Source organism: Carassius gibelio, chromosome A25 (genome assembly GCF_023724105.1).
Source record: "Carassius gibelio isolate Cgi1373 ecotype wild population from Czech Republic chromosome A25, carGib1.2-hapl.c, whole genome shotgun sequence".
Taxonomy (NCBI): domain Eukaryota; kingdom Metazoa; phylum Chordata; class Actinopteri; order Cypriniformes; family Cyprinidae; genus Carassius; species Carassius gibelio.
The window spans coordinates 15,614,661-15,758,839 of NC_068395.1; the positions used below are offsets into that span (position 1 = coordinate 15,614,661).

A 144,179-nucleotide genomic window follows, 5' to 3' on the forward strand; every position below is an offset into this window, starting at 1 on the left:
TATATGGCTGTAGCTTAATTCGGTTGTGAGAAGCGGCAAAATTCCTCCGAAACCTAGATGCGGTAAGTGAGGGAGAAAGAAAACAACAGCTATGTGAACCAAAATACGGGACAAATCGCGTCAAATATTGATTCTGGGACAGTGCAGTTTTTTTTCAATGTATGACAATCGCGGGATAAGTAGCCAACCCAAACTGTGTGTGTGTGTGGGGTTGGGTGTTCTGTGTGTGTGTGTGTGTGTGTGTGTGTCTGTCTGTCTCTGTCTCTGTATGTCCTGGTAAACCCTTGTGGGGGTAAAATGCCCCACAACGATGGCAATATTTGAAATCCTTATGGGGACAAGGATTTTTTTATTCACATGAGGAAAACAGCTTATAAATTATCTAACTGATGTTTTTGAAAATGCAAAAAAGTTTTCTGTGATGGGTAGGGTTCGTGTAGACTTTTTTTACACAGTTTGTACAGTACAAAAAATGTGTGCGTGTGTGTGTGTGTACACTTTGTGATGGGCACTTACACTAAAAGATCATGACAACTATTTTATATTTGCTATTTAAAAAGATTTATAAATCTGACAAATCATGTTTCTATTTAAGTCTAGTGTTTTGCACAAGTTTCTGTAAGGGTTGTGTAAAATATGAATTTTGAACTTGATAAAAAAGTGGAAGTCTGCAATGTCCTGAGCTTACTAATATAGTGAAACAAATGTGTTTGTCAATTAGGCTTTTTTTTTTGATGTGCTGAGTCAGGATGGCAGCTAAAAAAAGAAAGTTAGATATTAGGAGCTACTTTAAAACAAATACAAGTAAGTCATTTAAAATATTTTCTCAATTGCTAAAGGGTAGAGTCATCGGCAATTGTAAAACATTTTTTTTCTAAGATTTCTCTCCCTGTTAATTCTGTCAATGTGTTGTTTTGCCAGCTGAGGTGACAGAAACAGTCCTGCTAGGTAGTTGCTCAGGAAGAGAGGCAAGTGGAGAGGCAGGGTCACAGGTGAGGTCAAGTTTTGACATGATGTTGACATGTTAGTATAGTGAGATTTATTATTGAGACAATTGTTAGGCAGATGATCTGCTATATAGTTCGTCAATGTGTGTTTGAAATGAGCGCTTTGATCAGGCACAAGTTGTTGCATTGTTCATTTGTATGCATTGTTTCATTTTATCAGGTGACAGAAACAGTCCTGCTAGGTAGTAGCTCAGGAAGAGAGGCAAGTGGAGAGGCAGGGTCACAGGTGAGGGCTAGGCTGGTAACAATGTTATCATAAGAGTAAATGTAGATATTTGTTTTGTATTACATTGATATTGCACTGGTATATTTAGAGGTTTATTAATCACTCATCATACATGGTTTTAATAATATGGGCATAAAGTGGTTACTAGCCTTATCATAGTGTAGATGTATTTTTCATATGCGGTAGTTGATACAGAGTGGTTAATTGTGTACTGTGGTGTATTTTTAAGGATGCTGATCCATCTGTAGACAGCAATAGACAGAGTAACTGTGAAAGTGACGACATCGAAGAACAGAGTGACAACAATGAAGAACAGTGTAGAACTGGAGATATTCTGGACTTTGACATCAAGCCAAACCAACCTCACCCCAAGAACATTGCAGTTCAAAAGCTGTCAAATAGGGTCCTCCATTTTCAGGAAAATTGGTACAAGCAGTATCCATGGCTTCACTATAGCCCTACTGTGAAGGGAATTCTCTGTTTTTACTGTGTGAAAACATACACAATAAAGAAAAATACACAGTCCAAAAAAGCAGACACTGCGTTTTCCTCTAAGGGATTTAGTAACTGGAAGAATGCTCTTGTTAGCTTTGAACGCCACCAGAATAGCAAATCGCATCATCATGCAGTCACAGTTAGTGCTCAAGAAGCAAACCCAGTAGATTCACAACTCTCAAGTGCCTGGGCAAAGCAACAAGATAATGCTAGGCACTGCCTGCAAAATATTGTAAGTTCAGTACAGTACCTAGCTAGGCAGGGTCTGGCACTGCGAGGCCATGAGACCCAAGATGGGAATCTATTTCAGCTTTTGAAATTTAAAGCCAAAGATGATGCTAGTCTCTCTAGTTGGCTATCCCATTGTCATGACTATACCTCTCCTCCAGTGCAAAATGAGATTTTGCAATTGTTAGGAAATTGTATTGTCAGAAGTATTGCAGTCTCTATCCAGTCTCTACCAGTTTTGCAGTACTCAGTCATCATAGATGGCACTCAAGATGTCTCAGGAGTAGAGCAAGAATCTATCTGTTTTAGATATGTGGACCATGACCTGATACCACAAGAGGTTTTTGTTGGTTTATATGAAGTTCCAGGGACAACTGGAGTAGAAATTGCTAGGGTGGCTGCGGATGTCCTCTTGAGGCTAAATATTCCTATGAGTTGTCTAAGGGGTCAGACATATGATGGTGCAGCCAATATGTCAGGAAGACATTCAGGAGCACAAGCAGAACTTAAAAGACAGCAGCCATTGGCTTTGCATGTGCATTGTGGGTCACACTGTCTTAACTTGATCACACAGTCCGCTTGCCTAGCCAGTCCCGTGATACGTGATGCCTTGCAGTGGGTCCATGAGCTAGGGACATTAAGCCACCAGTCTGGGAAATTTAAGGCCTTATTTTCAGCAGTAGCAGCAGGTTCAGAAAGACAGTCGATATCACTCAGACCTCTGTGCCCAACCAGGTGGACAGTCCGAGGAAAAGCTATCAGAGCAGTGCTGTCTCAGTATGAGAGTGTTTTATCTAGCTTGGAGGAGATGGCATCAAATGGGTCTAACACAGGTGTGAGGGCAAATGGACTACGAGAGAGATTTGAAAAGGGTAAAACTGTGCTTGGACTTTTTTTGGCGTTAGAAGTGATTGTTGAGTTAGAGTGTCTGAACAAGTCCCTGCAAAAACGGACAGAAACAATTGCAGGAATGAGAAGGTCAATAGACTGTGTCAGATCTACTCTAAAAGGAAAAAGAAATGAGGACAGCTTTCAGGAGGTGTTTCAGAAAGCAGTGGCAATGGTTGACTCCCTTGGGATGGAGTCTATTCAGATTCCTCACCAAAGACAGCCACCAAAACGTTACACTGGTGGGGCGAGCCAGCACACTCCCAAGTCAGCTGAGGAGCATTATAGAACAGAGTTCTATAAAATGATAGATTGTGTTGATGCCCAGCTTCAGGACAGGTTCTTCAACCAACCAGATTTAGATGTCTTGCAGAAGCTAGAGGAAATTCTACTGACTGGAAAAGTAAATGACATTGTTGATCACTATCCAGAACTGAATAGGGATAATCTAAAAGTCCAATTAGCCATGTTTCGGACTAAAAATACTTTCAAATCAAGTACTGAAGTGGCTAATATCATGAGAGGAATGGCTATTGAAGTGAGAGGCTTGTTTGATCAAGTTGAAACCCTTGTCAGGCTGCTTTTAGTCATCCCAGTCTCATCAGCTGAGGCTGAAAGAAGTTTCAGTGCTCTTAGGAGACTGAAAACATGGCTCAGATCAACAATGGCACAAGTGAGACTTAACAGTATTGCTGTGTGCCATGTCCACCAGGACAAACTGGACAAAGTTGATGTAAAACAAATATGCCAACAGTTCATTTCTGTTAATGACAGACGTAGACATGTGTTTGGCTACTTCAAATAGTAAGGATTCGGAACAAGACAGTAGACACAAAGTTAAGTGAAGTTAAGTCTCTGTCAAACTGCCTCCTTGTCATTATTTGTTACCTGTAACATTACAGAATTAGTTATTGCATTACACTATAAGCAGAGTAAAGTTAATAAGTCTGTTAAACGGCTTCCTTGTCATTATTTGTTACCTGTAACATTACAGAATTAGTTATTGCATTACACTATAAGCAGAGTAAAGTTAATAAGTCTGTTAAACGGCTTTCTTGTCATTATTTGTTACCTGTAACATTACATAATTAATTATTGCATTACACTATAAGCGGAGTAAAGTTAATAAGTATGTTAAACTGCCTCCTTGTCATTTGTTACCTGTAACATTACATAATTAATTATTGCATTACACTATAAGCGGAGTAAAGTTAATAAGTCAGCCAAACTGCCTCCTTGTCATTATTTGTTATACTATTCATTTCCTGAATCCTCAGCTTCCGGGAATGTCCCCACCAATCTCAAAATCAAACCTACGCCTCTGGATTCAGTCGTGTTCAAATGATCACTAAACGTTTGTCATGACATCTCTCTGCTTGCATGATAAATATTATTTTAGAAATTAATAATTATTTCAGTTTAACACTACATACTTGTTCAGTGATAACTACGAAAAAATATATAAAAAGTCATAACAGTCTTATCAAGTAACTGTACGATGTTGTATCCGAATGCAGATAGGAAAAATTTTGTGATTGTTACAGATACAAATACTGGCTGTTACATGAAAATGTAAATATGAAATGTCATATATAAAGTTTTTAAAATTTACATATGTAATTGTTGCATAAGGCTATACATTAATACGCGTTTATTGATAAAAAAAAGGCTATCTAGGTGTAGACGTAAATAAAACACAATCTAACAGGTAGAAAATTAAATTAGAAACATCTAAACTTTTCAGCTCGCAGTAAGTGCACCACTGGTCATGCACATCCTTTCCCGGAACAATACTGAAAGCTAAAGCCCTATTCGGACGGGACTAGTTTTACAGGGGGTCGTTAGAGAAATCTGCGTTTCACAGACGTACTTGGTGATTTTAATCCCATCCGAATCTGCCACGTCTGTGTTTTTCTCACACAACCTCTGTGATAATTCCAGAGCAAATTACCTACCGTTTTTCAGCAAACTCAGTGATCCTCTGAGAAAACTAATCCCGTCCGAATGCGAATGTCTGTGATTGCCGGTGATATTTTATTTCACAACGCGTTTCCTTGTGTGTTTTGGCCAACATGAATTACCGTAGATCGATGCTCTTACCGCGCAGATGTTTGATATATTTGCTTAGCGGCAAATAAATAATAATAAAATAATAATAAAATCAAGAGCAAGATCACGTAAACTGTTAATACCGGCTACTGTAATATCAGCATCAGGTAAGATTACTCACGCTCATTTATGTACTCAGTTACATAATGTTTTAATTACATTTAATAAAAAAAAAAAGGAAAACAAGTTAATCTAAAGGAACCACATATTAACATGGTTTTGTTATACTAGCCATTTAGTATTTATTGTGTAATAATACTAAGGCAATCATTCTGAATGAATGTAATGCACGCACACAAAGCGCGTGATCTCTGTGACGCCCAGATGCACAAATCGGACCCTCCCACCTCTGTAATAAACACGGAGATGTTAGTCCCGTCCGAATTGGTACATGAAAATCACAGACGTCAGGTAGTAAGAATCGAAACTCAAATGTAGTTTAGAAAACTAGTCCCGTCCGAATAGTGCTTAAGATGGAGAAACAGATGATCATAGCTGTACAAGGATAGCCATTTTTTAAATGAATCTATTAGCAGAGCTACTGAAAGGGGTGTTTAGTGCTGGAATTCCATTTATTCTTTGCTGAAACTTCTGCGTCATCTTGGAGAGCGGGTCATGGTTGCCCAGCAACAGCAGACGCCACTGGAGCGCGAGCGCAGGCTACAGAGTGCTTTGGAAATAAGGAGAGCGGCGCTCCTAGCCTTTTCCACACTTTTTCAGTCGCGACATCATGCAAATGTGGTTTTGTTTTGAAGGAGACATTTTTTATTTTATTTTTTTGCTGGACTCGGTTTAGACCAACTAGAAGACTTGGCGAGTCCAATGGCCAAGTAAGAGACAAGTCCGAGTGCAAATTCAACGAGTCCGAGACAAGTCCGAGACGACAGAAAAATGTCTCGAGTCCGGACTCGAGTCCAAGACCAGACTCGAGTACTACAGCCCTAGTGCCAGGTCATCAAGTCCCTCGAGGAAAGACTCGAGAAGGTCTGTGCTTACAATTCTTTTGAATTCTGCCCGAACCTGAGACGAGACAAAAAAAAAGAAAGAAATTAGAGAAAAGATTTTCAAAGCTTAGAGTCACAATTTAGTAAGCCAAGGTTGTATGTTGTCAAAGGCTTTCATCCACTCAGTAATACTAAACACAATTCTCTCACTTATCTGTATGCACATTCACGTCACAATTCGGACTAAAAAAAAATATATATTTCTTAACGGCCCACAGTACAGTATCAGACATCTCTCTAGTACTTCCTGGAGGGAAGCTCATACATTGATATCCATTCATTGGATTAAGTGATTAATCTTAGGCTGAGTGTTGTCTATTGTTATACCTGTCTCTCACAGAACATGGCCAGCCATCTAGCTATGACATCCCGAATGAGAGGTTGATCCCTACGATCTCCTTTCTGCGCTTGTAGAACGTGGCTGACATCAGCTCTTCTATCTGGTGGTAATCTGCATCTTTTTTCAGCACTTCCACCTGAATTGGATTGCACAAGCACAAATTACACAGTAGGCTTCACAGACACAAAAGCAAAGTTTAGGTAGATAGTATAATATAGGCAGGTATGTATGCAGTAATATTAGACAGGTATGATATGTATGTGTGATGTGCATGTGTGTGTATGACGTACCTCCATCATCCTCCGCTTTTCTTCAATGTCTTCATCACTCAGTCCTCCAGGTGGATCTGGACAGTAGTGGACCTCGCCCTTCTTTGACTTTTTCAAACGTGGCCCCTTGGCTTCTTCTCCTTTTCTTTTGTTGACCCTTACCTCTGGGCATCCAGCTGCACTTAACTTCGATAGTTTCTGAGCTTAAACTTCAGGCTGTAGAACCAGCCGTACCAACCATTTCCAGAACTTGGCTCTTTTAGACTGGGATGCTTCTCCACAAGCGCTTTGGCAACATTCTCATAGTGTTGCCTCTCAGGATAAGGACTAATCTTTGACATGCTGTCTGCAAGTGTGTCCAGTATATCAGTTTTCATACCTTTGGGAATCACCAGCACAGATCCATCTTTTGCATATCTTCCATTTGCTTCTTGCAGCTTGAGTTCAACATCATGTGAGAACTCTGGAATCGGGAAGGGCTCAGGCCAGTGCTGGGAGTCAGATTCCCCACTACTGAGAGATGGAAGGCTGGCTGTATCCAATGTGGAATCAGAGCAAGCTGCATCAGCTGTGAACAACCCTTTCAATGTTGCTCTCTCCTCAGGAAGGTCTCGGATGTCGGTCAAATTGGTCAGCTGATCCATGAACGCAGGGTCCTCAAATTGTAAAATAAATCCACCTCTCAGGCCAAGGTTTGCACGCAACACCTGGCACAGTGCATCAACACTAGTGGGTGTTATTTCGATGGAAAGGCACCTGATATCCGTCTCAGAGAGGATAACTCGCAGCTGCATTGTGGATCACTTCGGCCTGAAATTGAAGAAAAAAAAAAAGGTTTAATTAATATACATACAAACAAATGGTTACTACTGAAAAGATTTGGAAAACACTTCAAGAGGGTTAATTCTTTTGGATCAGGCTGTTAAATTATAATTTGCAGGACACCCAACACCTGGGTTGCTCCTAGAGAGATTTAGGAAACATTGCAAGATGTTTAATTCTTCTACATCAGGGTAGAAAAACACAAACTTATAGCAGCCTTAATTCAGCAAGAATGTTCTAGGAGTGGTTAACAGGCGACCCTGGACAAGGTATGACACAAGTGGCATGTAGTCATTGAGATCCTCTGGTTTCACCAAGAGACACTCAGCAGGACTTTTCTTCACAAGATGGTAACTCCTCAAATGCTCCACATAGTAAGTCGAAAAAGGTTCAATGAAGAAACAAACATGACCAGCCAGCACAATGCATATTTCCAAAATCCTTCCGAAGTTGGGTAGTCCACTTGTACTTCCAACAGAAAGTATCATTCCCTTTGAAAACTGCGTTCGATTTAAGAAGATTTTAGGGGTCAGTCCAACTGTGTCAACATCACGGAATCTATTCAAGATTGCTAGTCTAAGACCACCATCTAAGACTCCCAGGCACACATCAGTCACTTTTGCTGTCTCAATCTCAGGCTTGAAAATGTTGTGCATTTCAAGATAATATGCCAGCATAAGTTGGTGTCTTGAGGCAAGGGTAAGCAGAATGTTTTTAAAGTTATTGGCATCGCGCACTACCTTCTTAAAGAAAGAATGCTTAGCCTCAAACCTGATTGTCCAACACTCTATTAAGGATCCATATCTTTTAATAAGGCAAGGATAATGTTCAATAAAGTGATGTTTGGGGCGCAATTTGTAATCCGGGAAAACTGTCAGTAGTAACTGTCTATGATCCGGTATTTTGGACTGCAAATAACACAGGGAGTCTTCAGTGTGATTTGGAGTCGCTAAGAGCTCAACCAAGTCTTTCAGCTCAAGGATTACTTCCCATGTTTGATCCCCTTCTGGAACACGGTGGCCGATGATAAGGGTAAGGAAACGCACAAGACTCCAATTTTCGTGGCCGTTACCACCTACAGTTCCACTCTTTTGAAAAGTTGAAGGAATTTTCTGAGGACAATTTGTCTTATCTGAGAATTTAAAAGGGAAGCTCTGTATTTCACTATTAAGCTCTTCTAATGTGAAATACTTCTTTGAAATCAAATCTGCAAGGCAAAGACTTAGTTCTACAGGCACAATCCCTTCCAGCACATCATGTAAAAAATCAGGTGGAAAGCCTGTGCATGTGTGAAAACCTTTCAGGCTGTTGAGAGGGCAGTCTCGTTTCACACCATCAACAGATGCAAGGTCCCTCTGCTTCAAGACACTTACAGCTTCATCAAATGATTCTGGAGACCTTAAAACAAAGTTCCCAGTTCTAACATCACACGTTTGTATGTCCTGACGACTAGCTAGACAAAACCTACAAAACTTCTCAACATTGAAAGACTCTTGGAATCCACCTAAGGAATGTGCTGTCAAGTTGTCAGCAGCAACGAACAAGATGGTGCCTTTAACATTACACCCTAGTTTTTCTACGAACACACCTACTGTTTCAAGACATTTAATATCTTCAATCAGTGGCTTCAAAACACGATCATAAGCATAAATCCTTACATGCTCAGCCTTGCACAGTAAAGCAAGGTAGATTGAGGACAATGCTGACTTGTATCTAGAGGGTAAATTGCCAATAACCCAATACACACCACAGACTTTATGTTTTTTTTTTTTTGATGTGCCCAAGGGATTGCAGATTTCAAAGTCGTCAATATACAAAGTAATAGCTACACTTAGTTCTTGACCTGAGAGGATTCCATTCGATTTATAGAACTCACCATCCAGAAAAGACTTGTAGTAGCCAGACTGTTCAACAGGTTTATTTTTCCCCAGTGCTTGCAGTACCTCTTCTTTTTTAAGAAGCTCTGAAAGTAACTTTAGAATAGGGATATAGATAACAGTATGAAACTTTTCTTGTCTGTTCAAAAGATATTCGACAGGTTCAATGACACTAAAGTTCTTTTTGTAATATAACTGTCTTTTGTAATCTGTGCCTAAAGATCCTTCTCTTGAAAGTAAATTAAGGGGGTTAGCACTTTGAAATAGTTCCGTCAAGGATGTCAAACATTCCTCAGATGTGCAATTATGCTTCTCCAAAACATTCTTAGTTGACTCCCTAGTTATTTGTCCAGCACATTTTCCAATATCAAACAAATCATCCACAATTTCTTGAATCGCAGACTTTGACACATGAAGGACGGCTTGCAGTCGAAGGAAAAGGGATGCAATTCTGTGCTCAACTGACTTCTGTGTAGGCTGAGAGTCAGGTTCAGTCACTGAAACAACTGGTGACTCTAAATCAAAGTTATCCTGTTCATCGTTTACAGAAGCTTGACTTTGACAATGAATAATAAGTTCAGGTTTGAAATTATTGAATGTAAAAGACTGATGATATCGGCTTCTGTGAGCAGAAAAAGTTGAGGCTACTCTAGATGTAAAACAGCACCCCACAAATGGGCAATTCACAGTCTCTCTTTTTAGCAAATGTCCCTTTAAATGAAGAAAATAATGTTTGATATTGCTTGGCGCTGAAAAAGTACAAAGTTCACAACGAAGTTTAGCAACGGGACTGGTTCCTTGTTTGTGGTCCGTCAAATGTTTTAAAAGTTCCACATGGGATTGAAAGACGGTAAGACAATTCGGGTAAATACAACTAAAACCTGTTCTTCCACGTCCATGCTTGTCCTTGTAATGATTCACTATAGTCTTTTCAATGTACGAGGTAAATTTGCAAAATTTACAAGTCCACTTCATCAAATGAGTAGTTGAGCCTGGTAAATCATAAAACACCTAAAACACACAAAATAGAAGAAAAGTTTTAGCTGCTAAGTGATGTGAATTGTAAAAATTAACAAGAGCACATTTCTAGTTAAGTCTAACTAGCAAATTGGATGTATGAATTTTTGGACTGCTCTTTAGTTCTAGGTTACGTGACCGATGTTCTGTAATCAGAAACAATGAGCTTGCAGCAACCAAGCAGCTGCTAATAATCTAGCACCAAGTTAGTTTGTTATTATCGCCGTCATGATCAACAGGCAGCTAACGTTACTCGGCTCGCACTCAAGCGTACCCCATCAAGAACAACAGCCTCCGTAGTTCTCCAAAATTATTTTGCAGCCCTGGCCATTAACATACACTACTGTTCAAAAGTTAGGGGTCAGTAAGAATTTTAATGTTTTTAAAAGTAGTATCTTCTGCTCACCAAGGCTACATTTATTTGATTAAAAATACAAAAAAGAAAAAAAGAAAGTAATATTGTGAAATATTATTCCAATTTAAAACAGCTGTTTTCTATTTTAATTTTAAACTGTAATTAACTCCTGTGATCAAAGCTGAATTTTTAGCATCATTCCTCCAGTTTTCATTGTCACATGATCTTCAGAAATCATTCTAATGAGGATTTGATGCTCAAGAAACATTTCTGATTATTATCAATGTTGAAAACAGTTGTGTACATTTTTTTTTTCTCAAAATTCTTTGAGTAGAAAGAACAGCATTTATTTAAAATAGAATATTTTCTAACATTATAAAATGACTTTACTGTAACTTTTGATCAGTTTAACTAAATTAATAGAAGTATTGCTTTATTTTATTTCCCCAAAAAATAAAATAAACATTCTTACTGACCCAAAACTTTTAAACAGTAGTGTTTAATGTTACAAAAGCTTTAGATTTCAGATAAATGCTGTTCTTTTGAACTTTCTATTCATCAAACACACAACTGTTTTAAACATTGATAATAATCAGAAATGTTTCTTGAGCAGTAAATCATCATATTATTCTGATTTCTGAAGATCATGTGACTGAAAATACAGCGGAGCATCACAGAAATAAATTACAGTTTAAAATATATTAAAATAGAAAACAGCTGTTTTAAATTGGAATAACTTCACAATATTACTGTTTTTGTTTGTATTTTTAATCAAATAAATGCAGCCTTTGTGAGCAGGAGATAACGTTATTACTTTTAAAAACAAAAAATCTGACTGAACCCAAACTTTTGAACGGTATTGGGCCTTGACATATGGTCTATCAGAAATGGTGTTTTCTACAATGAAAACTGGTATCGTCTCAGATAAAGCTTTATCAACCGTCTCTGACTGAACTGCTAGCAAACGTGTTCTAGCTAACGTTAATGGTCGCTGAAATGTGCCTCGTTTAAATGACATCACAGTTGTTGCACATATCAAAGGGTAACGATGGCTAACGTTAATCACGTTGTTGGCTTAATCACGCACATTCTTAAAATCTACAAAACACGAACACTTACCAATAGCGAACTTGTGCACGCCAAACCGACTCGTCTTGTCTGACGGAAAAATTAGGCACCCGGCCGACTGATTGCTTGCTGGCGCGTAATCTTGTTCGTCTCGAGGCCTGGCTTCGTTGGTCGTTCCCCGCACAATCTGCAACACACCAAAGACTTGTACTCCACTCAATTTAAAATGGCAAGTTCATTCAAGCACCTGGTTTGTATTTTTAATCAAATAAACGCAGCCTTGGTGAGGAGATATTTCTTTTAAAAATATAAAAATCTGACTGAACCCAAACTTTTGAATGGTAACGTTAGTGTATTTGGCCTTGACATACGGTCTATCAGAAATTGTGTTTTCTAACGTTACAATGAAAACTGGTATTGTCTCAGATAAAGCTTTATCAACCGTCTCTGACTGAACTAAAAAACTGAACTGCTAGCAAACGTGTTCTAGCTAACGTTAACGGTCGCTGAAATGTGCCTCGTTTAAATGACATCACAGTTGTTGCACATATCAAAAGGTAACGACAGCGCACATTAAAATCTACAAAACACGAACACTTACCAATAGCGAACTTGTTCACGCAAACCCGACTCGTCTTGTCTGACGAAAAAATAAGGCACCTGGCCGACTTAAGTTTGATTGATTGCTTGCTGGCGCGTAAACTTGTTTGTCTCGAGGCCTGGCTTCATTGGTACGTTAGTTCCCCGCACATGCGCAAAGAGCTGTCCTCCACTCAATCTGCAACACTCCCACTCAGTTTAAAATGGCAAGTTCATTCAAGCACCTGGAATTTGTGATTCATTGAAGTAACTTATGAACCTATATTGGAAGATTGAAAACTCAAACAATTGAGTTGAAATTTCAAAACACATTTTTTATGTTTGATTTAATGACATCATCAGATCATTTTTTACAGTGTATTTTTTAAAGAATCGCTACTCTGTGTGACTCCTCTCCATCCTGAACTTCAGACTGATACATTTACACTAGTGTTTTCTTTTTAAAACACATAACTTTTGTCATGGTTACGCCTGTTGTTCACACTACTCTGGTGTTTTTGACCCTCGAAAACAGAGACTTCAAAAAATGCTGCAGACGGGGTTAAGTTTCGGTATAAATATACTAGTGATGAGAAGTTCAGATCATTATATCCAAATTCCCCAACACATCTTTTTACTCAAACATTGATTGTGTCATATAAACTTTATTGCAACCAAGACATAATTATAAGAAACACCTCTCGAGTCTTCAGACTTGAGTCGTTCGTTCATCACGTGACAGCTCCATAGACCAGAGGATATGCAGTCTTCACAGAAAGAGAATTGATTAGTTCACCTCTCGAGTCTACGGGTTAAAGTCGTTTGCTCTTTTGTCATGTGACAGATTCCTGAATCAGTATCTTGTAACGTTGTGTTATATTTAGGAATTATCAAAGTGATTTCCCCCATCATACAGAAAGTTTGTAAGACTCGAGAGATGAACTAATAATTTCTATAGATCCCATTGGATGTTGCGCATCCACGGTCAACTCGAAATAAATCGAATCCCTCGCTCAGACAACTCATCATTATCAAAGATTTATTAAAAATGAACAGATTGTTCAAGAACGACCCATCACTAAAACGGACAAAAATGATGGCAGCTGCCCATATTCTCTCTGCGTATCCCTGACGACCGTGTAAACAATAACATCTTGCACATCGTTGTACCTGCAAGAATGGTCATGTGACATGCGTTATCAGTTGTGTAGTGTGAACAGCCACACATTAGGGCCGCCACTGCATGTTAGTGATATTTAATATAATTAGGTTTATTATCGTCCCAGTAAAATAATCATTCATTGTAGAAAGTGTCTGATTTCTGTAGTTTACATTCATCACTAAGTATTAAAGAAAGCACTAAGTTTCTAATGTTTTGTAGAACATGAACATGCATGAAGAAATCAATCTGAGGTCTGAGACTGACAGCTGTCTGTTCTGTGTGTGAAGAGCATTTACATAGAGACACTTTGCATGAGAGAGTTTATAGTGCTGTGTGTTTAACACTTCATGACTGAGAGCAGAACAGAACACAATCTTCATCATCACACAAGACACAACAACAACAATGAACAACATCATCATCCTCATCTGGACTCTCACACTGTTCGCTCAAGGTTTGTAGTAAAACTTTCATGAAAACGATTAATAATTTTAAAATGTGAAAATATACATAATTTTTAATTTTTATACTTCATTCCTTTCTTTCAGAGAGTAGAGGACAGTACACTGTAACTCAGAGTCCATCAATAACAGCAGCTCAACCAGGACAAGAAGTCAGAATAAACTGTAAAAGCAGCAGTAATGTCTACAGTGATAGTAATGGCTTATGGATGAGCTGGTATTTACAGAAACCTGGAGAAGCTCCTAAACTCCTCATATATCTTGCTTCAACCCGTTACACTGGAACTCCATCTAGATTCAGTGGCAGTGGATCTAACAGTGATTTCACTCTGACCATCAGTGGAGTCCAGACTGAAGATACAGGAGATTATTACTGTCAGAGTTTTCACTATCCAAACAGTAAACGTGTGTTCACACAGTGATAAAGAGTCGTACAAAAACCTCCGTCAGTCAGAGTCACAGTGACTGCACTGATACAGCTGAGAGATACTGCAGCTGCTGATGAACACAATCACACACAACACTGATCAACACAAACACTAATAACACAGTTTCATCACAATCAACATTAATCTTTTATTTCTGAAGAGAATGAGTCAGTGTTTTAATATAATCATCATATTTCATGTGTAATATATTAATACAGTCGTGATGCTTTCCATTTGAACCACAGAAAGATTTACAATCTTACATAGTTGCAGTCAAAATGATTCATTCTTGATGTATGGTTATTATTACTTGTATAAAAATGTTTATATATGTTCACCCTCTCATGGTGAGTTTGTCTGTGTGCTGCTTGACTACAGCAGAAGTGAAACTGGTCTGTTTCAGTTCAGATCATGTAACCAATCAAACAGAGACACTGGGAGTGTGGACTGAAAATCTCATTTACATTGTGAGTGTGGAGTGATTGTGATCCTCTCAGAATAGAGCAGCTCTGTCTCCAGAGACCATGTTCAAACCCCAAGAGCTTTATTTGACTAGATTTACTGCTACTGATCGAGCTTCTGAAAAACACCTGGACAAACACTACATGCATCTTCATCTGTTAGTTGAATGATGTTGTCAGACACAAATGGAGTTTGTTGAGAAGCTTTATTGAATGTTGCAGCAAACACAGCAGATTGAAAGATCAGCCAGTGCTTTGACACTAGAGCTCTCTTTCAGTATTGAGTTGTAAATGACTACAGCTGCAGCACTAGACTCATGTGAATCCTGCCTGACACAGGACACTCAGATACACTCATCTTCAGGAGAGAGCAGCACTCACTGGAGAAACATCAGCACTGCGAGCGACTAACAGCGACTCTTGTGGAACGAGGCCTCATGAGGAGCTCCATCATGTGTTACTCTGCAGACGTACAGCTCTCCCTCTTCCCAGCGTGCTTTGCTGAGGGTCAGGACACTACTGCGGCTGTAGCGGCCGTCCTGCTCGCTCTCTGCGCTGGTCACAACCCCCTCGGTGACCTCTGAGCCGTCCAGTGTCCAGCTCACCAGCGCCCCCTGTGGAGAGTAAGAGCTGAGCAGACAGAGCAGTGCGGCTGAGTCTCCAGAGATCTGCAGAGAAGAGGGCGGCAGCAGAGACACTGAGGGCTTCACTGTGGGACCAGCTGCAGGAGACAAACACAACACATTCACAAACACAAAGAAAACACACTGCAGCTCCAGCACTCTTCTGCCCTGCAGCATTCACATCATTTCAACATGACTTTCAGCAGCAGACGTGTGAGATGCAGTAAAAATCACAACTATATCATCATTCATCTTATTCAACATCACTGCAGCTGATATATACACAATATACAAACTACACAATCACTACATACATCTAAATCAAACCTCAGAAATTAAACAAACTTACAAAGATACTGACTGCTTTCATTTCTGTAGTTTTTGCATCGTGACATAATTTTTAAATTGTTAGATTTTCATCTCTTACATTTTCTTTTGTTATATATGTCTAAAGTTTTCACTCGATTTCAAGCTTACATTTTATGACTGCAGCTCAGATCAAGTGAAAAGTATATTGCTGATTAGATTAGAAAACAACCAAATCAACATATTAAATGAGCTGCTATACAAACTATTGCTACATACATTCCCATAAAGCCTTACAAATATAACGAAACATAATAAGATTATCAGCTTTAATTCCAGGACTTTTTTATATAACTCTAAATATTCTTTACGTTTTTTTGTTATATGAGATATTTAACTCAAAGTGTAACTCGTTTTCAAATAGAGATTGTGTGACAATAAATAAATGAATAAATATGCAATAAATTATAAACAAAAGAGATTCAGAATCATTGATTGATCTACAGAATGAAGCTACATTTATATTTTAATGCCAGATCTATTTTGTAGATGATATCTACAATAAAAGATGATGCATATGTGGACGCATTATAGAAATTAAATGAAAGAAAAACTTGATAAACTGATAAAAGTCACGATGAGACAAAAGTGAGTAATTCAGTTCTTCTGAGTGTCACGTGAGAATATTTTAAATAAAATATTTAGTGTCAAACTATTTTATTATTATTATTATTATTATTATTACCAGCAAATACAGATTTTGTTGTTTTAATTTTAAAAACATTTTATAAAATTTAATTTGTATGTTTTTACCGGAGATTTAAAAGATCCAGACTTACCGAGCACCAGTTTAGTTCCTCCACCGAAAGTCCACCACAGTGATACAATCGAATGAAACACTCGTACAAAAACCTCTATTCCACTCGAGTGAACACAAACTCCAGCAGAGAGAGAGAAACAACACTTCAACACACAGAGAGCACAAACACCTCAGCTGCTCACAATGTCTTTCTTTTCATTATCAGTTGAAGAGTTTATTCTTATTCCCTGTAGTCCTGATTCAGTTTGACTTTATGTCCAATATTTCTCATTCATTGTTTCCTTGTGTGCCAATAACACTTTTTACGGAAATTAAGTTGATGGCCTTTGAACTTTTCTTTCATGAATGATGCTATGGAGTTTCTAATAATGATGCTTTTGAAATTCATATGAAGCTCAATAATTATGATTCACAGAAAGAAATAAAAAAAGTCTAATTTTACACAATTATGAGTCCTGATATTTATACGAGTAGAAAAAAAAAGACAACACTTCAACATTAAAAAGACCATAATGGACTTTTACTCTTTTGATCTAAATACAACGGAATACTATTGACTTATTCTTGATAACATATCTATTATCAGATACTTTCACTTAATAAATAAATGAATCACGAATGACTAGAGCAGATGAATATGTTATTACAGTGACACTGGAAACTGAAAATGTTGCATGACAATATAAAGACTAAGAATAGTGTCACATCAGCCAGTGCAACTACACATGAACAAAATTAATATTTTATATTACATTTACATTAATCAATGGAATTATGAGTAAATGATTCAAATATATTATTGTGAAAGAAAAATATTACAGTATTAGTTGTAGCAGCTCGATCTGTTGTAAATCCTGCCCACTTCTTTGCATCATCAGCACATGCTTCAGTGCTCTGAGAGAGTTTATAGTGCTGTGAGTTTAACACTTCATGACTGAGAGCAGAACAGAACACAATCTTCATCATCACACAAGACACAACAACAACAATGAACAACATCATCATCCTCATCTGGACTCTCACACTGTTTACTCAAGGTTTGTGAAGTAAAATGTGTATTATTTCATTTTGTTATTTATTCTTTAATTCTTTGATGTGTAAAGTATTAATCATAAACAATTTCATAACACACACACACACACACACACACACACATATATATATATATATATATATATATATATATATATATTTTTTTTTTTTTTTTTTTTATTCTTTCTTTCTTTCTTTCAGAGAGTAGAGGACAGATCACTGTAACTCAGAGTCCATCAATAACAGCAGCTCAACCAGGACAAGAAGTCAGAATAAACTGTAAAAGCAGCAGTAATGTCTACAGTGATAGTTATGGGTCACGTATGGCCTGGTATTTACAGAAACCTGGAGAAGCTCCTAAACTCCTCATATATGCTGCATCAACCCGTTTCACTGGAACTCCATCTAGATTCAGTGGCAGTGGATCTAACAGTGATTTCACTCTGACCATCAGTGGAGTCCAGACTGAAGATACAGGAGATTATTACTGTCAGAGTGAACACTACATCAACAGTAAATATGTGTTCACACAGTGATAAAGAGTCGTACAAAAACCTCCGTCAGTCAGAGTCACAGTGAATGCACTGATACAGCTGAGAGATACTGCAGCTGCTCATATAAACATAAACAAACACAATGCTGAAAAGATAACAAACACTAATATCACAATACAAACAGATGGTGGAGTTTATTGTGATATACTTTGACGTTGACTTGACGAAGCCCCGATAGAATGTGTAACTTCTTTAAGTTTAAAGGTTTTCTTGTCACACAGACAGCAAAAAGTCAGGAAGGTCTTCAAAAACTCAACATAACTCAACTCTGAACATTAGACCACTTCAGAACCCATTTAACCTCAACAGACCAGCATGAAATCATATTAGACCCTATAGAAAAACGGCTGATTAAACCACATTGGATAATGGCATTTGACACAGAAGCAAGGTTAAATGTGATTGTTGCTTCAGTAAAAGTGTTTTTTAAACTCATATTAGCTTTTGGTAATTTCATTAAAGTGTATTTAGTGATTTTGTAGTTTGTATATCAGCTCATTTCAATATACTTTTCACTTGATCTGAGCTGCAGTCACTCAATTTCACTTTAAAACTGAAGTGTAAACAAAAGAAAACATAATAGAGGAATATCTAACATGAAACTGTAGGAAACTCAAATTCACTTCATTGAATGAGCTCCAGCACAGCTCTTATGAAACAAAATATATTTCCACATATTTATGATCAATATATTCCCATATGCAAAGAAAATTTCCTTATATATGAATGATCAATATATTAAATGTTTAATGGTATATTGAAAATATTGAGAATAATATATTGTGTTACTATATTACAATATATTGAATAATACATAAGGAACTGCTGCCTTTCATATATTTAAAAAAATTGTGACAATATATTATACGTAATGAAATATTCAGTATGTAAGGAACACCCCGACGAAGAAATCCAATGGCGAGGGTGAAAAAATAATGTGTGCAGATCTTTTACTTGTGTTCCTGCAAAGTGCGCTTAAAATTTATCAGGATTAAGTTTCAATTTTAATCTAGCTCTGTTTAATCTGACTGCAGTTTTCAAGTTATCATTAAATTTAGACTATTTCTAATTAAGAACTTATCACAAATATCAATTATGTCGCTCAGAACAAAAAGTGTAGTTTGTTAAGTCACTTCAATACAACTTGCTGAATCAGTGATAGACAGAATTCAAAAGATCTGTAGTCTGTTCTCTCCTGACACAGATTTGAGGAAACATCAGCCTCCACATGATCTACTAGTTATAGTGATTTCAGCAGAGCCTAAAATAAATCAAGAATTAATGTCTATTTTGCTTAGAACAATAAAAAAAATCAATCATGAAGAATAATTTCAATCAATCAATAAAGAGAATACATCAATTAAAAAATAATACATTTAAATTTGTTACACAAATGATCAGCACAGAAATAGAAAAACAGCACCAAATAATTTGAAAGAGTTATACCTGGCAAATAGAGAGACACACAGCAGGTGTGTGGGAAGTTGTATTTGCAGATGTTTCGCCAATTCTCTTTAAATAATCACGTCAGAACAAAACAAATTCCTCATAAATTCAAGATAATAAAAACTTCACAGAACTTTTGCTGGGAGATGAGGTGACTGAAAGCCATATTTACCCTGGGGAAGAAAAACAACGTCTGTCGAAGACCTTATCAGAGGCTCGACTCACATGATCAGAACGGTATATTCCCCAGATTTAAGATCTTTATTTTTGGTCTGTTCTACTGATATGGGACTGAGATCATATAAATAAATATTATCTGTAATAATATTTTTGTCCTCATTTCTAAATATTTTTATTTGTATCAATATGTAGTCAAACATGGCCAATGCATATATTGCAGCATATTGAAAAATATAAGCGCTAGTTTCCCATATGTAGAAATGTATTATGTGACATACTGCATTACATTTTCAGCATATTCCCATATTTTTGTTTCATAAGGGAGAGTAGATAACTGGGCTTCTTTGTCTAAAAAGAGCTTAAGAAAGTTTTCACATAATGAGGAATAAGTTACTGAAAATGTCTTCACATGAGAGTTTAAAACAGAGTGTGATCTGTTGAATTTCAGAAAGTCAGAAGAAGTGTGTGCAGGTCATGATTTATCTACCTTCAGTGAATCTGTGGAGAAATACATCAAGACCTGACAGGCCAAACCAGTAATGAGGCTCCGTTAATTATGAATGTTAGCTAGATTATGTTCACTACCTGTCTATTAATGTGTGCTTATGCTAAAATATAATTAAATAATGATTTGTTTTTTTCAAAATGTGTCAGTCGTGTATCACAGAGGCTGCGTTTGAAACTACAAACCCACTGAGTAGGTACTTAAAAAGTGTTTACTTAGCAAGCGCTAAAAGAGTGCATACTCTATAGCCTGAATGCATTAACTATGAATACAGTCCAGACATCATCCGCTATTATATATATATATAGTTTCATCCCTCAGGCTTATATTGCAAAGGCATTTTTTTTTTTTGGATCCATTATGATGAATTACTCATAATATTTAACCTTGTCATTGTGCTTCTATATAATCTAGTTCCATTATGCAAACCCATGATTTTTTTTTTTTTTTTGTCCACATAATCTTTCCCTGATCTTTTATGTAATTATAAGTTCTGCAATAATAATAAAAAAGAGTGACATGTGCACTAACATCTCATAGCATTAGTCTACTAATGGCTATGTGCATTTGTCTCATAGCATTAGTCTCAACTGTCTAGTAGTTGTAGTAGTACACTACTACGGTTTTCTTACCTAGTATAGCATTTTCAATATTTGCAATGCCTTCACAATGAAGACGTCAGGCAGCTCCTCGAAGATCTCACCTTTGGAAAAGATTTTATTCTAAAAAAAAAGTAAATAAATACTGTTACAAACATGCCAGGTTCCACTTCCACACAATCACAGCCAGTGTTGGGCAAGTTACTTTTAAAAAGTAATTAGTTACAGTTACTAGTTACTTCTTCCAAAAAGTAACTAAATTAGTTACTCAGTTACAAATTTTAAAAGTAACTAGTTACTTAAGAAAGTAACTATTGCGTTACTTTCAAGTAAAATTAAATTTTAAATGCTCAAACCCCACCTCTACCCCTCTTTAAAGGAACTTAAAATACATGTGCATGTTCAATTATTTATGATAAATCTGAATAGTATAATGAAATGGACACTTAATACAATACATTATTAACAGAAACATGAAACATTGTACACACATCTGAAGTGAGACTAGCCTCCAATCAAATTCCATGTATGTAGATATTATGTTTATATAGTGGATCAATGCAAATAACACGATAGATTTTTGGGAACTTTTGATATTTCCTTTTATTGTTTCTTTAATTTCTTGAAGGAAAAAGTAATGTATACTTCTATTTAGAGAAGGCTACTGTTGGATTATTTGGGCTCGTCGCCATACCTGTCTCTCGTTGACTGACTGGCTTGTGTTGTTCCTTGTGTGTCCTGTCCTGTCCGACTATGCGTTATGATGGGTTGTTCGCAATTCATGAGCGTTAGTGATGATGGGTCGTTCGCGAATGAGCGTTAGTGATGACGGATCGACTCGTTCGCGAATGAGCTTTTGATGAGTCGTTCGCGATTCGCGAATGAGCCGACTCTAAGAGCCGGCTCTTTTAGTTGAACTTCGGGAGCTGGCTCGCATATCTGAAGAGCCGACTCAATTTTTTAAATTTAGCCTATAGAAATTAAATAATTATGTAATAAAAATTGAAATATTATAGTCAAAGTCATTTAAAGAGCCGTTTGTGAGCCAAAGAGCCGGCTCTTTTCAGTGAGCTGAGTCAAAAGAGCCGAATTCCCATCACTACTATGCGTGCTTTCGAACGCCCGCCCAACTCTACCTCTGATTGGCTTACAATGAAATTTTACTCTACCTCAGCCAATCGTCAGCATTTATGGGCTTGTCTCGTGCTCTGCCCACTAACCAAGGAAGAACAGTAAAAAAAAAATATTTGCCTCTCGCTCAGAGATCTAGTTGGTCTGATGAAAAAAAAGAACAGCTTCATCATCTGTTATAGTAACGCGCCGCATTTTTTGGCAGTAACGGTAACGGCGTTATTAAGATGAGAAGAGTAATCAATTAGATTACTCGTTACTGGAAAAAGTAATGCCGTTAGTAACGCCGTTATTTATAACGCCGTTATTCCCATCACTGTTTTCTAGTTAGGCATTTTGTTTTAGCGTTAAGCATTTTTTTTTTACATTTGTACGTGTATATGTAAAAAAAAAAAAAAAAAAGTTTACTTTCGTAAACTAGCTTCTTCCTTACTGGCTGTGTGAATATCCCCTTACACACAGATTATTTGTTAGTGATTGAAGCTGTTTTTAATGCTTCTAAGGACAAAAGAGCAGACAAAAGTGTTTATAAAGCTCCGGGGAGAGAATGATGAGCTCTTCACCCGCGTCTTGCTTAGCGCTGTCACGGTTGCTAGGCGACAGGATATGAGCAACGGGTAAGGGAGGGAACTGAAAGAAGGTTAGGCTGTCCAAATTCACAAACACCGACTTCCGGTTTTTGCGGTCGTCGGAGGACCCGTCCTCCTTCAACCGGGTAGGAATGATCCTAAGGAGGATGCAGACCCTGAATTTGGACACAGCTTGTATGTACTGAATAAATATAATATAAAAGTTTCAATTTTTGAAAGAAATTAGTGAAATAAATCAACTTTTTGATGATATTCTAATTATATGACCAGCACCTGTAAGTTTGTAAAAAAATATTCTCCCAAGAGACATCTAGTGGTCAGATCCTGAAACTTTATAGTCACAGGTGTGTCTATTTAGCTACTTCTTATTCTCTATTGCAGGGGTGTCAGAACTCAGAAATCCTGAAGGGCCGGAGACCTGCAGAGTTTTGCTCAAACACACATACCATGTACTTTACAAATATTTTTTTTGCAATTTTGCATTATTATTCCTGTTCATCTCGGGTCTGTTCATTTTGAACAGCTTTGCTTTAACATACTACACCCGTCAGGAACTTTTGGATATCGGTGAGGACTTTTCCAACTGTTTTATCAACAATCATCGACTTATCCCTGAGATCGCCAGAACACCCGAGGCTTTGCACTCTACCCGGCCAGGCAGAAGTGCTCAAAGGTGGCGTCGTGATCTTAAACAAAGGCGGGGGAAGCGCGGAGGTCTAAGAGCTAAGCTAAAGTAAACACCGCTCCGGCTCTCTTTACCCAGCATTTTCCTCGCTAATGTGCACTCACTGGTGAACAAAATGGACGAGTTATGACTTCTCATCACCCACAGTAAGAGACTTTTGGACTGCAATGTCATGGTTTTCACAGAAACATGGCTACACAGCGAAATACCCAATAATGCTATTGAGCTAGACAGACGCTACACGCTCCGGGCAGATAGAACAGCAGATGACTCCGGCAAGACAAGAGGCGGTGGATTGTGCATTTATGTCGACAAAGCTTGGTGTACGAACACTATCATTGTTGGGAGACACTGCTCAGCTAACCTAGAGTTTGTCATGGTTAAATATAGACCTTTTTATCTGCTGCAGGAGTTCACTTCCACCATAAAAACCGCAGTCTATATTCCACGGATGCTAATGCCAAGCTTGTTTTGAACAAATTACATGCAGCCATTAGTAAACAACAGACTGCTCACCCGGGGGCTGCTTTTATTGTCGCGGGTGATTTTAATCACTGTAAAATTAAAGACAGTGCTCCCCAAATTCCACCAGCATGTTTCCTGCCACACCAGAGGAGACAAAACTTTGGAACATGTTTACACAAACATTGATGGAGCTTACATCGAGACCCCCCTCCCCAACCTCGGACAGTCTGATCACCTTTTTTTGTTTCTCACCCCTAAGTATTCACCACTCATCAATAGTGTGAAGCCATCAGTGAGGACATTCAAAATGTGGCCAACTGGAGCAGACTCTACTTCAGGACAGATTTCAATACATGGAATGGAGTATGTTTGCTTCTCAGGCTGCTCTCACACGGACATTGACATTGATATCTATACCACCTCTGTATTGGATTACATCAACACTTCCATTGACAGTGTTACAACGGAAAAACAGATCACAACATACCCTAATCAGAAGCCATGGATAAACAAGGTTTGACTTCTGCTGAAAGCCCGCAACACTGCCTTCAGGTCAGATGACACTCAGGCCTACAGCAAATCCTGGGCTAACCTGAAAGGGGGAATCAAAAAGGCCAAATACTGTTACAAGCTGAAGGTAGAGGAACACTTTTACAACTCTGCCCCCGACACATGTGGCAGGGCATCCAGATCATCAGTGACTACAAGTCAAGCAACTCCACTCCAACGGTTACGGACATCTCCTTCCTTAATGAGATAAATGACTTTTATGCTCATTTCAACAGCGACAGCAAGGAGACAGCCACCAAAATCACACCCTCAGCAGACCATCAACCCCTCAAACCTCCACAGATGTCCACACTGCACTGAGCCGGATCAACGCACACAAGGCTGCTGGCCTGGACGGCATTCATGGATGTGTGCTCAGGGCTTGTGCAAAGCAGCTTGCAGGGGTCTTCACAGACATTTTCAACCTGTCCCTCAGCCAAGCAACTGTACCAACATGTTTTAAGACCACATCCATTGCCGAAACACTCCTCCCCATTGTGCTTAAATGACTACCGTCCTGTAGCACTCACATCCATCATTATGAAGTGCTTCAGCACACCTCAAAGACTGCCTCCCACCCACACCAATTTGCCTTCTGCAGAAATAGGAGCACAGAGGATGCAGTATGCACAGTGCTGCACTCTGCACTCACACACTTGGACAATAACAACACATATGTTAGGATGTTGTTTGTTGACTTCAGTTCAGCATTTAACACAGTCATTCCCTCATCGCTGCCCACAAAACTTGGAGACCTGGACATTAACACCTCCCTCTGCAACTGAATTATGGACTTTCTGACCAACAGGCCTCAGCATATTAGGTCAGGCCATACCCACCATCACACTTAACACCGGCGTACCACAGGGCTGTGTGCTAAGCCCATTCCTTTACAACTTTACCCCCACGACTGCAAGCCTGTGCATGGATCATAAGTTTACAGATGACACCACGGTGATTGGCCACATCAGTAACAATGATGAGACTGCCTACAGGGAAGAGGTACAGCACCTGGCCACATGGTGCGCTGACAATAACCTGCTCCTTAACACCAGTAAGACAAAGGAGCTCATTGTGGACTTCAGAAAGAAGAAAGGAAGCATGCATGACCCTATCCACATTAACGGGATGGTTGTTGAACATGTCTCCAGCTTCAGGTTCTTGGGACCCACCATCTCGGAGGACCTGTCCTGGACTACAAATACCTCCAGCCTGCACAAGAAGGCTAACCAGCACCTCTTCTTCCTTAGGACACTGAAGAAGAACCAGCTGTATTCAGCCCTCTTGGTGAACTTTTAGCGGTGTATGATCAAGAGCATCCTGACCAGTTGTATCACAGTCTGGTATAGGGAACTTCTCAGTGGCTGACCACAAGGCACAGCAGAGGGAGGTGAAAACTGCCCAACAACGCATCACAGGAACATCACTTCCTGCTATTAAGGACATCCAGAGGAAAGAGCTTCAAGAGCCTCCGGACAAGGACCAGCAGATCCAGGAACAGCTTTTTTCCCTACAGTTGTGTCCTTGCTGAACTCTGCCCTCTGACACCCACCCCACACACACTAACACACACACACCCACCACACACACAGACTCCTCCCCCTATTCACCACTACATCAGACTGATTTATTAATTTACAACAAACTGTTTATCAAGAAACACTGAGAAATCCATTTGCACACTATTTTTTTTCTATGCACTTCACTGTCCATTGCAATAGTGTAAATGATGTTCATAGTTCTGCCTATAGTGTTCAAACACTTTTACATAATCCATATGTATAGTATGTTAATAGTACACCTATCTGTATATCTTGCTGATGGTATTTATAACTGTAAATTATGTCCATAATACTCATCTGTATGGTTATTGTACATATTGTAGACCTTGTATATTCTATACTTACTGCTTATTGCACTTCTTGTTAAATGCCAACTGCATTTCGTTGCCTTATACCTTACATGTGCAGTGACAATGAAGTTGAATCTAATCTTACGTAATAAGCCTGAAGGACTTGGTTAGCTGGATCAGGTGTGTTTAATTAATGTAGAATCTAAACTCTGCAGGGCTCCCGCCCTCCAGAAATTGAGTTTGACACCCCTGCTCTGTTGTCACACACCCCAGTGAAGGCCTGCTTGGGCTGACACACACGTTGGTGTCCTTTTAAAAAGTAGCCCTGTCTTAGAATTAACACTTTTTACTTTGAGTGCCTGGACATGGATTATTTATGTATTTATTTATTTATTTAGCAACAGGATCTTTTTTAATCTTTTTGAACTGTAAAGAAATACACTTAAATTACACTAAATGTAATTGAAGTGCTTCCAAATTAGCACAATTAAATGTATTAAAATATATGGCAAATAATATAAAGTTGATATATGCTTGATATACTTACTGTTTCAAAATAATACATTTAATATGCATTTAATATGGCATGATTTAAATATAAGTACATCCCAAAAGCACAATTTAAATACATTTCCTTTTCACCTGGGCTCCTTAAATACAGCAGAAGTGGAACTGGTCTGTTTCAGTTCAGATCATGTAACCAATCAAACAGAGACACTGGGAGCGTGGACTGAAAATCTCATTTACATTGTGAGTGTGGAGTGATTGTGATCCTCTCAGAATAGAGCAGCTCTGTCTCCAGAGACCATGTTCAAACCCCAAGAGCTTTATTTGACTAGATTTACTGCTACTGATCGAGCTTCTGAAAAACACCTGGACAGACACTACATGCATCTTCATCTGTTAGTTGAATGATGTTGTCAGACACAAATGGAGTTTGTTGAGAAGCTTTATTGAATGTTGCAGCAAACACAGCAGATTGAAAGATCAGCCAGTGCTTTGACACTAGAGCTCTCTTTCAGTATTGAGTTGTAAATGACTACAGCTGCAGCACTAGACTCATGTGAATCCTGACACAGGACACTCAGATACACTCATCTTCAGGAGAGAGCAGTGCTCACTAGAGAAACATCAGCACTGCGAGCGACTAACAGCGACTCTTGTGGAACGAGGCCTCATGAGGAGCTCCATCATGTGTTACTCTGCAGACGTACAGCTCTCCCTCTTCCCAGCGTGCTTTGCTGAGGGTCAGGACACTACTGCGACTGAAGCGGCCATAATGCTCGCTCTCATCGCTGGTCACAACAACCCCCTCTGTGACCTCTGAGCCGTCCAGTGTCCAGCTCACCAGCGCCCCCTGTGGAGAGTAAGAGCTGAGCAGACAGAGCAGTGCAGCTGAGTCTCCACAGATCTGAGGGGAGGACGGCGGCAGCAGAAACTGATATGGAAGAAGTTTAGTCTCAAATATAATTCATGCAAAAAAAATGATTCACACATGCGTAGACAATTTCACATGCAAGAAACCTACTTCACCTACACAAACAAAAAAAATATATATATTCACAAAAAGCAATTCACATGTGCAAAATAAAATTATATATTTATAAAATACATTTCACAAATGCAAAAAACTATTTGTAGATATACAACTGTGCACAAAAACCTTTGAATGTTTAAAATGTACGAGTGGCTGAATGTACGAATCGTCATTTACTACGAATCCATTCGGATTTGTGTGTGTGTGTTTTTGAGACTTTCCTGGTAGAGCTCTCTTCCCACGTGGGTCCGTCGTACTCTTTAGCCAATCAGATTCAAGCTTACCATTCAACCAATCATATCATAAACCACTGAGTGCATTCAAGGAGCACGATTCTGCGCACATTTTGCGCAATATAGATTAATTAGAACGGAAATTAAGCCTTTACATCAGTAATCCAGCATGGCGAATGAAGAACGGGTAAGAGTTTAGTTTATTTCATAAAAGTCTGAGTTTACACATTTTATCGTTTACACATTCAATCAAGACAGTTTTTCTAGTTAGAAAACTAGTTAGAAAAAAAGACAGTTGTAACAGGACATTACAGTAAATATAAATTAAACTGCAATTTGATGTCTGTTAGGTCAGTATGTACTTTCTTACAGTAATACATTTTAAAACATGTAGCCAAGTCATTGTTAACCACTACGTTGAAGCAATGTAGTTCGATCAAGATAAACAACATCAGATATTTAGAAACGTTGTTTAATTTGTAACTATATATGTTATAGTGGTTCTCAACCTTTTTTTCCACTGGGCCGCAGTATGGTCCAAGTCCAAGTGCAGGCGGATTGGACAGGTTCGAGTAGCAATGGGCTTCTTCACACTGCCTCCACATGTGCAATTGAGCTTTTGAAGCCTACTGACCACACGCACACCTGACCGCGCGGTCATAAAAAAATGGGAGGTACGCAGTCGTCCTCTCAGAGCCTCTGCACACACATTCTCCCATGACAATGATTATGTCACGCCTACCAAGCGGTCCATAACGGTCTCCCCACGGACGCGGAAAGTTTAACAAATGGCTTAAGATGCAGTCTGTACGACGCACACGGGAGCATGACTTGACGCGCGACATTGCAGAAAATGTGCATTCACAAATGTAGCCTATGTTGATCCAAATATGGAAAGCCCTTGTATGTGTTCGTTAAATGAGTAATCTTATGTGAGTCGGTCTGATCATGTCTGAAAATAATATATGAAACACAAAATAATTTAACATAAAAAAACATTAGGCTATAGCTTATATTTCTTAAGTAAATGTTTAAATTAATGTAAAAAATAATAATAATTGTAAAACTGAAAAAAAAAAAATGTAATTGTGTTCAGCATGGTGGGACGCATTTGAATTCATGACGTGCCGCGGGTTGAGATGATGCTGCTGCTAGCTCCATGGTCATAGGCCTAGCATATATTGTTTCTTTTACGTGGCTGAAAATAACCGTGCTTTCTGTTACTGAGCCTGTGTCTGTCGCTCGTCCTCTTAAAAGTGGAAGCTTGTGCGTAGCTTTGTTGCATTATATTGAAACTTTGTTGATGTTCTTTGTTCAGGACTCTTTATATGGCGATAAAAGACAGCTTTGTTGCGTTTTTTTTTAAGTGGGGATTGGGGGTGCGCCAACCCGGAACAGGAAAAAAAAGTTTGGGAACCGCTGCACTATAACATAACAGTTATGGAAATTAAAACGACAGTGCATTGAATTAAATTGCAATTAAGTTACAAACGATCCACATCATTAAAGAGAATAAGCTCCGAAATATTTAAAATAAATAAAAACGAGGATCAATCTGAAACTTTTCAAGTGCGACAATAAATAACCTACACACGATCCACAACATAATTAAGTTGCAAAGAGCATAGGCTCAAACATAAAATAAAATGAAAGAGGATGCATCTGGAACTTTTCGAGTGCAGCGCAAAAGTCGCTCTACCTGCAGCGAGAGAGAGATTTCCTCAATATTTTTTATTTGCTCATTTTCTTTCTCTATTCTCTTCATCTCTGTTGCCACCAAATCCTCACTCTCTCTTGACCCCTCTCCTCCTGACTAACAACTTTTCATAAGATGTCCGACTTGACAGTTTCTCTGATTTCAGCCTGTTAAGCATATTTATAATATATATTATGGAATGAATGAAACGAGTTGGCACGCATATTAGCCTGCAGTACATAAAAGAAGAGCAGTGCGATGAAGACAGCATCTGTCTTCTACGTTTCCATAGAAAACTAATAAATTATAGTTTTTTATTTAAAATAAAAGCGATTACAAAGGAAATGTTTACTGTTCATGTTTTATTATTGTATGGAAAAATCCCATTTAAAAAAAAAAAGACCGCCATTACATTTTTCCTCTCGTGCACCACACTTTGGGAATCCCTGAACTAAATGATCATGAAGTCGCTGAAGAATATACTGCTTTAGATATTCCTAAATTATAAGAAGAGAAAAATGCATTTCAATGTACAGACAATATATTTACAAATTAACCAACGTTTCTAAATATCTGATGTTTATCTTGATCGAACTACATTGCTTCAACGTAGTGGTTAACAATGACTAGGCTACATATGTTTTAAAATGTATTACTGTAAGAAAGTACACACTGATCTAACAGACATCAATTTATAAAACAAGATTATTATTTCACAACTCTCAAAATGTTACTTTTGTCTTTACAGGTCTTTCTTTTTACTATCTGGATTGCTGTTGTTACGTCCATAGGGACATAATTGATTTTGTCTTTTGATTACATTAACCATTGGGTTTACTGTGTGTGTATGTGTGTAGTTTGTGATCTTGTTTCTTTCACTCCTCCTTCCTCTCTCTGCTTGGCAGGCTAATGAGTGCCACCTGTCTCCTGTTTAGCTCATTAGCTGGAGTATAAAGGAACCTCCAAGATCTGCAGTCCAGTGTGAGAGGCTGAGGCGTCCCGTCCTTGCAACTGCCATCTTCTAGTTCCAGTGTTGGGATTTTAAGCTCTTGTTTAAACTCTTGTCTACTTAAGTGTTTGTTGATTGCTTCACCTATAGTGTTAAAGTGAAGTTATTGAGAGTTGCAGAGTGTCTGTCATTTTTAGTGTAACTGCTTAAGTGGAAGTGGAATATTTTTCTTGTAGGGAGGTGGATGTCATTTATTTTAGAAACTACCCTTTTTCTCCTGTGTTTGAGTTAGAGAGGAAGTCAGGGAAGTATCTCTGTGCTTTTTCTTTCTCTTTTTGTTTGGTAGGTAAGTTAACACTGAAAACCTTAGTCAGAGGAAACTTTTTGTTTATTGTTTTGGCCTTTCCCCTCCTGAAGCCTTCTATATATTTTTCCATTCTGTTAAATAAAATACCTCTGGTTGTTTGCTCAAACTGTTGTTACTGAGCTTTCTTGTGCGTCAGCCCTGGAACTTGGAGACGGCAGTTCTCTCAGTCTCTCTCCACCGTTTATTTGTTACCCCCCTTTTTCACCCCTAGATCTCTGTTTTTAAAGGGGTACATAACACTGTTTAATTTATAATTACTGTAACTGTCCTGTTACAACTGTATTTTGATTGAATGTGCAAACGATAAAATGTGTAAACTCAGACTTTTAAGAAATAAACTAGACTCTTACCCGTGCTTCCCTTTCTTCATTCGCCATGCTGGATTACTGATGTAAAGGCTTAATTTCCATTCTAATTAATCAATATTGCGCAAAATGTGCGCAGAATCGTGCTCCTTGAATGCACTCAGTGGCTTATGATATGATTGGTTGAATGGTAAGCTTGCATCTGATTGGCTAAAGAGTACGACGGCCCACGTGGGAAGAGAGCTCTACCAGGATTAACTATTCCTTCGAATAACCACTGCCTGCGATTGCCCAGCTTCTCTCATTCCAACACATTCGTACTTCTAAAGGCTTACAAAAACAAGAACCCGCATTAACCATCTAACGCCTGGACTAATCAGCCTCTGCATTCTCTCCGTACGAACAGGCATTCTGAGCTCGCGCATAACTGAGTTCTTCCCAACTTTAGGGGTCCTCATTGTCTGGCCTAAATATATGCTACAGACAGTACCCCCACCCTGAGTCTCCCTGAGCCATCGATTCAAGATGCCCTGATCAACCTGACCATCATCCCATTCCCTCGACCCCTTCATCCTCTCTTCGTCTTCATTCATTCTTCCCCAGTTTCATAGCTTGTTTGTGGCATTGTCCTAGCTAGTGAAATGGAGTCAATTGATATTAACCAAAGTTCGAGAGCAGGGCCACACCTCAAAAAATCACCTGACTTCTATAACCTCCATATATACCGGGACACGTCACACCCCATTGCTAGTCTCGTTCTCTTAAACCCACCCTTCCCTCCCTTTCCCATCCATTCAGCCAACCTTATCCCACATTATATTTCTATCAGGTTGTATCAGGGGGTCCTCATTGTCTGGCCTAAATATATGTTAGAGACGGTACCCCCACCCTGAGTCTCCCTGAGCCATCAATTCAAGATGCCCTGATCAACCTGACCATCATCCCATTCCCTCGACCCCTTCATCCTCTTTCTACTCTTCCCCAGTTTCATAGCTTGTTTGTGGCGTGGTCCTAGCTAGTGAAATGGGTATAGTTTAGATTACTTAACTTTATTTGGCTTAACCTATTGGATTTAGTTTAGATAACTTCAGTTGGCCGAACTTAAGTTTGAAGTCTACTTAACTAAATTAAATCATTTCATTGTACTTTATAACGTTTAAGGTAAACCTTTCCAAATTTGTACGGTACACTTTTCCAAATAAGTTAAACTCAAAAAAAAAACATTCAAAAAGATAACAAAAAATAATTAGTTAAGTCAACAAAATATTTTTTACAGTGTACAAGGGAAATCCAAAATGCAAAACCCAAAGAAACAGGTGATAAATCATAGACATAGCAATCAGAACAAGACAATGGAAATGCTCGGTAAGCATCAATATTGGCAATACTTCACAAAGGCCTGTTTGGCATGACCATGCTTAAATGGCTTCCAAACAGGAAGCGATCACAGAAGCAGCAGAGGAAGTGGTACCAGTCAGAGGGCTCTCTCTGCTGGCGTGGTGTTACAAATTGTTTTCAAGTTCAAATCAATTTTAATTCATATTATTAAATTTAAAAATAAGTTTTCAATAAATAATTAATTTAATACATGCTTTAATAAAGCTTATATTAGAGCTCTTTCCAGACGAAACACAACTGTTAAATATCAAGCTGTACATTATAATATATATGTGTGTGTGTGTGTGTGTGTGTGTGTGTGTGTGTGTGTGTGTGCGTGTGTGCGTGTGTGTGTGAACAAATATTAATGCAAACATGCATTGTCTATAGTTGTTTCTATAGTTCTATAGTTATTAAAGTTTGTAATGTTTTGTAGAACATGAACATGTATGGAGTCATTTATTAGAGGTCTGAGACTGACAGCTGTCTGTTCTGTGTGTGAAGAGCATTTACATAGAGACACTTTGCATGAGAGAGTTTATAGTGCTGTGAGTTTAACACTTCATGACTGAGAACAGAACAGAACACAATCTTCATCATCACACAAGACACCACAACAACAATGAACAACATCATCATCCTCATCTGGACACTGACTCTCTGCTTATGTATTAGAGGTAAAAAAAAAAAAAAATGATATATATATATATATATATATATATATATATATATATATATATATATATATATATATATATATATAATTATTAGTAGTAGTAGTAGTGGTAGTAGTATATTATCAACAATGAATATTACACATATATACCTGTTCTTTCTAACTCTGTTTCTAGGTTTCAGTGGGCAGGTGACTGTGACTCAGACTCCATCTGTTAAAACAGTTCAGATCGGTGGTACAGTCACTATAAACTGCAAAACTAACACAGCAGTGTATAATGGCTGTACAGGTTCATATACTTGTATGGCCTGGTATCAGCAGAAACCTGGAGAAGCTCCTAAACGCTTGATTTATTCAGCAAACCAAAGAGAGTCAAACACTCCATCTAGATTCAGTGGCAGTGGATCTAACAGTGATTTCACTCTGACCATCAGTGGAGTCCAGACTGAAGATACAGGAGATTATTACTGTCAAAGTTTTCACTACCCAAACAGTAAACATGTGTTCACACAGTGATAAAGAGTCGTACAAAAACCTCCGTCAGTCAGAGTCACAGTGACTGCACTGATACAGCTGAGAGATACTGCAGCTGCTGATGAACACAATCACACACAACACTGATCAACACAAACACTAATAACATGATTGCATTACCAATCAGAATCTTGTATTCCTGAAAAGAATGAATCTGTGTTCTAACTAGTGTATATTCATGCATAGCTATGTCATATGATAAAAATAATGCTTGTTTTGCTAAGAAAAATAAATAAAATAACAAAACAAAGTAATATAATTATTGGTCAGCATTTATCATTATTTTGTTGTGCATAAGTGTTTGGGTGGGATAGCAATGCAAATCATTCTGAGGTAATCTTCATTTTTAAGGAGTAATATTAAAATGTTTCCTTCTTCTCCAAAGTCGAGATCTTCCAGCAGATGCCCGACGTCTCCTTTGTGCAGAAACTGCTTACCTTACCTTCTTCCTTTCGAGTAGAGTTGTGGAGTTAGTGATGTTGTGAGGTGTTAATGCACCTGTCACTCACATCTGTTTTATAATATTATTGCTAAACTTAATTACATATAAGATCAGGGAGATATGGTTGTATCTAACAATAATAAATCGTAATAACAATACAAAAACAAATATCATGGGTTTGCTTTTATCATGAGATTGTATACACAGATAAAAAAGCCCAATTACAATTAGGCTAAATATTTGAATAATTCATTATCAATGCATTTTTTTATGAAGCAATAGGGGTGAAACAAGATAATTAAATGTAACCATTAAACCACTGAATTTGTTACATCTTAAGTGTCTCAGGGGGTTAAAAGTAACGTAACAATATCTGGGTTTAAGAAGATCTGAGCCAGAGCTTCTTCCACAGCACAACAACAACAACAACAACATCCCTCTAACAGGTTTTATTAACAGATCGGAGAGTATAAATAATCATCAAACAAAAGAATGTAAAATTAAGAGGGAAGCAAAAAAAACTTCAGGAGGGGGAACAATACAGAAAATAAGAAACAAAAGTATTTCTGGGTTAGATTCTTTCTAAACTGTCAAATGAAAGAAAAATAAAAAATAAAATCCTCAAACCGGGAGAAAAACATGTATAGTACAAAGTAAAGGGCACCCACCTCCCTACAGCTTCCTAAAGGGTTAAAATCAATCAACAGATTAAGAGCTTAGGCAGTTGGTGATGGGAAATAGAAAATAAGGGTTAAGCAGCAAAGCTTTATGCTGAGTATCTTGTTCAACACAGAACAAGAAAGGTTACCTCGGGCTTTTAAACCAGTATCACTCATTATGAATCTTAGTTCATCTTAAATTCAAGCACAGTGTGAACAAACACAGCCACAAATATCCCTTTACACTGTGTGCAGAATTATTAGGCAAATGAGTATTTTGACCACATCATCCTCTTTATGCATGTTGTCTTACTCCAAGCTGTACAGGCTCGAAAGCCTACTACCAATTAAGCATATTAGGTGATGTGCATCTCAGTAATGAGCAGGGGCGGGTCTACGTGGTGGCCAGGGGGGGCACCGGCCCCCCCTGAAATTCGATTGGCCACCCCAGGTGCCCCCCCTATAAGATGTCTTGTGATTGGTTCATTCTATGGCCAGTCATTTTATAGAATCTACTGAAGTTAGCGATTCAAAGAAGTGCAGCGTCGTCAGAAGGTGCGTTCCGTTCGACCGTAAGTGGACTGCGAAGTGGACTTCACAGGGTATTCCGCCATCTTAAGTGAGATTCTAATCCGAAGGGAGCGAACATGTTCAGTTCGAAGGGCACTGCGCACGGCACAGGGAATAAGGGAACATCGATACATCACTTCACAGGAAGTGGAGAGCGATTATCCCCCAACTTTCATTGCGCGAAGCACGTCATTACCAGTCAGAACGGCCGTCTTTGCTGACTTCATTCATATTCATTACGGATTGTAAAAAGGTATAATAATAAAAGTGACTAGAAGCAGACGAGGCTCTGCCATTTTTCTTTATTTTACTTTATTTACCTCAGTGTTTACTATACGGCTGTGCGCGGGAAGAAGGCGAACGAGACCGCTATGCAATTATATGACCATTTATTAAAAACACATTTAGGCTATACAGTTAACCAAATAAAAGTTTATTTTCAAATCTGCATGACAGCAGGGCTTCAATTCTGTTAATAGTGAAGTAATAGTAACGTTACTTAAGCAAACGTTGATCACACTACAAACAATACAAAACTAAAATGCTATAAAGATACAGAAAAGATTAATTAATTATTTACCTGGGTCTTCAGTCTGTGATTAACTCGCCTCTTGTCTGACAAGTCTTCAGCTTCAAATCATTCCTTAATCACATGACAGATCCATGCGCTATTTCTGACATTTCTGACATTTGTCACTGTTTTTGTTACTGTTTCTTCTGGATCTGTGGTGTTATTATTTTATGAATAAATAAAACCTTGTTATAAATAAAATATTGATTAATTTGTCTTTTTGACTGTCTATCAGTAAATAAACGCTAGGCTATATAATAATAATAATAATAATAATATAATAAAGTATTTATAGCCTAGTTTATTTTTTAATCCAATTTTGAGTTTGCTGGTATAATAAATGTTTTTCCTAGGCAGACTTGACAAATTGGTCTAATATATACATAAACATAAAACAAAGAGCTGGTAGGTAACCTTTATGTATGTTTTAATATGTTTGTATGGTTTTCTCAGATCAACCCCGTCAGGCTCTGCTCGCGTTGGTCGTGGTTGATTTCAATCCAATGTTCAGTCAACGTTTAATAAAACGCAATAAAAGTAAAATACGCTGGCCAACATCAAACAATAAACAGTCATGGTGATTTGCATATTTTGTATCCGTTTATTTTGTGACAGTGACCACATAGCAAGATTGCACCAAATAACAATATGCACAGAATGTTCCATAATAATACTTGTTAATGCATGAGAGTCAGTCAGTCAGTTAGTCAGTTAAATTGTCAGGCCTAACTTAGTCATTTACACGTGAAATTACGTGGATGCATTCTGTGCATTTCATTCACAATTAAATTTCTTTTTTTGAGATTGAGAATAACAGACACACATAAGTGTTTCTTTTGAAGGCAGGGAAGGCAGTGAAGAAGTAAAGATATAGGGAGTTTCTTTCAAAGAAAAAATAAATTATTTATTCTCAAATTTAATACATACAGGAATGACTAAAAACTACATTAATAAAAAATGTGCTTTATTACTGCATTTGTTTACAAGTAACTTTATTCAAGTTAATAAATAATAAAATCAATAGGATTTGCGTAATATACTGTAGAATTTAGCTTTTTTTTTTAATTATTTTTGGTCACTGGTGGCCACCCCATTTGGAGGCAGTGCCCCAGCATGGCCCCCCCACTGAAAATGCTCTAGACACGCCCCTGGTAATGAGAAGGGGTGTGGTTTAATGACAGCAACATCCTATATCAGGTGTGCATAATTATTAGGAAACTTCCTTTCCTTTGGCAAAATGGGTCAAAAGAAGGACTTGACAGGCTCCGAAAAGTCAAAAATAGTGAGATATCTTGCTCTGAGGGATGCAGCACTCTTAAAATTTGCAAGCTTCTGAAGCGTGATCATCGAACAATCAAGCGTTTCATTCAAAATAGCCAACAGGGTCGCAAGAAGCGTGTGGAAAAACCAAGGCGCAAAATAACTGCCCGTGAACTGAGAACAGTCAAGCGTACAGCTGCCAAGATGCCACTTGCCACCAGTTTTGCCATATTTCAGAGCTGCAACATCACTGGAGTGCCCAAAAGCACAAGGTGTGCAATACTCAGAGACATGGCCAAGGTAAGAAAGGCTGAAAAACGACCACCACTGAACAAGACACACATGCTGAAATGTCAAGACTGGGCAAAGAAATATCTCAAGACTGATTTTTCTAAGGTTTTATGGTCTGATGAAATGAGAGTGAGTCTTGATGGGCCAGATGGATGGGCCCGTGGCTGGATCGGTAAAGGGCAGAGAGCTCCAGTCCGACTCAGACGCCAGCAAGGTGGAGGTGGAGTACTGGTTTGGGCTGCTATCATCAAAGATGAGCTTGTGGGGCCTTTTCGGGTTGAGGATGGAGTCAAGCTCAACTCCCAGTCCTACTGCCAGTTTCTGGAAGACACCTTCTTCAAGCAGTGGTACAGGAAGAAGTCTGCATCCTTCAAGAAAAACATGATTTTCATGCAGGACAATGCTCCATCACACGCGTCCAAGTACTCCACAGCGTGGCTGGCAAGAAAGGGTCTAAAAGAAGAAAAACTAATGATTTGGCCTCCTTGTTCACCTGATCTGAACCCCATAGAGAACCTGTGGTCCATCATGAAATGTGAGATTTACAAGGAGGGAAAACAGTACACCTCTCTGAACAGTGTCTGGGAGGCTGTGGTTGCTGCTGCACGCAATGTTGATGGTGAACAGATCAAAACACTGACAGAATCCATGGATGGCAGGCTTTTGAGTGTCCTTGCAAAGAAAGGTGGCTATATTGGTCACTGATTTGTTTTTGTTTTGTTTTTGAATGTCAGAAATGTATATTTGTGAATGTTGAGATGTTATATTGGTTTCACTGCTGAAAATAAATAATTGAAATGGGTATATATTTGTTTTTTGTTAGGTTGCCTAATAATTATGCACAGTAATAGTCACCTGCACACACAGATATCCTCCTAAAATAGCTACAACTAAAAACAAACTAAAAACTACTTCCAAAAATATTCAGCTTTGATATTAATGAGTTTTTGGAATCATTGAGAACATGGTTGTTGTTCAATAATAAAATTATTCCTCAAAAATACAACTTGCCTAATAATTCTGCACTCCCTGTATGAACCAGAACTGCATTCATGAGAAAAGAAGACCAGTATACTTTTGACATTTTTCTTTAGTTTTTAATTAATATATTTATGTAAGATTTCACCAATCTTTTTGACTTCTGTAATATTAGTCAGTTTACCGAAGGATTGAAAGCAAAACATTAAGAGTGCAGTACATTTGTAATCGCACGCAAAATTATTTACTATAAAATCTAAATAGAAATATCACCTCAGATATCAGTCTCACATCAAACTGGTTCACATGTATGAATCTATATGCTTTGAGAGCAAACAATCTTTAATATTATTAGATCTTTTATCAACTCAGAAACTAATCAAACATTCATTGTAGAGAGTGTACTTCTAGTTTATATTCACCACAAAGTATTAAATTTTGTAATGTTTTGTAGAACATGAACATGTATGGAGTCATTTATTAGAGGTCTGAGACTGACAGCTGTCTGTTCTGTGTGTGAAGATCATTTACATAGAGACACTTTGCATGAGAGAGTTTATAGTGCTGTGAGTTTAACACTTCATGACTGAGAGCAGAACAGAACACAATCTTCATCATCACACAAGACACAACAACAACAACAATGAACAACATCATCATCCTCATCTGGACCATTGCAGCTTTTATTCAAGGTGTGATAATACTTTTTGATATGAATAATAAGCTATTGTGGTTTTTACCATTTGAATATTCCAGTATTCTGATAAAAAGGTGATTTACAAACAAAATGACTTTATTTTCTCTTGCTCAGCATCCAGAGGAGTCACTTTGACTCAACCTAAAGAGAAAACTGTCCAGCTCGGTCAAACAGCTACAATAGAGTGTCATATAGATGTAGGAATATACAGCACTCACTTATACTGGTATCAGCAGAAACCTGGAGAAACTCCTAAACTTCTGATATCTTATATAAACACCCTCCAGTCTGGAACTCCATCTAGATTCAGTGGCAGTGGATCTAACAGTGATTTCACTCTGACCATCAGAGGAGTCCAGACCGAAGATACAGGAGATTATTACTGTCAGAGTGCACATAAGATCACTACATCAGTAATAGCTGGGTGTTCACAGTGATAAAGAGTCGTACAAAAACCTCCGTCAGTCAGAGTCACAGTGACTGCACTGATACAGCTGAGAGATACTGCAGCTGCTGATGGATGTTATTTTCTGTTATTTCTTATAACAGTCTCATTCACTCAAAAATGCTGAAGTCTTGTAATTATTTGTGGGTCTTTTTTGGATCTGTTTTTCACAAACAACTTCACCATGGATGAAGTTAATTCATTATTCAAAATGATCCACCATTAAACAATCCAATGAAATCTAACGATACTCATGCAGGGAATCAGATAGAGTCCTCATGTCCTTTCAATCCAGAACTACACAAAATTAGTTCTCCATGATTTCCTTTTAAGTGTCATGAAACATTAAAACTTAATTCTTCATTTTCTTCTTCTTCTTCTCAGTGGCGGAGCCAGGACGTTTTCATAGGGGTGGCCAGGGAGGGTGCCAGCAACCAGTCTGGGGTGGCACAGAAATCTTCATTATTTCAATATAAAAATGTGTTTGACTGTTTTCATTCCAAAAACACAACTAAGTACAATTAATTTATAATAAACTGTAATTGAAATATTTGTGAATTAGATCAAGTAATACTGAGTGAATATGACAATTTTTGTATTATTCCTCACCTCCAGCTATTTTATAAAGGGCCTCACTATAGCTTTATTGCTCATTCAACTTCTCAAAACTCCCAAATGCTTGCTCTCCAATATTGCATACTAATGGATGAGACACACAGAAAGATCTGAAAATGGCTGGAAGTCAACAGTAAAACTGTGCTCACATTTTCTATGCATTAAATTACAAATAAAAATACATATCAGTTTGTGCCTTAGGTATTCTCGAATTATAGAATATATTTTAGTATGCATTTGAGCAACGTTCTTGCATACTGCGTATACATGCAAAGTTTGCAGCTTTAATCATCTTTTTGGAGATTGCATGACTGACGACAGAACTGGGTATGTATGCTCATATTTATTGTGCAGGTTATTTATGATGAAGTGATATAGAGCGTGCGCAACATATCTGTTGAAGAGCCGTGAGCAAAGTAAAACAGCTAATGGGACAGGAAAGTGTGTTTTACTGACATATAGGCTAGTCTAACAACATTTCATCAGACCGAAGTTCACAGTTGTTCTACTTAAGCTGATTTGGCTGCTGTAGCTTTTCCACGCTCGTTTGACTCGCGCCTGACACTGAGGTGAAGCTGAAGTGAGCTTCTGAAAATTCTCCCGTTTGATGTAGTCATAAATAGAGGTACGGTGTTCCGAATCTTAATAAATGCATTTTTTCGTAACTAAAAAAAGGGACAAAAACTGCAGTTTTGAGTGGGTTGGCCAAAGGGGTGGCCATGCTTTCGACCCCCGGGCTCCACCCCTGCTTCTTCTTCTTCTTCTTCTTCCACAGAGAAAATCTCAAATGTTGTATTTTGTTAAGAATCATTCTGTAATTGAAAGGCAGTTGTGAAAATGATGTTTTGGAGTTCACACAACCAAATAACATTTTCACACATTTCTTAGAATTCAGTAAAATTACAGCTTGATTGGAATTAACTCAAAAATATTCTGCTCACAAGTGATATTTACCTTGGTTTTCCACTTTTATAAGTTCTTTATTAAAAAAAAATTTCAGTGGAAATGAAACCACAGTCATAGTCAGAATACTGAATATTATATTTTATTGTAAGTTAATATAATACATTTTATATTTTAACATTGCAAGTCATAACAAAGAAGCATTTGAAAAGCAAAAACACATTCATGAAGAATTAAGTTTATTATGATATTCAAATAACCAAAGAAAGGGCTGAAATTAATTAGTTTTAGTTTTAATTTAAATTCACTCTTGGAGTATAAGAGAGAGTAAGAGATGTAAGAGAGACAGGTGTACTGTTGATGTTAACAGTGGGGTTTGTCAGCTTCTGCTGGCGTAGTGCTGATGTTAACGGCGGGGTTTGTCTCTCTCTGCTGGTGTAGTGTCGATGTTAACAGCGGGTTTTGTCTCTCTCTGCTGGTGTAGCGTCGATGTTAACAGCGGGTTTTGTCTCTCTCTGCTTGTGTAGTGTCGATGTTAACAGCGGGGTTTGTCTCCCTCTGCTGGTGTAGTGTCGATGTTAACAGCGGGTTTTGTCTCTCTCTGCTTGTGTAGTGTCGATGTTAACAGCGGGGTTTGTCTCCCTCTGCTGGTGTAGCGTCGATGTTAACAGCGGGTTTTGTCTCTCTCTGCTTGTATAGTGTCGATGTTAACAGCGGGGTTTGTCTCCCTCTGCTGGTGTAGTGTCGATGTTAACGGCGGGGTTTGTCTCCCTCTGTTGGTGTAGCGTTGATGTTAACAGCGGGTTTTGTCTCCCTCTGCTGGGGTAGTGTCCATGTTAACAGCGGGGTTTGTCTCCCTCTGCTGGTGTAGCGTCGATGTTAACGGCGGGGTTTGTCTCTCTCTGCTGGTGTAGTGTCCATGTTAACAGCGGGGTTTGTCTCCCTCTGCTGGTGTAGCGTCGATGTTAACGGCGGGGTTTGTCTCCCTCTGTTGGTGTAGCGTTGATATTAACAGCGGGGTTTGTCTCCCTCTGCTGGTGTAGCGTCGATGTTAACAGCGGGGTTTGACTCTCTCTGCTGGGGTAGTGTCGATGTTAACGGCAGGGTTTGTCTCTCTCTGCTGGTGTAGCGTCGATGTTAACAGCGGGTTTTGTCTCTCTCTGCTTGTGTAGTGTCGATGTTAACAGCGGGGTTTGTCTCCCTCTGCTGGTGTAGTGTCGATGTTAACGGCGGGGTTTATCTCCCTCTGCTGGTGTAGTGTCCATGTTAACAGCGGGGTTTGTCTCCCTCTGCTGGTGTAGTGTCGATGTTAACGGCGGGGTTTGTCTCCCTCTGTTGGTGTAGCGTTGATGTTAACAGCGGGTTTTGTCTCCCTCTGCTGGGGTAGTGTCCATGTTAACAGCTGGGTTTGTCTCCCTCTGCTGGTGTAGCGTCGATGTTAACGGCGGGGTTTGTCTCCCTCTGTTGGTGTAGTGTTGATGTTAACAGCGGGTTTTGTCTCCCTCTGCTGGGTTAGTGTCAATGTTAACAGCGGGGTTTATCTCCATCTGATGGTTTGGTGTTGAGGAGTCTCTTTAGGCAGTAGAGCTGCAGGTATCCAGCTGTGATGATGAGCAGACTCTGGACAGCAGACCAGATGTTCACAGTGTAGTTGGACTGAAGCAGGTAGAAATCGGTGCCACGTCTCATTCGCTCGTAGTTATAATGACGCCACTGCTGGTGTAGTGTTGATGTTAACAGTGGTGTTTGTCTCCCTCTGCTGGTGTAGTGTTGATGTTAACAGCGGGGTTTGTCTCCCTCTGTTGGTGTAGTGTCGATGTTAACAGCGGGGTTTGACTCTCTCTGCTGGGGTAGTGTCGATGTTAACGGCAGGGTTTGTCTCTCTCTGCTGGTGTAGTGTCGATGTTAACGGCAGGGTTTGTCCCCCTCTGCTGGTGTAGTGTCGATGTTAACGGCGGGTTTTGTCTCCCTCTGCTGGTGTAGTGTTGATGTTAACAGTGGGCTTTGTCTTCTTCTGCTGGTGTACTGTTGATGTTAACAGTGGGGTTTGTCTCCCCCTGCTGGTGTAGTGTCGATGTTAACAGCGCGGTTTATCTCCATCTGCTGGTTTGGTGTTGAAGAGTCTCTTGAGGCAGTAGAGCTGCAGGTATCCAGCTGTGATGATGAGCAGACTCTGTACAGCAGACCAGATGTTCACATAAGTGGAGTTGAACTGAAGCAGGTAGAAATCGGTACCACGTCTCATTCGCTCGTAGTTATAATGACGCCACATGTGGAAGACAAACCTCTGCAGCCTGCTGCTGCTTTCCTAAAAGTGAACGACATTCAAGGACTTATTATGTCAAAATAAACATTTTCAAAGTCATTTTATTTAGTTGGCTCTGCAGGGGGAAGAATAATAAATAATATTAAATAAATAATAAATAATTATTAAAAATAATTTTAATAATAATCAGATAGATTGGATGTCGTTGTTTATTACCTCAATGAAGGACAGTGTACTATTTATCTGCTTCATATCCTCTTCTTTCTTTTTCTTCTCTTCTTCCTTTTGTCCCTCATAATACACACCAAAGTTCAGGAAAACCTGCATGCTCCCGAATCGATTGTGGAAATTACTGAAGCACATCTGATAAAAACCTTCACAAAAAAAAGATGATCATTTGTTTGTTTGTGTTTGTTTATTAATGAAGTCTACTAACTCCTCATTGGATGTTGTTTATTCTGAGATCATAAAAGCAGCTTTTCCAGTAATTTGGCCCCAGTCTTCAAGTGTTTATTAACTCATCTTTGGACATTGGTGTTGGTCCGAACTGCTTTAAGCATGCGGTTATTCAGCCTTTGCTTAAGAAATAAGATTTGGATGAAAGTTGCTTTAACAATTCTCGACCTGTCTCGAACTTATCATTTCTGTCAAAGCTTTTGGAAAAAGTTTCTTAAATACAATTTATTTATTCAAAACTTTTCAATCTGGTTTCACTATGTATCACAGTACAGAGTCTACTTTGCTCAAAATGTTCAATGATATTTTGGTTTCAGTTGATGCCTGAAAAATGCTGTATTGATTCTACTGGATCTTACAGCTGCCTTTGATACCATGGATCATAATGTTCTTATTTGCTATTTAGAAAATCTGATTGGTATCAGGGGCACAGCCTTATGATGGTTCAGCTCATATCTCAAAGATAGGTCTTTTTCTGTAGAACTAGGCAAGTTTTCCTCATCATCTGGCCTAATTACCTCAGGGCTCTATTCTGGGACCGCTTCTTTTTAACTTATATATGCGCCCTTTGGGGGATATTATCAGGAAGCATGATGTTTCTTTACATTTATATGCTGATGATACACAGTTGTACCTACCGCTAAAAGCCGGTGATTCCATTCAACCATTTCTGGACTGTATCTCAGATATCAAAAAATGGTTATCAAATATCTTTCTCCAACTCAATGAGAACAAAACAGAAATTTTAGTTTTTTGTACCCAAAAAATTAGAATGGATATTATTAAGGAGCTGGGCAATCATTTCCCCTACATTTCCACACAGTTTAGAAACCTGGGTGTTATCATTAAACAAATTAATTATGTTATTAGGAACAGTTTTTATCAATTTCGGGTCATCTCCAAACTTCGTTTTTGTCTTTTCAGGATTTGGAGAAGGTTATTCATACTTTTATTACCTCACGTTTAGATTACAGTAATTCACTGTACTCAGTTTTCCTCAGTCATCACTTTCTCACCTTCAGTTGGTATAAAATGCAGCTCCACGGCTGCTTACTGGGGCAAAGAAATATGACTGTTACTTAAATTTTAGCTTCACTTCACTGGCTTCCGGTCCATTTTAGAGTTCAGTTTAAGATTCTCTTTGTTTTTAAAGCTCTTAACAATCAACCTCCATCTTAGATCTTATTATCCCTTTGCCATCTACCAGAGTTAATATCCGCTGACAGGACTCTTTTATCTGTCCCTCATTCCCATTTGAGAACTAAGGGTGACAGAGCCTTTTCAGTCACTGCCCCCCATCTGTGGAACCAATTGCCTCTAGACTGCTGCCTTGCACCTTCCATTACAATTTTAAATCAAGGTTGAAAATGTATCTTTTCTCCTCAGCATTTTCTCTTCATTGTTATTTTATCGTCTGTATTGTTCGGCACTTTGGATAGCTTTGCTATGTTTAAATGTTTGAAAATCAATTTTGCACTTAAAAATATTTTGTTTCAAATAACAGTATACAATACAAAACAACATAATTTTTTAGTTTTGGGGTGAAATATTCTGTGTCTGCTGTTCACAGCTTGATCCATATGAACTTGTTCATAACCTAGCAGCAGATATAAAACTCTTATCAAGGAGAGTCTCACCCGTCTCCTTAACACTTAAGGCAATCTGACCACTTGCATCATCAACTTTGCCGACTATTAAACCGCTCGGAGCATTAACAATCACAGAGAGATGTCGGTCCAGAGCCACACCGGTCACCAGCTGGACCTGAACAAATACACAGTGAGCTACAACATTCAAAGGATTCAAGACCATACTAATATTTACATGTAGAAAGTTGTTTTACCATGAAGTTTAAGTAGAAGTGCTCGCCGAAGTGAGCAAAGTGCCAGTAGCACTGGAGGTCTCCAGCACGCAGCATGATGGAAAAGTCATACTGATCGGCTCCCCAGAAAAGCTCCTGATCAGAAAGCTCTGGATGAGGGTCCTTCAGCGCTCCACTGTTGCTCAACCCAAATAATAACAGAAGCCAAACCAGATAAAAGCCTTTCTGAAACATTTCAAATGTGAATTAGAACTGGTAATAAGCTAAATGAAACAGGTGAGCTGTTCAGTTTGAGTGCACTGAAGTTTCTGATGATGATTAACTCTGAGTCGAACATGTGGCTGGAAAATTTGTTCTGCCCTTTACAGCTGGGAAAATCCAAGTTAGGACACAGGTGCTTTGGAAATCATTTATGAAGTGCCCTCATAGCATTTGTTTACAATACATCTTGAATTCTCATACTTACTTACCACATACTTACTTTAAAACGTTGAATTAGCTAGGCCTTCTTTGTGCTAAAACTATGTAAAATCTCCACCATTTTCATTATTATTATTATTATTATTATACAATATATTTAACATTAAAGGTGATTTACATGATTTACCATTGTTTAGTTGTTGTTGTTTTTTTCGTTCACTTTCTCTGTGGCTTCAGTCTGTTTTCAGTGTGGGAATGAACGTCATCTTTTTTTTTCTCCTCCAGAGGGCAATCGAGAGGATTTTTCACTCTATGAGAGCAACACGCAGTCCTTGACATATTTATTAGACCACCACCCAATGTAAGCTTTGTGCACATAACTATTGTTATCAAATAATTTTCAAATTTACTGTTTTACAAGAAAGCCAGAAAAAAAATAGTAAAGCATGTCTTTTTTTTTTATTCAGATGCCCAATTGCAGTTAATAAATACAGTCTAATAAATCCGTGAAGCACTGTATGTGTTTATAAGATTTATTAGACCACTGTCTAATATACATAAACCCTATATAACAATTGTAAGAAGATCTTCTGCAGATGTATGTCAGAAATAATATATATAACAAGGAACGAGGAGACCAGGAGTATAGGGGGTGCATGCTTAAGGGGGCCTCGCAGCGAACGAACAGAGCACTGTATAAAATTCCTAGATCATATTTAATTTTCACAAACGTTTCATGGTGTTTTTATATACTTGAAGTTTTTTTTATGTACAAAATTACACAAAAGAATGAATGAATGGATGGATGGATGAATGTTTTAATTAATTAATGTTTGAATGAATGAATGAATGACAGTTAGAGTGTGTGCATTTTAATTTTGAGTGTGTATGTTAGACACAAAAAAAATATATATTAATCGGGTGTACAAAAAAGTAATAGTTCCACCTTAAATGACATGAACATCTTTCAAGTCGGTTAGCCCCGTCCCTACAGTCCCCTAACTGCATATTCCCTTTCGATTTGGTCACTCTACATTGCTACGGGAATTACACTTTCCTCCATATACTACTGAAGCCTTATTTAATCACACCAGTGATGAGGGTTGCCCCACTCTATAAAAGGCAGCAAATAGACGTCATCCATTCAGAATCTTTTCCTTTAGCAAACCTTCTGCAAGAATCAAGAAGCTTATCATCAAGAATACTCACTGTGATCTACACACAGCAGTGGACATGCCTTCTCTCCCCTGCTGTGTTCCGGAGAACTTTGGACAAGGATGACCTCTCGCGATTGCTTCTCATGCGCGGAGCTAATCGAACTCTCCAATGTCCACAAATTGTGCATCTTTTGACTGGTCCACTCAGAGGTGGCGCTTGGGGGTTTGGACTTCCCCCACTGCAGAGATATGAGCCTTCTTGTGTGGCAATCATCCAGGGCGATGAACTTGCCAAAATACCTCTGCCGTGCTCTTCCTCTGCAGCCTCTTCGGTTTACATATTTGTTCTGGTTCTCTGAAATGTACACAAGAAGTACGGCCATCGCTAGGCTTTTTAAGTAGGGCTATAGCGTTTAGCTCCATAAACTGTACACAAATTCGTGATCGCCTCAGAGTCAGCCCTCTTAAATTTAATATGAAAATGGTGGCAGACCGGTCTACTCCCCATCTTTCAGTGCGCTCTTTAATCCGCAGACTGTGGAGGAGCAGCAGGAGCAGTCTGAAACACAAACAGAGTAGACAAGGTCTGTGTTTATCAACAGATTGTTAGAATATCTGTATCTGTGCAGTTCTTTATCATAAATACAGTTTGCAAAAGGCAAGAGGGGAGAAATTAGTTTCCCATCTACTGTAAAGTGTTCACTCCGTTTCCCCGCCCATCACACCACAGCTGTTTACTCCAGAGAAAATCTATCCCTTAACACATATGAATGCGTAGTTTAATTACACTTACAGTATTTAAAGATACAGTATTTAATTTAATTATACATAGTTTATATATACACTGTGCCAAAGTCTTAGGCACGTTAGTATTTTAACCCCAAAGAATGGTGTTCAGCCAGTTATTTAAATCTTTTGCTGCAGTGTGTCAATAGAAAATATCATTCTAGATTTCCAAACATTAATTTTTCCATTAATTTTAATAATCATCTAGTGAGATTTTTTGAACGCACAAGCAGTCTGACAACAGCCGGTTCTCACTAGATGATTATTAAAATTAATGGAAAAATTAATGTTTGTAAATGTAAACTTTCCTACTGACATATTACAGCAAAGTATATAAATAACTGGCTTAAAATCCTTTTTTGGGGTGAAAATAGTAATGTGCCTTAGACTTTTGCACAGTACTGTACTTTACAAACGACATTGTTGCTCCTTTATAAAGAATGACCATTCAGTAATTCACAGAGCTGATTAAAGACAGTGACAGACAGCACTCATCTTAACTAAATATCAGAGTGAGTGACAGAGATACAGTAGAAACACAATTAGTGATTTTATAATAAATAATGACCCAGATCATGAAATAAATTTATTAGCCTTAGAGTAAGGGAATCTTGGGAAATGAAAGCTATGGATTTATTTTAAATATTTTGTTATGTTCTTTAACATTATCCAGTTTTTAATGTTTTTTCATTTTTAATATTTTTTATTTTGTATAAGTATTGGTTCTGGCACGGTACCATTTTAAAAGTACCAAAATGGCACCGGTATCGTAAAAAAAAAACCCAATTGATATCCAACCCTACTTCCAATGCACTTCATCACCGCTGATATCCGACCCTCCCCCAGGACGCGGGATATGATGTCTTTCAGTGCCATGGAGGGAGCTGAGGATGAAAATGATTCCATTTTGGTGGCAGCGTCTGCAAGGGAAGATTGGTCCAACAGCCCTCTGGATTACACTGCAACACATGGCAGCGACTCGGGGCACCTCAATCATAGTGATGTTGAGCTCCTAACCTCTTTCACACCACAAGCGTGACACGTAACTACATCATCATTGCAGGAGCAGATGAACTTGTGAGTATTCTGGCATAATTGTTAAAACACTAGACATTGGCATTGTTGTTAAAAATCTTGACATGCTTATTCTGTGCATTTTGAGCACGTTTTGTTGTTAAATCACATTTATTTTGTCCATCAAAAGTGTGCTTTCACTTTAATTGAGCGTGTGTAGCACAGCAAAAATAGACCGGATGCCAAAACCCCCGCTGCACTGCTGTTCACGCGACGCTCCTGCTTGAAGCTCATGCGTGGCTCCTGCTCCCAGTGTGAATGCACTCATTGATTAACATGGACGCCGAAACCAATTAAGGCGGTTGATGTGCTCAGTTTGGAAAGGGCGCCTCCTGCCGAGCTGGCCAGAAGCTGTCTGGATGAGTGGTACCTCCAGTCGGACCACGGCCGTAAAAACACCCCATGGAGGTCTGGCCCCTTTTTAAACTTCCCCCTGTGGAGGAAGCCATTGCTGCCCACCTCTGTCCTGCAGTTGTGGTGAACTGTAGAGTGGGAAACAACACATCCCTCCACTCGAAACCTTGCCACGCCACTGCACACTTTGCTAGCAAGGCTTTCTCTGCCGCAGCCCAGGCAGCTTCAGCACTACATGTCATGGCAATACTCAAGGTGTATCAGGCCAAACTTCTCAGGTCTCTGGATGAGGGTTGCCCGGACCATTTAGTCTTTAAAGAGCTCGGACGTGCCACAGATCTGGCCCTCAGAGTGACGAATGTTACAGCTTGTGTGATCGGCCGCTACATGGGTTATCTTGCAGTGCTGGATCGTCACCTGTGGCTTACACTGACTGAGCTGAAAGACTCAGACAAGACAGCTCTTCTGGACGCAACCATTAAAGCATCAGGTCTCTTTGGAGCAGAGCCGGAGACTTAAACAGAGCACTTCCTTGAAATGCAGAAACAGTCTAAGGCCATTAGCCATTTACTGCCAAAACCTAAGAACCCTCCTGCATGTTGAAATGGTAGGCCACCAGCTCCAGAATCAAAGCCGTGTTCCTGACGCTGTCTCTTGGAGGGGGAAAGCTGCACCCAGTGCTGAAGACAAGCCACTGAACAAGTCTGCTTGCTTTGCTGTGTGTGTTCGACACCCCACCACCCATCCAACCTCCCTGTTGCGGGAGGCAAGAATGATTGTCATGTTTGTGTTTTGACTGTTCCACTATGCCGTGCAATAGAGTCAAATGAGTAGAAACTTACTTCGATATCAGGACATTTTTCCTCCTCTCACTCCCTTCTTCCCTATCGCTCACTCTCACATTCATGTGGTATTAAACTCCCTGCCCCCGAATGGCGGCAATTCACAGAAGCGTGGCAGGCGATGCCAGGGGCATCAGAGTGGGTTTTGAAATCAATAAATAATGGCCACACACTTCAGTTCTTCTGCAGACCGCCCTGATTCAACGGTCCATGTGTTAATGTCCACTGTATGGGAGCAGAATGCCTCTGTTCTTGCTAGAGGAAATGCACAAACTTCTCACAAAATGCACTGTAGAGACTGTGTCCCGAGAGCGACTTCTAAGGTTGCCAAAGAAAGATGGCAGATTCCGCCCAATCTTGGATTTGAGACTGCTGAATCACACAATTTTTTAAGCGCTCATTCAAAATGATTACACTAAAGCAAATCCTCTGACACATCAGACCGGGAGATTAGTTTATCTCCATGGATTTAAAGGATGCTTATTTCCACATTCAGGTAGCCCCCTGCCACAGGCGCTTCCTGTGGTTTACATTTGAGGGGTTAGCGTATCAATTCACTGTCCTACCCTTTGGTTTATCCCTTGCCCCTCGTACGTTTACGAAGTGCATGGATGCTTCTCTCTCTCCTCTAAAGCAATCTCGACGATTGGGTAGTCTTTGCACAATCAGAGAGCGCGCTGCTCAGCGACAAGCTCAGACTTCTCGCTTATGTTCAAAGCTTAGGGCTGACTGTGAATATGCAAAAGAGCATGCTGGTACCGAGACACAGCATGTCTTTTTTAGGAGTGGAGCAGAATTCAATCAATATGCGAGTGCGCCTGTCGGAGGAGTGCACACAAAAATGTATCTGCTCTCTTGCAGTCTCCAAGCTACGACACTCTCCCTGTTGAAATGCTTTCAAAGGATGCTTGGTCAGATGTCTGCTGCCTCAAAAGTGTGCAAATTAGGCCTCCTACATATGCGACAGCTTCAGCTCTGAAAAGTCACGTGCCAGTTATGGTCCAGACGGCAGTTATGGTCATGGCATACGGGAACCTTGCATGTACGAGTAATGCGCAACTGCTTCACAGCGCTGACCCCTTGGCACGATATGACCCTGTATCGCCAGAGTGTTCCTATTGGCCAAGTGATCAGGAGAAAGACAATACATGCATCAAGGATGGGGAGGGGGTCCATATGCGATGGCAGACAAGTCTTCGAGAAGTGGTCAGAAACTGAGAAGTTGTGGCACATAAACTGTCTGGAGCTCCGTGCTGTACACCATATTCTCCACCATCACATTCTCATCTCTAGTGTTTATAAATCACCAAGGAGGCATGAGAGAGAGACCTTCTTCTGTGGGCACATGCATGTCCCTGGACACCTGAATCATGGTGCAGACTTACTGTCGTGGGGAGGTGTGATCCATGGGGAGTGTACTATTGAATACTATTTGGAGTGTATTCAGCAGGGTGGAGGTGGATCTCTTCGCATCAGCGGAGAACACTCACTGCCCGCTGTTTTATTCACTGACACAGTCTCCCCTGGGAGTGGATGCACTAGCTAACAGCAGGCCAAAAGTACGCAAGTATACCTTTCATCCATTTAAATTTCTGACTCGTGTGCTTTACAAAATCAGAGAGGAAAGAGAATCTGTTCTGTTAGTGGAACCGAAATGGCCCAACCATCCATGGTTCCCCGAACTATTGGAGATGCTGGCAACCCCCCATGGACTGTTCCACTGAAGAGAGACCTCCTCTCTCTGCACAAGGAACAATATAGCAACCAAATCCAGAGTCAAGTAGCCTTCGTGTCTGGCTGCTCAACGGGGCTTGCCAGTAACAGATGCACTTCCTCAGCGGATGTTGAACACTATCTCTGAGGCTAGGGATCATTCCACGAGGTGTCTTTACGTGCATAAATGGAGTTTTCACAAATTGGTGCTTATCACGGAGCGAAGACCCATATAACTGTCCAATACCAATAATTCTTGCTTTTCTTCAAGAACAATTTGATAGTGGTCGTATGCCATCCACATTGAAAGTGTATGTGGCCGCTATAACAGCCTTTTTCACGTCAATAATCACTAATTCGGCAGAAATGACCTGATCATATATGATTTTTAAAAGAAGCAAGACAGCTGACCCCTTCTTGCCCTTCCACCCTACCCACTTGGGACTTGCTGCTTGTACTTGAAGCTCTCACGGAAACCCCCATTTGAGCCCATGCAATCAGCACACTTCCAAGTAGTCTCTCTCAAGATAGCGCTCCTGCACATGATGGCATCTGTTAAGTGAGTTGGGGACATGCAAACATTGTCAATAGATGACACGTGTATTGAATTTGAGCCAGGTGATTGCAGACTCACCTTGAAGCCTAGAAAAGGTTAAGTGCCTAAAGTGCTTTTGACTCTAATTAAAGAGCAGGTCATAACACTATCTGTTTTCTGCCCCAAAACACCGGCCGGGGTCAAGCTGCATAATACACTCTTGCTGTGCCCTGTACGTGCAGTGCACACTTATATTGAGCACTCTAGATAGTTCAGACTCTTGGAGCAGCTATTTGTATGCTTTGGAGGATCACTGTCACACTGGATTGTAGACACAATTGCCTTGACTTGTGGCTCTAAGGGCATGGAATGTCCTATATTGGTTCATGCCCACTCAATCAGCGGACTCGCATCCTCGTGGGCATGGGCAAATGGTATATCTATTCAGAACATTTGCATGGTGGCAGGTTGGTCATCACCCAACACTTTTATGAGGTTTTATAACCTAGATGTATCGTCACTTGGCTCACATGTGCTGTCAGTGCGAACGGTACATCCGGCTTCTCAGCCTCAGATAGGATCTGAGCTGCATGCCTAAGTGGTTTCGACTAGGTCGTATACACCCCTGTACTGATGCACCAGCAATCTAATTGTTATGATATAATCCATCACGCCGTTAAGGACTTGATCATCATAATACTCTGCTTATTCGAGCACCGGCTCAGGCGTTGCATCACAACTACTGATTTATATAATGTTCTTAATTATAGTCTCAATTATTAATTATATCAGTGCTCACAATCATTTCGTTGACATGAAGAAACTTCAACTGGTCTATATATGTGATGGCGCTGATCATCTAGTTGCCGCTCCCCCCTTGACTTAACATGGTTCCGACTAGGTCCTATAGACCTGAGCTTTGTTTAACATGAGCACCAATATCATTGCCGCTCTCATTACGGTTCTGTATGTGAAACTTGACATATTTAGTCGAGCCAGGCTCCATCACTGTGACACAGCAGGATTTAATATGTCCCTATTGCAATGTAGAGTGACCGAATCGAAAGGGAACGCTTTCGGTTACTAACATTACCTCGGTTCCCTGAGATAAGGGAATGAGACATTGCTCTTATTGCTGTGTCACCAAGCTCAGGATCTTAGAATGCCAAGTTGCTTCTGTCAAGATTCTGAATGGATGACGTATAAGCGCTGCCTTTTATAGAGTGGGGGACCCCCGCATATTTTGCACGCTTGAACACCATTGGCCAGTTTCACTGGCCTGATTCAATAAGGCTTCAGTAGTATTTGGAGGAAAGCAATGTCTCATTTTGTCTCAGGGAACCAAGGTTACAAGGTTAGTAACCAAAAGCGTTCTATTTCTGCATGTGGATCCAGAAAAGGTTTCACACAATGAACCAGTGCAGAGCCCAGAGGGCATCATGGGAAGGGCTGAGATAAGTGTAAGCCCCACCACAGAGTGTTGTGAAAGTCTCCTAATTGAAGCTCATTACCACCGTGGTGGATCTGAAGGAGAAAATTAAAGAAATACGACAGCGGCAATGAGTTTCCCAGTTTACCAGCATCTCTTCCTCAGGCGTTGGTGCTCATCCCACTGCTGCTGAGAGACAGACAGCCGCTGCTCTTACTGACAGTCCACTCCATTCACAAGAAACTTCTGAGCTCTTGTGAACTGTCTTGATGTAAAATGTATTTCTGGCACGAGTGTGTGTGTTCAGTGTGGGTCACGGGTGTGTTGCACCTACAGCAGCACGCAGGTGAAGTGTGTTTCCTGGGAAGAAAGCATGAGTCCAGGGACAGAGATCAGGTGCACACCACTCTAAGAGAGACAGAGGAGATCGGCCTTCCTCCTGACAGAGTGCAAGTCATCTTCAAACTCTTACCCACCCTGAACAAGCTTCACTGACACTCTTCTGATATAAAAATATTAATATACATTTATATGTACAATTATAATGCATTATATACATCATTGCAAAATATGCATATATGCAACAAAACCATTATAAATATAAACTTACTGTTTAAAAAAATATTACATGTATTATTTAAATATAATAAATGTTAAATAATTATATAATATAAAATAAAATAATTTTATAATTAAATATAAAATAATAATTATATAATTAAAATACATAATTATATTAGAACACTTCATATACACTTATTTCTGGTGCCTACATGGATTGTCATAAATTATTTTAATATTGTTATGTACAATACCATTCAAAAGTTAGGGAAAAATTGGACACAATAAATTGATCAAAATTGACAGCAAATCAGCTTATTAGAATGATTAGTAGTATTAACTAATGAATACATTATTATTTCTAGTATCTGCTTGTATTTTAATAAATTATTCTAATATATATATATATATATATATATATATATATATAATTTTATTTTTATTTTTTTTAATATATGTTTAATATTTATTTACAATGAAAAAAAAAAAATATATATATATATATATATATATATATATATATATATATATGTGTGTGTGTGTGTGTGTGTGTGTGTTCTGGCGCACTATGGCTGCCGTCGCATCATCCAGGTGAATGCTGCACACTGGTGGTGGATGAGGAGATACCTCCTGACTATGTAAAGCGCTTTGAGTGCCTAGAAGAGCGCTATATAAATGAAAGAATTATATATATACAGTATTGTTCAAAATAATAGCAGTACAATGTGACTAACCAGAATAATCAAGGTTTTTCGTATATTTTTTTATTGCTACGTGGCAAACAAGTTACCAGTAGGTTCAGTAGATTCTCAGAAAACAAATGAGACCCAGCATTCATGATATGCACGCTCTTAAGGCTGTGCAATTGGGCAATTAGTAGAATTAGTTGAAAGGGGTGTGTTCAAAAAAATAGCAGTGTGGCATTCAATCACTGAGGTCATCAATTTTGCGAAGAAACAGGTGTGAATCAGGTGGCCCCTATTTAAGGATGAAGCCAACACTTGTTGAACATGCATTTGAAAGCTGAGGAAAATGGGTCGTTCAAGACATTGTTCAGAAGAACAGCGTACTTTGATTAAAAAGTTGATTAGAGAGGGGAAAACCTATAAAGAGGTGCAAAAAATGATAGGCTGTTCAGCTAAAATGATCTCCAATGCCTTAAAATGGAGAGCAAAACCAGAGAGACGTGGAAGAAAACGGAAGACAACCATCAAAATGGATAGAAGAATAACCAGAATGGCAAAGGCTCAGCCAATGATCACCTCCAGGATGATCAAAGACAGTCTGGAGTTACCTGTAAGTACTGTGACAGTTAGAAGACGTCTGTGTGAAGCTAATCTATTTTCAAGAATCCCCCGCAAAGTCCCTCTGTTAAAAAAAAGGCATGTGCAGAAGAGGTTACAATTTGCCAAAGAACACATCAACTGGCCTAAAGAGAAATGGAGGAACATTTTGTGGACTGATGAGAGTAAAATTGTTCTTTTTGGGTCCAAGGGCCACAGGCAGTTTGTGAGACGACCCCCAAACTCTGAATTCAAGCCACAGTACACAGTGAAGACAGTGAAGCATGGAGGTGCAAGCATCATGATATGGGCATGTTTCTCCTACTATGGTGTTGGGCCTATTTATCACATACCAGGGATCATGGATCAGTTTGCATATGTTAAAATACTTGAAGAGGTCATGTTGCCCTATGCTGAAGAGGACATGCCCTTGAAATGGTTGTTTCAACAAGACAATGACCCAAAACACACTAGTAAACGGGCAAAGTCTTGGTTCCAAACCAACAAAATTAATGTTATGGAGTGGCCAGCCCAATCTCCAGACCTTAATCCAATTGAGAACTTGTGGGGTGATATCAAAAATGCTGTTTCTGAAGCAAAACCAAGAAATGTGAATGAATTGTGGAATGTTGTTAAAGAATCATGGAGTGGAATAACAGCTGAGAGGTGCCACAAGTTGGTTGACTCCATGCCACACAGATGTCAAGCAGTTTTAAAAAACTGTGGTCATACAACTAAATATTAGTTTAGTGATTCACAGGATTGCTAAATCCCAGAAAAAAAAAAATGTTTGTACAAAATAGTTTTGAGTTTGTACAGTCAAAGGTAGACACTGCTATTTTTTTGAACACACCCCTTTCAACTAATTGCCCAATTGCACAGCCTTAAGAGCGTGCATATCATGAATGCTGGGTCTTGTTTGTTTTCTGACAATCTACTGAACCTACTGGTAACTTGTTTGCCATGTAGCAATAAAAAATATACTAAAAACCTTGATTATTCTGGTTAGTCACATTGTACTGCTATTATTTTGAACAATACTGTATATATATATATATATATATATATATATATATATATATATATATATACACACACACACACTAATGGTCTGCTTTGGCCAGTTATAACATCTCAAAGTTTCCACAGACTGGTCTTCTGATCACTCCGGTTGTGACTTTCATCGAGGACTCCTTCAGAGCGTGTCCAAACACAGACGAGGTGAGAGGGGTGTTCACTCTTCCTCTATGGTTTTTCACTAAAGAGGTGGATCACTCTGCTATCCTGTGCCCAGCGTCTTCAGCCCGACCCACTGCTTCATGTACACTGACCCCAGCACAGACAGCTTCCTTCAGATCTGGGGTCACTATCACTGTGCTGGCCCTTGAAAAGAAACCTGAGTTTGAGGTCGGCATTAACTTGGAAAATCCAGTTTCTTGGTTTAAAGACATGCTGAACCACAGTTTATGAAAGACACTTTAGATTCAGTGTTAGTGATCATACAAGGGGAAATGATTTACTGTGATTCAGTTGAAGAGGTACTACAAAGTCAGTTGGAAAACATTTCATATGAAATGTTGAAATGACATTTAATGACAGTAAGATCCTGCGTTTGACAGGTAGTGGATAAATGTGTTAGGACATATGTATTAAAACATGAAATAATAGTAGATTTAAATACAGCCCACACAGTTTTAATAAAAGTTTAAGTTGATGTACTCAAACTGAAATATAAATAAATAAAAAACAAATCAAATAAACTTAAAAGTAAAATGTAAACTGAAAATATAAAAACAAAATCTACTAGTAATAGTATATAGAAAATACTAAAATAACACCATGCATTCAATTATTTAGTTATTTTCTTTTTCTTTTTTACCAAACTTGTATTTATTTCATATCTAATTTAATAATTGAATTCATCATTTCATGAGCCCAATCCACATTAGACATTTCTCCATTTGACCACTAGAGGTCCTCATCGCCTGACTTCTGACTGTGTGAGGGTTCAGGAAAACATTTCCATTGTTCAACTATTTGAAATAAAATGTGTGAGTTTTCTTTGGTCTTAGTTTTAGTTTTAGTTTACTATAATAACCCTGATCCAAATGAACAAAATACTCAAGTATATACTTGAATGAGAAAGAATGCAGGATTAGAATGCAAACACTTTATTTTATTAACAAATATCACAAAATAAATACACATCTTCAGGTTTCTATGTAATATGAACCGAATGTAGTTCTGCCAGGCACTTCACTTCTATTGATCTGACGAGTCGTTCATTTTTATTTGATTGTTGATTAATTTCTTTCCGGTGATGCTGTCTGTTAGTGATTCACAGAAACATGCTGAAAATCGTAGTTTTTGCTAGTATAGTGCAGCAACGTATGTCTGACTTGTGTGTCCTATAGCAGACTCTGATGAGTAAGAGCGAGATATACTGTACATCAACAGGTTTTATCATCTGAACAGATGTGTCCATTCACAGACAGTGAGGATCTATGAGAAACACTTCCTGACACTAAACTGATGCTAAAACAAATTGTCATTTTGGGGTGCACTGTTCCTTTAAGGCTAACACTGTACTGATTAGTGACACTTGCACTTGCTTTGATATTTTATTATGTAATGCAGTGGCTTGTCAAGATGTTTAAACTACTCAAAAACACAATGTACCAATTTTACACTCACATTACACCAATGAACGTTTTCCCTCACAAATTAAATGCTAATGTACAAACGTCGGTAACTCTAAGGTGCACTGAATATTCAACATTCCAAAAACAGATCCTGATTCTGTAAGCATTACGTGTTACAGTTTATGACTCACCTCAGAACACACACACACACACACACGCTCAGGGTCATTCAAACACAGCCGAGGCCAGTCCGCTCTTCCTGAACGTCTCTGCCACGTGTCTGGAGTGCTGGATTTTGGCCGAGAGCGCCTCGAACACGTCGTTCTGGTCCAGTGCTGTGGCCGTTCTGTAGATGAACATTCCCAGAGACTCCAGTCCTCTCATGCCCAGATTCACACCACAACCTTACACACAATCAACAAACACACATGTATATTATAGGTAACAACCAATAGTGTGGAATACAATTGCTTGTGATCTGAAATTGAAATATGTTGTTAGCAGCCATACAGTGCTACTGATTCAAATATATATGCAGGTCAGTCTCATTTAGTGTATTACAATTATGATTACTATTTTAATTTATTTAAGAAATTAAAAGTCCAGAATCATTTAAACTCTGTCACAGTATCATTCAGTATTAGTATGCCTTGTAATAAATTACATTTGTCAATAAAAATATTGTGTATCACAATGTGTGTGTGTGTGTGTGTGTGTGTGTGTGTGTACATGTATGTGTATATATACATATATGTGTGTGTGTGTCTGTAAAACTATAATTTTTTTTCCCAAGCGTTTAACTATTAAGTTTGACAGAGAGAAATAGATAAAGGTTGAAAATTAAACTAAAAATTACTAAATAAAATGATTATTATTATTATTAGTTGTTAATACAAAATATTAAACTCAACATTTATGTGCTTTACGCCTAGAACAATATTGTATAATAAAACAAATTTGATCAGTATGTTTTTTCCCAAAACAGAGTGGAACTTTTAAGCTTGAAAAAGTCCAAAAATGTCAAATTAAATTACATTTTACTAAAGAAAATTGTGTGATTTAATAATAAGATTGTATTATTAATGTTATTGTACAAAAAAAGTGTCACAGCATAACAGGGTTGAACAGACAGACAGACAAATTTTGGAAATTAAATCATTCTAGAAACAAAAATACATATTTTAAATAAATCTTTATAAAATGAATTTTGGCTTTTTTTTTTGTATTACACATTTTTTTTTTTTCAAAGTTTTACTTCATCTAAATTTGTAGCTGTAAATATATGTAAAGTTATAAATATGAATATCCATAACCACAAGTATAAGGGGACATTCACACCGAATGCATTTTTCCAGTTATAAATGTGAGACACGGAAGAGTAGAAGAGGAGGAAAGAAAAAAAAAAGTGTAAAAAAACAAGTGTAAAGATGCGTTTTTTTTAAATGCTTTGTTTTGAGAACAGTGTGTGATGCGTGAGATGCTGCATCAGAAACAAGACGTGAACTCAACATCCATCCAGTGCATGTTTACATAGAAAATGACGTGCAATAAAATAGAAAACCCTGAAAGTAACTGTATTTGGTCTAGAAGCATTCAGGTGATGCTCACCAGTGTCGAAGTTGAGCACTCGTGCAGCTTCTCCTTCCACAGTCACGGCGACGTCGTCTCCCTCGATGTAAGCGGCGCTGACGCGTCTGTAGGACAGCATGATCTGGAACAGCTTGCGGCTGCACTGCATGTGGTGCAGCGTGAGCTCACTCAGACGCGGCTCGATGTCGGTCTTATACGCGTTGAACGACTGGTGGAAGATGTTCTTCATGATCTGAGACAACAGAGAGGAAAGTTCAGTCTCTGACCCTACAAGGGAGATTAAGTGTTTGAGACGATATAAACAATCACACAACCAAAACTTTAAAGTTGAGTTCATGAGTCTAACAGATGCGTGCTTGGATTGAGACGTCTTACTGAAGAGTTGGCCGTGTGGCGCAGGAAATGCATCATTTTGGAGTCTGCGTCTGAAGTGCAGGCCAGAGCCATGCAGCGGTTCCTGAACGTCCCGTAGATCTTCAGGTGGAATCCAGGCTTCGCTGCCGGCTGAGAGGAGCTGCGTGATTCCTTCACAGTGTCGATCCCGTATGCCGACAGATCAAAATACAAACTATGTGCACGGATCTCTGGTGTAGGGACCTAGAAAGCAGAAAACGATCAAATCATTATTGCCTTGCTTATGTATGAAGTACATGTCACTACATCTGGACCAGTATTCCATGAAAAGTACACGGACTACTGAATATTCCTAAATGGAATCAAGAGGCTTTTATTTTAAAATCTGTATGTAATTGACTTTATTAAATCAATGAAAACATGCAATGTGAAGACGGAATTTCTTAAAGGTACAGCAGCAAAAATCCCACCCATCATTTCAGCGTCTACATCAACTGTTTATGCAGCTCTTGTTCAAATACTAAGGTTGATTTATAAGTATTTTGCTAATCTTTTTACAACCATTTAGCATTAAACATTTGTTCGACATTTTTTCAACATTGAGACTACATCCAACATTACTTCAACCACATTTCAATGTTGAAGGAACATCAGATGCCTGCTAAGATGGCCTGTTCAATCATAAAACCCAAAATATACTAGATTTTATACATGTACGCTAGTATACAGTCGAATCTTAGCCTTTTAAAGATTAATTCATTTGATAGCTTGAGCGACTCAAATTACGACGTTTCATATCAGCTAAGGCCTGGTTCACACGGGACGATTTAAAAATTGTCGGCCGGTTTTCCAGACCTGAGAGACCCCACACACGGCCCTAAAAAAATCACGGGTCTAGCAGTTTTGGTCGTTCAGTGTGTGGTGTGCAGCCACACGGCAATATCAACACATCACACACAAACCGATTTGACTGCCGAGCATTCCCAGGTCAGACGGGAAATCTCGCAAAATCCCTCGAGATCAAACGTGACTTCAGAGTAAGCAATCATGGCGGACGAAGAGGATGTTGTGGCCATAGTGTGTGCTTTGTTTTTAATGGAAAAAAAAAACATAAGAAAAACAAGAAAAGGCAATGGTCAAAGAGGTGGAGACAACGCGAGCATGGACTATACTTGCTACATCATGATATGGAGGAAAGTTGTTGTTTTATCTCATAGAAATGTTGTTACATACTACACAGATTAATAACCGTTGAAATAAACGTTCATATATTCGTTTCCATGTACTCTGGTGGACTGCAGTTATGGATGTAGTTATGCCCATCGACTTTATTTGAATTTGTTATATTATATACGCCGGCTGTTTTGATTTTGTTTCCCGGTATTTCCTCACCGCCTCGCTACCTCACTTTTTGATTGGCTACACGCTACAGTCCACAGGCTGCTTGATTGTTTGTCCTCGGGGGACACCACACACGAGAAGAAATAGGGCCAAATAAATCCAACATGTTGGATATCCCCGATTTGAGATCGGAGCGGTCCCGACATTCTTCCGAGCAGAGGAGAGCAGTCTTAACACACCACACATGGCAGGAATATTTGATCAGATTATTTTACGATAATCGGAGCATCCTAAGATTGTCGGAAGGGGTGAATCGGGGCTAAAATCGGCCTAATTATCCTGCCGTGTGAACCAGCCTTAAGTGTCTGCGCTTCTCTCCAAAAGTTATGAGCGATCTCAAAATATGAGAAAATATTTTGAAGAATGGTGGTAACCAAAAAATATCTGGTTCCCATTAACTTCCATTATATATTTTTGACCACACAATGGGAGTCAGTGGGAACCAGAAACTGTTTGGTTAACAACATTCTTCAAAATATTTTCTTTCGCCTTCAACAGAAGAAAGACATAGAAGTTTTTAAAGACACAAGGGTGAGTTAAATATCGCAAAATTTTCATTTTTGTGTGAACTGTCCCTTTAAATCTCACAGAGAGAGTGAAAACTGGTATCAACTGGTACTGAAGTCAAAAATCCTCAATATTCAGAGCCAATTAGGCTGAAACCCTGCTTATCTCTGAACCTTATCAAGGTTGCTAAAGCTTGTTTGATGAATAACTGTATACATAACACAGAGTAATGAAACAGGCTGTCAGGGATGCTAGCTGACCTTGGTTATCTGCGGTAGCTAAACACTCTCTACCATCTGCTCAAACAAAAAGCCCATTAACTAAGGAGAAAGAGAGAAAAATCAATTATACAAACTGTCATTCTAAACCTGTGTCAAAACAATCAGATTACAGACAGGATCACTCTTCCTCATAACATGTGCTAGCCTCACCTGCATAATCAGTGTTTGTTGCTGGCAGAAACAGACTCTATTATTATTCAGAATGGCTTCATTTCCTAACCCATATTCATAAAATGAATCAGCCCAGTAGGACCCTGATGACCTCATGACCACAGAGCGCTCGGACAAACACTATTCATTTTCAAGAACACAAATGAGAGGTTTCTGAGAAAAATAGCATGGGAAGAGGGAAAAGGTTGCTACTGAGATATAATGGTGTGATTTAAGGAGAAAGAAAGAAAAGTGCACATGCACTGCAAAGGGCCGTTCACACATGATCAGTAACAGCGTCAGGTATGTTAGGGATGACCAGAATCGATAACAGAAACAAGCAGATGTCAAGGCTGGCAGCAGAGAATCAGAGTCAGTATAAACAATCCAAAAGGTCAGGTGCGGAAGGAACAAATACAAGGAAAAATGGAGTTATGAATGAGTCCTGAGTGGAGTGCCCTGCTGAAGTTCATGGGCACTCGAGCTGACGATCGTGACATATAGAATATAGAAAAGAGTCTGGCTTTTTTATTCAATTAAATTTTACATTGATTTTTATTCAGTATAACCTTGACTAGTCATGCTTAATTGTATTGAATGGGCACTTGAAGTGTTTCAAATGTTAAAAGTGTTTTTTGTTTGTTTGTTTTTTAGCTGTAGCAGATAATATGATATAATAAAAGTCCCATTGACTGCGCATTTATCATCTTGTCAAGCTACTAATAGACATGTAGCAACAAAGCAAGGAAACTCCAATTTTGATTTCATGGGCCTTCTGAAAAAACTTTTAAAGACTTGCATATAAGCATGTATGTAACTCACCTGCCTCTGGTCCGGTCTTTCTATAGTAGCATTGGCGCCATAAGCACGACATGATTCCACGATGTAATCAGAGCTGATGCCCAGCACAGAGCAGGAGTCTCCACACGAACCGTCAGCAACTACAATCACCCGCGGCCATTCACCCCTCGGCATCTTCCTCAGGTACTCCTCACTAAACTACAGGATCACAGCGAGAGAAAACACTGAGTGCAGCCAGTAATTTCAGATTCCAAATCAAATGATTCTTTGATTCGAATAAGAATGTTCTTTTAAGGGAATCAAAAACATTCAGCATGGTCAGCACAGTCTGATCCCCAAACTAATGATTCTGATCCAGTTCGTTTTATTATATAGTCTAATGCTCTACTCTGTTATAGTTGTTTTAAGTAAGCACGGTCAGAGCTGTCTGATTCCCTAAACATGACTCTGAACCAGTCCTTTTTAGCGAATCAAAACATGGAGTGTTTAATTTCCAAGTGAACAACTAAATTAACATCAAATTAAACTAAATTAAATCCAAACAATTAACATGCATGGTCCAATGATTGAACAAATATCCATTATAAATAATACAAAAAAGTAATGCTTACAAAATACATACATTGTTTAGTAGTAAATCATCATTATGTAGGACCAAGTATTGGATTGGATAAGTATTGGATTGATAATGGCCTTTATGCCATTAAGCCAACACACTTCTCAACAAAAAAATGTGTTTAACCTGCATAGATAAAAGTATCAATCATTTATTTGCATAGACAGCAACAAGTAAGGACTGTAATTTGTCACCGGCAGTGTGTGCTCCTCCGAGCAGAAGGACATATTCATTAAACCAGACTGACAGCTTGTCACCCAGAATAGCTCTAAATGAAATGAAACTCAAGTCTGGTTTGGTTTATTGGATGTGAGCGTCTAGATACATCAGAGACCTGGCATAAACAGACAGGCCTGAGAGTCCAAGGCCAGAGAAATCCATTTACACTGGAACACTTACCTCACAGTACATGACTGCATCTGACATACTGCACAACATTTACTGTATAATGGCTAGTATTACAAAATAATATGTGAAATGGTACAAAATATGGAAAAATAAGCATGTCAGAAGTATGCTGCATGCTCATCATGCATGTTTTATATATGAAAGACATTCGGTATAATAAGCAGTTTGTACTTTTATTTATATTTAATGTAAAAAAAATAATAATAATTAATAAAATGTATGTCTCTTATATGAGAATAATACAGACGGACTCCTGCAGAGTCAGTTGTTTTAAATGAAATAAAAGCTCAGTCTGATTCTTGAACAATGTACATATTTGTGTGTGTGTGTGTGTGTGTGTGTGTGTGTGTGTGTGTGTGTGTGTGTGTGTGAGTGAAAAATGGAGTTCAGTGTATTAATGTGTGCACTTTTGTCACATGTATGTCACTGCATACTGTTTGTGAAATAATATAGAATGCTACTCCAAGTCCATGAACACCTAAGTATCTCAGGCTGCAGAATAAATACCAAAAGATACTGATTTGTTAATAAAAAATAACAAAAACTTTGGTTCACAAATTGCTTGGCCCTCAGAAGAACACGGCCAAGATAAAATGCCCAAAGTGTCCCAAACAAATGCCTGTCTAGACTGAAAATAAATACATTTCAGCATGCAGCACTCTACAAAAGAAAGAGCACTTTTATAGCAAACAACAAAATACTGCTGGCCTTCACAAAGACCAAAATAAGAGCGACAGAGACAGAAAGAGAGAGAGATCTTCACTGGTTAGCTGTCTGTCGCTTTATGAATGTCTTCTCACTGCACCTGTTTCACATAATCACCTGATCATTAGATGACAGACATCAGGCAATTAGTTAGTTGGCACTAAATGTGTATTTAATGAAACAGTTTGAAATCTGCCATCACAGTCATTTCCTGTAAATCAGAGCCATCTGTCAGAACAGCTCGAAATGCTGTCTCATGGTGATAGGAATTCAGTGCTGCTTGTGTTTTAATTACTGAGGCAATCGCTGCTCTACATTAAAAAATACATCATTTTAAATCTTTAGAGAGGAGAAAGGGCCCATACCTGTGAGCAGAAAACACGTGTCCAGGAAACAGATTTTAATTGCTGAAGGTCATTTTTCTGCAGACGGACAGCAGCTTTATTGAGCTCCTCGACTGTGACTCTGTCTGCTGAGTTAATACTGACTGAACTGTGTCTCTGCTCAGCAAATCTATCAAAAGAAGCACTTCAAGTATATTTGTGATTTCAAAAGCCAGTGGCATCATGCACCATTGTGTATTAGTTTGTATGTTTGTATTTATTTATTTATTCAAGTATATAAGTGATTAAAAATAATAACATATTTTATTTACGCCTTTAAAACGTAAGTGTACACAACTTCATTATTTTTAAAATCATAAAGGTAAATCCACTATTTTAAATATGCTTAAAAGTTGTTTTTGTTGTTGTTGTTGTTGTTGTTTTGGAAGAATACCAAGCATTTCTAAATCATGAATATCATTGTTTTATATAATTAACAATTATATAAAATATAATTGCCTTGTCATAAAACTGGGCCAAACTGGTTATTAGAGAGTGTAAGCTGGTTATTAAGTGATCCCGCTGGTTGTTATATTGTTTAAGCTTGCCTATAGCTAGTTTGAGCTAGTAATTTGTTGATTCAAACTGGTTATTAGTTGGTGTATGTTGGTTATAAACTGGTCCCAGCTGGTCATATACTGTTTAAGTTGGCCATTAGCTAGTTTAATCTCGTTATTGGCTGAGCCAAACTAGGGTGCATTTCCCAAAAGCAACTATGGTCACAAGTTCCAGCGTTAGTAACAGAGCTCAATGGTACTTGCGACCATAGTTAGATAATGATGCTTTTGGGAAACGCACCCCAGGTTATTTGCTGGTCAGAAGATGGTTCAAGCTAATTAATAGCTAGCATGGTGACCAGCTACCATGTTTCAAAAACCAGCGGGACCACCATAACCTGACACGATCAGGTGGTGGTCAGTCCAGCTAATAACCATCAAATAACCAGCTTGGACCAGCTAAAATACTATTACCATGTTACAAAGCACAACAAGTTTTTAATGCATCTTTGTTTTGAAAGCATATGTCAGGACAGGTGTATGAAGAATAATATATATATATATATATATATATATATATATATATATATATATATATATATATATATATATATATATATAATAACTTTAACACGTGGTTCTGATGTATTTGCAAGCAACTCCGTAAGAAACTGTCACTAACACGTGACGTACCTTTGTACCCAATTGGACTTTCACGTCCACCTTTTTCTTCTTCTGCTCCAGGATGCTCAACAAATACTCCTGAAACACTCCGATCTTGGTGAAGAAGTGCTCGTTGTGCCAGCAGCCTTCCATGTTGTCAAAATCCACCCCCAGGTCCAGGAGGAAGCGCACGCTGCGGGGGTCCAGCGCGATCTGCTGCGGTCTGCAGAGCAGCGCGCTCCGGTAGCGCTCATCCAGAAGAGTCAGTTTCAGCACCTTACCGGAGCGGACAGCGACCAGAGCCGCGGTCAGCCCGATCGGACCCGAGCCCACGATCAGAACCGAGATCCGAGCCCGCCACTGGCGGATCCCGTCCAGGCTCACCTTCACCACCGCGTACACCAGCACAGCGAGTAAAGTACTGAGCGCGGTGTCGTACGCCAGCGTCCGGTACTGATCCACGGGGCTCTCCGCGCTCACCGCCACCATGCTGCGATTCCTCGGGGAACTGAAGACAACACGCTTCACTTGTTGAGGAGCTTTGCCATCTCTGGCTGCCACGTTACATGTGTGAGGTGAAGTGAACACTGACACGCTCCCTGCACGAGCAACTCACTCTCTCTCTCTCTCTCTCTCTCTCTCTCTCTCTCTCTCTCTCTCTCTCTCTCTCTCTCTCTCTTCCTCAGAAATCAGTGTACAAATGCGCATCTTTCTGTTTTCTAAGCGCACTGCAGTTTGTTTCGGCTGCGGCTGCCGGTGTCAGAATGTGTGTGTATTAAACGATGGGTTCAACGTGATTTAAAGGAACTTCGGATTTTAAAGGTAGGCCTAATCGTTCAACCTAAAATATAAGTTCATTGGGTTAACTCACCCAACGCACATTATGGCACATTTGCTAACGTTTATCTAAAAGAACAAATATACTAAGCGCGAGTTACCTCAAGATGAATTCGTCATATGTTCTCTCAAGAATGGATGGTTTTTAGAATGAATTCTGTAATATAATATGGTCTGTTAGATTTGAAAATAAGTTAAAGAGATAGTTAACCCCAAAATGAAAATCCTGCCATCCAACCCAAAATATAATATATTTATAATACATAATACATAATACATTTTTATAATTTGATATTTTTGATTAATAAACAGTTTTGGTTGCTTCGATTGCATTAGAAAACACTGATACATTTCTGAATATACATATTTTTATGTCCAAGGAAAGTCATACAGGTTTGGATCATTGGGTCAGTAAATGGTTGCAGAAAGGTTTTTTTTTTTGTTGTTGTTGCTCAAACATCAATTCCAGTTTGAAGCAGCTGTAAGTCGCTATATAAGGACTACACCAGGTCACATTCATGCTGTAGAAAAATAATAACAATCCATCCATCCAGTTGAAGAGAAAAGCGTATGAGGGTTGAAAACCAGTGAAGATCTTAGCCAGCATATACTGGAGCATAACTCATAATTTACAGTCAGTTTTCTCCAAGTATTTATCCCTGTTATTTGTCCCCATAACAGGGTTGAACTTTTTGACAGGTTCCCATATGGTGAGGCCAATATAAGTAAAACTGACAAAGATTACAAGATAAACTTTCCATGTGATCAAAACCACGTTCATGTCACTCTCTGAATATAATGTCATACATTTCAATGCACACAGTGTCACAGCATAACAGGGTTGAACAGAAATTAAGAGACAAACTTTAGGGATAACTAAATGTTTTTGGGAAAACTATGCAAGCATAATATTTCCATTTCAATATAAAATGTCTAATATTCCATTCCAATTCATATATTGCTTAACATTTATTACACACTAAACAGATAATAATAATTTACCGCTCTACCTTCCAAACTGTGTATTGTATTCCGCAGTGTTTACTGTGGTGCAGCGATGGAAAAAGCCATTACAACTGTGAAATCACAGCATCATTGATACCAAATTCCCTTTAAGGCAGTGGTTCTCGACCTCTTTTGACTCCGAGGCCCCTGCATATAACAGTGATACATGATTACAGAGATCTCAAGAACTGTGAGGCAAATTAAAATATTAAATGTCAGATTTTCACTATTATTTACAACAGGATCTGCATTTTCATGAGTTTAAATAAAAGATATTTGCTATAAGAGACATATAATTAACATTTGAGACAGCTGTCAAATTTCTGACAAGCCAAACATGTCTCTGAGTAATATGCCATCTATCTAAGCCTCTAAGACATGTCCAGCACATTTTATTATATTAGTTCCCCCCTCAGGCGCGTTATCACATCTGTCAAATAACTTAGGCTGACTGTCGGCTGGAATATTAGAACAGAAAAACATTGACATAACACAATCATGGACATCAATCACTTTACTGAATATATGAAATAAAAATATATTACCTTTCAAATGAATACCTTTTACTGGTTTTCAAACCCACATTATTATATATAATTCATTCGTTCACTGAAATTCATAAAGATCTGTTCTTTTTTATGTTTGCTCTCAGGTCCACCTGAAGGTGTCTTCCATTCGAGGACTTCCTCTTAGCTACGGTTGCCATGGGCTCCGTCTTTCAGGGTCAGAGCTTTTCTTTAAAGGTGCTTCAAACCAGAAACCATTGAAGGAGGCTCTCCGACTAAAATAGGATTGATTTGAACACTCAAGAGGTTGCAGAAGTTTCCTTATTTGAGAAATGAAAGGCTTGCTGCGTTTTAACGCTATAAGGATCATATAGTGTCTTATGCTAGGACACAAAGCTGCCCTGTCATTTTGATTGCAGATCAATAATAATCACCCAGCAGACTGTGGACAGCTCAATATGCAGCTAAAGATTGATTATATTTTCTAAAGACATAGCAATGTGGCATTTAACTGCATACAATGCAGCACATCTCTAAAAAAAACATTCAGAATCTCTTACAACTGCATATCAGGATCCTAGTAAGCTCCCACAAATCTTATTACAACCACCAAAAACATCTGCAACAACAGTCACATGCTAAAAATTACTTATATCAGCCACATCATAGCAAAAGTGCTGATAGCCACCCTAGCAACCACTTAGTGATGCCCTAGCAACCAACCACTACACTGTAACAACATGGCGGTGAATCTTGCGTAGGCAGACTGTGCTCTTATATTCATCACAACACAGTGACATGGACTAACTTATTAATTTCTCAGTGTGTTTCAGATCACACAGAGACATAATGATGTAGAAGGGTGTAAATGGGCAATAAGGAAATGGTGCGTCTAAGCTCCTTCAGCAAACGCTCGTCTCTCTTCAGGCACCTGGCAACCGCAGAGCTCCAGCAGAACTGATTCATCCGAGGAGACTCCAGGTGTTAATTAACAGCAGAGCAGACGAACAGGACGGTGACGAGCCGGCCAGCTGACATTTGTCATGTCTCTTAGCAACACTATATTACTTCTGTGATAGGTCTGCTGCGCATCTTACTCACACAGAGACAAGTGTTCATTCCATCATAAACAGTCAGGGTTTCGGTTTTATTCTTAGTCAAAATAAGTGATGGTTAGCCAACAATTTTTCTAAATGAAAATGGACTCAATTTGTTTTGCACTATTTATTAGTGTGTTATTCCAAAAAAAAAAAAAAAAAAAAAAAAAAAAAAAAACTATTGTCTTCATAATCTTTTTCAAAATGTAATAACTTGGTTTGCCTCTCAAATTGCTTTCTTTTTCGGCTGATTTGAGTGTGCTTGTTATTAACCCCTTCCTATCCTCCACCTGGCTCCCGGTGAGGTCAAACAAGAGTCTCCACAATAAAAGAAAAAGAAAATAGAGCAACGTTCTCACTCTTAGTATTAATGCTGGTTTGATGTGGTTTTGAGAAGCTTTTATGCTTTTTTTTATTTTAAGTATTATATTTTTCCAAAAGTGAACATAGTTTTAAATATAGTTTAAAATATTTGAATGTATTATAGGTGCTGTAGGGAACTTTTGTAAAAAAAAATATTTTTTACATATTTGTTAAACCTGTCATTATGTCCTGACAGTAAAATCTGTGGAGAAATCAAGCTCCTCTGGCTCCTCCCAGTGTCCTATTGCCATTTGCAGAAACTCCATCACTCCCGGTAAAAAAACAACCATTCAGAGCTGCGGTCCGTAACTTTGTTTGTGTTCAAAATGTAGAAAAATGTATATAATAAGCGAGTACACCATGAATCCATTTTCCAAACCGTGTTTTTGGCTTGTCCTGAATCACTATGGTGCACCTACAATAAGTGTTTATATTCGGACTATTTTAGGTTGCTTCGGGGAAACCGTGGCGGAGTAACCCAGTAACTTTGTGATTCTTCATAGACATAAACAGAGAGAAGTAGTTCCGGCTACGATGTTCTTCCGCAAGACGCACGCAGTTCTGTTATTAACCGCTAGAGCGTCAAACGTTCCCTACCGCAGCTTTAATGCATTAATTAAAGGAATAGTTTTAAAAGTTGTGGATGGATATTGATGTGAGAGACAACAGGATAAAGTCTTATTATGGATTTTGACAAGAAGCTATGGTTTATGGTTAAAAACATGTAATAGAGAACAACCACCTTAGCAAACACCCCCAATGATAGCATCTTATAGCATTTTTATGCTTTCACATCTGTTTTGGGCAATGCTGACTAGAAGCCCAGAGGTACAGTTCATTATAATCACAGATACATTGTCGACAATATCAGCGCTTGTTATCAGCATGAATATCCAGCTCTTAAAGCATGTCACGTAACGTCAGCCTCGGCCCATTACTCATGACTGCAGGTCACATCTAATGGCTGCTAATGAAGACACCATTGTGCCAAGTATTCATTAAAGAAATAGGACGCGGTGTCCTCGGATACTATAGGCCTTTTCACTGAATATACAGAAGAGAGCACTGCGTAACAATGTCAGTCACTAGTACTCCATTCTTAGACATGGGCTCTGTTTCAAAACCTGTCCACTATCAATCAAAACACAGAAGTGGAGAGTTCAAAACTATGCTAGGCTAAGCTACCCGCAAAAAAAAAAACATTGTTTAGAAAAATTAACTAATCATAGGTGCATTGTGGAATTTAATTAGTGCACTTGATAATGTCCACTATGGTTTTAAACACCACTACTAATGGTTGTCCACTTAAAATAGTGCACTACTACACACATCTTGGGATATTTCAGACACAGGCCTTGGCTAATCACACCACAAGTCACATAGCAAAGGTAGCATTCACTGCCATTCACAGATCCCCTCCAGTGGCCTCATGGGATAGAAAAGTGTCCATTAGATGTGCACTTATCATCTTGCCAGACACAGTAGGTTATCTGAGGACTTTTCGCCTGTGAACACAATGAATGCAGACTACTGTTCTCACATGCTGTTTTTGGCCTGAATAGCAGGGAAATATATTTCTAAAGCAGCCATTGTGTGCACCACAGCGACTCTGTACCTTTTGCTATTGCCTGAACACTTTTTATTGTAAGACATGTTGTAAGCAGACACTCAGTTATACACAACACAGCTCTGCTTACGATCTGTTTATTATTCACCGTGTAACACATCGCGCTCTGGATATGGTGTGGAGGACAAGTTTGTGTCACAGATCTAAATCAACATCTGAATCTTTCCCAATGACATTTTAATAGGTTCAAATGCACTTTTGATGTCTTAGCCAGGTCCTAAACCAAACAGCGATGGCTAGCGTAGAGACCATGTTTATCTGAGAACATTATGAGATCACAGGTTACATCGCTGAACTGAATCTGCAGACAAAGCAAGCTGTAGAGCATCTTCAGAGCAGAGCTACAGAAGTCTGCTCCACATATCCATCACACAGCCTCTAGGTCTGGAATGATTTTATTCGGATGCATTAATAAATAAATAAAAATTATAATAATAATAAATGCAATTCATGCATACAATGACTTGAAAACACCTCTTCTACAATTTTTAAATTCTGAATTAAAAAGGGATTTTACAATTTTGTGGGTTGGAATGAAGTAAAAAGGATTATACAACTATGAATTATATAAAGGAAGAAATTCATTAAAAATCATTAAAAGAATAACATTTTTGAAAAGAAAGTCTTTAGAGAGGGTCAATATTGGTGGACAAGAGATAAAACGGCTTTTCCATCTTTTCTGCATATTAAAAATCTGCATCTTTATAGCAGAAATTGAATCACAGCGCCATCTGCTGACTGAAGCTGTGATTATATCAGAGTAAATCATGGAGCTCTTTAGACATTCTACTGTCACATTTCTGTGTGAAACCTCCTTGTTCCTTTAATAAAATAATAAAAAGCTTTTACATTTATGAAATCATGATTTCATTAAAACCAATAACGTTTAAAAATTGAGAAAGTCACACTGTGAGAAATAAAGTCACAATTTTGGGAAATATTGTTAAATATAAGGTCATATTATAGCAAGCTCTGTGTCCAGAAAAAGAGGCCTATTATAGGCCTTAGAGTACCAATCCAATATGCTTGTCAAAAATCCCGACAGTGAAGGGTAAAACCTAAAAGCGTGAGCAGTTGTATCCACCGTAACTTTGCACTGTTCACACAATGGTGAAACAGAAGCAAATTGTGCTGTTTGGTGTTTGGTATAATGTATAATCTATGTTTTTGAATTGTAAAGGAGGGATTAGTTGGCGCCTTTCAGATCCAGCGTTCTGATTGGCCGATGCTGTCAGAGGTGGTTATGGTACCTCTCTGGCATGAGGTCTGTTTGTCCTATACATAATTTACTTTCCAAATTAATTCCAGATTAACCTACATATTTTTCTGAAAATATGAAGACCAATCATTAATGGTAAATGCTGATCATTGACCCATGCATTCATATATACAGTATATACCTTAATAGATAAGGTTGCCTGCATTGTTGTATCACAAACAGCACTCTCTAAATAGATATGAAGAAGGTAAGTCAGTCTGAGGTCATTCACACATATGTCTCAAGAATAAAGGACTGGGATCACGGGGACTGGATCAGTCTTTGATCATCCCTTATTCCTGCCTTCCACAAATGATCTGCTTGAGGGAGAACAAGGCAGTTCCTGCATGGGGGTTTCTGTATGTTAATGCTAATGTTAATGTTAACCCCTTAATCTCCACAAGAGGTAGTTTTGTTTTATCTGATGGCAAAATCATCCTTTGTTGTCCACAAAGTCTGATCTCATTAGAATAAAACATATTGTCTGCTGTCTTCTAGAAAGTCCTACAAAACTGAAGCATCCCAGCAACCCTTAATAACAAAAGGCGTTTAAATATGCATTGTAATTTAAGATTAATTTTAGCTAAGTATGATCAAATTAAAAAAAAGATATCTTCCCTGATAGCACACGTACATCACAGAGACATCTATTTGACGTCTGCATTACATCTGCAAAATGTATTTCTTAGAGTGTTTACACATCTGCAATATGTCTATAGGACATTTCCAATCACATGTCAAATAGAGGCTTAGAAAATCTTTTTCAGATGTTTATGATTAAGAATGAATGTAAAACTGACATCTTAAAGATGTGTTGCATCAAGACAAGATGCATCTATCAGAAGTTTGTACACAGCAGATTCTTTCCAGATGAAGCGATCTTTACATCTGGCATCTAACCTCTGCAGACATACCTGTGCTATCTATCCTCTTTCTTTCCAGACAACCCTTCCCCATTCTCATTATCTGTCTAAGACTTGCTTCATTTCCCAGCTTTACTGCCCAAAAGCTCTTCCTCTCATCTTCAGTTTCCTAACGACCCTCAGACATCATCATAATGTCTTCATCATAACTCACCACCCATTGGTCACTTAAGCTCCGCTCTCTCTCCTGCTGCTGACCCAGAGAGAGTATATCAGGGTGATTTTATTGCCACAGATCTTCTCTTTCTCTTGGAGAAGTATCTGGATGATGATGGAGATTTTCTGTACCTCTTTCAACATATGAAAAAAAAGTGATTGAGAATTTATAATACTTTAATGCAGAGCAATATGAATTGCATTGTTTTTATTATTATATGTGGTGAGAAATTAGTAATTTTAATAAGAATAAATAATTGTAATAACTTGCATTTAAGATTCAAATTTACTTGTAGCATAAGTAGGCTATTATTTAGATATTTCCTTTCTCATCTGAAAATGTGTTTGTGTCTGTTTGCTTATTAACGTAATTATATTTGGGGGATTCGTTTCACGTCCCTATTTGAAATTGTTCTCATAAAAATATAATTTGTTCGGCCTAGTTGATTTTAAATTATTATTTGCAGCAAACTGGTGTGTGTTTCATTTTCCAAACTTCCTGTTCCCGTTCGTTTTCAAAATAATTATTCCAATGTTCATTTTCATATAAAATTAATTATCTGTCACGTTATTCTGTAAATTATACCAAAGAAAAATCCTCTAACGGCATACTTTAAGGAAATTTATTAAAAAAGTGGTTGCTAGATAAGTAGTCTACAGTTCACGCAAACGGCCTCTGCGTGTTCTTTGAAATTAACTGTTCAAAAGAACCGATTCCCGGAAACGACTCAGAGTCGGTCACTCACTGAAAGCTGTCGTCCAATCAAAGAGCAAAACGCACGCAGTGGGCGGTCCTTCGCGTTGGCGGTTGTGTTTGCAGCAGCAGCAGTAGTCCTGAACAAATTCTATCGAGAATTAACGAGCTTTTTTTCTGGTAATCATTTGAAATCTCACCATGACCAATTTATAAACTGAAAAATTGAGTTTTTGTTGACCGGACCAAGAAATCCAGCAAGCAAACCGGTCGCTCTGCTCGGTAAATATTGTCTGTGTTTTGTATGTTATTGGTGTGCTGTAATGTTGGTTAGCGACATTAGCAGCATGTTTATGATCAGAGTGTCTGTGTGCTTACTTTGTTAGCGAAATCAATAAAACTAGTCTATTAAATAACTATTTAACGCTGACTTTAAGATCATCCCGATAAGTATTGATGTAATGTGATTTGATGTTTGAGAGTTTAACAAGCGATCTAGCAGGACGTTCTGCAATCTAGTGTAGTTCGCATACTATCCGTGCTCCGATGAGAAGTGCGTCCTAAACCTGGGGAATAGTATGCGTCAGATACCCGGATGAACTACTCTACTCTATTCTGTTTATGAATGTAGAAAGGGAGCAAGGACAAAGGATTTATTTCAAAATATGTGACATGCGATGAAGAGTTTAAAGGTAATTAATGCAAATTTTCCTGTTGCGATTAATTGCTAATGCTTTTATCTCGGTGTTGAAATTTAGTTTAAAAAAGTGGTCACATACAGTATAACAGGTTAAATTACTTTTTTCTTATAACAGAAATAATTAAACATTTAAATATGATAAATTAATACAGAAAAATATCTAAAGTTAAAAGTTTTACACAGATTAAATTGCCAAAGAACTATAAAGACCCATAGGTATCACTTTACAATAAGATCTCTTTAGTTAACCCATAACATTCACAATGAGCAATAGCTACATTTGCTACATAATTTATTAATCTTGTTTACAAAATACAAGTCTTAGTTCATGTTAAATAATGCAGTTGCAACTTTAGATTTTAACAACATGTTATTAAATATTGCAATACCTAAGGTAACTGAATGTCCATAAGAATTTTTCATTGGCAGTTTATGTTAACTAATGATTTAACTAATGAAGCCTTAATGTAAGAATCAGAACGCTTACAAACAATATCTAGGGCATGTTGTAGCTCAGATTAAAATGGAAAAATAAATGAAAATAACCTATTAAGTCTAAATATTAAGTATTTGGCGCTGTGATGAACATTATTGATTTAAATTATTTAAATATGTTTTAGAAAGTAGTGCAGCTTTATTTATGGGGTTTCCAGAGTAAAGGCTGCAGTTTAGCGCCATCTGCTGTAAGAGAGTGAATGTGCTTTCATTCACGTCTCTCACGTGTTCCTCATGTACTTCTCATGCGTGTTTGTTTACATCAGAGCACACACTTGTCTTTCAAGCAGCATACAGCTGGCTTGTGCATTTTTACCAGTTGATGGGGAAATTAGTCTTAAATCCCAAATTCTGAATTATTTGTAATGTATAATTATTCACGGTATTTAGTAGTGCCCACGATAACTATACCGTGCATATTCATTACCGTGATATATTGCATTTCCGAATAATGGCTGCATTACTTGTATGAATACGCCTGTGGGGTCCACACTCAAAGCTTTTAGTCGCTGTGAATTTAACAGATAATAGTGTTGCGTAAATATATTGCGTTATTAATCTGAATGCGGGATAATGTGAAATAGAGGCTGATAGAAGTGTGTCTGACCAGTGTTATTTTAGTATCATATCTCAGTTTTTATTAATATTATGAATATTTGTATTATATTTTATATATTTTTATATTGTAATTTTGTTGTTTCTGCGAAATCACCCTCAGGTTTTTCCAAACTATCTCTTCCATTGAGATTTTTATTAATTTTGATAACCAAACAGTTAATGGTAGCCACTGACTTCAAAGCCCTAGTATTTTTTATTTTTTTTTAACAAATACAGGTGAGTAAATCATGACAGAATTTTCAGTATCCTTTCAGTTTTAGTATTTTAGTAATGTGTGTTTTATTTAAGGGTTATAACCATGTTTCAGCCCTTAATTCTTGCTTGTGGTGTCTCCTGCAGACCATATGTGAGGATGGAGGATATGGAGGTGGAAGTAGCTCCAGGATCCAGTGAAGCCGGTGTGATTGTAGTCTCTGACTCTGAAAGCAGCACAGAAGAAGAGGATGTTCCCATGCAGGTTCAAAGCCCGTCGGATCGACCCAGACCATCAGGCCTTCGTGTGGTCAGGAGGAGACATATATCTGGGTAAGAGAACGCAACAGCTGGACCAGCAAACTGATGCTTTTTTACCCCAAAAATGCTTGCAGGAATTTCTTTGGAATTCATAAATGAACTCATTAAAGTCAAATGTAAATACAGTGGGTTCACAAACGTTTTCCTGCAACACAATGACTTGATCTTTCTGACTCCTTCCTCTCTTCAAGTTCACGGACGCAGTTCTCCCCGCGTGAAGAGAGAATCCGCAGACTCCGGGAGCTCATCGTGGAGAATCTGGCCGAGCGGCTGAGCGGCTCCCAGGACGCACCGCGTTCAGTTCCTCACGTAAACCCCCCGGCGCTGGATCCTGAACCCAGTTCCAGACACACCGCTGCTGCTGTGAATGTGCCCACGTCTGATGAGTCCAGCGCTACAGGTCCACGGCTCATTTCATCTCGTTTTAGCCCTGACGTATATGATTTTAGTCACACTCAGTCTGTTCCCGTGGCTCATTGCGTTAGCAGCGCAAGGTTGTGGGTTCGACTCCCAGGGAGCACATGTTAGGTAAAAAATGTTGGCTTGAATGCACTGTAAGTTGCTTTGGATAAAAGGGTCTGTTAAATGCATAAATTTAAATTTTAGTCAGTTAGAAGTTCTTCATGACAGTTGACTGTTCGAATTTCTGGTATTATTTTTGATAACTGAAGTAATTTAGGTTACACTTTATTTTAAGGTGTCTTTGTTACAGTGTAATTATACATTTAAGTACTGAATAATATTAATTAACTACATTTATTACACTTATTTTGTGGTTAGGATTAGGGTTCGTTTAAGGCTTACCTGCATATAATTATGCGTAATTAATTGTTATTATAAAATTAAGTATATGTAACGTGTAACAAGGACACCTTAAAATAAAGTGTTAGGCTACTGTCATTTACATAATCAAAAAAAATAAATTCAAATGTCTAATACCATTATAATATCAAATAGATTCTAATGTCAACAATAACATATATAAATAATACATTTAATTTTTTACACCCATCTATATAAAAAATACACTTTATTTACATTTATTTTATTTTAAACTGGATAAGCCGATAATAGCATTCTAAATTCTCTAAGTTTAGTCAATGCAAAATGCACAATAAAAAAACTCAACTGATTGATGATGAAATCTGGTACTTTTATTGATTGATTTACTCTTCAACCATATATTTTCGTTGCTGTAAGCCGTATGTTTTTTGTGTAATTCAGGGTCCAGTGTTTCTACAGAGGCCGAAGCGTCCATAGCAGCCGCTCGACCAGAAGAGCCAGAACAAGAGTCTGAGGTGACTGATGCTTTGTGTTGATAATTTGTCTTCAACTGTTGATTGTGAATTGACAGTTGATTGTGAATTGTCGTCTGTCTCTTGAGTCGGAGGATCCTGTGGCGGCTGCAGCGGCTCCCGCTGGAGAGACTGTGGCAGACGAGGGCGAGGGAGACACCTGCTCCATCTGTTTTGAGCCCTGGACCACGGCAGGTGACCACCGCTTGGCCGCTCTCCGCTGCGGTCACCTGTTCGGCTTCATCTGTATCTCCCGCTGGCTGACGGGTGGAGGGAGTAAATGTCCACAGGTGGGGTTCACCGTTTCACTGAATGAACACTGTGAGACTTTATTTTGAAGATTATTGTACATTAATTTAGTTTTTTCCTATATTGTTTAAAAACTATTCATAGATGTTAAATACTAAAATATAATAAATATTAGTATAATAAATACTTAATGACATCCATTTTTCTGTTTGCTGTTTTTTGAGAATGTCTGTGATGCCGTCTGTCAGTAAAATCCTTCTGTGTCTCCTCAGTGCAATAAACCAGCCAAGCGTGGTCATATCATATTTCTGTATGCACGGAAACTGAAAGCGCTGGACAACACGGAGGAGGTGCGACTGAAGAGGTGCTTATTTGAGTTCATTATTAGGTTTATTTGAATGCATGTGCGGTGTATGTCTGAGCTGCTGGTTTGACCGTGCAGTCGTCTGGAGCTGGAGCAGGGCTCACGGAGGATGGAGCAGCTGGAGGTGGCTCAGTGTCGTCAGCAGATGCAGCTCATGGCCGACGAGAACGTGCGGCTGCGCAAAGAGCTGGAGGTGTGTGTCTTTCTCAGGAGAAACTCTGCGCTCTTCTTTCTTATAAGTCTCATGTGTCTTGCTGCTAGTTATCTGGAGCAGGGCTTTCAATGTTTTCAAGTCAAGGACCCCCAAAATATGATCATAAAAAAACCTTTCAGCAACATTTATTATAAACACCAAACCTAAACCGTTTTATTAAAGTGAAACTAATGCTTCTGGCATTTGGGAAATGTACTATAAAAATAAACTTGGGATCACAAACCTCTTTTCTTCAGCACAGATTCAAATTGATGTATTTTAGACATGTTATGCATGCTTAGCGTTAATTTTATTACACATGTATCTTTGATTTATAAGTCAGCATGACTCCGTTATTCAAAAAAATAACGTTACAAATGTTATTTTTGTAATATTGTTCCAAATTTTTTACAGAAAATATTTAGGATTTATGTTGATTTGTGTGTTTCCATACTGTTAAAAATGTCAGATTTCAGTAGAATAATTATTTTTAAATAAGAAATAATGTTTTTGACCAGTCTTTGGAAAGCAGAATGAAAAATGGTTTTATCACAATTTTGGTAAATGTTTAATATACATATATATACTTTTTTTTTTTTTAAGCATATTTAAATCATTCCCTTAAATGGGATATTTCATCCCGTAATGAAAATATTTCTTTACATAGAAAAAAAAAAAAGTTTCATACAGTGAAAGTCAATGGTGTCCAAAAAAACAATTTTGACCAGACCTTTCTATAAAGGGTGGGGTGGCTGAATAAATTATCCAATAGCAAGCGAGAGCCCCACACTAAGAGCTTTGGTCATGTGACCAGTGGAAGGAAAGCGTCACTGCTGCTGTGTTCAGTCCTGATCTGTGTGTGTTCTGCAGGAGTTGAGGAGATTGAAAGCTCAGGCGGCGTTCGGCTCCTCTCAGGGAGCGTCTCTCTCGTCGTCCCAGAGGCAGGACTCGTCCGGCGGGGGACACTACGTCTTCTCTAAGGCTGTGCTGGTGTCTCAGACGGGGGGCAGTAGGGTTCTGTCCTACTGTGAGCCTCTCGGCTGTCTGCTGGCGTCTCAGCCTTCTCCACAAGCCACCTTGGTGCCAGGTAGGAGTTTGAGCTATTCTGCTGTGATTTTTTTCCCTCTCATTGTTTATATGGCCATGGATTGTTGCTCCCTCAGGCTTCGGTGTGAAGAAGATCAGCGCTGCGACCCTCAAACCCAGTCAGTATGTTCCCATCCACTCCAAACAGATCCGAGGTCTGGCCTTCAGCCGACACCAGGACAGTCTTCTGCTGTCTGCGGCCCTCGACAACACACTCAAACTCACCAGGTGAGAGACCGATGCTGTCCTCCTGGGTAACACTTCTGTGTCCCATCTACATCATCTGTTGTAATATATAAGTGACACCTGCTATAATCGCACAACACATAAGACACAGGTACACAACACATAAAGCAAGACTGTGTGTGCTATTTATATATATGTACTAATAAAATATGTGTGTTTGCCTGTCTGGACAACTCTGCATTATTGGGTTACATTCAAACCAGACTGGAATATGATTCTTCTTCGGAAGATTCTGATTCTGTTACTCAGAATGCTTTGTGAATGTACACACCTGTTTTAGTTGAAGACGAATCCCAGGTGATTTTTTTTTAATGCACCAAAAACCATTGCTAGTTTCGATCAGCTTCTGAATACAGCATCTTGAGACTCTTTTGAGTTGCGTCATGCGATGTTTTCTCCGCAGCCTGATGACGAACACGGTGGTTCAGGCCTACAACACGGGCAGACCTGTGTGGAGCTGCTGCTGGTGCCACGATAACAACAACTACATTTACGCCGGTCTGGCCGGCGGCTCTGTGCTGGTGTACGACACGCGGGACACTAGCACTCACGTTCAGGAGCTGGCCCCGCTGCGCTCCAGGTCACTTTCAGCCGTTTCAGCTTTGGTCAAACTGTAGTATGCTGTAAATATTGCTGGACTGTGTCCCATACAAACTGGTTTGTTGGTAATATTGTCCCGTTTCTTCACTGTAGCTGTCCAGTGGTGTCTCTGTCCTACATCCCGCGCGCCGCCTCCAGCATGTTCCCCTGTGGCGGCCTGATCGCTGGCTCGCTGGAGGGCGGATGTTTTTGGGAGCACGTGGAGGGAACCACATACACGCCCCACATCCTGCCTCTAGAGTCCGGCAGCTGCACAGACATACAGGTGGAGCCGGACAGCAGACACTGCCTCGTCACGTACAGACCAGGTACATGTCCAACCCACACACGGCCAGCTCTAATGTGCAAGGCACCAATTGTGTCCGTTAGTTTTCTCAATATTATAATTAAGGGCCAAGCACTGAAGGTAATTGTTGTTCTGCTCTTGAGTCTCTGGCAGTCCATAGAACTGCTTGCGGAAAAGTTAATTTGGCCACAGGTAGAGGACCGCTTCAACTACTATCACCGCGAATTTGGAGAGACTAACGCAAGCCCTATAGCGCCACCAACAGCTCAGATTTGTAGACCCATTTATGCTAATAACTTTCGAACCGTCATACGTTTGTTTTAGAGACGACTCCTAGACCACTGGTCTGGTTTTTGCTGAAATTTAACCAGATATGACAATGACAAATGACAAAAAACAAAAAGTATCTTGAATAATGCGCAAACTAATTTGACGAAGAGCACGCCCAAATGGACGCATGGCTATATCTCTGCAACGCTTTAGTGAATTCAAACCAAACTTGCTGTGTGTTAAGACAGCCATGACCTGACGTTACCTGCACAGTTTCAGCATGGCGCCATCTAGTGGTCAAACAATACGAAAAATCCCTCTCTTTTGCTCATAACTTCGGAACAGTTTGGCCAAAAATTACAAGTTTCTTCAGCAACCCTCTACATATCGAGTAAATCACTTGCATATGCAACTCTTCACTCTGGGCGACTAAATGATTTGTTGAAATGATTGTTTAATATTAGCCAGTGGCTAATTAATTGTCAGAATTTACTCACCAGTGTGTGAGTTGGAGGCTAAGCATAAGTTTAGCACTTAATATATTTTCACATGTCTCTAGTGTGAAGGTGCACAACTTGCCGTCACTTTCTCTCTCACACACACAGAGAGAGAGAGAGAGAGAGAGAGAGAGACTTGGTGCGCTACGTGTAAACAATATTCTTTGTTGTATTTTTCTGTCAATTCCTTTTGAATTCTTGCAAACAGAAAAACAGCAAGCTGGCGCTCACCTATTATTGTCACTGTTTTGATTTCGGCAAATCACTTTGAGCGAATGCACAGAACCCGATTAATATTCATGAATCCAGCAGCTCATTAATACTTAGTTATCCTTAGTGCGTTTTATAGTTCTTATTAATAGAATTCATATGATTATTATCCTATCAGTCTTTTTGGTATTTTCTTTTTTTTTTTTTTTTTTACAGAAACACTGAATGAACGAAAAAGCACCACCAACAGTCCAGTTAAAATCTTCAGTTAAAATGACTAATATGCATTCAGACATAGTTATCAAGTTTGCTTCCAGTGACTAAAGTTCTATTATTAAATAATACTTTATTATTATAATGCTTGACTGACTAATGTTAAGCCTTAACTCTGCCATTTTACAAACATTTATTTTATGTAATATATATATAAAACACAGACTCCCCTAAAGGATTATTAGTAACACCTGTTCAATTTCTCATTAACGCAATTATCTAATCAACCAATCACATGGCAGTTGCTTCAATGCATTTAGGAGTGTGGTCCTGGTCAAGACAATCTCCTGATCTCCAAACTGAATTTCAGAATGGGAAAGAAAGGTGATTTAAGCAATTTTGAGCGTGGCATGGTTGTTGGTGCCAGACTGGCCGGTCTGAGTATTTCACAATCTGCTCAGTTACTGGGATTTTCACAGGCAACCATTTCTAAGGTTTACAGAGAATGGTGTGAAAAGGGAAAAACATCCAGTATGTGGCAGTCCTGTGGGAGAAAATGCCTTGTTGATGCTAGAGATCAGAGGAGAATGGGCCGACTGATTCAAGCTGAAAGAAGAGCAACTTTGACTGAAATAACCACTCGTTACAACCGAGGTATGCAGCAAAGGATTTGTGAAGCCACAACAAGCACAACCTTGAGGCGGATGGGCTACTGCAGCAGAAGACCCCACCGGGTACCACTCATCTCCACTACAAATAGGAAACAGAGGCTACAATTTGCACGAGCTCACCAAAAATTCTGATGAGTCTCTGATGATTTCTGTAGAGACATTCAGATGGTAGAGTCAGAATTTGGTGTAAACAGAATGAGAACATGGATCCATCATGCCTTGTTACCACTGTGCAGGCTGGTGGTGGTGGTGTAATGGTGAGGGGGATGTTTTCTTGGCACACTTTAGGCCCCTTAGTGCCAATTGGGCATCGTTTAAATGCCACGGTCTACCTGAGCATTGTTCCTGACCATGTCCATCCCTTTATGACCACCATGTACCATCCTCTGATGGCTACTTCCAGCAGGATAATGCACCATGTCTCAAAGCTCGAATCATTTCAGATTGGTTTCTTGAACATGACAAAGAGTTCACTGTACTAAAATAGCCCCACAGTCACCAGATCTCAACCCAATAGAGCATCTTTGGGATGTGGTGGAACGGGAGCTTCGTGTCCTGGATGTGCATCCCACAAATCTCCATCAACTGCAAGATGCGATCCTATCAATATGGGCCAACATCTCTAAAGAATGCTTTCAGCACCTTGTTGAATCAATGCCACGTAGAATTAAGGCAGTTCTTATATGGTGTTCCTAATAATCCTCCTTTGGGTGAGTGTGTATATTTATATATATATCAGTCTGGCGAGTAAACTAAGAAATATTCTAATATAGCTAATGGCGATTCAATTGCCAAGGTGTCCGTTGAGGGTTGCTTTAGATTCGGGGAAGCATATCGAAACCGGTGTTGATTTTATTTATTTATTTTCGGTCTTGTTTAAAACCATCAATAAAGGGGTTAAACTATAAAATAAAAATGCTTAAATTGACCTATAGCAATATAAGCTTTGATATTATTATATTTAATTGTGTTTTTTATGATTTATTTAAAAAAAAAAAAACATCAAATGCAATATAGACATTTTTGACAGCAGGAACTTTACCCAGGAACTAGGGACTTTGGCCCGGTACTCTGTGTGTTTCCACCGCAGGAACCAGGAACTACATAAAGTTCTGGGTAAAAAAAAATGCCCCTCAGAAAGTCCCTGCTGGCGAGGTGGTACTTTTTCAAAGTTCCGGAACTTTCGGGGGCGGGACTTTGGCGCTAAACATGCTGATTGGTTGAGTTCACGCAGCATTGGTTGTGTTCAACCACCATTTATTCGGATCATTTTCAAAATATTACTGTTATTGTGTCATGAAATGTAATTTTAAAAGTATTTCAGGCGAGAATGTAGTTGTTTAAAACTCAAATCTGTTGTTTATTTATAAAGACAACGCCTATTTAAATATGTGTTTCGCCGATCTCATAGACGGTGAGCTCCACTCGATCAGCGGGAGCTCAGTCCTCATGTATCCACAGAGAGCAGCCTCTCCTGGGATAGACCTTCTGATATGTGCCGCTGGCTGTGATGTGTCTTTAGTGGTGAAACATGACATATAATTCAGCTGCGGGGGAAATCTAACTAGTAATCTTTGGTCTTGATTCAATTTATCAATGTTAAAATGAAAATAAAAAAGGCAAGTCTATATAATATTTTGTTTCATTGTAATGACTGTATATATACACACGCATATCCCTGAACTAAGTACATTTCTGCAGCTGTTACTATGTTTAAATGAAAATGAAAGGAGGCCGTGGTATTTGATATACTATTTTGTTTTATTGTAAATATACAGAGGAAAATTGCAGTAGCCATGGTCAGCTGACTGAAGTTATCAAGTACGCTGCTGTTTGCAGATTTACCGGATTCGCGTCGTCGCGGACATCACACTCCGGAGTCGAATGCACAAAGTCTGAACTACCGAGCAGGCACGTCCAAAATCAGCGTAGTTTTTTGTATTGAGAAACGCGCGCAAACCTACGTCACCAGTCTGTTTGCCTAATCTTCCCGGTACTTTACACCGCAGTGGAAACGCAGAAAGCAACAGGTCTGGGGGGAAAAAGTTCCTGGGTACAAATGTTCTGGTTAATTTCGGTGGAAACGCGGCATTATTTTGTCTTTGACCCTGTACTAAAAAAAATAAGAAATTTTATGTGATTAGAAAAATGCTAATGTTGTCTAATACAGATATTATTATCTTCCAATATCAGATTTTAAGTCAACATGAAGAAAAATTTCCCAATCTGTTTTCTAAATGCATGTTGTGGATCTAACTGTGAACTATTCATCCTTGCATGTTTCATTTCAGTCATTCATTTATTGACTTGACCTCGTAAAGTTTCATCAAACTCAAACTTTTGATTTTATGTCTTGGTTCCTTTGTAATAGCATTGACATGTCATGTCTGTGTTGTGTGGTCCAGGTCGCTCAAACCCGTCACTGCGTTGTGTGTTAATGGAGCTCAGCCGGACGCCTCAGACAGACAGCAGACAGCCGTCCGTCTGCTCCTGCTCTCCGGTCCAGACCTTCACCGCTGGATCCTCCTGCAAACTTCTCACCAAGAACGCCGTGTTCAAGAGTCCGGCCGGAGACGGAGCCACACTCGTGTGTGCTGGAGACGAGGCCACCAACTCCACCATGGTGAGAAACGCTCCTCTTTGTGTTTTCTCATTCAGTATCTTGTTTCGTTTGGTGACTGGTTGCACATTCTCCGCTCTTCTGCAGGTCTGGGACGCCGGCACTGGTGCTCTGCTCCAGAAGATGCCTGCAGATCTCCCCGTGCTGGACATCTGTCCGTTTGGGGTCAACCAGAGCAGTTTTCTGGCCTCTCTGACCGAGAAGATGCTGAAGGTCTATAAATGGGAGTGAGACTCTGAAATCTGAAGACGCTTTTCTCATAAACCAAATACATGTCCTCTGGGACGCTGTGTGAGACGATTGTCTGTTCACTGTGTGCTTTTGCTAATTTTAAATCTGAATATCTATATTTTATGTTGGGTTTTTTTTATAAAGAGATTGTTTTCTAACCTTAAAATCAAGGCTTTATTAATGTCTCTGTGATCATTGTTCACTGTTTTCATTGTGTATATGTAAGTGTTTTTTTTTAAGTTTTGCTTTTAATTTCTTTAATAAAACAATAAATGCATACATTGACACCATTTGTGACATCTTTAAAAACATCTTATAGGAGTCATAATAAAAAATAGGAAAAATATAAAGACATTAATAAAGTTGATATTAGGGATTTGAGCCAAATCAGGTTATTTCTTGGGTGTCATAAATGTTCCCCTGCAGTGGTCCAGCAGTAAAGCTTGTGTGCAAAATTTGGGCCATGGCTTAATATGTCATTGGTAATTAAAACAGAGTTAACATTTTAAGAAATAATTTTGAGAAAACAGCATTTTTATAAGATATGTGTATTTTATAAGCAAATTTATGGGCAGTCGCGAATAATAGATAGTGTATTAAAACATAGATAATTCTGAGGTTGCGTCATATTTCGAAATAAAAGAACACGTACTTGTCTTCCTGCAGAGAGCGCAAGGTTCTCTTTATTTATTTTTTTATTTTGTATTTTTTTTTTTTTTTTTTTGAAGATACGAATGAAAAAGAAAAGATAAAACAATTAAAATGTTATATCCTGGAATATTGTCTGTCAAATTTTTTTTAACCGAAAACAAAAATAATTCCGATGAAAAATTACACCCAAACGATTGTGATTGGTCCTTTCTTATCATCGCAAAGAAAAGTTACAGAAACCAGGTGACAAAAACGTATTATGTGTTACCGCGGCAGCGTTCTGGACTATAATTTTACCTGAATAAAGGCACCAGTAAACAGTTGTTTGATTGAGAATATACAGTTAAAACATTATAATACTTCTACCCATCATAGTCTGTACTTCTAAGCCCCGCCCATTTTTGAACTCACTGTTCCAGGATAATTCCCTTATATCTTCCTTTCATCTAATAAATGTGAAATAATTAAATAGATAAAAGTATCTTTATGTGGCGGTCTATGTGGCTCATGTTTGGACTTGGATGCTGTGCCGTTCGTGAACCCCAAATTCAATACTTCTTCATCCGAGAACTGACGAATCCTACTACGATGGCGGATTTAGCTCATGAATATTAATAGCACAACCGCAAAGCGACGTCAGCGCGTGCTCCATAATATTAATGAGCGTCTCTTGCCCGTAGTAGGATTCGTAACTTCTCTCGGCGAAGATGGCGGCGTGTAGACGTGTGCAGCGACTGCTGCTGTTCATGTTCATCTGCGGCTGGGTTGGTTCTGCTCATGGATTCAATTCGGACAAAGATAAAGACGCAGATAATTCCGAAAGAGGCAAAAATGCAGCGGTAGAGGGGAAAGCGTCGGCGCTGGATGGGGCCTCGGCGCGGCGCAGCGGCGGCTGGAAGCTCGCGGAGGAGGCGGCCTGTCGGGAGGACGTGAGCCGGATCTGCCCCAAACACTCCTGGAACAACAACCTGGCCGTGCTCGAGTGCCTGCAGGACCGAAAAGACGTAAGAAAACAAGGCCGAGTCTGAATTTAATGTGTAGTTTGTAAGTGCGTTGCGTGATCGTCAGTCTAACTTGCATAGTGTGTTACAGTAACACACATTTGGATCTGCAGCGTCTTTGTGCATTTGCGCGACATTCATAAGTTAAAGATCATATAGGTTAGTTAGGCATATATATATTTAAAAACCAGATGCAGTTTGACAAGAAAAGGCTTATACACGTTGTTTTGATAAGCATCACGATTGATAAAGTGAAAAAAGGTGCTTCCTGTTTATAGCTGTGTCTCAATCCCTAATGAGTTGCCTACTTAGAGCTCACCATCCGCCCAAGTGTGCGGTCTGAGTCAGCACCCTCCGTGACGTCACATGCACTGCTCTGTGCTGTCCTTAGAGTTATCCAGGGTATGGACGAGGCTGGCTTGTTTATTGAATTTCTGTTTCAGAGACTGGATGCTTTTGTAGTTTGACTCGACTGACTGGTTGTGCACTCTTCTTTTGCAGAGGGTTCTCTAAACAAATATGTGATATGTGAGCACTAAAATGAGTTTGTCAAAGATTGGCCATTGTTTGGTGGAACAGCAGCAACTTCTGAACACAAACATGGAAGCAATATGACCATTGAGGTCCTTGTGTAATAATGCTGATGAAGTGCTCTATATTGCCATTGTTAGTGTAATGCGAGCAGTGTTAATTTTGACACGAAATTTTAATTTAGTTTTAGTCTTAGTCTTTTGACTATAATTCTTTTTAGTTTTAGTCAAGTTTTAGTCATCTGATTTATTTTAATTTTAGTCTTATTTTAGTCGACTAAAATTGCTTGGTATTTTAGTCGACTAAAATAAGACTAAAATCAATAACAGATTTACTAGACAATTTTTTACAGCTGGTATAGGAAACAAACTTAACCAAAATATATAAAACACAAATTCAACTTTATTTCAACACAACTGTGTCTTTATTTCGATTCAAAAGCTTTTATGCAGCAACAAACACTGTCATGATAATGTAAACAATAACTAGCTGCCAATTGACCATCAATAAAAGAAAAATAAAGTTAGGTCCAGGACCTTAAAGTTTACAGCTGAGCTGAACATAAGTGCATACATTTAAAGTAAATATTTAATAAGTTGGCAGCTAGGTGGATAAAAAAAAGTAACAAGATTTTATAAGGTATTCATTTGTCTAGCAATATTGTATGTTTTAAATACTACAATATTGCTAGATTTGTATGTATAATGATAGGATGTGAACATTCATGTTTCACATGACTAATATAGAAATATTTGTGATATTGTCAACAAGTGGAACATTATAAAATATACTAAACATTAGTATTAATCAAATGTATTTATCATGATATTACGTATTAGTATTGTGCTCTCATCTAAATTGAAGAAGGGGCTATTTTACAGTACTTTTCAGTTCGTAATATTTAATGCTACAACATCTACGCACTGCACTATTCCAATTTTGCTTAGATCAATAAACAAAAGAACATCGTTGTAAAATTACATTTGAGAAAATGTCCGGGTGGCTCGTCTGTAAATGTCTTTTCAAATTGGTTGTGTTCTTGCCACGAATGAGCGCTCTGCGTGCTTTACACTTTGTTTTGTTTTGTTCGTCGTCAAACGTGAAGTGAGCTGTGGACATTTTGTCGCTCTTTTAGACAGTAGGGACTTTAAGCAACAGCTGCGAATGGAACGGCTACAGCGACCGGAAGTTTGCCGTCACACCGCTGTAGCCAAGAATGTAAAAGTCACTAAGCAACGGTAAAACAGAACAGCGCAACGCAGCATTAATTCATTTATTGAGATCCAAAAAAATATATAATTTAAAAAAGCAAGAGAAGGATTGCTTTTGGCGTTAAATGACAATCTTTTGTCAGAAGAGGAGTTTTTAATATTGTATGATGTAAATAAGTCTAAAAACATAACATTTATTTACCTAACCTCTCACGTTGTAGCGACTCTGGCAAATCAGCTGTTCTCCCGTAGTAGACCGTTAAATTAGAACGTCACAAAGTAGCAGTTAAATTCGCGCAGGCGCAATACAACGCCAGAATGGCGTTGCCGTTCCACCAGAGGCTGTTGCTTAAAGTCCCTATCACCTCTTCGAATGCCGACTTCCCGGGAGCTCATAAAAACTGAAAACCTTCGCTTCACGTCTCAATAAGTCAGGCTCTGATTGGTTCTCTTCTCTCATGCAGTCTGTTCTGTTTTGCCGGTTCTTTTGCTCATTCCTCGCATCTCTCCCGTCTGCTGATTTGATTTTCGTCACAGTCTATTTTCGTCTCGTCCTTTATTCGTTGACGATAATGTCAATCAATTTAGTCATAGTTTTAGTCTCCATCAGTGCCTTCTATTTTAGTTTTCGTTTCGTTTTCGTCAGCAAAAATATATTCGTGACGAAAATAATGACGAAAATATTTAGTCAACGAAATTAACACTGAATGCGAGTCAACCTCGTTCTTGATTACTGATTACATGAGCAACACTTTTTCTTTTGTTGAACATTTGTTGTTTACTTCCAGAAATAAATAAATATAAAAAATCCTGATAACTTAACTGCCCCAATGAAGTCCATTCTGGAATGTTTTCCTCAAAAACCTTCATTTCTTTGTGACTGCAGGACGAAAGATACGAACATCTTGGATGAAATGGGGCTTGAGTACATTATAAGGAATTGTATATTCTGGAAGTGAACTAATGCTTTAACTGGCAGAACTTGGTTTCCCTTTACTTGTGTTGATGATAAGTTTGGCGTTGGTTGTGTTATCTGTTGTATTGGATTGTTCAGACCGGGCCTGTTAATGGTGGGTTTTTTATCTGACCGTTCATCACATTGCACGGGTAATCAAAATATGTTTCTTACTATTATTATACATTTTTCAGCTCTTCATTACATTGCAGGTTATTTTACTGGATGTTCATCCCTAGCTGTTCCTCGCCATTACAAATTATTTATGTCAGGTCATCACAGATTAAGGCTATTTTTCTGGCGGTTCATCACATTTGCAGGTTATTTCACTGGTGGTTCATCACATTTGCAGGTTATTTCACTGGTGGTTCATCACATTTGCAGGTTATATCTGTGGCGGTTCATCACATTTGCAGGTTATTTCTCTGGCTTTTCATCACCGTTGCTGGTTATTCCTCAGTTGCAGGCTATTTTTCAACCGTTCACCACAGTTTGTGTTTCTCTGGCTGTTCATTGACATTACAGGTTGTTTTTCTGCTGTTTTTTTTTTCTCAGCTGTGATGGTGGCAGATTTTTACCAGGTGCAGTGTTGAGAAAAAAAAAGACTATATATATATATTAGGGCCGGGACTTTAACGCGTTAATTGAGATTAATTAATTACACAAAAAATAACGCGTTAACTAAGATGAATTAATTACAGAAAAAAAAATCCCGCATTTTTAATAACTTATTTTTGCACCGCGGAACGTTTCTCACTGGATGAGTTTCGGCGGGACCGATTATACTGGAGCACCAACTAGCGTTCGCTTCTCATATCACCGCAGCACATCGAGCCTCAAGTAGCACCTCAACGCAAAACATATAGCAGCTAGCGTGGACTTTACACTTTATGTTGAACTATATATTATTTTGTTGTTGCAACAGTTTATGTTGAACTCTTTATTGTTTTGGCCAAGGTTATTGAGAGTTGGACTTAGTATGTTATGGCCTCTGAAGCAACAGAGAGAGGTTTTCTAATAGTCAGTGTTTCCAATGTTCTGAATGTAATTGACAGTATTGTGTTTTACTTAAAAAACTCTTTACAGAAGGTTCCAGCGCCTATAAGCTTCCTGAATTTCTGAAATGTACTATTTCTAAATTGTTTCTAAATATGCTATTGCTACACTTCATGGCAAAAATTGCACTGGTCTGCTAGACTTGGTTGAACAAAAATAAACAATATTTTGTTGCTTAAGCTTATGTATTCAGTCATTATTCAATGGTATACTATAAATCCATGTGAAAAAAAATTACTTCTCACTGTTCTCAGGTCAAATATTTATATGCGATTAAAATGCGATTAATTTCGATTAATTAATTACAAAGCCTCTAATTAATTAGATTAATTTTTTTAATCGAGTCCCGGCATATATATATATATATATATATATATATATATATATATATATATATATATATATATATAATTAATAAATATTAGGGGTGGGCAAGTTTACACGTTATCACGTTAACGCATTTGTTAACGCCGATAATTATTTTATTGTGCATTAATGCAGTATTTTTTTTTATTATGGAAGTCTGTTGCTCACTTACTCTGAATACACATACAGAAAAATCACGGGCCACAGGAGGAGATGCTCCCAACCAAATCATTCAGGCTAAGCATCAACATTAACAAACCACTCTCCACTGTAATTTTTAACAGAAAAGAATGCAATGAGCTCCTAATCATAACTTTATTAAATGGGAAATAGGAAGTTTCCGATAGCACGGGAAGACAGCAGAGAAGCGCTCTCGCTCAACACAGTGGAGTGAATTGTTTTGTTAAATTTGTGGTTTATTATTTTGAGTTATATGGGATGCATTATCACATGTACCTCTCACAATACATTGCTTGACAGATCTATTGCTTTTGCCCCTCAGAAATCTTCACGCAATCATGCAGCACGTATCGGGAGATCTTCATTGGTGTGGTTCGCTCTCACACTCTCTGATCTATAGATAACTGAACCGCTCTCTTGCCCACCTCTTCCAACCGAGCCAGGGACTGCTAAACGCAGCGACCACACTAGTCAAACAAACCAGGCTTTGGGGGTCAAACGCGCTCCTGCATTGTTAAAACTGCCTAGTGTGAGCACACCCTAATTATTAAACACCCCCCCCCACACACACACACGAGTCTCTACACACCCATCAATTGTTATCCCGCGCCACACTGTACTGCTATGAGACCCGTGATCGTGCAGGTCTCTAATAGCAAGGTGACGTTATAATTTTATGATCGATGCTCTGGACTCTGCGCATAACTTGTTTTTCTACAACAGTCTGCAAAAGAAAATTAATTAGCTGAATTCATAAACTGGATTTTCCTGCCCTCAAGCCTGCAATCTAAAGGAAAGGCTGTGTATGGTGTTTGAGGTAATTTGTGAATCATCATAGTCTTATAGTCTAAATAAAATAAATTGCAACTATGACTGTTATTACAATTTTTTTTTTTTTTTTTTATACAAATCTTTGCTATAGTGTGTTATAAGTCACGTGTTAGCGCCGGTGGCAACCGACCGCCGCAGTGCTGTTACGCACCCCTCACAGCCGTAGTTGTTACAGGTTCTTTGGGTCATCACTTTGATCTAATTCAAGCTGTATTTCTCTTTGTTACAGTTTATTGCTTTATGATCATATGAAGATATCCTGCAGAGTTTTGTGTAATTCTCAGGCTGTAAATGAACTTTAGACTTTCTGTCATAGAGAAATCACTGTCGTGGATCCTTACTGTAAAGGTCAATTATTTAGCTGTACAGTGTTCCTCATTGTTTCTCATAAATAAAGACTGAATGGAGACAGTTTGTTTCCCTCCATTATTCAGAATCTGCTGGAGGCAAAAGGCCCTGGTGGCTTTATAAAAATACTGTTTTCTAAAATGAAAGACTGGCACAGCATGAGAACGGATCTTGTCACCAGGCCATTTATATGATGTTGAGGGGACAAAAGTCCAAAGTGTGTCCCCTAAGAAGTGATTTTCTGGTGCGCAAACCGTATCCTAATCTCGCAATGATCATACAGGGCTATGAGAGTGATATAAATTTTTTTTCACTTGCGTTATATTATAGACGGATGCAGCGTAATTGCACAAAGAAACTATACATGTTTCAGTATCTTTAAATCCTTTTAGAGTTGATAAATCCTGTTATAACTATTAAAGACTAATAGGACACGCTCAGCACAGGCTGAAGCCAAAACAGTTTGCTGTGTCTTTGATTGGATTTGGATGCCATTTTTAGTAACATTGTGACACTTATCAAGCCTTCAGCTCAATGGGAATGGAGATTTACACGCCTGATATTTACAGCGGGCCGTGAACAGCTGTCCTGTGCTGGGGATGCTTTCTGTCTGGGCTTGTTCTCAGCTGTTCAAACTAAGATCAGTGTCAGGTCATCAAGCTTAGGGAGACCCTACTGTCATGTAGAGTGCTCTTGACTGCTGAAGGTTTCGCATCACAAAGAGCGGTTTATTAGTGGAGGTATAAAATGTAATTAAAAGACCTCCATTTCACTTAAAACCTGCCAATGGCATACTCTCTGAGTTTCTTCAGATGTTTACCTTCTGTCTAATTTCTCATATTACCGTGTTCTCATACGTCAAAATACTTTTGTTTTAATTCGGATTGTTCTCTGTTTGTCACTTAAGTGACTGCAATGAATGGCACACATTTGTCAAATTTAAACACTCAATCGGCTGTCACAAGACTACTGCAGAATATTTGTTCTTGTCATGCCAAACATTGCTGTACAGCTTAACCTTTTAATTCCTTCTGTTTGACGAATCGCACAGAGAAGAGCGTATCAAAGGAAATTATATGAAATGAAAGCTGTTTTTCACATTAAAACTGCTCCGTTATGGCATTACGATTTACGAGTATTGTGGTCATTGGTTAATATTGTAATCATGAGTGGGCCACATGACCAAAACGTTATACGAGTGATTTATTTAAACAATGATAGAAGTTTTCTGTAAATAAGGTTACCATGAAATCTAGCTACATTTTAGAGGCCAGCAAAATTTCACAATTCTCAATAGCGCAGCAGAATACTAGGTTAAATAATATTAGTAAAAAACCAAAGATACAAATGAAACAAAAGATGTAAAAGATACAAATGAAACAAACAGTGCTTTATGCAAGTCTAAAGTATAGCCTAGGCTATTCAGTTAACTAGAGATGTTCCGATACCCTTTTTCTCTTCCCGATACCGATTCCGATACCTGGGCTCAGGGTATCGGCCGATACCGAGTACTGATCCGATACCTGGGTGTGTATCTGTATATACAGCTGTATATACTACTAGCCCTGTGTAAATTGCTAGAATTCTTTTTATGGTGTGCTTCAGACAGATCCCTCAATAAAACATGAACAAATACATGGTGAACTACTGTATTTATTACAGTATTTTTATTATCTAACATGAATTTGACAGTATTATTTATTTTCATATGCAAAAAAGAACTTGCATATGCATATGCAGCCAAAAATCTAACACCGCAAACTAAAAAAGGTATTTAAGTTTTACAATATAACTGTATAAAAAAACTGCAACAAATAAGTCTAGGAATATAAAAAAAAGATCTATTAATCAGATAATCTCTTTACAACAAAACAAGTAAAAAACAAGCAACCATCTAGGCATAATTATTATTATTATAGAGACGTATTATTATTACTGTAGGCTACAACAGTAGCTTTATATATTGTCAATTTACTCATGTAAACCAAACATTTATTTTAATGGGCTGCCATGAAGATCTTTGAGTGTCTGTGTTTATGATATGACAGTATTCTCAAATGAAACGGTAAATTCTCATGAAGTGACGGTTTATGCGTTCGTGTCCTCATGACACACAGCAGAGACTACAAAACAGCGAGCTCTCGCGCATCTGTGCCAGTCACCCACAGAGATGTAGATTTTGCGGGAGTAATATTTAAATAGTATTTTGCAGTTTAATATTCACAGACACTAGTATATATTCGGCTACTGTCTGGAGCCCTGCGCTTTGACTTACACGGAAGCGACTGAACGCAGCTGCCGGTACTGAATATACTCGAGAGTCTGTAACTACCGGTACTACAGAGACATACTGCTAACCACTGATCTATAATATAGTAGCGGCTTCACTGTCTTTTGGCAGTTTAGAATGTGATGAGTGATCCAGTCATATATAGATAAGGGCTGCTAACGCGTTTTCATTTCTTCTTCGCTGCTCTAAACAGGGGTTGCTTGTGGCAACACAGCACAACTTCCTGTGTTTTCAATGCATTTTGAGCAGCGAAGAAGAACCGTGCAGCGGTTAGGCAAAGCTTGCGGTCATAACTAGGTCTTTTTTAAGAAAATGGTATCGGATCGGTATATGGGTTCATGTACTCGCCGATGCCGATGCCAGAATTTGTTGTGGTATCGGAGATATTTCCGATACTAGTATCGGAATCGGAACAACTCTACAGTTAACAGCCTTCTACAGAAATTGAATAACTGAATGTAAATTAAAACAGCTTAGTCTTCACTGTAAGAATGAAATGTCATTTCTTATTTAAGCTATAAAAGTGATTGTCTTTTTTTGGTTAATTTTAAGCACACACAGGAATATTAACCTGCTGTCACTTTAAGAGCCACATGGATGCAACTTACTGTTACGCATGTACTTTTATTCTTAACCGTTTACATTCACTTATTACAAAACCGATAAGGGTTAATGTTAGGGCTGCACAACTATGACAAAAATCAGTATTGTCGAATATTCCCCTGAAATTGTAACTGCGCTTTATTAATTACGATGATCACAGTTTACATTGATGTTTATACCATTGTTTGATGCACCTGCATGCCATATTTTTATATGAAAATAAAACTAGATGAAAACACTGTGACTAGTATTGTATTGTTTTCCTTAAATTATAAAAAAAGTAAAAAATAAGGATCAAAATCTGGACTTTGAACAGTTAATTGCCGCTTTGAACGATTTTTGGCATCCAGAATTGTAATTGCGATTAGAAATTGTATTAATTGTGCAGCCCTAGTTTATGTGAATAATGAAGAATTTGACCGTTTAGGCACGCACCAAAAGTTCTGTGTTCTGCTCCGTCTCTGAGTGCATGAACAATGTTCTCTCAGGTTTTCATCAAATTAATAAATATAGTATACTTTGATAAATCGAGCACTTCCTTTACATGAATTTACTGATTTGCACATGAAATCTGACTTTTATGGGGGAATGAAAGCGCGCTGCTGGAAAGGGAGCAGATTGGGGCGTAATAAGTTATATCTCGATTACTGTAATTTCATAATCGTTTGAGGCCAAAATCAAAACTATTTTGATTAATTTCACAGCTCTATTTGAGATGCTTATTACCAGCATGTCATCCAAAACCTGTAGGACCTTTATTCATCTTGGACTGTTATAACAATTTTAACAATATTTTTAACAATATTAATATTGTAACAATATCCTTGCTAGCTTTCTGGGAATGTTTCCGTTTTATTGCGGTCTATGCAGGGTCAGAAAGCTCTCGGATTTCATAAAAAATATCTTACTTTGTGTTCCGAAGATGATTTTATGTGAAGGATCCCTTTAAACAGTGTGCTTCGTCATTTGAGACTCGCAGTATTTACTCCGCAAACATTTGATTCTCCTGGAGGGTGTGAACAAACATCCTCCCAGCGTGAAATAATGTCAATCCACCGGCTTATGTGAAATTTGATGCTTCACAGAAAGGCTGAAAAATGTAAAGTTTATTCAATGATGTATGTTGATATTTAATTCTGTTTAATCTTTGTAATTCAAAGTGAAAAAAAAAGCTTGAAGTTGAATTAGGTTGTTGTCATAATGAATTTTCTTACTCAAATGTTTAGACAAGAATGTTAATGATCAGATAGAGACATAATTTAAAACTCTTGATCAACATTAGCAGTCCACACAGGATGTGCAGCAGGAAGAGAGTGAGGCCTGAGCTGATTTCTGTTTGCACCTACTCTTAATTTACACCACACCTCTCCCTGGTATCACAAATTAACAGAAATAAATTTACATTAATTATACAAGGCCAAAAGTAAATGTAACACAAACCTGCAAACATAAGCTACAGTCAATATTTTTACACATCACTTACTAGGAAACTAGTTACCCAACTACTGCGACTGGTCTAGATTTGAATTTTCTTATTGAAGTGTTGACATTTGTAAAGGGAGAGTTCATCCAAAAATGAAAATTACCTCATGATTTACTCCCCACTCAAGCCGTCCTCAGAGAAATTCAAACTAAGTTATGTAAAAAAAAGAAATGTGTTGGCTCTTTCAAGGTTTATAATGGCAGTGAATGTGTGTTATTATTCAGTAGTCCAATAGAAGTCCAATAAAGTGTGTTCATCCATCATAAAAGATGCCCCACATGGCTCTGTGGGTGAGTAAAGGCCTCCTGAAGTGAATCGATTAATTTTTGTAAAAAACATTTTATTCACCCTCTGGAGCCATGTGGAGCACTTTTGATGGATGAACGCACTTCTTCAAGACTGCTTCAACACAACTGACTGGGACATGTTTAAGCAGGCTGCCACATGCAATAACACCACTGGCCTCCAGGAGTACTCGGAGACTGTCACTGCTTTCATCAACAAGTGTATTGATGACGTAACAAGTCACAAAAACCATCACTGTTGGGCCAATCAGAAGCCGTGGAAGACAAGGGAGGTCTACAGAGTCCTAAAGATGCGGAACGCTGCCTTCAGAGCTGGAGATGAGGTGGCCCTGAGAACAGCCAGGGCCAACTGTCCCACAGCACTCCAGGAGGATAGCCCATCAATTCAGCGACCGCATAGACACTAGGAACCTGTGGCAGGGGATACAGACAATTACAGACTACAAGCCCCCACCATGGACCTGTGACGGCAACATCTCTCTGCTGAACAAGCTGAACACCTTTTTCGCTCGCTTTGAGCAACAAAACAGCACCACTGCACAGAAGACTCCACCTCCTCCCGGCGGCCAGGTGATGACGCTGACCCCAGACAGCGTCAGGACATCCTTCAACAGGACCAATGCACGCAAAGCTCCGGGTCCTGACAACATCCCTGGGCGTGTTCTGAAAGACTGTGCAGCAGAGCTCACTGATGTCTTCACAGACATTTTCAACATATCACTGAGTCAGGCTGTTGTTCCCACATGTTTCAAAACTACCACCATCATTCCAGTTTCGAAGAAGCCATCTCCATCCTGCTTCAATGACTACCGTCCTGTTGCACTTACCCCCATCCTCATGAAGTGCTTTGAATTGCTAGTCATGCACCACATCAAGTCTGCCCCACTCCCCCCCCCCCCCCCCCCCCCTCGTTGGACCCCTTCCAGTTTGCATATCGGTCCAACCGCTCGACCGATGATGCCATCGCCACTGCCGTCTACTCAGCACTCACACATCTGGACAAAAAGGACTCCTATGTCCGAATGCTGTTCATAGACTTCAGTTCAGCGTTCAACACAATCATCCCTCAACAGCTCATTTACAAACTGGTCCAGCTGGGGCTCAACACTTCGCTGTGCAACTGGCTGTTGGACTTTCTGACTGGAAGACCTCAGGGAGTACGGGTCAGCAGCAACACATCCAGCACCATCACACTGAACACTGGAGCCCCCCAAGGATGTGTGTTGAGCCCCCTCCTCTTCACTCTACTGACCCATGACTGCACACCGTCACACAACTCCAACCTCTTAAGTTTGCGGATGCGACTGTGGTGGGTCTCATAAGCAACAAAGATGAGACCAACTACAGGAGCGAGGTAAGCCGCATGGCGGGGTGGTGCAGGGACAACAATCTCTCTCTGAACGTGGAGAAGACGAAGGAGATTGTTGTTGACTTCAGGAGAGCACACACTCAGCACTTTCCTCTGACCATCTACGGTGCGACTGTGGAGAGAGTGAGCAGCACCAAGTTCCTGGGTGTGCACATCACAGAGGACCTCTCCTGGACTGAAAACACCGCAGCACTGGCCAAGATATCGCAACCGCATCTCTACTTCCTCCGCAAACTGAGAAGAGCCAGAGCCCCGCCCCCCATCATGTACACCTTCTACAGAGGCACCATCTGTAGCTGCATCACTGTGTGGTATGGCGCCTGCAACGCATCCTGCCGAAAGACTCTGCAACGCATAGTGAGAGCAGCTGAGATATTTTGAAATATTTTCTGTATGTACTGTACATGTGGAAGAATAAAGCAGGCTTGACTTGATAAAGCATGGAAGAGCCAATACATTTTTGAATATAACTGTGATTTGATTTGTCCGAAAGAAGAAAGTCATGTACTACTAGGATGGCTTGAGTGTGAGTAAATCATTATCATTTTGGGTGAACTGTCCCTTTAAGCATAGTTTAATCTTAGTTTGCATTGTAAAACTCTTTAAAGCAGCAGTGTTACAGTCATACACATTGAGACAGACATTTCTGGTTGCTGCAGTGTGCCCACAAGAAGTGTTGTCAAGTTAAACATTTTAAAATGCACCTTGATGCACTATTATATTGTTGTGCTCGCTCTACCTGTTTGTAAAAACCCGAAGCCAGTCTAATTATTCAAGGCTAGTCTGTCTTGTAAATCATGTAGCTCTGAACCTGCCTGTTACTGGTGTCTGTGTGAACACTTATAATTTATACTCCTCTTGATCTCTCTTCAGGAGACTGAAATCGCTGCAGACTGCAATCACGTGAGTGTTTACACACTACTAAAGTTTATACTTTATATTATTTAAAATAGTAAAATATTAAATTATAATAATGTAAACATCATCATTATTTTAGTGCTGGATAAAAATAAAAAAAAACCTTGGTTAAAACTCAATCAGCACTGTAAGATTAGCCTAAGTTGTCCTGTTTTATGTTTAGCTGCTGTGGAACTATAAGTACAATCTGACGACCGATCCGAAGTTCGAGTCTGTGGCCGTCGAGGTGTGCAAGAGCACCATCAGTGGGGTGAGTGTGCAAAGCAAACAAGCTTTCATCTCAAGCTTAGCCACAAAGTCACTAAAGCATTCCAATAATGTTTCAGATTAAGGAGTGTGCTGCTGAGGAGCGTGGGAAGGGTTACCTGGTGTCCTGTTTAGTAGAACACCACACAAACATCTCTGAGTACCAGTGTAACCAGTACATCACCAAGATGACCCGCATCATCTTCAGTGATTACCGGCTGATCTGCGGCTTCATGGACCAGTGCAAGGAAGACATCAACAATCTGCACTGTGGAAGCATCAACACCGGAGAGAAGGTGAGTGATGTGGAAAAAAACATCATAACACACTTTTCTTTAGAAATATCACGATTTTATCACAGTTCTTTGTCATGTTGGTTTTACTACTTTACAAGTTGTCTGAACCTTACAGCCAAATGAATTTGCCCGTTATAAAGACAAAGCCTTTCATGGGAACAAAAAACGCAGATGTTTAGGCCAAAGAGGGCAAACATCAAAATCTTTTTTCTTATTTTTAATGACAAAGATACATATTATAACTACACATAACATGCAAATAAAACAAACAGTGCTTTGTTTTCCGATTTAATCGGTGTATTTAGCAGAAACGTTCAAGAAATTGAATGAACAAATCTAAAAATAAAACGCCATATGAACTGATTCCTATTGAAGCACCTGTATCGCTCAGAAAAAGCACAGGTCAGAGCAGCACGCGATTTAAACATTTAAAAGCACATGCAAATAATGAGAGTAACACTGCTGTGAATGCATGTGTTGTACAGTATATGACAGCGGAGCCAGAGCTGTAGCTGAGTGAATGTGTTCCCTCAAAACCAGATCATGCTTATCGTCCACGATCAAAAATCGTCATATTGCACACCCCTACCCCGGTGCATTGTGGGTAACTGAAAGCAGCAGTGTGACCACAGTCTTTGAAAAAGGATGCGACACTTATTTATAAACCACGGTTTACTTTCTGATAACAGCAGCAGTATTTCTAGAAGCTCTGCTCAACAGATTGTGTTACATCAGTGTCAGATACAGGACGGCAGATGAACACTAGAGCAACAGATACAGGCTTTAGACCCTTATACATCTGTGCAACTCCGTTCTTGAAATGGATTCATAAAGTTTTTTTTTTTTGCATCGGTCGATACTGGATATTTAGTTGTGCAAGATTACCTTTTGTAAGAGAAAATTATTTTTACCATTATGTAACACTCATTATGAAGTTTAAATTGAATAAAAAGTAATTCCACTGAGATATGTAATAACACTTTTATTGTAATAAGTGATTCTCAATCAATATCAATTTCTTATACTGTACTTCACAGTATTGCAATGCCTTATTTAACTTTGTAGAATTTGAAATAATGGCTTTTTTTTTTTTTTTTTTCAAAGTAGTATAGAGCTTGTTGAACTTTGCCCTGCTCTCACACGACTGTTCTCTGCAGGACCTCCACTCTCAGGGCGAGGCGATCGCGTGTCTGGAGAAAGCTCTGGTGTCTGAAGCCGAGGAGCAGCAGGGGCAGTACACCATCAAAGAGGGGTGTAAGAAAGCCATCATGCGTGTGGCAGAGCTCTCCTCCGACGACTTCCACCTCGACCGTAATCTCTACTTAGCCTGTCGGGAAGACCGCGAGCGCTTCTGTGAAAACGTAAGCCATGATCCTGTAAGACACACTCAACATGTGCACTTCTTTTGCTTATATTGTGCTCTGTTCGTTTGTTTCAGACTCCAGCAGGAGAAGGGAAGGTCTACAAATGTCTGTTCCACCACAAGTTTGAGGAGAGCATGTCGGACAAAGTACGTCTGGTTTGCGTCGTGCAGAAGCGGTTGCTGAGAATGGTTTCTAGTGATGGTGCACACAGAAAATAGGCAGATTAGTTCACACTTGACACATTCAAAGTGTAACGCAATCATACATAACCACAACTCAGTCTTCCTCTTCCTTCTTTACAAGTGCCTTTTATGCAAAGCTTTAGTTGTTTTACTAATGACCGGTGTTATGGACTGGTGTTATGGTTAACAAAACCATTAAAAAGCATTAAAACTGTAATAAAATGAGACGTAAAATTTATAAAAAAAGATAACACTGACCCAGGCATTCAGTCTTCAATAATTATTATTCAAATTAGTGCAGTCAAATGATTCATCATGATTAATTGCATCCAAAATAATAGTTTCTGTTTACATGTTTGTACTGTGTATATTCATTATATAAATACATACATACATACTTTAAAATTAAAAGTTGCTTGAAACACATTTACTGTTAAACTTTTTTTTTTTTTGGTCTAATGTAAATTTGTGTTTTGGGCAGTGCAAGGACGCTCTCTCCACTCGTCAGAAGCTGATTGCTCAGGACTACAAGGTCAGCTACTCGCTGGCTAAAGCCTGCAAACCAGACCTGCGTAAATACCACTGCAACATGGACACGGCCATGCCTCGCGGAAAAGAGGCCAAGCTCTCGTACCTGCTGCTGTGTCTGGAAGCAGCCGTGCACCGAGGTGAGGCCTGGAGGGGATTTGGACGGGTGCAGTCTCTGTCCCGTGTGTAGATGGGGTGTACTCAAGTTTGCTCTCGTTCTGTCGCAGGTCAAACCGTGAGCGGTGAGTGTCAGGGAGAGATGCTGGACTACAGGCGCATGCTGATGGAAGATTACTCGCTCAGTCCCGAGATCGTGCTGCAGTGCAGAGGAGAGATCGACACGCACTGCTCCGGCCTGCACCACAAGGGGCGAACCCTGCACTGCCTAATGAGGGTGTCCCGGGACAAGGGCGTCTTGGATGGACCATGCCAGAAAGCTGTGAGTTTAATGCACTTTGATGCACTCTCTTGCTGGTCGCTCTGTTCGATATCCTGAATAACACTGATACCAAGAGGCTGGAAAATATCCAGATAAATGTTTGCATTCATTGTGTTTCAGTACTTCCTGTGATTTTAATGAACTGAACTTGAATTGATTTCAATCGTGAATAAAGTTGTGCTGCAGTCATTCATGTTAAATAATGCTATGATCACTACCATGATCACTTCCTACTCACTCTTAACCTCAACACGGTCCCTGACACATCACTTACCCCTCCACATGTCATCTTTTGACGTAACCTATGCACACTTTCACCCTCCCAGCTATCTGCAATGGTTTCATCTTCACTTCCTTCCCCTAAACTGTAACAGTGCTACTGATACTCATTCAGCTCCACTCTTACATCTTGTTTAGACACTGTTTGCCCCTTGTCTTCCAGGCCAAGCCCGTAACACCTCTTCTGCACCTTGGTTATCTGATGTTCTACGCAAACATCATTCTAAGCTTAGAGCTGCTGAAAGGGTGTGGCGCAAATCCAAAAATACTACTGACCTTATAATGTGTATCAGTTACTCCTATCTTCCTTCTCTGCTAATGTCTCCACTGCTAAAATTACATACTACCATAAAAAAAAATTAACAATTAGTCTAACTCTTGCATGCTTTTTAAAACTTTTTCCTAACTTCTTTTCTCCTCCTCTTTCCCCTCCTGCTTCATCTCTAATAGCTGACGACTTTTTCATTAATGAAATTAAACCAATTAATGCACAGTTTTCCACACCACTATCAGTCAAGCTCATATCACCAGCAAACATACTCATTTACATTCTTCACTTCACCCTGCTACTTGCCCGCTTGATCCTGTTCCATCTCATCTTCAAGCCATTTCTCCTGCAATTGTACTTGCACTGACTCGCATCATCAACACATCCCTCCACACTGGTGTTTTTCCCTCATCATTTAGACAGTCTTGTATAACTCCATTACTTAAGAAACCCAGCCTCAACCAATCTCTTAAAAAAAAATAAAGAACCACAGACCAGTTTCCCTTCTTCCTTTCATTGCAAAAACACTTGAACGAGCGGTGTTCAACCAAGTCTCTACATTTCTCACACACCACAACCTCCTTGACCGCAAACAATCTGGCTTCAGAAGTGGACATTCAACTGTGACTGCCTTGCTCTCAGTTGTTGAAGCTCTAAGACTGGCAAGAGCATAATCCAAATCTTCAGTACTTATCCTGTTTGATCTGTCTGCTGCTTTTGACACGGTTAACCACCAGATCCTCCTATCAACGCTACTGGCAAAAGGCATCTAAGGAATCACACTTCAATGGTTTGAGTCTTACCTATCAGATAGGTCCTTCAAAGTATCTTGGTGAGGTTTCCAAGTCACAACATCTTACTACTGGGGTGCCTCAGGGCTCAGTTCTTGGACCTCTTCTCCTCTTGGCAGGTTTTTTAGTCAGTTCTATTAAACCTTTACAATTAATAAAGAACGCGGCAGCAAGATTAATTTTTAATGAGCCAAAAAGAATACACGTCACACATCTGTTTATCAATTTGCACTGGCATTGATGTTTGCCTACAAAACTACCACTGACTCTGCACCCATTTACCTAAATTTGTTACTTCAGACTTATGTGTCCTCTAGAAGCTTGTGTTCTGCAAGTTAATGTCGCTTGATTGTGCCATCCTAAAGAAGCACAAAGTCACTTTTACAGACTTTTACATTAAATGTTCCCTCCTGGTGGAATGACCTGCCCAACTCAATCTTCAAGAATCGCCTAAAAACACATCTCTTCCATCTTTATTTGACTCTCTAATTTTAACACTCTATTCTTAAAAAAAAAATCGAACTACCTTTCTAATCTTTTTGTATTCTATTTTCTTTTCATATATAATGCATATGTGTGTGTATGTATGTATAAAGACCTCTAACACTACTAGCTTGCTCGTTTTTCTTTTTATTTATTATATTATTTAAAAGCCCATGCTACATGTACTGTGTTAACCTAACTGAGACTTGTTATAGCACTTCTATATCATCTGTTCTTTGTTGTTTTTGATCGCTTCCACTGTCCACATTTGTAAGTCGCTTTGCATAAAAGCGTCTGCTAAATTAATAAATGTAAATAATGCAGCGGCTGTGATGAAGGTCTCTGATTATGGCTTTCATAACTGTGTGTCCCATCAGCTCCAGACACTGATACAGGAAACAGACCCCGGGGCCGACTATCGCATCGATCGCGCTCTGAACGAGGCGTGCGAGTCCGTCATCCAGACTGCCTGCAAACACATCCGAAACGGAGACCCCATGTGAGTGCTCTTGTGTTCATGTTATTTGGCCCAGAGCCCCAGCTAGAAAGCATTCCTGCTGCTAAACATGACATGATTTAGGAAGAAGTTCGCTTAAAAATTAAACGAGTCAGCATTTACTCATCCTTATAATTTCTAACGTGATGGGTTTTTTCTTGAAATTGAACAAATATTAGAGATTATTTGCATATGTGTTTGGTACCAAAGCCTGTTCTGTGTCTTGAGGCACTGCATATGACAATAATGGCTCTGACCAAACCTGTTCTTCCATAAACGTCCCAGTGTGCTGATCGATCTTTACATTTGACCTTGTTTCTGTCAGTTCGTAATAGAGTAGAAGCTCTGAAGGTGAAGTGTATAATATATTTTTGTTGTGTGTGTGTGTGTGTGTAGGATCCTGTCTTGTCTGATGGAGCATCTGTACACTGATAAGATGGTTGAAGACTGTGAACACCGATTGCTAGAGCTGCAGTACTTCATCTCCAGAGACTGGAAGTGAGTCACAAACATCAAGAGTTTTGTGCAATTAGGTTTTATTCCACACTTTTAATTTGAGTCCCATTTATATATTTTTGAATGATACACTTCAGGTGCTTTCTTTTTGTCTTTCCCCCCATTCTTCAGAAAGAATGCAGTAGAGCTGCTACTTGTGTTTCGCAATTAAAAGGAATGTTACTTTTTTGGTAAAAGAGAAGTCATGTGGTGAAAGGATTGAGCAAGAAATGAGACACGGCTAAATATTACAATGCTAATATTTGATAGTGCCAAATAATTTAAAGTGTTTTTTTTTTTGGCTTGTTTTAATTTGATTTGTTCTTGTTTAGGTTTTAACAGTTTTTTTTTTGGGTGGCCACTAGTCCTACTATCCACAGTTTTTTTTTTTTTTTTTTTTTTTACTGAAAAATTGCGTGAGAATTTCACTTGCCCGACAGGACAAATAGCCTAATTAAAACTTAAGTGACAATTAATAACTAGTAATGCATGCTATCAAAAGCTGGGTTTCCATCACCCTGCCGTTTTGCGCATTTTGAAGTATTGCAGCAGAATCGGGTGATGTAAACACTGAATTTCAAATTCTTGTTCGCGAATGTTTTGTGCGATATTCCAATTTTGCGCATAAGTTAAATTCGCAACTTTGGATGGAAACCCAGCTGAGCTGAGGCTGTTGACCGGTTTTCATGATGAAATAAGCATAACCCCTCACGTAAAGAAACTCACAGAACAAACATACTGATGTGAAAGTTCAAAACATTTCGTTTATTAACAAGGGAGCTGTTTTGCTGAATATTTTCATGATTGCAAATGTTACATTGATGTAAGTTCAACAAACAAGTGGTTAAACTTACATTTTACACACATTCGACTGTTTTGTTCTATTTCACCAACAACAAAATAAATGTCTACAAAGATCAAAACAGACGTATTGCCCATTCTCTGATCAACACTCACCGTTTTATTACTGAATGATTCAGTGTTTTGTACGAATCTGTTTCAGGAATAAGTGATTAAACTACTGGCGGTTTAGTCTCACGTTTAAAAGTGTGCATTTTCCCCCAGCATTTCTTAGTTGTATATTCAGTTTTATTTAAAACATTTATCTCATAACATTTATTTACTGCAGTTTTATTTTTGCAGTGTAAATTATTTAATTTGATTGGTGACAGCCAGTGTTGAGGAAAGTTACTTTTAAAAGTAATGCAGTACAATATTGCGTTACTTCCTAAAAAAGTAACTCATTACATTACTTAGTTACTGCTTATTGAAAGTAATGTTACATTTTTGCACTTATGCATGTTCACGTTTATTATAGAACTAACGAAACATCTTACTCGTGATTTCTCTTAAAATGGGGACAGGAGAGTTTCAATCAATAAATGAAAAAAAAAAAAGCAACTGGCGTTACTTATTTGAAAAACTAACTCTGATATTTTCTTGTAAATTAAAAAGTAATGTTACTTTACTAGTTACTTGAAAAAAGTAATCTGATTGTAATGCGTTATCCCCAACACTGGTAACAGCCCTGGAGTGTGTATTGAGCTGATGAAAATATTGATGCAGTGCTTTTGTGGGGATATTTTGAATGAGATATTATTTAAAAAGTTCACTGTATTATCGAAATAAGTTTTGCCTGCAATGTTATTTTCCTTTTTAATTTTACATTAAACACATTAAATATCACGTATACGAATGTAATGTAAGGTTTTTTTTTAAGTTTGGTCTTAAATTTCCACAAAAGGTGGTATTTTTAAAAAGGTTTTAAATTTAACTTGTTTATATCGGTGTACATCCTGTTTTTTTGTTTTGTTGAGCAAGCCAAAACTACTGTCACAGCCAGGTTCATTTAACATCAGATAATGATCTTAAAACCCTGAGATTCGTTCCTCTAAATCTCTAAATCCCGAGACACTGTCAACAAACAGCTTTGAAAGTTCCTGTTCATATATATCTGTCGGGGTTAAATGTGAGTTGATGTCCAACCATTTCCCTGTGGTTCTGGTTACAGACTGGACCCTATCCTGTACAAGAAGTGTCAGAACGACGCGGCCCGCATCTGTCACACTCACGGCTGGAACGAGACCAGCGAGGCAATGCCCGCCGGAGCCATTTTCTCCTGTCTGTACCGGCACGCTTACCGCACCGAGGTGCAGGGACGACGGGTACGACTGACGCTCACTAAACACACTCATCTTACACTCTACACATTAACTTATGCATTGACTTATCAGACAATAGGACCTCGAGAAACTATAGCTTATCTGCGGCTTCCTAAATGTAACTATAGGGATCATCAGAAACTTCTGATGTAAGTTTGGACGAGAGCTCGAATGTAAGTATCTTCTGGTTCCTTAAGGAGGCGGATCTCACAAACCAGTCCAAAACATGACACGACTGCATACAAACAATTGAATCCATTTTTACTATTAACATTTTATGCATTGTTACATTATTTTAATGTAAATTAAGTTACCTCCCCCTAGTTCAAGAAGAAAATGCAATCAGATGATGTATCTGTGTATATAAGTCATTATATGCAGTGCTACCCACTAATATTGGCACCATTGGTAAATATGAGCATCTGCATCTTTTTGATCTTTCGTTCAAAAAAAAAACATTTGCAATATTCTAACATTTCATTGAAGCAAAACAATTGAAATTAGGGGGAAACTCTCATATGAAGTGTTTTTCTCCAATGCATGTTGGCCACAATTATTGGCACCCCTAGTAATTCTTGTGAGTAGAATATCTCTGAAGTACGTTCCTGTTCATAATCACATTTTCAGCACAACAGGGTGACTGTGGGCACAGGAAATTCTCCAGTCATGACTTCCTGTTCCACAGGGTTGTAAATATGAGGAACACAAAGGCCGAATTTCCCGAAATCAGCCAACCTAAGAAGTAAAACCAAATAATGTAGTTCTGATGTGCAGGACCAAACTGTTGAGCTTCACAAAACAGAAAATGGCTGTAAGAAAAGAACTAAAGCATTGAAAATTAAGATTTTTCTCATATTTACCAAGTGTCCCAATACAGTGGAGGGCACTGTATATTTTGCTTATTTGTGCTTATACATCATACAAGTACTTTATTTTACTTTAAGATCACCATAAATTTGTGTCACAGTGCAGAAAATCTTAATGGTCTCAAAATGGTGTTCAAGCAAACCGTATATATTTCTAGTTGGTTTTTGTTGTGAAATACGACTCTGTTATGTTCTTGACTGGTTTGGTGATGTTCACTCTAAAAGTAAATGTGATGAAGCTACAGATGCATGTTCACAGCAAATTAGCAGGGACAACGAATCAAAATCACCGTCCTTTGCCAAGACTGAAATAACATAAATTCATGTTGTGGGCTTTAAACGAGTAGTGATTGACAGGAAATTAACTCGAATGATGTGGGTCTTGGGAGTTTTTATTTTTACAGACTAATCTAAAAATAATAAAATTCTAATAAAATTATTGTAATGATATCAAAATTCATGACACCGGTCAGACCCGTGCACACAGATCGCTGTTTGTAGAAGGATCCAGAACGGTGTACATGGGTCTGATTGATTGGTTGTGGGTCTGTGTGTGTGTCTGTGTGTGCTAATGCGTCTGAGTCGATCTGTAGTTATCTCGCGACTGTAAGACGGAGGTTCAGCGGATCCTGCACCAGAGGGCTCTGGATGTGAAACTGGATCCGGACCTACAGCAGCGATGCATGACGGACCTCGGGAAGTGGTGCAGTGAGAAGACTGATGCGGGACAGGTCCGTGTACAAGATGACGCCAATTATAACTGTCATTTTCCATCGGTTAGGTGCAGTGAAGTCCTCTTTTCTTAAATCAGTGGTTTTGTGGTCTGTTGATGTAATGAGGATTGCAGTCTTTGCAACCCTGTTACTACGATGTAGGACTTGATGTTAAAATGGATATAAAAAAAAAAGAACTACAAAAATGCACTATAAAATTACTAAACTACTTCATTACATGGAGTAAAATAAATAAATTACTATTTCCAAATATAAATTATAGTATGACCTCAGTGTTACGAAAATAGCGCTGTACATCACCTTTCATAGTATGCAATTAAATCTTTTTTTTTCTTACAAATGGACAGAGCAGGTTTTTTTTTTTTTGTAATATAAAATTTTTGCCTGTTACCCTGTTAACCCTGTTACTGAAAAAAAAAAAAAATCTCTCTCTTTTTTTAAACGACTGTAGTAACAGGCTTGAATGATTGTTTGAATGCTATCAGCACTACAGTATTTTTAAAACTTTATAAAATGGAATGTTTTTTTGCAGTGTTCCATGAAGATTCCAGAAATGTTTCTTCCTGTGTCACAATTTAAGAATGTTAGGAATGTTGTGTGGCAACAGGATTGAACGCAAATGAATGAAGTATTACAACAGGAATATAATGCCAATTATGATTTAAATTTAAGTATTGCACAAAGGAAGGTCAGCTTCTAAAATGGGACTACTGGTGATGCTCGGTTTATTTAATATTTTATGTTGAAGAATGATTTTTTTTTTTAAACGAGATTTGTGCCAGTAATCTCTACAAAACATCTTGGGATACCAACAAATGTTTCGTATTCATGGAAAGTGGTGTTTACGGAAACAGTTTAAATGTTTTTCCTGCAAAAAAAAAAAAAAAGTCCCAGTTCTGAAGTGAAGCATGTGTCAGTGTTTGTATGTTTCGTCTGTCAGGAGTTGGAGTGCTTACAGGATCATTTAGAAGATCTGATCCCTAACTGCAGGGATGTGGTGGGAAACCTCACAGAATTGGAGTCCGAGGTACAAAATAAAGTATTTTTTACAGCAGTTTGACTCTGAAATTAAAAAGCCTCAGTGTCTATATTTGGGTGCTATTGTTCTCTGCTAGACGTGAGACGTCTGGGGTGGGTTTGGACTGATTTTGGTGTGTCTGGTTTTCCAGGACATTCAGATTGAGGCGTTGTTGATTCGTGCCTGTGAGCCCATGATCCAGTCCTACTGTCATGTAAGTCGCAAATCATTTTATAATAAATGTACTAAGTAGCTTGTTTTTTCCTTTCTTCATTTGCTCTATATTTTTCCCACTGTTTGTCTCGCAGGATTTGGCTGATAATCAGATCGACACAGGGGACCTGATGGAGTGCCTCGTTGCCAATAAGCACCAGAAGGAAATGAACGAGAAATGTGCTGTCGGAGTCACACACTTCCAGCTGGTACGTCTGAAGAAATCCACAAGCGCTCTTCCTACAGTTACTACTGTAGTATTTCAACCGTCTGTTCCTCCTCCACAGATCCAGATGAAGGACTTTCGCTTCTCGTACAAGTTCAAGATGGCGTGCAAAGAGGACGTGCTCAAACTGTGCCCCAACATCAAAAAGAAGTGAGCGCGTGGCTGTCAAACAAACCAAACGTTTCATAACTGCTCTCATGCATTTTAGGTTATCATCAGGGGTGAGCGATATTTATCCACAAGAGTAATATTGCAATTGTTGTTTTACCGATGTTTGACTGACTGCAAAAAAAACTAATAAAAACACATCTCGAGTCCAAAAGCATTAGTTTTGTGATGAAGCCTATTAGAATATAGTTGAAATGCCCATAATTCCAGTTTTGAATGCAAAAAAAATCCCTGTATGGGTTTTTTTTATTTTTAGGAGATATGGTGTTGAGCAAGATCACACAAGTCAGTGTTGTTTTCTTTATTATCATTGCGTTATCGCATAGGTTGTGTTGATTTTATACAGCAGTTCAACAAACAAGGTTAATATTGAGTGAGTAAATTTTAGAAAATAATTTGTTTTTGTTTTTTTTGTTGTTTTTTTCGCCAACGAAAATAGATCCAAACAAAGCCAGAGCAGAACATTTGTGTCATTGGCGTTTCATTCCTGAGTGAATCTGCTTTTGAATTAATCATTTGAGTCAACAGTTCAATTATCTGTTCAATGCTTGCTTGCTTTTCGAATGAATCGTTTGAATAAATGATTCAATGAATCACTAATTAAGACGGACTTGTCGCAGCCTACTGGTGATTTTAGTGTAATATGTTTATCCTTCACAGGCAATGTACCAGCACAAAAACACTCGACCAAATTAATTTTTAACTTAATCAACCAAAATGTAATTGTCATTATCGCCAAAATTTCAAAAATATATATTTTTTTGCTATCAATATCGCTCACCCCTAGTTATTGTATAAATAATGCGCGATTGGTAGTAAACTACAATTGGAGGTAATGTAGAGCATGATGGGAATGTTTTGGTGGTCTGTTTACTCTTAGGGTGGATGTGGTGATCTGTCTGAGTACCACGGTAAGAAACGACACTTTACAGGAAGGCAGAGAGCAGCGCGTGTCCGTGAAGTGTCGTAAACAGCTCCGAGTGGAAGAACTGGAGATGGTCAGTGTCTATATATATTTGAACACGTCTGATTTGTAATGTTTTGTAACCTGCGAAGCTGAGATTTGTCCGTGTGGTGCAGTCTGAGGACATTCGTCTGGAGCCGGATCTGTATGAGAACTGTAGGCAGGACATCAAGCAGCACTGTCAGAACGTGGTGTTTGGAAACGCTCAGGTACATCCATCATAACTCCAACGGACCACGCCTCTGATCCTCCGTTCAACGCCAATGATCTGCTCATCTGTGCGTTTGTGCTCGTTCAGGTGATCGAGTGTCTGAAGGAAAACAAGAAGCGGCTGACCCAGCACTGCCATCAGAAAGTCTTCAAACTGCAGGAGACGGAAATGATGGACCCAGAACTCGACTTCCAGCTCATGAGAGTCTGCAAGCAGATGATCAGGGTGTGAAACCTCACCAGTTACACCTGAAAACACCCTAGAGATGAATGATGGCTTGAGAGTTGTTTGATTCGATCTGTAGAAACAATTGAACTTTTATTTTCTGTTGTTTATCATACAGCGTTTCTGCAGCGAGTCAGATGCAAAGAACATGTTACAGTGTCTCAAACAAAACAAGAACAGCGAGCTGATGGACCCGAAATGCAAACAGATGATTACTAAGAGACAGATCACCCAGAACACAGGTACAGTTACCACTACATCCTCATACACACATGTACATACATAGTAACTTGTCTTGAATCACTCGCAGAATTGAAGACGGAGAACTGAGGGTGTCACAGTTTACCTTTGTCTGTCATTATTGCTTTAAAAACTAATGAGATACGAGTGCCCTATTCGTGTGTAGTCCCCGAAGGCAGTAAATTAATGAAAAACCTTGTTCTGTCAACTAAGTTGGATGCTCTTCCCTCCATCCTAGACTATCGTCTGAACCCTGTGCTGAGGAAGGCTTGCAAAGCGGACATCCCGAAGTTTTGCCAGAGCATTCTGAACAATGCCAAAGACGACAACGAGCTGGAGGGGCAGGTCATCTCCTGCCTCAAACTCAAATACGCAGACCAGGTTTGTAACGCTAATCGCTGTGAATGCACGCAAACCTGAGAAAGCACCGTTATAAGAGCGTGTGTTTGTGTCTCCAGCGTCTCTCTCAAGACTGCGAGGGCCAGATCAGTGTCATTCTGCAGGAGTCCGCGCTGGACTACAGGCTCGACCCGCAGCTGCAGCTCCAGTGCACCGATGAGGTAACATTCACCGCCTTACTATGATTGAGACAGAGATGCATTGAGAGTCTTGAATGACTAATAATGGCTGCTTGTCCCAGATCCCGCGGCTCTGTGCGGAGGAAGTAGCTGCGCAGGAGCAGACGGGTCAGGTTGAGGAGTGTCTGAAACTCAACCTGCTGAAGATCAGCCATGAAGGCTGCAAAAAGGTAGGAATGCTTTGGCCTCGATCGGCCGATGGGAAGTTGCACAGCTCACTTGCTAACGGTTTGCCTGGCTGGCTGTTCCCGCTGTAGGAGGTTCTTAACATACTGAAGGAGAGCAAGGCGGACATCTTTGTGGATCCAGTTCTGCACACGGCATGTGCGCTGGACATCAAGCACCAGTGTGCTGCGATCCCACCGGGCCGAGGAAGACGTAAGGAACTCTGGAAGTGATTTATATAGGAATTAATACTAGATATTAATGACTGTACTCTGTGTTTGTGCAGAAATGTCCTGTCTGATGGAGGCTCTCCAGGATAAGCGTGTGAGGCTCCAGCCGGAGTGTAAGAAGAGATTACAGGACCGCATTGACATGTGGAGTTACGCCGCGAAGGTAAACGTTCACCCAATCCTAAACCACAATATCTTCCTAATTGCCGTTCCAAAACATAACACTAGAGCGGAGATCAAAAACTCGGCGTGCTCACTAGCTCGTGTTGTTTCTCAATAGGTGGCTCCGGCAGGAGGGTTCTCGGATCTGGCCGGGCAGGTTTTAACGTCTCCTGCCAAGTCCTACATCCTGAGCATGCTGGCGATGTGCGTGATCCTGCTGTTCCTCATGGGTCTGTTTTGCGGCCGCATCACCAAGCGTGTGACGCAGGAGTTGAAGGACAGGTAGAGAGGGGGGGTGCAGGGCAGGGGCAGTCCATTGGTCTCCCCCTGCAGGGCAAACAGCCCATCGCGCCCCACACGCCGTTCTCCGTCCTGGGCCGGGGAAGGACACTGGGGTTGGAAACGCAAACTTGACGGAGGGGGGGAGGGTGTTCAGACTTTTGCTGTGTGTGCATTTCGTGGTACCACCGACGGCCACATTGGGACCCAGTTTTAATTGCTACACACACACACACACACACTATTTTTATTTCTGTTTTTCCCTGACTGTGCTTGTCCTCAAACCTGCCTGCTGCGCACCCGACATCCCGGCGCGCCAGATGACACCAATCCGCTTTCTCCAACTAATATCTCAAAGACTCGGCTTGCTTTCCAGCTACATGTTTTAATTTATTGTTGATGTTTTGGCGTGTAGGAGGTTTGGCTTTCGTTTTGCTTTCGTTTGCGGGGATGGTGTCGCAATCTTTGGCGTCCGTGTTTTAGGAAACAGCCAGTTGCTGACGATGTGCATATTGACAAAGTTCGAGCGTTTGAACGAATGTGTGTCTGTGCCTTTTTGCCCGTCCGAGTGAGAGGATTTGTGTTTCAGATTTGTTTGGTTTTATCATGGGGCTTCTTGATGTTTTTCTTCATGTCACTGGGTACATCTTTCTTTGCAAAAAGGGGTTATAAATGTTTTCTATCTTTCATTTGGCTGGCTGATTTTGTTAAGGGAGAAAGTCTCACTTGTCGCTGCCCGATGCTGGTCTTAACTGAGCCACAAGACTTCGAAATTGGATGATAAAAATCTGAATATTGCAAATCTAAGGGCGACTTGATTCTGGACTACGAGTCTGTATTGACTCAGTTTATGACGGCTGTGGTGTCTTCTGAGCTTTGAAGGAGTCGTTCGATTCATGTTTTCATAGTGCCATGTTAACAAACCATTCTGTTAGCTTAAACCATCCATACAGAGAGTCAAATGTGAGCCGAATTCACGTTTTTGACGATTCGCCCACATCAGAGACATCATTTTATCGCACGGTTATGCTCTGAATTGCTCGTATATCATTAGGTTTCCAGACATCCTTCGGACGGTTTTAGGGGAATTATCGGTTTTAAACACTCCGTGTTTCGTACACCTTTTTGAAATAAGCTTCGTTCACAAGCGGGTCCATCTCTTTTGTGGTTTTAAAACATTTTAAGCTCCGTGACGTCCATAAGCGCCACAGTTTCCACCATTTCTTGGTTTCAGTTTTCTTCGATTGAGTTGTGATGCATTAAGAACCGTCACTGTTGAGTTTTTCTCGTAATTGTGGACTAAGTTGCTGTTTGACTGGGTTTGTAGCTTCTTAATAATTTACGCCGAAGGCTTTAATGCATAAACCCCCATTCACATTAAATTTCGCTCTCTTGAGTGACCGTATATTAAAAGTGTAATAGAGCTGTAATGTTACAGTCCCTGTGCATCATCATTAATTTGGCTTTTGTATTATTGTTGTTTTTATGCTTTTGTACAAAATGACATTAAAGTGGACTTTGTTTCTAGTGTTTGTGCATTCAAGCTGTGCTTTAATAATCTGAATTAATGTCATAATGCTGTTGGAATCCATTCATACTGTAAATAGCTGTATCATTTTAATAGAGGATTGTGGGTAATACGAACTCTGCCTTAACTTCGGCATTTATCTTTTATTTTTTTGCAGAAAACTTGGTCACCCATGGGTCGCACCCTTAAACAAGAACAGGAAATTATAACAAAAATGGACACTTATTCAAATCAAATCACACAGCTTGTGCTTTAATATGCTTCAGCATGCGTTTTTGCTTTATTATTTTCAGGCCATGATGTTGAATGTATCCATGTTGGGGAATTCTCGCACTAATGGCTTTTTAGCTTCATGTGCTTTTCAGATGAAGAAACTGCGTTTTCTACGTCTTCATTCAAAGCGATTTAAACCAGTACAGCTCTTCGCTCAACTTCCTAATTCTGAAAATAAAAAAATAAGCTCCTTCATCTACCTGTAAATCATTTCATTCAACAGTCATTGATCTATTTTGATGCTTTGAAGGAGGTGTATAATTGGTATATATTGATACAAATCACTTAAACTGTGGTGTTTGTATATATTCGTATCATATTTCATTCACCGGGTCTGACGAGTTGGAAACCGTTGTGTGTGTGGGCTAGAATAGAAATGAATGGCTTGGTATCTGGAGATCTAGTGTTGGTTGCCAACATTACACTTAATTTATAAATGCGTGTTGGGTTCATATTTCCTAAAATACCTTTAAAATGAATTAAAATAAATCATTAAAATAGGCAAAAAAATTATACTTTGATCTGACCAAGCCAATCAAAATTAATTGAAATTATTATATTTTGGGGGGGGTGTTTGTGTATCTGAACAAGCCAGTCAAAATTAGATTTGTATTAAGTTTTTATTATTATTATTGGCATGGTCAGGTAAATATAGTAAAGTTTTTTTTTTTTTTTTTTGAAGTTTGATTGGCTTGATCTTTCCAATAAAAAATCTATAATATCTCCATCCAAACCTGGCTGTCGATGGCTGGGTGCAGGTGTTTTCACATTATTTTTGAAGGAGTTAAACTAGCCCTACATGTGCATGTCATCTGCTCCCAAATACCGCTTCCTGTCTGTCTAACTGATATATGACATAGAAATGATCAACTGATTAATGACGAAATGATTCATTGTTTTTGTATTTACTTTCCGTGTACAAATTTCTCATTAAAAAAAAAAGTATTCTTCCTCAAATCTGATTAAACCGTGTACTATACAGATGTAACTCAATAACTGCGCTTTTCTGTTCTCATTCTCATGTTTTGATCTGTACGAGTTGAATTGGACCGTTGTTAATAAAATTGATCTGATGGTTTGTATCTGCTGTGTTTTGTCCAGTTTAAGCCTGATGATGGTTCAGGTTTGGGCATCTTTGGCGTCTGTGTGCGAGTGTCTTTATAAAGCCGCCTCACACACGTAAATGTCAAGAGTGTAGAGGGGAGGTCTGGATCGTCTTGTGTGGCCAAAATCACACTAGGGTGCCACATTTCCCACGATGTTGAGACAAACTTTCCACTTTCCTGTTATTACTTCAGTGGAGCCACATCTGCTTCTGTTGTGAGTTGATGTATGTATGCTATCACAGATTTATTGTTGTGCTTTTGAAAGCATTCTGGTGACATCGAAGTGATTTATTTTAATTTTTTGGTCAAGGATCAATTAATTTATTCAACTGTAAAAGATCTAAGATTAACAGTTTAAATAAAAAAAAAATGAATCAATGGCTCAATGTAGAAATGTAAAATGTGGAGATCATTTAAAAAAAAAAATGGAACAAAAAATGTTTTATTTATTAATCATCGTTTAATGTCATGTGGTGCAACTCTCCCAAAACTTCCGTAATTACATTGTATAGCTTTACATGTGTGCAGCCATCCAAAGTATTTTCTTTCTTTTTTTTTTGGTGAAGACAAAACATACATTTGAGTATGTAGCGGAAAAGTATAGTCAAGATTTGGCACATACAGCGTCTTTAATTGATGTGCATCCGGTCACAGTTTAAACTGGCCTGTCAATCATCTAGTCGCAGTTAACCGCATCCACATTCATACATTTTCTCTATTCTGAGGAGCTAAATTTCTCTGATCAGAAGTAGATTTAGTTTTGTCCTCGTAAACTGGCACCTCAGAAATGGTATAATTGTGCTCCTATCTTGCCTCCACAGGCCCAGTCCTCAATATCTCGCCTATATATAATTTCCCAATATCAGTACATCATCTGTGTCCTGCTTCTAAAAACTTAGATGGTGACACAAAGACAGTGACTTGTGTGACGCATCACCCGAGCAGCACCCTTCTTTCCATCTAGCTCATTTCTGTATGTGTCGGGACGCTGAAGAGAGTTCACCAGCTGCCCCGTCAGTCTGTCCGAGCGCTGGACGCTGAAGTGCTGGACTCCCCGGGTCCCCAGCAGGCCAAAGCACAGCGTGTCACCCAGGATGCAAACGGTGGACAACCGGAAGAGGACAATGCCTGGGTGAAGAGAAACCAGATCGAGATGCTGAAATGCTAGATCAAAGGTTAACCTGAAATTATGTCTTGGAAATATAAGACCATCGGCAAAGAGCAGTAAATCAGAAATTTTGTTTTGGAGCAAATGTGACAATTGTAACGCTTTAGCTCCGCCCCCACACGTCACGCCTCCAGTCATGTTTTTCCGCTAAAAATCGGTAGAGACTATCTCTCTCTTATGAATATAATAAAACTAAAGACTTTTTGGAGTGATGAAGGATGCAGTACTACTCTGTAGGTACTCAAGATTAACAGGAGATTGAGTGAAAACGAGCAAACCCCCCCCCCTTTAAGCAATATTTTAAAATCTTTAAGATGTTTGATAGGGAGCCAGTGCAGTGTGGACAGGACCGGGCTAATATGGTCATACTTCCTGGTTCTAGTAAGAACTCTTGCTGCTGCATTTTGGACTAGCTGTAGTTTGTTTACTAAGCGTGCAGAACAACCACCCAATAAAGCATTACAATAGTCTTGTGAAGTTGTGAAATTTGTCATTGAGCTAGCATAGCTAAAAGTGTTTGTGTTTACATGTAGATTGATTAACTGACAGATGGGATTATTTTTTTTACAAACAAAATTTTGTTTTCAGATTATGTTCGGTTAGTTCCTTTCAAGGCTGTGACACCAAACAGACATCAAAGAACTAGCAGTGACGAAAGCCAACTAAGTGTTCACCGAGTCCATGCATCAGGACCAATGGTTCAGAACAGCCAATCAGAAAAATGTAGCTCACCAAATGCCCAACGCAGATTCAACCTGCTCAGTCAGCGATGAAACCTCAGACGCGGTCAGATTAGTTCATAAACATCCCGACCATCACCTTGGTGTGTCACAACCTTATAAATATAGACCTTAAATTTCCGATATTTGAAGTTAACTAGCTCATATCTTGGAAAGTCAAGCTTTGTTCTAAAACCTAGTGAACCACCAACGAAAACTGCATTTTAAACCATCATAGGGACCTTATTTTGGGCTAAATCTAAGGCAGCATTGTATTCCCCAAGTTCCTTGCAAGGAGTTCAGTAAAAAAAAAAAAAAAAAAATCTCCAAGATTGCAGACATAAAAATGTCAAATCAGAATAAAAAAATAAGTTGTCAATGTGAGTATTAACCAACATCTGAGAACTGTGCAAATATGTTGGAGTTTGTGTGGATTAAACTGTAAATTAACGTCGACATTAATTTGTACAGATCAAGACAAAGAGCTTCCAAACAGACAGTATTTCATGATTAAATGCGATTACCAATTCAAATGTGTCCATTTTCTGTGTAATCACAGCCTTCTGACTAGTGGATGGTGTGTAATAAATTAGTAACTGCCATTGTGTGAATATGTAATCTGTAAAATGTAATTGTAATCTGTTTATGGACATTTTAAAACGTAACATAATTAGTAATAAATTTTTGGAATCTGATTACATAATCCAGATTACATATAATCTGCAGACAGGAAGGCATTCTCCTGGATTTAAGAGAGATTTGTTTGAGATGTTTCTACAGAACTATGACAAACCAGCAGGTCATAATGAAGGTTTGATAATGAACGGTGTGTAACCGGCGGGACACTCGCTGTGGAAACTTCCAGCCGTATTCACACAGGTGTGCAGACACAGACGGCCAGGACGAGTTCGACGGAAGAGCTCGCATTTGTCAACGTCTGAAACAGACACACATATATGCAGCGCTCAATCACATTTGGGTTGTTCTACTACACAACTACATCTGTATCTGCAATTTGTTCAGGAATGAAACTCATTAATCATACATTAAACCTACCATACAATATTAATTCATTTCTGTTCTGTCTCATTTCATACATGATCACACTGAATAATTTAGCATTTTGAAAATAAATTTAATTGACCATTGGAATTTTTAAATTTTATGAAATGTATAATTAAATGAACAGCATTACTGATGTTTAATATATCCATACCCATTCAAAAAGCAGTATTTTTTTTATGTTTTTGAGGAGTCTCTTATGCTCAACAAGGCTGCATTTATATGATCAAATATACTGTGTGCATATATAGATAGATAGATAGATATTGAAATAGTGTTTGTAAAAAAAATAATAATAATTCAAACCATTGCTTTACTGTTAAAATGCAAGTCCATAATTCATAATATTGCTTTCTCAATTGAAAAAGTTGTCTCAGATGAAGCAGAAGAGAGATCTGAACAGATCAAGCAATGTTTAAAAGCAAAAACTAAATATAAAAAAACTACATAAAAACTAAAAAGAAACAGCTCTAAATATGTGTGTGCATTTTGAGAGACAACAGGAGATGGACTTTTTCGCCAGAGAAAGTGTTTATTATAGATTTTTTAAACCAAAAACAGTAAAAAAAAAAAAAAAAAAAACCCTACTGATGGATTTGATTCTTACAAACACAGCTTTTCACAGGACGTTAAATGAGTGGTGTGGATTATTGTGATGTTTTTATCAGCTGTTTGGACTCAAGTCAAGTCACCTTTATTTATATAGTGCTTTTAACAATACAGATTGTGACAAAGCAACTGGACAGCATTAAATAGGAAAATAGTGACAGACATTGTATTCTGTAAGACAAAATATTACAAGATAAATAATAATTAAAATGGTATAAGTAAAATTAAATGCATGAGTTTTCATTTAAATGAACAGGTTATATTTTAAGCTGAAATACAAATCAGTGTTTTCACTGTAGTTTCAGTGTAGGTTCATTTAATCGTCCAGTTACAAAGTTTGAGGCTATTTCAGAGCTAGATTGCTCTGTCATGTGGTCTGTCAATTCCAGATCTGGTCTAGTCTTGGACTAAATCTACTCTGGGGTTTTGGAGACGGGGCCAAATAAGAGCCTGCCGTTAAAACCCAACGCAAACACCACAGTGGTTTCACAGCGTGAAAAACTATTTCATATCTGCAGACAGCTGAAAGATGTTTAGCAAATGTGAAGCATGTTTATGAAGAGAGCAGTGCATTTGTTTTAAATGACAAACTCACTCATATATTAACACAATGTTGATTAAAAGCATAATTTTCTGAAGAATGTAATTCCATTATTTAGATTTTAGATTTAAAAGTTGTATTTATTTAGCTTTATTTATTGAGTAGTTGCAGTTATATAGATCCAATTATGGCTATCAAAGCAGTCAAACTGTAAATCGTTTCACAGAAGCAGAGGCGTTCATTAATCATCCCCCTCAAAGGTGTCCCAGGACAAACAGGCGCATTCCTCCGAAATCACAGAGCTGTCACAGACCACGGCTCTCGAATCCCAAACCCTGGCGAGTCTCGTCTCCTGAGCGCAGTTTCTTCTTCATCTGTCGTCTCTCACATTAGTCTGAGCTTGCTCAGGGGAGCTCAGGGGGACGGATCGAAAGCTCCCCGAATAACGAGAGAAGAGCCAGTCAGCCGTGTCATGTTAAAACGGAGCCGGACAGTTTTATATTAAGTTATCGTTTCACTGGTTTTCTTAATAAGGGCTCCTGGAGGAACTGTGGCTCCTACACTGAGCAGACAGAGATGATGGAGGAGCCCTTCACAACTTCCCTCTTCCTCTCATTCTCTTCTGCAGGAAATGGATCAGTCCAGCAGCAGCACATTTAAACCCCCTTTGAATTTGATGTGCTTGTAAATGGTATGAGCCCCAGTGTAGCAAAAGCCATTAACTCCATAGTAAGAGCTCTCTCTCTCACACACACACACACACACACACACACTGAGGTTAGATAAAGAGTGCGTTCAGGGGAATCTGGAGCAGATGAGCAGGATGTTCAGATTGTAAGACTGTAATGACCCTGTGGAGGAGACAGCGTCGCAGCCTTCAGTGTAAGTCTGACTCTTCCTCATTCTTTCACTTCATTCTCATCAGTATTTCACAGGAAAGTTGAACTGCTGTCAGATTGCAGTCTGCAGTTGAATCACTGCATTCAAAAACATGAAATTATACAAAATGTAACAAATAAGGAATTATATTTTGCGTAAAGAATATGATGTCTTCTTTACATCATGAGAATTGAACTAATTTCAGTTGTATTTATCTTGATCTGTTGGATAGTAATTTTTAATGATTAAACAAAATCCATATTTCTATTGTAAAAAAATATTGCACAGTTTTAACATGAGTTGTCCGTATTGATTTTTCACCAGTGTTATAGCTGTATTATGAACTACACATAGCATCATGTTGTGTTTTAGCGTTAAAAGAAACTCATTTTAACAGATCGTGTCCTGGCAGAAAATTACCAATACATTTAATAATTTTATTTCGAATTTCTTTTATTTAATTTTAATGTAATTTTATATTATTAAGTTTAAATTTGTCATCTAATATTTATATTTTATTTTAATTCAGCTTTATTTCAATTAAGAAAAACACAGTTTTTAAAATGTCATTATTTGTTCTAGCTAGCAATAATGCTAAAACAACCAGGCTTCATCTGGTCAAACTAACAAAATAAAAAATGTTGTTTTTGTTTTTTTTTATGATCAGATGAGCTAGAAATAGCAGCTTCCAGTATATGAACTGTAAATATTCACAATATTTCACTGTAATAACTGTTAAACCGTGACTTTCTGCACTGATCTGAATATTCAGTCACTGTTGTTCTACTAATGTGTGCTATTGAATGTGTTAAGACAAATAATAGTCTTAAAACTTTACAAACTCTAGAGTGTATAGATGCCTGAACACATGCTCTCCTGGTGTTTTATTGTAGTCATTACTGGTTAAATGGTCTATATCACTGGGACAATGATGCATTCGTGGTGAAAGTGCACTGAATAGTGATCACCATGTGACAGAGATATTAATCTCAAAGCACAGATGATTAACCCAAACCAAGCAACATATGCTGGTTTATAACACCCTTTCAGTGAAATAATGTCTTCCTTTCAATACACCTTGACACTTCCCATTGTATCAAAACAGTTCTTTTAGATCGATTTTCTCCACCATACCAGAACATTTTCATTTGTTCTGTTTCTTGATGTGATTCAGTCATCTTTTATTAAAGAGCGAGGCAGCGCGTGTCAGTGTGACAGAAGGAGCGTTGTTGTATTATTCAGATCGCTGTTGTGTTCCTTGTGCTGTCTTTCTCATTTAGACCAAAGCATGACAGGAGTATTGCGACCCTCCAAACAGAGACCCAGTATGAAGCGACCTCGGGATGAGCCGCACAGGTAACATCAACACACACAGAAACACACACACACACATTTCTCACAGCTCGTGTCATGAAGAAATATGAAACATCTGCTTCCTGCGTCTCCAGTTCAGATGTCTGACACTGTGCCACTCTGATTTTCTCATCTTTCTCAAGACTATCCATCTCCTTTCTGTCCCTGCCAACATCCATTTTCCGGCGTTTTTAAAACCTTGTCTCGCAAAGCCAAACTTTTCACTATCGGCATAAAGTCTGGTCCACTTTGCAGCATATAGCTTTTTTTTTTTTTTAGCAGCCTTGGTTCAGGGGTGCAGTCCAAAAGAAAAAAGTGGTTTACTATTACCCAGTCACCTCCCGTTAAAAAACAAAAAACAAAACGACAACATGTTATGGTTGTTGGTTTATGAGTAATTTAAATAGTAATTTAGTCATATCAATACAGTGCACTCTAAAATCGGTAAACAGATTATTTTTGAAGTAGTCCACATATGACTTCCAGGTTGTTCGGCACATCTGTCGATTCATTATTACAGATTAATTTCACACAACTGTATGGGACAGCATTAAAGGGGAAGCTACGTGATAGTAGATTACAGTCTTGTACATATTGATCTTTAGAAGTCGTAATATGCAAACAGCCCGGGGGAAAAAAGTAAGCATACGGCGTATACTTGCGTATGGTTATAAGTGTTTTTTCCATTCATGTAGTGATTAAAATAAAAAGAAAGTCTTTGCTAAAGAGTTTTAGGCCACGATGCAAACCACAAGATTACAAATTTTAGTTTCGAAGCAAGAAAAAAGAAAGAAAGAAAGAAATGAAAATCAGACAACAATACACAGGTACAAGTCATTAATGAGGGAAAGAACTACAATCCCATGAATCAGTATATTTACATTTAATCACAAAATATGCACAAGTGTTCAAAAAGCATAGGACTGTCATTTGCAGTGGGTAGATGATGAAGTGGTCTTTTGTGCGATTGCTTATGGCAGTTCTGATTGGTTGAGGTGTCTTCGCAGAATTGTGGGTAATGTAGTTTTTCACCAGGAATTCCACGTTTCTGATGTGAATCACCAGCGTTGCTTTTTCAATAACGTTCTCGGTGGCTCTCATTGACAGGGGAACATCTGATTCTGACCTGTCCACTGATACGGCACACGCAAATTTACAGATCTGATATCAGATTTATTTCCATAAAACGGATGCCTTATTTGAGACTATGAGAATCCATGTGCTTTTTACCGTCTTACGTATCCGACCTGTGCCACATGGGAGGAAGAAACCATAACTTGGTCACTTGAACCATGTAATGTAAATGCGGCCATAGTGACTAGGACCAGAACATATTAGCAACTGCATAGCAACACACTGGCAACCAGTCACGACATTCACGTATATACACTGTTTATATACTATATTACAGACCGAATTCAATGTCCTTTATCTACCCACAATGCACTCTTAAAAGTACAAGTTCTATAATGCACTTTCACAGTCCATTTAATCTCATTTACCTTCCTAAGCATCCTACCAGCACTTAAACACACACTTTCTCCCTCACACACACTCGCAATGGGAATTTACTCCACTCATTTGCATAATGTTACAGTGCGGCTGTGACTGGCGTCTTCTCTCTTGGCTCTGGGCTCCGTATGATTCACGCAGCTGCTTATTTGCCTCTTGTTAAGTGTTTTCACACATCAGGAACTTTGTTCTCTATTTCAATCTCATCAGATCTGACGTCTCATTGGTTATGGCCTGCGGTCGGACGCTGTTGTTACTGCATTAGTGTGTGCCGAGATTCAACACGACCCCTGGACGCTATCTGCATTTTAAACGGCCTCCCGCAGGGCCAAGCATCCCTTCGTAGAGAGAAAACCTCTGAAAATACGTTTGGCAGCATGCATTAGTGTGGCTCACGGGGGGTTCTCTCTTTTGCTCAGAGATGTGTGTGTCTGCCATAACAAAAGACTATATTTAGCCCACTGCTGTGCACTATGTTGCCTCTGGCTAACAAAGCCATTTTCTTCACTTTGGAAGCTTATAAGAGAGCAATAAAATGATTCACAAGGGATTGCTTTTAATAAACAATAGAGTGCTTTTTCTCGGCGCTCATTTTAAAATGTGTACCGTGTCAACACTTTTGCTCTGCAGAACTGCTCACTGAAAACATACTCTTCAAAAATATAATGCACATTTGTCAGTGAATCAATATGGATGCAAACACAATAGAGAACAGCGCAAATATATTCATATCTTCTGCTATTTAGTCAGATTTTATTATTTTTATCCATTATTAAAGCATCTGTCTTTAAGTAAGGACTTAAAGTTGAAGTAAAAAATGTAATTAAAAATAAATCTTATCATGTCATATCTGTCATGTAGCAGTGAGTGTAAAATATGTATGACAATGTTTATTTTTAACATTTACATAAAGTATTTTTAACATAATATTCTGATTTTAGTTTAAAAAAATTAATAATATGTAAATATGAATATATATAAATGTTTTCATAAATAAAAATCTGCCATTGGTTAAATTCTCTTGCAGTTCTATGGAAGCTTATTTGCGAATAAAAATATATGCAAAAAAAAGTAATTGACGTTTCTTGAAACTATAAATTTATATATCCAGAATTCAGGTATTTCAACATTTTTCAGTTTTTGTCTTAGAATGGAGAGTTTGTATCTTGCTAGTTTGTTGAGTTTACATTGAACATTTCTGTTTTTTTTCAGAATACTGATTCGCTTATTTATTTATTTATTGTATTTATTTATTTATTTGACAAACCACATACATATGCAATATTCTGGGTAAAAAAATTAATAAAATAAAATAAAAAAACATCAGAAATGAGAGACAAAAAGTTGCAATTACCTCTTTTATATTTTATTACATGGATGACATAAGCTTCCATACTATACAACATTGCCAAACAATAAAATAAAATAAAATAAAATAAAAGAATGCACTTTTTGATGAAATAGTTTATGATGGCAATATTTTAAACTCAATTTCTACATATACATATTTTTCGGACTCTTAAGTCGCACCTAAGTCGCATCAGTCAAAAAATACGTCATGAGGAGGAAAAAAAACATATAAGTCACACTGGACTATAAGTCGCATTAATTTAGAACCAAGAACCAAGAGAAAACATTACAGTTGGTAATGTTTTCTCTTGGTTCATTTCTCTTAGTTTCAAGTCAAATTAATTTTGATAAATAAGTCGCACCTGACTATAAGTCGCAGGACCAGCAAAACTATGAAAAAAAGTGTGACTTATAGTCCGGAAAATACGGTACTTAAAATATGAGTGGTGCGAAAGCTTCTGCCGCGATTTCTGGCTGATATCATGTTGATGCTAAGTAGTTACTAAGGCGTTTTGAGTGTTGTAGTTGGTTGCTAGGGCACTGCTATGCAGTTGTTAAGTGTTGTAAGTTGTCAAGTTGTAAGAGCCCACAACGAAGTTGAATATTTTCGGGTTTGGTTCAAATCACTCACCCTAAATATGAGCAAGAGTTAAAGGCATATCACTATTAAAGAGCTTCAGACGCGTTTGAGGCTGAGATCTGCAGCTGTGAGCAGGTTATTTTAAGAGCTGGATATCACTGTCATTACACTCTTTTATCCTGCAGTTTAGAGCGGCAATCTGACCCAGTCTGATCCCATTGCAATCTAATGTATATCTCCCTCAATCACCGTATTCCTCTGAGGCAAAGTCATTTACAGCTCCCTATCTGTGGATCAGAGAGTCTATCTGTGCTGTGTTGAATCCAGGGAAAACCGTAAGGGCCATAAAACAGTGCAACAGGATCAATACAGGCTTGGAAAAGCACTTTCAACCTGAGAGCAAAGCAAACAAAACAACAACACTATACATTCATAGTGATATACCATTCTGTTTGCATATTGTAAGCTCTTATGTGGTCTTTTCAGTTAATGGTGGAAGTATATGGAGACCAATTAAATACATGGAGACAAATGAAATTCATAAACATAACAGGAATGTTGTATATTGATCATATGTGAATGTGCTTATTGTAGCTATAAAAACATGTAAAGGTGCAATGCTATACAGCTAAACTACTTTACCAACCAAAATATCAATCAAGCAACCAACCTTGTCTACCAACATGTCAACCAACCAACCAATCCATCAGCCAGTCAACCAACAAACTTACCTATGAATACATTTTCAGTCAACCCACTAACCAATTAAATAGTCAATAAGTCAGCCAATTAACATTAATGTTAACATGTAGAGCATATTATGTGTTTTTGTTCTTATCTAGTCCAGTCCATTAGCAAAGTTTCACCAGTACTCTTCAATTCTCCATCATTAGCATTGTGATGCTAATCTAACCCATTATTTATGATCTCTCAGGTCATAATGTGAGGCTTGCTCATGCATGAGCCAAGGTCAAGCACATTTACAGATTTCAGTTGTGTGCACACTGCAGCATATTTCCGTTCTGAGGTTTGTCATTATTTCCCTGTTCATCTCAAACGCCTGTGTTGTGATTTTTAACCGTGCTGAAATAGCAAAAGACTTCCTTCCACTCCATTAACCTCCATCCCGCTTCTGTGATCCCCATTCATTTCGCACAAACCACTTTCCCCCTGTGTGCACACTCGATCTGAATTAATCAATCCGAGTTACCTCAGGGGAAGAATCAATCATGTCAAACACACGAAGGACGAGTGAGCAGTTTCAGCTTTACACTCTTCAGTTCGGTCTGTTAAGTGAGTTTGTCCCAGTGCGCTGTTTAACACTTTCTGTCCTGCAGTGATTTACACAGCGAACAAACAACAAACAGATGCGCTAATGATACAGCAAACTATTTCTACAAGCTACAGTGACAGATCACAGTGTTTGTGCCAACTCAATATTGTTTTATTACGCGAAACCTCATAAAGAGAGATATAATTGCCCGATGATGTCTTTATGGCCCCTGCTGTTCTAGAATTTATTGAACGGCCAGCAAATCTGTCTTCGAGATCAAATGAAAGCTGATATCGGTCCTGATGTACATGAAGGAGCGTTAATAGAAACGCATACGGTGAAGCGTCAGACAGAGACTGAACTCTGGATAATGAAGCTTGTCTGAGAGATCAGCCTGTCACTTTAGAACAAAATCTCATTAGTTTTAAAAGACCTCTCCGTGTGGCATTTGATCCCATTTCTTCATTGAGAAAGAGAGAGCGAGAGTGGGAGGAAATACAGCAGGAGGATGTATTAGCATTTCAGCGGTATGCGATTATGGAGCCGTGGCCTAGCGGTTAGCACTCATGCTCCAGACGCGTCAAGCTGTGATGCTCGTGTGGGAAACTGAAGTTTGAGTCCAGTCTGCTTTGTGTCTCAGTTTCTCTGTGCTATAATGTCCCATATTTTAGTCATGAAAAGAATCAAAATAGGTAGGATGGACAACAAAGTGCTATTAATACCACATTCTTAAATATTTATAATTTTTTATTTGTGTTGGTTTATGCATGGGGCTTTGAAAACATTATTTTTAGGAAAAGTTTATGTTTAATGACTCTAAAAAATATATATTATATAATCATTATAATCATTAACTTTTTTGAAATGCTGTACCACATGACGTTACCTTGATCACAGTATGTACAGTATGTATTTATATATATATAACAGTTATTTTTAATTATAATAAGATAAGTTATAAAAATAAGTCATTATAATAAAAATCTGTGGTATTTTAGCATCAATTAATGTAGCTTTTTAGCTTTTATTTTTATGTTTTCATTTTAGATTTAGTTAAGGTTTCAGTAATTTTCTTGTGTTCTTGGCCATTTTTAGTTTATATATATATATAATATTTTTTTGTTAACTGATAATAATAATAATAATAATAATAATAGTGGATCTGATTTTTTACTTTTCATATTTTCTTTTTTTCAGTAAACTTTAGTTAAGTCTGGGATAATTTTGTTGTTTTTGTAATTTTTAGTGTGTCAAGACAAACTAAAATAATAATAATAATAATAATAATAATTCGTCAGCCAATCAGAGTGAGAGACGGAAGGGAAAAAATCGCATGAGATGAGACAGACGCAACTTCTCTCTGCCAAAACCTTTCTTTTACTGTCTATGGCCAAAACCTAAAGCTGGACGCAAGGGAAGTGCACAAACATCCAAATCGTTATCATATCCCGGAGTGGCAGCCGGTGAGAACTTTAACTTTGATTCAGTAAATGAAGAAACTGATGCTTGTGTAGCGAGAGACCGATTCAGTCTGTGACGCAGCAACTGTTTGTGTTTGGCAGATAAATATTTCGTGATTTTAACTGTCCATTACGAGACTGTGAATGCTAATTGTAGTTTTGTATTGTGAATATTAATGGTATTGAGTTACTGGTGTATTTATATGTATATCTTTATTTGTATTTCAATTTAATCGCGGGAGAAAATGACAACGAAATGTCAATTATTTCTTCAGTTTGCACGTGATTAAACAGATCGCTAAAATGACGTGATTAATCTGATTTTACATGCACACGTAGTTATTTCAAGGATTCAAGTTGATTTTCTGTACAGTGTATGGTGCAGATTATTATATCATATAACTATATTGTACTCAAAACAGTTTATTAAGCTCGTTAACAATATAATTTGACAATATATAATTATATATATATCAATATAATTGGAATATAATTTGAAAGTGCTTCATGTCAAAAGACGACAGCAGATGTTTAATAAGCTTTATTTACAGTTCATTTACATATGTTGTGTTTTTTTTTCTCTTCTGTTTAAAGGTTTTTCACTTCTACTTAATTGATGAAAAATAAAAGAAGAGTGGAATCCAGTTAAGGCCTCCGTTGATGATGTGTTCGTCCCTGTCAAGTGGAGAAATTGTGCACAAAAACAAATAATTTGACTGTGTGTGTGTGTGTGAGAGAGAGAGATATGACACATACTGTATGAGAAATGTTGTTTTTACAACTATCTGAAATAAAACTTTTGAATGGTTTAAAAAAAAAACCAAGCTCATTTATTTATTTATTTGAGCAATTTAATTAAAGAATTGTAATATTTAATAACTGAACAATTCTGCTGTAATCTGCAGAACTCAGTGTGGGCCTGCTCATGGCTTTACCTCTGTCTGCTCCCGTCTCTTTCCCTGATGCTAGCCTCTTTTCCTGATTACATGCTCCATCACGCTCTTGACACCAGCAGCAGATTTCTCCCAATCTCTCATCTCCTGATATCTCTCTCCAGTCACAAACCTCTAGGCCTCAGGGCATAATGGGAAAACTCTCCTATTTCATAGACCCTGCTAATCTTTAAATAAAAGCGCAGAAATTTTTGAAAAAGCTCTTTGTTGCCAAGTTTTGCCGGAGACGTTCGCAGCATGTCGAGGATGTGACAGAGCGGATAAAGCTGGAGACGGAGAGTGATCAGTAAAGTGCCATGCCGCTAATGTATGTATCATGCAGAGGCTGCGGCTGGCATGCATGATTAGCTGTGATGTTCTTCAGTCACGGAACAGGAAGTAGGTCAGGGCCTGCCAATAATAAACCATGCCTTGTGAATCAGAATTCAGAGTGAAAGAAAATCTTTTTAGAGAACTTACTATATCTTTCAGTTCATTCATCTGGTTTTTATTTTCAGGGATGTCGATTATCAACACGTTCCGATGTCTGTGACGACCATACCGTGTGACTTCGCCTCTTTTCGACGGACGTGTTCCTCTCCCTCTTTTTCTACCGCAGGCCTGCGGCGAAGCAGAGAAAAAGCTCAGCGCAGACACAAGTCCAGGAGCAGAGCAACCCAGCGTAAGATGCACTGACATCTCTCAAAGCTCAAGATGTAGAAAGACCTCGAGAAATCGAGATTTAAGTTTTAACGTATGCAACTTTTAGCATGTGTACAATTAAAATGAAAACCTTTGTATGAAAAATGGACTGAATATAGTAATGGCAATCTTGCATTAAGGGGAATGTCCAAAAAAAAAAAAGAAATTTGAATTTGATAATTGATAGCAAATCATTGTTTTGCTGCGCTGCATAACAGTTATGATTCTAACTTCCTGTTTTGATGGGAAATCCACGGTGTCTACACTTTGTGCAGCTGTTGCGATGTGACATGGCAAAATCAATTAAATTGGGTATAACCACTAATACCCCATTTTCATAACTTCGGCTAATTTTCTGGCAAAGTTCCCTCATGGTTATAAACAAACGTCAATCGATGTTCATTATTTTGTCTTTAGAAATATTCTTAAAACAGAGAAACATTATTTTTACAGTTTTCATGCAATGTTTTTCTGAATATATATATAATTTTTTTTTTTAATTGTAACATGAAACATTTCAGAATGTTAAGATTAATGTTCCCATAATATTTGCTAAAATATAAAATTAAATGTTTTTATAACCGATGTTAAAATGGGCATTTTGAATGTTCAGAAAACATTCAGAAATTACAGGGAATGTTAGCAAAACATTGGTAGAACATATTGTCCAGTGCAGTTTGGAAACCTGTCTGGAAACAATTGTAATTTTTCTCTTTGACAGTATGTTTTACAAACAACACACTTTAAAATGCAGACAGCCTCAAGCTGTTACAATGGCGCGATACGTGACAGCGGTCAAACCCCATTGTCGAAACATGTTTGTCCAGCCAGTCCAGTTGGGAAACCTGTTTGGAAACAATTTTTATATTATATTATACAATTTTATAGTTGTTACAGTTTGTTTTAGAAATTACAAATTTTAAAATGTAGACATTCTCAAGCAGTTTTTGCGCCGTGTAATGCAACACAACAACAGTCTAACCCAATGTAGACACATTTTTGTCCAACCAATGACAGGGAAACCTGTTTGGAAACAATTAATTTCAGTTTGTTATAGTTTGTTTTATGAATTACACATTGTGAAATGTAGCCTCAAGCTGTTTTAGTTCAAAACAACGCAACTGTCACGCCCGGTGTAGAAACAGTGTAAAAGTAGTCACACTGCCGAAATTTCTGCAAAAATTTGCAGGCATAATAGTTTCATTGTCTACTGTAAATAATGTAGCAATTTATGCTTTCAAATCAACACATATTTCTGTCAGTCGAACTGAAAATGAGTGCAAAAGGGAATTTTTTTGTCCTCACATGGACCTCGGGATTATGCAGAATTAAACTGGCAGTATGTTTGTAGCAAGCTGCCTGAGCAGTTTTAAGGTAACTCTATCGCCCCCTTGAGTACAGGAGTTTTTGTAGAAAGGCAAAATTGCAATGATTTGGCCAAACGTTCATATTTGCATTTGCATCTTATAATAAATATTAGGATCTCTTGTACAGCATTTTGTACCCTTGGATGGTGTTTTGGTGAATGTTGCTCATATAACTGTGTTTTTTGTGAGCGTGTATGTCTACGTGCGTCCATGCACCTCTGCTGTCGAACTCCAGATGGTTTCTTCATTAAAATCCTCCCTCCACTATAGAACTACTCCCTCAGTAATCAAACCTAGCCTATCACCAAAAGCAATTATACCAAATTAATAGTGCATAACCAATAAGAAGCGTTTATAGTGCTTTATTACAAGCCCTAATAGTTTTTACTGCCAGCAGATCACAGTAGAATGAGTTTGCCTTTGTAGCTGGGAGGTCAAACCGCTTTTTAATGGTTGGTGCTGAGCAGGAATGGGGTTTTTTTTATCCAGCTGGGATTGGAGGGGTGTTTGAGTGGTATTATCATGCTGCGGAAAAGAGGTCCAAGCTAAGTTTCCATCATTAGAGACATTAGATTAGAAGAGTTGCTTATATCGGGGCATCCTCATTTCTATTTTGAGAACCCTACAATTAAACTTTTTAAAGTTTTTGTATATTGTTTTTTATGCTGTGCTATGTTTAAAATGGTGAAAGCACTCAAACTGTGGCTCAACCAATGAGGTGAGTTTGGGCAGGGGCTACATGGTTCTCCAGCCAATGGTAAATGGGGGGTGGGGAAGAAAAGACCAGTAGGGAAACATGTTCGGAAACAGTTATGTTTTGCATTTTGTTTTGTGCTGCTACTTATCATAAAAAATCCACTTTAAGCTATTTTTGCGGGGAATAGCATATGTGCTAACTGCTAGGCTACATCTCATATGTCTTTGCATCTATATTTAAAGCTGCAGTGTGTAATTTCTTCTCCACTGGTGGTGGCAAATAGAAATGCAATATGTTTGGCAATACTGTCCCAACCAGTGGCATTAGTTAGTTGCTAGTGTCGCTGAATATAACATTAATGCTGGCTATCCTCCTCCTCTCTGCAGTAAGAATGGAGGAGCTGGTGTGCATTAAGAAGGAACTGACCGTGATTAAATCACAGATAGATGAGCTGCTGGACAGCCTGGAGCGGATGGACCCTCAAAGCCATGAGCTGTCCGGTAAAACACTCATTCTTCATCATTAGATGCACCTTGTAAAGGTGGATCATGAACCAGGCCAGTGGGGTCTCATATTTGTGATATTATTTGTCATTATTTGGACACTATGTCTCACATTTTAGAGGAAGCGGCGCCTCTAAAGGGGGTGGAGCCTCAGGGCCTTGGTTGCATTTCTGTCCTTGATCTTCAGTTTTATGTAATTTAGAGTGTGTGTGTGTGTGTGTGTGTGTGTGTGTGTGTGTGTGTGTGTGTGTGTGCGTGTGTGTGTGTGCGTGTGTGTGTGTGTGTGAATTTCAGGAGACGGTGTGGCGTTCTCTCCGCTCCATGGCTCTGTAAGCAGTGCAGACGATTCATCTGGTAACTCTCCTCCCCTGAGGACAGACAGAGATGCACAGAGCCCAGAGACAGCAGACAGCAGTGATGAAAACAGACAGCATGTAAACACACACACACACACACACACACACACAGTGGCTGAAGCTCAACTCCCATGCAAACACTTAGAAACACTTAGTAGTCATGAGACCAGATTAAATCAGTTATACCCGTAAATTAAGTCTGCATTTGCACAAATTATCATAGTTAAAGAAATTGTGACTACAATTGTAGTTAAAAATTAATTAATAAATGACTTTTATTATTATTATTATTATTATTATTATTAGCTTTGGTACTATTTCCACAAGCTCACAGCAACAGAGCTTTATGAAAGGCTGTTACTGTGAATGAAACATTTATAAAAATTAAACACTTTTTTTGTAGTGAAAAGGAAACTTCGTGGTTATGTGTATTGTAATAAGACAAGTGAAAATATGCTGAGATATTTGAAAGACATGCACTTTTGATGATCTATTGTGAAATTAGTACTAAGTGTTTTGAAAATACACACCTTACTCGTGAAAATAGTATCTAAGCAGAAACAAAACTGTAATATATATATATATATATATATATATATATATATATATATATATACATTTGAAACCAGATATTTACATACACTTCAGAAAAAAAAACTGAAAAACTTTTATTTCTTTACTGTTATACATTAAATCAGAGTAAACTTATTCTGTTTTAGATCAATAAATATTTTTTAAAAATTCATCGAGCGAGGGAGAACTTTTATGTATTTTCAACAAAGTCAGAAGTATACATACACTAAGTTTAATGTGTCTTTAAACAAAGAGAAAACTCCAGATGATACCATCCTGAGTTTAAGAAGCTTCTGATAGGTTAATTGATTCCAGTGGAGTTAATTGGTGGCGCACCTGTGGATGCATATAAAGGCACACCTGAAACACAGAGCCTCTTTCTTTGACATCATGAGAAAATCAAGAGAAATCAACCAAGACATCAGGAAAAGAAGTGTGGACCTCCTTAGGTGCAATTTCCAGATGCCTGAAGGTCCCACGTTCATCTGTTCAGACAATAATACACAAGTATAAAAAACATGGGAATGTACAACCATCATAACGCTCAGGAAGGAGACGGATTCTGAGTCCCAGAGAGGAACGTTTTTGGTGCGAACTGTGCGAATCAACCCCAGGACAACAGCAAAAGACCTTGTGAAGATGATAGCTTAAACTGGTAAGACTGTGTCATTATCCACAGTAAAACGAGTCCTGGACCACCATGAGCTGAAAGGTTACTCTGGGAGGAGAAAACCATTACTTCAAAACAAACATAATTTGCAACTGCACATGGGGACAAAATCTTCATTTCTGGAGACATGTCCTGTGGTCTGATGAAACAAGAATTGAACTGTTCGGCCATAATGATAAACGGTATATTTGGAGGAAAAAGGGTGAAGCTTTGAAGCCTCAGAACAGCATCCCAACCGTGAAGTATGGGGCTGTAGTATAATGCTGTGGGGCTGCTTTGCTGCAGAAGGGACTGGTGCACTTCACAAAATGGATGGCATCATGAAAAAAAGAAAATTTTGTGGATATATTGAATCAACATCTGAAGACATCCGCTAGGAAGTTAAAGCTTGGGCGCAAATGGGTCTTCCAAATGGACAGTGACCCCAAGCAGTGGCTTAAGGACAACAAAGTCAAGGTATTGGAGTGGCCATCACAAAGCCCTGATCTCAATCCCATAGACAATTTGTGGGCGGCACTGAAAAGGCGAGTGTGGGCAAGAAGGCCTACAAACCTGACCCAGTTACACCAGTTCTGTGGAGGAGGAGTGGGCCGAAATCCCAGCAAACTATTGTAGAAAGCTTGTGGAAGGATACCCAAAACATTTGGCCAAAGTGAAACAGTTTCGGGGCAATTCTACCAAATACTAAGGAAGTGTACGTATACTTCTGTTTTTGATGAAAATGATAAATACATAAAAGTTCTCCCTCGCTCCATTCTGTCATTTAACAAATGCAAAATGTTAATATTTATTGATCTAAAACAGAAAAAGTTCACTCTGATTTAATGTATGACAGTAAAGAAATGAAGCTTTTTGTACTTTCTTTTCTATTTAATAGGAAAAATATAATTCTTATGATTAAAAAAATGAAAAGACGGTTTCTTGACGTGTTTATTGAGACTCACAAAGTAACAATATAAACCGTAATTATGGTTTTAGTGTGAACTGTATGATGTACCATGGTACATTTCTGTTATTGTGATGGATTTTAAAACAGGCTTAAACACCAAACTTGTATTTTGAACTAAAACATCTTGAAACAAAATTTCAGGATATACAAAAATTGTATAATGCTATAAAAAAAGTAAATATTTGATGTTTGAGGGTCTCTTTAAGAATCTATTTAATTCTTATTTATTCATCCGTTTCTAGGTTAATTCCTATGAATCAGATTTGCTCTACATGTAAACGCAGGTTTCAGGTAAGCTGGAACCTGTAACTTCTCTTGCTTGTTTTTGTTTTATTTAATAAACCACTGAACTGTTCCCTCGCCCCTAAATGTTCTGGTGCTCTCTCTCCGTTTCAGAGTTCAGATACCAAGTTTTTTTTGGCAAAGTCACAGGATCTCGTTTTAAAGAAGAGCACCAGGCAGAGAAACAATATCTCCAGATCCGTTCATGTTTCATCATGTGAACTGAACATCAATCCAGTTTGAATCCAGTTGTGGAGCAGCTGTCTAAACAGACCAGAACAAACAGAACTGTGCGTCGTCAAACGCTGCTGATGATGATGATTTCAGGAGTTATTTGATTGACCACGAGCTGTTTTTTCATTATTTCAGTCAATACTGATAAGACTGAGATCAGGATAACATTAAAGGATACCAACCACACACACATACACAAACTATAATAAATTAATCATTTTATGGTTCTACACAACATTTGTCAACTGATATGGGTTATTAAATTGCTGATGCTCAACTGATAGACCCTGATATATATAAAAAAAAGGTAAATTGTGTATATTTATGAGTCATATCTGAGACTTAAGATTTAAACTGAAATGTACATAAACTCTTATGTGAACCCAAATGTCAACAAAACTCACAAAATGTATAATAATTATTCATACAGTAATTCATAATTTTGGAATTAACACCATCTACCTCTGTCACCAACTAGACATAGTTTATGTAAATATCTCCTCATTAACAGCCCTGGCCAGTTTAGTGTTAAGACTAGATTTACTGGTTTTGTTGTTGTTTTTAATTTAGTAAAGTCCAAGTTTTTTTTCAATAAGGCATAAAATAGTTAAGTGGTTTTCTGCTGCATGCTTGTGTTTTTTGTTGTTATATATTAATGTGATTATGTCAATTATTATGGAATGCTGTTTTGTTTTTATCGTTCGTTGCACTGAATGTATTCGCCAACAGAAATAAAAATACATGCGTATCCAGTGTATTGCTACAGAGGCTCAAACTGTTTTTGTCCAATTATATTTTTAATGACAGAATTTTGATCAAAGTGTTAAAACTCATTATCCGTACACTCATCAGCGTTTTAAATCAACTTCAATTTTTAATGACATTTTAACTCTTTACTACTTGATAACTAATGATCTGTAAAGCATTACATAATCTAATGATGTTAGTTAATGTTCTCAATCAAAGAAAACTGATTTCGTTTTTTAATAACAATAATAATAATAATGGTGGTCTCTGAATCTGTAAACCATTGCTCTACATGATTCAATCCCGTCCTGTTGTGTCATTCTGACTTAACAGTAACCTTAGTGTATTATTATCCTTATGTTTTTCCTCTCGTGTAAAAAACCAAATCAAACAAGTCACTAGAGTTCAAAGTCCGTCTGCCCTCAAACAGCAGTTCAGCTCGGTTCGTCCCTGTTTCTTGTGTGTAAGAGACTTCAAGGTAGGATTGTAGATTGTAGTCTTTGTTTTACAGTACTTTATATTCTTAAGATCTGTGATACTAAAAGGTTTTTAAGAGCTGTTGGGTTAAATATTAACCCTGTGTGCTTCCGCTGGTTTGTTTTGCTGATTAACTCAATGAAACTAATCAAACAGTGACGAGTCCGGATCGTCCTCATATAAACAGATCCTCAGATCACTCTGACTTCATCACAGGTAAGACACTAATATCTTCTTAAACATCTTTTAATAGTTCAGTTAGAAGCTGGTAGCGTTAATGTTCAACAAAATATTAATGTTGACAGGAGTCTGTATTTCTATAATGGACTAGTAATGTTTTGAATCATCCTTTAGTAAATTAATCCTTTCTGACTTTAAGAATCTCTTTTTTTTTTGGATACCTCTCTTTAAAACCTGAGTTTCTCTGTGTATTTTAGGTTTACAGCCATGGGTTCTTCAGTGAAAAGCAGCAGTCCCTTCACTACACATGTGCTGAACACTGGGGACGGGGTCCCAGCGGTTAGGATGGCCCTCAGTCTGCACCGCCTGGACCCCCGCACGGCCATCTGGAACCTCATTACCATCGGGTGGGTAGATGGATATGATTTAAAGATCAAGCTGGTCATTTTGGATGTTTTTGAACATTGTACACCTCGACCAAGTCTGAAACAGTAACACTAGGTGCATTTACAAGGACACTTTTTGCTTCCATCCGAATGAATTCATTCTGATTGACGAATCCGAACGTAGTGTTTACATGAACAGTAAATAAAGTGATCGGGTTGATGTGCGTGTTTACATGTCACAGGCTTCTGATCGGATTTACTCTTTTGACATGCGCACACTGCACAGAGTTTCCCGCTGCTGATTTAAAAAGCACACGTTATATTTATCTACTTCGGGTCCTATGCGACGATCAGCACATGAACTGTTGTGCTGCTTAACTTTACTTTAGCAACAAACAAAATAAAGTAGTAAAAGTGCCTGTTCCCGCATTCAAAACGAGTCGTCTGTTGATGAGAGTCTTAAACGAGGACTGGTGGGACGTTGTTCCATGCTCGTTCCGTGCGGCATATTTCTACGTCACTGCGCATGCGTGGTACTTTCCAGTTTCGGTTTTCAATCCGATCAAATGTTCACATGTCCTCCCGCTCGGATTACAAAAGGGATTATCCACCCTTTACAATCCGATTGAAATTTTAGTCGGATCGAACCGATTCAATCTGATTGACGTGTTTACATGTGACATTTTTATTCTGATTGTGCTTCTAGTCCCATTACGATCGGATTATGTAAAGCGGCTACTGATTAAAGTGGGACTATCTGTTTAGCCAACCAATGAGAGATTCGTATTTTATTTGATTTTGTTATTTATTTTTTTCAGAAAATCTGATTGAAAATCGTATTGCTCTTTTTGATTATATTATTTACTACAGCCACTGAATAGTCATACAATTAATAGATACAAAAGTGTGTGGTTTATGAATCCATTGAAAAATGTTATGTTAAACAGCCTAGAATGTGTCATGATGATTTCAGGAACACAGATGAGGACGGACGCTGTCCAGGACTAATAACCAGCGATGCCTTCACTCCGGGGATGTACAAGGTCCGCTTCGAGACGGGCCAGTACTGGGAGAGTTTGGGACTGTCCAGCTTTTACCCGTATGTTGAGGTTTGTAATAGAAGAGAGATTGTATGTATGTAGTCTGAATGTTAGGTATGACAGAGAAATGTGACTGAACGCTTTATTTCTTCTTCATGTAGATTGTCTTCAGTGTGAGTGATGCTGATCAGAGCTGTCATGTGCCGCTGCTGGTCAGCAGATACTCATTCAGCACCTACAGAGGGAGCTAGTGAGCAGACTACAGCACAGAAACACTGGCTTCAGCATCTGTCAAGACATCCTCAAAGAGATGAGATTCACATTGTTATGGGTCCGAGAAATCACCTCAAGCAGCCGCTTTCAACTTTATCACCCCACCACAATTTTCTGAATGTTGTCATGTTGTTGTTTGTTCATTTTTCTTCAGAGTGATCAATATATATATATGAATACAGAATAAAATTCCATTCATATATCTGTATGTTTATCAAAGTTTTGGATTTACTCGTAGTCTTAAAGACTAGGTCACAACAGGTCTTTAAGCAGGGATGTGATTTGTTTTCTTTTTTTATGTTTATACAGATTTCCACATTTTCTGACCTGAAAAAGTATGAAAAAAATGCTGCTTTTAAAATACATGTGATACATTAAGACAAGACCAAAATATACTATAAAACTAAAACCTCACTTCATTTTCATCAGCAAAAAAAGAGGACTGATAAAATGAGGATGAGGATACAAAATACTGTATTTCTAACCTGATTAAAACAAAACAGGATAAGGACTAAAAATGATTTAAAAAATTACTTATAAGGACATGTGACACAATAACACTAATAAATATAAGTATTCCATAAATCAAAATATTGTGTTCAAGCTCACTCATTTTTTATTTTTTTTGTCATTATTTTTTATGTAAAATAGCTAAAGCCTGCTCAAAAAGTCTAAATGTTGACTGCATGAGTTAATTAGCATATTCATTACATCATGCCATATTTGCATTCTGACCTAGCGTCATTGACCTTTCCATTTATTTGCTTCTCTGCTATTTCTGTACTTTTTTGCACTGTGTTAAACATATTTCCTCAAATATTTAATACAATTCAAATTAAATAAAAAAGCATTTTATTTAATTATTGGTGACTTTAGATTAAGATATCAAAGGATAAGAATACATATGCAGACTGATCTGGATATTAATTTAGCTTTTGATAAAAGTACTCTGCAACCACATTAAACCTCTTAATAGTTTTACCAAAAACTGAACTGAAGTTGAAATAATTATGCTGGAAAATTAGGAAAATTAGTAAGAAACAGAACCGATTCAACCGGATTCATTCTTAGCCCTGAAACATCTGAAAACCCTCTTCTGGAGTTCACTGCTTTAGCGATTTCATTCATGCCTTTCAAATGTAAAGGTGGTGTCATCTGCAAACTGACACGACTTAAACTCTTTCCTCAAAGCTGTGGCCAAAATGCAGGGTGCAAGAGAAAGTAATACTGTGCAAAATCTGCTCAATGCCATTTTCGTTACTGTCAGAGCGTCATGATTGGTTGAATGGTAAGCTGGCATCTGATTGGCTGAAGAGTATCATGACCCGTGTGAGAGTAGAGCTGGTTGATATGCAGATGTGCAGACATTAATAATCAGCACTGGGTCTTATTAATTGGGAGTTGTTAGTGTGAGCGTTTAGACTCGATGTCAATGTATGCACGCGTGCCACTTGATCCACAAATGCACATCTTCCTTGTTGCAAGCGCAAATTCTGATACACTAATGCACTAATGCAAAATAAAACATCTGTATTCACAGATATGTTTCTATTCGTACCAACCGCTGCACATTCATGTAATTCTGAATCTGATGGTCACAAGTTAACAGACATTTGGTTGTGAATAGTAAGACACATTTGTAACATTTATCAAGTTCGTGGATAGTTGAGACTATTTTAACTTTCCAATGTTTGCATACAGGAATACATTTATAAACGACAAGAAACAAATGAATGCAGTTAAAGGGGAAATATTGCCCCATGTATTTATTTATGCAAATTTCAAAACATGATATTTGTAGAGGCAAATGCATTGGATCGCTTTAAATCACCTTTACAAACATATTTTCCCTCCGGGGTGCTAAGATGAGGTGTTTTCTCCGAACTGAATATCTGCTCCAATCAACACGTAATCCTGTACAAGAAACAAGTTGAAAATGCACTTATGGATACAGGGTCTCTCTAAATGTTACGAGCCACTCATATCTCATAAAAAGTAATTATAAAATATCACAATCATGAAAACGTGAGCTTACTTTAAGAACCTTAACTTGAGGGTTTATGACGTGTACCTTCCCAATATAGGATCCTAATAAACCAGGAAGTTGAAAACCTTTGGCTAAGTGAGCTGAGAAGGGTTGATGAGATTATGAGTTAATAACATGTTCATCTTCTAAAACTACATCATCATTCGTTATAGCGAAAAACTCTAACCTTTAATAATGGGAAACACAATGTCGTGCATGATCACGGTCAGGAAATCGTTTTTTTTAAACTGCTGATTAGAATTATTGTTCAGGTGAGACTTGATCTTATTTATTTATTAGTATTTCTTTTTAAACACACTTTTAATAATGACTTCCTTTTGATTCGTACCTTAAATGGTTTGCCATTCATACTCCCTTCGATTCTGTTCAAGAGAATATACAGTTACCATTATTGTCTTTTTGAGAAGCTTATCACACTACACAAATACTCACTTCTCAAGGGTTAAATCGAATACCAGAACACCCTTTTCTACTGTTATTTTAACACTGGCAACGCTTTCCTGTTGGTCGAAAGAAGATGCAAAAGTTATTGAAATACAGTATTGTTCAAAATAATAGCAGTACAATGTGACTAACCAGAATAATCAAGGTTTTTAGTATATTTTTTATTGCTACGTGGCAAACAAGTTACCAGTAGGTTCAGTAGATTGTCAGAAAACAAACAAGACCCAGCATTAATGATATGCACGCTCTTAAGGCTGTGCAATTGGGCAATTAGTTGAAAGGGGTGTGTTCAAAAAAATAGCAGTGTCTACCTTTGACTGTACAAACTCAAAACTATTTTGTACAAACATTTTTTTTTTTCTGGGATTTAGCAATCCTGTGAATCACTAAACTAATATTTAGTTGTATGACCACAGTTTTTTAAAACTGCTTGACATCTGTGTGGCATGGAGTCAACCAACTTGTGGCACCTCTCAGCTGTTATTCCACTCCATGATTCTTTAACAACATTCCACAATTCATTCACATTTCTTGGTTTTGCTTCAGAAACAGCATTTTTGATATCACCCCACAAGTTCTCAATTGGATTAAGGTCTGGAGATTGGGCTGGCCACTCCATAACATTAATTTTGTTGGTTTGGAACCAAGACTTTGCCCGTTTACTAGTGTGTTTTGGGTCATTGTCTTGTTGAAACAACCATTTCAAGGGCATGTCCTCTTCAGCATAGGGCAACATGACCTCTT

General features: G+C 38.5%; 7 protein-coding genes, 2 long non-coding RNA genes and 3 gene segments (V, D, J or C); 8 read left to right on the forward strand and 4 right to left on the reverse strand.

The window, feature by feature from the left end:
* The first annotated feature begins 13,765 nt into the window (after window positions 1–13,765).
* Window positions 13,766–14,418, forward strand: LOC127947176 (immunoglobulin kappa variable 3-15-like). The segment is given in 2 exon segments: window positions 13,766–13,900; window positions 13,995–14,418. Coding segments are annotated over 2 exon segments (384 nt in total).
* Window positions 14,419–14,987: 569 nt separating this feature from the next.
* On the reverse strand, window positions 14,988–17,387 carry LOC127947206 (uncharacterized). Its single transcript, XR_008151236.1, has 2 exons — window positions 16,565–17,387; window positions 14,988–15,517 (listed from the first exon to the last, which is right to left on the reverse strand). It is a non-coding gene; the product is annotated as an uncharacterized LOC127947206 (long non-coding RNA).
* Window positions 17,388–17,476: 89 nt separating this feature from the next.
* On the forward strand, window positions 17,477–18,558 carry LOC127947177 (immunoglobulin kappa variable 3-15-like). The segment is given in 2 exon segments: window positions 17,477–17,582; window positions 17,779–18,558. Coding segments are annotated over 2 exon segments (384 nt in total).
* Window positions 18,559–33,201: 14,643 nt separating this feature from the next.
* LOC127947205 (Ig kappa chain V region 3547-like) lies at window positions 33,202–34,028 on the forward strand. The segment is given in 2 exon segments: window positions 33,202–33,274; window positions 33,449–34,028. Coding segments are annotated over 2 exon segments (396 nt in total).
* A 5,175-nt stretch (window positions 34,029–39,203) lies between these two features.
* On the forward strand, window positions 39,204–43,224 carry LOC127947208 (uncharacterized). Its single transcript, XR_008151238.1, has 3 exons — window positions 39,204–39,270; window positions 39,390–41,697; window positions 43,111–43,224. It is a non-coding gene; the product is annotated as an uncharacterized LOC127947208 (long non-coding RNA).
* tmed6 (transmembrane p24 trafficking protein 6) lies at window positions 41,365–46,124 on the reverse strand. Its single transcript, XM_052544155.1, has 4 exons — window positions 45,804–46,124; window positions 45,598–45,724; window positions 43,721–43,878; window positions 41,365–43,546 (listed from the first exon to the last, which is right to left on the reverse strand). The coding sequence occupies exons 1-4, from the start codon at window positions 46,014–46,016 to the stop codon at window positions 43,316–43,318; spliced, it is 729 nt and encodes a 242-aa protein (XP_052400115.1). The 5' UTR covers window positions 46,017–46,124; the 3' UTR covers window positions 41,365–43,315.
* A 7,857-nt stretch (window positions 46,125–53,981) lies between these two features.
* Window positions 53,982–57,406, forward strand: nudt7 (nudix (nucleoside diphosphate linked moiety X)-type motif 7). The gene is given in 7 exon segments (XM_052543727.1): window positions 53,982–54,017; window positions 54,167–54,198; window positions 54,200–54,324; window positions 54,418–54,576; window positions 57,084–57,212; window positions 57,215–57,299; window positions 57,301–57,406. Coding segments are annotated over 7 exon segments (672 nt in total).
* Window positions 57,407–58,091: 685 nt separating this feature from the next.
* On the reverse strand, window positions 58,092–67,544 carry si:dkey-234i14.6 (uncharacterized). Its single transcript, XM_052544130.1, has 5 exons — window positions 66,965–67,544; window positions 63,684–63,860; window positions 60,544–60,765; window positions 60,187–60,400; window positions 58,092–58,982 (listed from the first exon to the last, which is right to left on the reverse strand). Exons 1-5 carry the CDS (start codon window positions 67,421–67,423, stop codon window positions 58,804–58,806), a joined length of 1,251 nt encoding a protein of 416 aa, XP_052400090.1. The 5' UTR covers window positions 67,424–67,544; the 3' UTR covers window positions 58,092–58,803.
* A 7,900-nt stretch (window positions 67,545–75,444) lies between these two features.
* On the forward strand, window positions 75,445–87,036 carry rfwd3 (ring finger and WD repeat domain 3). 3 transcript variants are annotated; one of them, XM_052544112.1, is made up of 13 exons: window positions 75,445–75,580; window positions 77,553–77,738; window positions 77,918–78,126; window positions 78,951–79,024; window positions 79,111–79,311; window positions 79,543–79,634; window positions 79,713–79,827; window positions 80,698–80,914; window positions 80,991–81,141; window positions 81,563–81,739; window positions 81,853–82,067; window positions 86,312–86,529; window positions 86,614–87,036. In XM_052544112.1, exons 2-13 carry the CDS (start codon window positions 77,566–77,568, stop codon window positions 86,755–86,757), a joined length of 1,986 nt encoding a protein of 661 aa, XP_052400072.1. In that variant the 5' UTR covers window positions 75,445–75,580; window positions 77,553–77,565; the 3' UTR covers window positions 86,758–87,036. The 3 variants fall into 3 exon arrangements, with proteins under 3 accessions (XP_052400072.1, XP_052400073.1, XP_052400071.1); XM_052544113.1 differs by having other exon boundaries at window positions 75,486–75,682; window positions 78,969–79,024; XM_052544111.1 differs by having other exon boundaries at window positions 75,487–75,682.
* A 1,040-nt stretch (window positions 87,037–88,076) lies between these two features.
* On the forward strand, window positions 88,077–118,046 carry glg1a (golgi glycoprotein 1a). 3 transcript variants are annotated; one of them, XM_052544093.1, is made up of 28 exons: window positions 88,077–88,412; window positions 100,811–100,840; window positions 101,019–101,105; window positions 101,182–101,397; window positions 102,555–102,758; window positions 102,836–102,907; window positions 103,425–103,611; window positions 103,699–103,910; window positions 106,109–106,230; window positions 106,624–106,725; window positions 108,734–108,887; window positions 109,013–109,057; window positions 110,344–110,481; window positions 111,425–111,511; window positions 111,654–111,716; window positions 111,811–111,924; window positions 112,003–112,091; window positions 112,990–113,107; window positions 113,190–113,282; window positions 113,372–113,509; window positions 113,628–113,751; window positions 113,988–114,130; window positions 114,208–114,309; window positions 114,390–114,497; window positions 114,585–114,705; window positions 114,779–114,885; window positions 115,003–115,166; window positions 116,849–118,046. In XM_052544093.1, exons 1-28 carry the CDS (start codon window positions 88,116–88,118, stop codon window positions 116,898–116,900), a joined length of 3,489 nt encoding a protein of 1,162 aa, XP_052400053.1. In that variant the 5' UTR covers window positions 88,077–88,115; the 3' UTR covers window positions 116,901–118,046. The 3 variants fall into 3 exon arrangements, with proteins under 3 accessions (XP_052400053.1, XP_052400056.1, XP_052400054.1); XM_052544096.1 differs by having other exon boundaries at window positions 115,003–118,046; XM_052544094.1 differs by lacking the exon at window positions 109,013–109,057.
* Window positions 118,047–138,985: 20,939 nt separating this feature from the next.
* On the forward strand, window positions 138,986–141,152 carry urahb (urate (5-hydroxyiso-) hydrolase b). The gene is made up of 5 exons (XM_052544182.1): window positions 138,986–139,066; window positions 139,222–139,281; window positions 139,503–139,652; window positions 140,605–140,740; window positions 140,833–141,152. The coding sequence occupies exons 3-5, from the start codon at window positions 139,513–139,515 to the stop codon at window positions 140,920–140,922; spliced, it is 366 nt and encodes a 121-aa protein (XP_052400142.1). The 5' UTR covers window positions 138,986–139,066; window positions 139,222–139,281; window positions 139,503–139,512; the 3' UTR covers window positions 140,923–141,152.
* Window positions 141,153–142,714: 1,562 nt separating this feature from the next.
* Window positions 142,715–144,179, reverse strand: part of LOC127947139 (lipopolysaccharide-binding protein-like) — an 11,362-nt gene continuing 9,897 nt past the window's right edge. Inside the window, exons 10-14 of the mRNA XM_052544131.1 lie at window positions 143,424–143,491; window positions 143,320–143,353; window positions 143,158–143,221; window positions 142,980–143,071; window positions 142,715–142,858 (exon numbers count right to left, since the gene is read on the reverse strand). Of these exons, the coding sequence (XP_052400091.1) occupies window positions 142,805–142,858; window positions 142,980–143,071; window positions 143,158–143,221; window positions 143,320–143,353; window positions 143,424–143,491 (312 nt within the window). The 3' untranslated portion in view covers window positions 142,715–142,804. The remainder of the gene's footprint in view (window positions 142,859–142,979; window positions 143,072–143,157; window positions 143,222–143,319; window positions 143,354–143,423; window positions 143,492–144,179) is intronic.

Coding starts and splice junctions, on each gene's coding strand:
- tmed6 (XM_052544155.1), bottom strand. CDS start 46,016: ATGTTTCAGAAAGGCTTTTATCTGGTTTGGCTTCTGTTATTATTTGGG. Junction 45,725..45,803: donor ACTTCTACTTAAACTTCATG/GTAAAACAACTT, acceptor GTATTTGTTCAG/GTCCAGCTGGTGACCGGTGT. Junction 43,879..45,597: donor CTTAAGTGTTAAGGAGACGG/GTGAGACTCTCC, acceptor TTTTTTGTGAAG/GTTTTTATCAGATGTGCTTC.
- urahb (XM_052544182.1), top strand. CDS start 139,513: ATGGGTTCTTCAGTGAAAAGCAGCAGTCCCTTCACTACACATGTGCTG. Junction 139,653..140,604: donor TGGAACCTCATTACCATCGG/GTGGGTAGATGG, acceptor TGATGATTTCAG/GAACACAGATGAGGACGGAC. Junction 140,741..140,832: donor GCTTTTACCCGTATGTTGAG/GTTTGTAATAGA, acceptor TTCTTCATGTAG/ATTGTCTTCAGTGTGAGTGA.
- glg1a (XM_052544093.1), top strand. CDS start 88,116: ATGGCGGCGTGTAGACGTGTGCAGCGACTGCTGCTGTTCATGTTCATC. Junction 113,510..113,627: donor TCTGCAAGCAGATGATCAGG/GTGTGAAACCTC, acceptor TTTATCATACAG/CGTTTCTGCAGCGAGTCAGA. Junction 115,167..116,848: donor ACGCAGGAGTTGAAGGACAG/GTAGAGAGGGGG, acceptor ATTTTTTTGCAG/AAAACTTGGTCACCCATGGG.
- si:dkey-234i14.6 (XM_052544130.1), bottom strand. CDS start 67,423: ATGGTGGCGGTGAGCGCGGAGAGCCCCGTGGATCAGTACCGGACGCTG. Junction 60,766..63,683: donor AAAGACCGGACCAGAGGCAG/GTGAGTTACATA, acceptor TCTGCTTTCTAG/GTCCCTACACCAGAGATCCG. Junction 58,983..60,186: donor AGTGCTCAACTTCGACACTG/GTGAGCATCACC, acceptor ATTGTGTGTAAG/GTTGTGGTGTGAATCTGGGC.
- rfwd3 (XM_052544112.1), top strand. CDS start 77,566: ATGGAGGATATGGAGGTGGAAGTAGCTCCAGGATCCAGTGAAGCCGGT. Junction 79,025..79,110: donor AGCCAGAACAAGAGTCTGAG/GTGACTGATGCT, acceptor CTGTCTCTTGAG/TCGGAGGATCCTGTGGCGGC. Junction 79,828..80,697: donor GGCTGCGCAAAGAGCTGGAG/GTGTGTGTCTTT, acceptor TGTGTTCTGCAG/GAGTTGAGGAGATTGAAAGC.